At 49.6% G+C, this 143,420-nt stretch overlaps 2 protein-coding genes across 4 annotated transcripts; both read right to left on the bottom strand.

Moving 5' to 3' along the window:
• Positions 1–32,095: 32,095 nt before the first annotated feature.
• Positions 32,096–37,071, bottom strand: LOC102287765 (cytochrome P450 2D6). Its single transcript, XM_070371491.1, has 9 exons — positions 36,700–37,071; positions 35,801–35,972; positions 35,129–35,281; positions 34,863–35,023; positions 34,305–34,481; positions 33,963–34,104; positions 33,562–33,749; positions 32,985–33,126; positions 32,096–32,884 (listed from the first exon to the last, which is right to left on the bottom strand). Exons 1-9 carry the CDS (start codon positions 36,886–36,888, stop codon positions 32,706–32,708), a joined length of 1,503 nt encoding a protein of 500 aa, XP_070227592.1. The 5' UTR covers positions 36,889–37,071; the 3' UTR covers positions 32,096–32,705.
• Positions 37,072–44,082: 7,011 nt separating this feature from the next.
• On the bottom strand, positions 44,083–138,160 carry TCF20 (transcription factor 20). 3 transcript variants are annotated; one of them, XM_070371488.1, is made up of 6 exons: positions 137,844–138,160; positions 88,380–94,088; positions 59,505–59,598; positions 52,201–52,250; positions 51,073–51,200; positions 44,083–45,377 (listed from the first exon to the last, which is right to left on the bottom strand). In XM_070371488.1, exons 2-5 carry the CDS (start codon positions 94,050–94,052, stop codon positions 51,117–51,119), a joined length of 5,901 nt encoding a protein of 1,966 aa, XP_070227589.1. In that variant the 5' UTR covers positions 94,053–94,088; positions 137,844–138,160; the 3' UTR covers positions 44,083–45,377; positions 51,073–51,116. The 3 variants fall into 3 exon arrangements, with proteins under 3 accessions (XP_070227589.1, XP_070227590.1, XP_070227591.1); XM_070371489.1 differs by having other exon boundaries at positions 51,073–51,167; XM_070371490.1 differs by lacking the exon at positions 51,073–51,200.
• Positions 138,161–143,420: the final 5,260 nt, after the last annotated feature.

Raw genomic sequence — 143,420 nt, 5'->3', positions numbered from 1 at the left:
GCCATTTCCTTCTCCAGGGGATCTTCCCGACCCAGGGGTCGAACCTGCATCTCCTATGTCTCCTGTATTGGCAGGCGGATTCTTTAGCACTGAGCCACCTGGGACCCTCACCGTATTCCTGAACCAAACTGAAAGCTCAGCAGACATTGGTTGAATAAATGGATGACACTTAGAAATGGTCCGGTTGTGTTCTGGCTCTTTACTTAAAAAACAAGATTATTGAGTCATGTGAGTGAGTCTTATGCACCTCTGTGTCCCTGCAGGACTTTGCGTGGAGCTTGGCACATCGTGGGTGCTCAAGCAGTATTGATGGCACTGAATGGACACGAAGAGATACCTACGAAGGTGCCGCCTCTGACTGATGGGGATTTACATCCACCCTGAGGCAGTGACAAGCTACTCTGGTCAAGGTTGGAGAGGTTGTCCTGTCACAAAGCCCCCAAAGACATGATGTCACACACAGACACTGCTTATGAAAGGGAGGGGCTGTGTGCTGGGTTCCCAGGCTTAGCTGTGCTCCAGTGCCCTTCTCAGTGTGTCCTGGAGCCTGAGGGGAGGTAAATAGGCTGCCTGCACACTGATACGGTCAAAGGATACTCTGCAGATCGCTAACATCCTCAAGGTTGGTAGATCTGGTAAGCAGTTTCAAAAGGCCGCCCTCGGTAAACCACCGAAGCAGGTGGTAATTGACGACTCCTAGTCTAATTTTTCTACCTCCCTTCCTATGTGGTGTTCTCTCTTCCTTCCTCTTCTTCTCTCACTCAGGACTCATTTTCTCTCCTCCAAACCTTCGTTCAGAAAAAAAGCCTGATATCTTGCTTTTTGAAAGCTTACCGAAAGCTTACTGTTGAATATGTTGCTAGCAGTATTCTCAGAGAAGGTAGTTCAGTAGGAAGGGAGGTCTGGTAGTGCCCCAGAGAGAGATGAAATGAGCTGAGGCCCCAAAAAGGCCCCCTGGGTTTGGGGACTAGGATCTTATTGATGACTTTGGTGAGAGAGGTCTCAGAGGTTGATGGGAACAGAAAGAGTCTGTGAGTTGTGGAGTGAGGGAGCGGTAGGGAGGAGGAGAGACATGCACGGCAGAGTCTCTCAAGGAGATGGTGCAAAGGGAAGGGGACAATTAGGATGGCACCTGGAGAAAGGATGTGGGCTGAAGGGACAAGAACTGGGTGATATGATTATATACAGAGGGGAGGAGAAGGAAAGACAAGTGAGAGAAGGGGCCCCCAAACACCAGGTTGTGAGAAGAACAGAGGGATGGAGTACAGGAGGGGGTGAGCCCCAGACAAGGAGGCATGGTCTCCTCCCCTGAAGAGGAAATGACCTGCGAGAAGCAGAGAATGGATGAGTCTAGTGGCAGAAAATCTGGGAACACCCGTCTAATAGAGCCTGTGGGCCCGGCTGAGAGTGAGGAAGGCGGACAAGGGGCTGTAGGTTGAGAGAGAGACTCCCTAACAGTTCCTGTGGAGAATGGGGGACTCAAGGGGAGCAGAGGCTCCTCAGGCCACGCTGAGGTCCACCTCACTCTGGAGACCTTGACTTACCCTGGTGTCAGTTCATATGCAATTCAACGCTGAGGGTGGGATTCTAGACAGGGTGTTCGAAAGGCTAGGGAATCTCCCCCTGTCCTCCCAAGATTATTCCAAATCTGCTGCATAACATTTAAAATACTTTAACCTGGTGGTTGTTTTTAATCATTTTTATTTACTATTATAATTAGCTGCCTACCCCCTGGGGTCATTTTACATCAGATGTTCAGTAGAGCTGTACCTTTTCCCTTAATCCTCTCCCAACCCGCCCTCCCCATCCTGACCACTACTTTTCCAGTGGGAGGTCTGAGGTCTTGGGAGAAGTTCCTGAGCATTTTCCAAGCTCCGAGTACTAACCCACTCCATTGTCCTGAGTTTAGCCTCAAGCTGCCACCAGTGGGCTCTCCCTTGGATGAACCCTGCTGGTGGGGGTCCTGCCATCCCCCCAGCTGCCTCTGGCCCATTGCAGTCCCTGACAGCCACAGAGTAAAGGAATACCAGGCCTCTGGGGTGACGTGATGCACTGACTGATACCCATCTTCTTTCCTTAGACTGAAAATGGTGTTTGGTCTGTGCAGCCAGAGAGAGAGGTAAAGTTTACATGGGCCCTGTTAGCATACCCTCGTCAATCAGGAAAGGGGACCCCCTCACTGGGTCCCATGAGGAAGGGGTTTTGTATGGCCCTTTTCCTGACTGTTTCAGTGTCTCTGGGATTCAGGGTCAGAGTGGAGAGCCTGGTACAAACAAGTGGGACATGCCTCTGTGTGTGTGTGCGTGCGCATGTGTGTGTATAGACAGGGTGCCAGCGTCCTGACAGTGCCAAGACGCTGTGTTTGAGGGGGTTCTCAGGTGGCCTAATGGTTAGGATTCAGCACTTTCACTGTGGAAGCTCGATCTCTGGTAGGGGAACATCCCACGTGCTATTCAGAATGGCCAGGAAAAGCTGTTTGTCCCAAGGGAGGTGTTCTAGAAGAGCAAGATGGACAATGGGATATTATTTCTAATCCAGGCTGGAGTCAGTCCAGAGGAGGGAGGGAGGGCTTTGGGGGGCTGTGGGCCAAAGAGCTAATACAACCCTTGAACGAACAGCTATGAATGCTGAGCCAAGGCTAAGCCCCTGCCTTCAGGCTGGAGAGGCAAGATGGACCTGTGCAAACAAGAAGGAAAGGAGAAGGGAGGGAGTCAGAGGGGCCGTGTGGGCTCCAGGCTCCAAGTCTGGCTTTCTGAATAAGCAGAGGCACAGAGTCATGATGGCCAGTCAGCAGGGAGCCTGGGCTGAGCCCTGTTACAGCTGCAGATTTATTCACCCACAAGTGTTGATTGGACGCATCCTGGTGGAACAGGTGCTAGGGCTTGGACGGGGGAGGAAACCGTGAGGGCACGAGACCCCAGCCACACACTCTGATCTGCTTTCCTTCCAGGCTCTATAGTCTCCTCTACACAATACAGATCTTCATTCTTACAGGTGAGGGCCTGGGTACTGGGGTGGTCGGGGGACTGATGGCAGGACCCAGGGAATGGGTGCTCGTCTCCAAGCCACTTCAATCTCCAGCTACTCCTCAAGACTCCCAGAGGCCCCCTCCTGAGATCACCATATGCCTGGCTCCCCAGGGCTGGTCACACTGCTCAGAACTAAGGCTGGCCTTCTTTCTCCCTTTCCTTCCTCTGTACCTCCATGGAGAAGTGGGATTTGAACCTGTGTCTGACTCTAAAACCCATGCATCCTCCCAAAAAACTCTCAAACTACCCCCTCAAAACACAAAGAACCAAGTCATACCCTATAGCAGTGGCATCCTCCCAAAAATCTCTCAAACTACCCCCTCAAAACACGAAGAATCAAGTCATACCCTGTAGCAGTGATCTTCAAATATTTACTTATGCCTTTTGAATAACACCACTTCCCTGGTGGCTCAGATGGTAAAAAGCATCTGCCTACAATGCAGGAGACCAGGGTTTGATCCCTGGGTTGGGAAGGTCCCCTAAAGTAGGAAATGGCAACTGACCCCAGGACTGTTGCCTGGAGAATCCCATTGATGGAGGAGCCTGGTAGGCTACTGTCCATGGGGGTTGCAAAGAGTCAGACACGACCGAGTGACTTCACTTTCTTTTCTTTCACTTTTGAACAGCTGTCCCCTCACATATTTGTAAGTTAATGTCTAATGTCTTTCATCACACTTGGAAATAGTTTAAAAATATACCATTATTGCCATATTGTATGTACTGACTTTAAAAATAATTGTTACTTTTTAAATGTTTTAACTCGTCTTTCCTCATCTACCTGCAGGCATGGTGTACTACTATTTTCAGGGGTCTTTGGGGAAAACAGCCCCTGCCCATGAGCTCGCTGTGGAGTCATCACAGGTGGGGACCTCTGTCAGGAGCTAAGGGGACTGCCTCATGTAGCACAAAGAGCGGTCACACTGCTTGATCAGAAATGGTCGACCAACTGTGCATGTGTGTGTGTGAGGACTCTGGAGAAATTCCCTGTGTTCTCGGCAATGTGTCAAACAAAGCCCCCCTCTACCACCCCCATGCCCGCCCCACCACGGGCAGGCTGTATGGTCACCTCAGGGCTCTGAGGCCATAAGCTCATGTCAGGGCTCCGTGGCAGGAACCTAGACAGACCAACAGGAACAGATGACCCCTACTGTGTGAGTAGTCTTGGAATATGGTTCCACATTCATACGTGAAGGGGGTGGTGGTGAGCAGGACACCTGCCTGGGTCCTGATGGACATTGCAGGTCCAGGGACCTGTGACTGAAGCCGCCTCCCAGCCCTCCGTCAGGAAAACACACATGGAAGCTGGATGGCCACTGAGGGCCGCGTGCCAGATCAGGCGTGCCCACTGGTGAGACCTCGCAGCCCCCAGCAGCATTTTGTGTGTTTGTGTTGGAGTATAGCCAGGAAATGTGACAGATTCGGGTGAAAGGTGAAAGGAAACTTCGTTTTGTATTGGGGTGTAGCCAATTAACACGTTGTGACAGTTTCAGGTGAGCAGAGAATGGGCTCAGCCATACATGCACGTGTATCCATTCTCCCCGCCTCCCACCAGCAGCTCCCACTTTGCAGAGGGACAGTGACTGGACCCAGGCAGCCCAAGGTGACACGTTAGAGTCACATGCCTGGTCTCTGGAGGCCCCCTGCTCTCCCTCTGGCGCTACTGGGAAGACAGGAGTATCACGGGGACAAGCAGCTTCTCTGTGACCCAGCAGCGTGGAGACATGTGGGCTACGTAGTTAGGGAGTGACTGTCAGAGGTTGGAGAGCCCCTAAGAAGGCCCAGGTGGGCAGGTGCCTTAGGGCTTTCCTGATAGCTCAATGGGCAAAGAATTCACCTGTGGTGCAGAAGACCCCGGTTTGATTCCTGGGTCAGGAAGCTACCCTGGAGAAGGGATAGGCTACCCACTCCAGTATTCTTGGCCTTCCCTTTTGGCTCAGCTGGTAAGGAATCCAGCCACAATGCGGGAGACCTCTGTTCGATCCCTTGGTTGGGAAGACCCCCTGGAGAAGGGAATGGCTACCCACTCCAGTATTCTGGCCTGGAGAATTCCATGGACTGTATAAGTTTGCAAAGAGTTAGAAACGATTGAGCAAATTTCACTTTCGGAGACAGAATCCTATGTTGCTTCCTTCGTATTTTTTTTTTTAATTAACCAAACTTTAATTTAAAAAAAACTTTATTGTCATCAAAGACATGTGTATACATAGTTTGATGAGTCAAAGGTTTAAGACCTGGAAAAAGTCTGCTGTTTGTCACAATCCTCTTCACCCACAATTCCCGCAGCCCAGGGGGGAAATCTTTCTAGCTTCCAACTTGCTAGCTGAAGCCGTTGATTTTGCCTCCACTGTTCTAAATAAAAAGCTTATCTTGCTTTGTCTTGATTGTTCACATCTAAACATGATCTAATGAATTATTACAACGAAAGGTGAGGATTTAGCTCTCATAACAACTGAACACTTAATACCACCTCCAACACACGTTTCACCTCTCTAGTCTTCCTCGTGATTATATCCTAGGTTTTGGCATTCTAAATGTTTTGAGTAATGACATCTTTAGTTCTTAAAAGTTTTTAAGTTTCATTTTTGCTTTTATTGCTGACTTTTATATCATTTTGGCTTTTAAATCCCTCTCCCACACAGTGGGCTCTTTTTAATTCATTTTTTTTAAATTAAGAAACTATTTAAATAGAGTGGAATCCATTCTTTTTAGCTACAGCTCTGTGAGTTTTGACAGATGTATACAACTGTGAAATTGCCACTACAGCCAAGACACAGAACAGCTCCAGTCAGTTCAGAAAATTCCCCCATACTCACTAATACTCAACCCTTCCCCCGCTCCCAGCCCCTGGCATCCGGTGAATGGTTTTCTGGCCCCATAGTTTTGCCTTTGCAAGATGGTCATATCAGTGGAAACATCCCAGTACCTGGTCTTTATTTATCTGCCACGCAGCAGGCTTGCGGGATCTCAGTTCCCCGAGCAGGCATCCAGCGCGGGCCCCCTGCAGTGGAAGCACAGAGTCCTGACCACTGGACCACAGGGCAGCGCCCAGGATGTGGTTTTGAGTCTCTCGCTGAGCACAGGGCACCTGGTTGTGTGTCGCGGTAGTGTGTTCCTTCTCATTGCCGAGCAGCTGTCCCGTGCATGGATGTACCGCAGTCTATCCCCCGACCGGATAAGAAGCATTTGGATTGTTTCTGGTTTTGGCAGTTTCAGATACAAGCACTGTAATGTTCAAGCACAAGTTTTGTGCGAACATAGGTTTTCCTTTTCCCTAGGTAAACACCTCGCAAGGGGTGGTGGGGTCACGTGCTAATGTGTACTTAGTTTTCTAGGAAACTGTGAAACTTTCCAAAGTGCTGGTATCCACTTTGCATTCTCACCAGCAAAGACAAGAGGATCCATTTGATTCATATCACTTTCGGCATTTTCCTTTTTTAACATCATTCTAGTGGGCTTGTGGCGTCATTTTGTTTAGCTCAATATTGAGGGTTTACATTTTAAAACTATGTAAACAGTATTCCTGAGTCATGTAGTATATGATCATCAGTCTTTCTGTATAATTTTGCTTTTTTCCTCTTTTTTAAATTTTAGTTTTCTCTGTACCTATTATTAATACATCTAAACTATTAAAAAGAATTAATCTCCTTGCTGCTATGCACTTAAGACAAGTTAGGTGGTTTATCAATATGATCATTTCCCTGGGGACTTATTTCATGGAGCCCTCCATCCTTTTCCCTCCTGGATGGACGTCCTTGAGGTCGGAGGCTCAGCTCTCCTGGGAACTCCCTCCACCGTCATTCTTCGGGGTACTCGTTCGCGTGTGGAGCCCGTGTTATCTCTCGTTTTGGGGGCAGCACAACCTGCAGTTGTGCTGAGGGGTAGTCCTGAGATACTCCCGAGGGGTAGTCCTAGATACGACCTGTCCGAAAAGGTCTTACTGCTTATTTAACTCAGTTTGACTAGGTACAGAATTTTAGACTAGAAATAATTTTCTCACAGATTTTAAAGATCTTCATTTTCTTCTTGCTTCAAAGGTTGGTGGTGAAAAGTCTGATGAAACTTAATAGACTTCTTTCTTCATATCTCTAGGAGTTTTTCGGTTCTTCTTTTCATCCTAGGTATTGCAATATTTAGTAATGACATCATCTGGGGTGGGTCTCCTTCATCCATTTTCCTGGACACTGGCGATTCCTTCTCTTCCACAAACTCGGTCCTGCATCCTTGGGAAAGGTCTCAATAACACATGAATGATATTTATTTGGGATCTTTCCTGCCACCCCAGTTTGTTGATTCTGTTCCTTCTTTCAGAAAGATCTATGATTTAGCTGTTGGACCTCCTGATCTCTCTATTCTGGGAGACATCTTTTTCAATTTTCTCTTCTACACTCTGATTGGGTTTTTAATTCCCATGATCATATTTCTGTTTTTGAAGAATTAGAAGTTGTAGGGACTTCCTGGTGGTCCAGTGGTTAAGAATCCACCTTCCAATTCAGGGGATGCCGGTTCGATCCCTGGTCAGGGAACTAAGATTGCACATCCATGGGGCAACAAAGCCCATGGCCAGCAATTAGAGAGGACCCTGTGCACTGAGCTAGACAGAGGAAAAAAACCCAAGCGCGAAATAAAGAGTCCATGCACCACAACAGACCCAATTCAGCCAAAATGAAATTAAAAAAAAAAAAATTAGAGATTATTGTTGGAACATTTTTATCTCAGCACCGGTCCTTGTTTGTGAATGCAGCGTTTTGTGTCTAAAGACATCAATCATTCGTTAGTGTGAAGCTTCCTTAACCCCCGGAGTCTTCATGTCGGCAGCGTGCACTGACTGGACCAGGCATGACTGAGCCCTTGACATGTCACCTCAGCCTTCTCTCTTTCTCCTGGTCATACAGCCCATCGGGGAGACCTTAAGGCCAGTGTGGGGGCCGATGGATAAGTGCTACCCCGTGACCGCTCAGGTGGGTAAGGGCTGGGGACTCCTCCTCCCCTGGAGTGAGGTGGCTGCCCTGGGCCTCCTTGGTGGGCACACAGAGAAAGAGGATGGGCCAGGCAGGGAAGGACCCCTGGGCACTCTCAGCTGTATGTGACGGCCCCTGTTTCCCTCTGTAGAGACGCAGAGTCAGGAGTGGGAAGAAGCACGACTCTGAGGTAAGTGAGGCCTGGCCAGGAAGGGCCGGGGGCTGGGGGCTGTCACCTGTCAGGGCTCCCTGAGACAGGAACCCTGTCCAGCGCAAGGTCAGGGCCCCAGGGATACCAGGGGGCTCCTTTAGGACCACACCTCGAGCTGAAAAGGGAGGGGCTTCCTTGGAAAAGCAAAAAATTACACACTCCAAGTGTGCACAGAAGCAGGGGAAACACACTGCAAGTGTGCACAGCAGGAGGGGAGGGGAGGGCATCAGAGGGCCTTTCTGCCCATACACCGCCCTCTTGCCCCTCCTTGCAGGCCATGACCCCCAAGGCAATGGGAGCACCAAACGATGCTGCCCCCAAGGAGGAGAGTGCTGTCTTGTCTAGGGAGGAGGGGCAGGTGGGGCCCCGGGGGAGGAACCAGCCAGCCTCATTCCTGGTGCGAAGGGGATGACTGAGAAGGAAGAGGTAGCAAGGACCCCAGGATGGCAGGTAAGGAAGCCTGGGGTTCAGCTGGAACACCGTCCCTGTGTGGGTCCTCCTGGGAAGCCCCTAGGCTCTGCAGGGTGGAGTGCAGAGGCCAGGCCCTTGCCACTGTGGCAACAGTGGGGTAAGGCCGGGGCACCCCAAGACCACTGAGTCAAACTGCCATCCCGGTGGAAGAACAGCTCTGTGTGGAGCTGAGAGGTGCAGACACGGTCTGAGCGGCAAGTGGATCTGAACCCTGGCCTCCCCCGACTTCTCGTGGAGTGAGGCCTGTTTCCCCAGCTGCACAACGTAGAACCCGCCTCATCCCACCCCGTGCCCCTTCTCCCTTCCTAGGAGAATAAGAAGGTCCGAAAGGAGATGTCCGTGTACGTTTCTGGTAAGACAGCAGACCCCAGCCTCTGCAGCAGGACTGCCCTGCTCCCTTATCCCAGGGACCCTGCAGAGGTCACAGATAGCTGAGCTCCTCCCTGACCCTCCTGGCCCAGGGAGGGGGCGGGGATGAAGCCCAGGTAGCCCGATGCCCAGTCTTTCCTGAACGAGCCCCAGGGTCCTTCTTCCTTCTTGGTTTGGCAAGACTTGAGGCCACTCCCCTTGGCCTGGTGGAAGGTTTCCGCCCTTTTAGCAATGCTGACCTGTTCTGGCAACAGAGGGTACCCTAGTGCTGGGCAAGGTTCCTTCCAGCAAGGTATCCACAGGGTGTGTCTGATTGTGCTCTTTAGAGGCTTCCGAGGAGGACGTCATGGAGGAAAGGCCCGGGGGCTGGGTCCCCCATCTCTTGAGGAAGCTCTGGCTGGGATGGTTCCCCGCCTCTGACATCCCCAAGACTCAGAGGCACGAGTGACACCGCGTCCAATAAACCCACAGTTGTTGCTTCTGCAGGCCCCGTTTCCTCCTTTCAGGGCCCTCAAGTTTCTACAAACTCAGTGTGGCTTCGTCCACCGCCCCTGTCCCAACAAGCTGCAGGAACACCACCTCCTGCTCAAGGAGGAAACAAAGCTGGACTCCATCTTAGGCCAGGCTGCGAACGTTAGGCTGCACGCATGATCCCCCTCCCAATGGACTCTGAACTTTGTGCCTGGCGTCTATAGAAATGGCAATCCAGTGGAAAACCAGACCCCCGGATCAAAGAGCCTCAGGACTTGTACTAGACTCTCCGTTGCCTAAAAGAATATACTAATTATCTCTGTAACAGCAAAGTCATAAATTCCATTATGTTTATCGGGATATGACCACAGTCCTATTGATACATGCCCACTCTTTATCTAGTCTTGTGACACATGAATCATGGGCTAACTTTGATCGTATCTCACTTTTACCTTGTCCAGACTAGTTTCAAGGAATTTGGGGAGGTGGGTTTGAGCAAGTACACTTAGGGTATATAAGATCTTCACAAAAACTGGTCAGAGTCCTTGGCCAGGAGGAGACTCTACCTTGGGCCCGCCGGTGTAATAAACTGCACTCCACTATCTACATCGTCCTTCTGAGTGAGTTTGTTTCCCGCAACGCGTGCCTACAACATTAGGTGCGTGGGCAAGGAAACTCCTCACTTTGAGGAGACATGTCCCATTTGGGACTACTCCGAGGCCTTGTGGCTTGAATCTTCTAGAGGGGGGAAGGCGCCTCGCCCTTCTGGAAGGATTCTGTTTCTCAAGGCCCGGACCTTTCACGTTAGCAGGTAGTGGACGGCAGCAAGCGAACTGAGCGCTCAGGCGAGGAGGAACCCACTCAGCAGGGTGGAAGAGGGGGCCTGATCACCCCCTGGGAGGGACTAGAACGAGCGGGGACTTCCCCTACAGGAGCCTGGAATAGGCAGGTGGCGATTGCTTGGTACACAGGTCAACAGGCTTGCTAGGGCTTAGGAAGGGAATTTGTTAAGGTCATTTAGGAGGTGTGTCCACGCCATCTCAGGGAAGATTATTACCAGCGATCGCCAGGAGATTTTAGGATAGGAAACTGGTCCTTGTATGCTCATATTCTGCCCTCCCTGAGGAGGTGTCCCATCTGCTGTGAAATTCTTGACCCCCTCTGAATTGTTAGGCTAGAAGGAGGGGGATACATAAGTGAGTATGAATTGGCTTTTCCAGAGATGGCCTGGGACATGGGATATTTAACCCATCTGTGTATTCATCCGCACCTGATCAAGTCCACCAAAGCAGAATGGACTTAAGAGAGAAACAGTCTTAGACCACATGGTGTTCTGGTTCGGCTGTGCTGACAGGCAGGTGATCTGTCAGGTAAAGCTCTTCTCACCCTAATTAGGAAGGAGGCAGAATGGCAATTTAAGTGTCATTGAGTGGAACTATCAGAAGTACATAGGGTACTGAGAACTTCGTAGACAGAACGAAAAGGAAAAGTAGAAGAAGGTCCAAGAAGGTAAGCAAGATGGGGGGAAGTGGATCTAAGGCAACTGTATTGGAGTGCAGGATTAAAAATTTTAAGAAGGGATTAGGAGGAGACTGTGGGGTGAAGATGAAGCCTAACCGCCTCCACATACTCTGTGAGGTCGAATGGCCCCTGTGAGAGTAGGATGGCTGCCAGAGAACACCATGAACTCAAAAATAGTGGAAGCAGTCTATACAGTAGTCACAGGAGAGCCAGGACACCCGGATCAATATCCATATATTGACTCATGGCTAGGGTTAGCTCAAGGCCCTCCTACTTGGACAAGGTTCTGTATCCAGAAGGGAAAAATATTAATGGCACAAAAATTGACTGATGATAAAAAAGGAAATTCTACAAGATTTGGACAGGGACAACCTGACCCCTCCCCCAAACTGGATAATGACGCGCCTGCCTCCCAGTGCTCCAGCAGTACCAGAGGCTGCCTTAATGCCCAATCCAGGGCCAGGTGAAGTCCTGCAGCAGCCACTGCCCCTCTGCCAGCTCTCCCCGAGGTCGTAGAGCCACCACCTTGACAGGCTCCGATCTTGGTGACAGAAGCCTCTGGCCAACACTTCCAGGATCCGGCTCCAGCCGAACCGCCAAAGCTATACCCGCCTCTCCGTGAGTATTGACAAGAAGGGGAGGGAGACATTGGAATTAAGCAGAGACTGCGCTCTGCCAGAGAGCTGGAGGGAACAAAAGAGAACAGACAGATTTGCAATGCTAGCTGCTGCTCTGGGAAAGTCTATCTCGGGCCCTCCAGAAAACTTCCTCTGACCCAGGGACAGGACAGTCCTTCAACCGGTCCCCACGGAGGCCCTGAACCCCGTTACAGGCAAACCAGTGTGCCGGGTGCCGGGTGCTGGGTGCCGAGCTTTGGGCCACTGGAAGAAGGAATGCCCTAAGGCAAGGAAGGAAGAGGAAGCGCCCGCAGTGGTGGGGCTTGCTGACTTGGAAATTAAATACAGCTGCTGAGGCTCAGAGATATCAGGTCCCCAAGAACCCACGGTAACCTTAAAAGTCGGGGACCAAAACATTGACTTCATGGTGGATACAGGAGCAGAACTGTCGGTAGTAACAAAACCTGTGGCACCACTGTCCAAAAAGACTACCGCTGTAACTGGGGTATCAGGAGAAGAGACGGTTAAATCGTTTTGCCAGCCCAGAAAATGTCAGATGGGGTGGCACCAAGTGATTCATGAATTCCTCTACACTCCTGAGTGCCCAGTACCCCTGTTGGGAAGAGACTTGCTCTCCAAACTAGGAGCACAAGTGACTTTCTTCCCTGAGGAGAGGCCCACCTTCCGGATGGACACTACGACTTATTTGCTCTCTCTCTCAACATCACCCCAAGATGAGTGGAGGTTGCATGAGCCTCCAAAGGAAGAACCGGGTGGGCCAGAAGAGCGTGGGAGAGCTAACTCAGTTATTCCCTGAGGTCCGGGTGGAAGACAACCCCGCCTTCCCCCAGGCTGGCCAAACACCAAGCCCCAGTGGTAACAGAACTCAAGCCAGGCACCATCCTGGTTAGAAACCACCAGTACCCGCTACCGATAGAGGCCTGGGCCAGCATACTGCCCCTCATCAATAGATTGAAACAAGCGGGCATTCTAGCAGAGTGCCAGGAGGACAGGACTAGAGGCCTGTACAGGATCTCAGGCGAGTCAACCAGGCTGCTGTGGCTTTACAGCCCACTGTTCCAAACCCCTATACCCTACTTAGCCTCCTCCCGCCGAGGACTAAAGTTTATACTCGCCTAGATCTCAAGGATGCCTTCTTCTGCGTACGCCTCGCCCCAGCGTCACAGCCCATGTTTGCCTTTGAATGGGAAGATCCAGTCAGGGGCACCAAACAACAGCTCATCTGGACTCCCCCACAAGGTTTTAAGAACTCCCCAGCCATCTTTGGGGAAGCCTTGGCTTTGACCTGAACTCATTCCATCCGCAAGAGTAAGGATGTTGGCTCCTACAATATGGGGATGACCTGCTTCTGGCTGCCGAGACCAAGGAAAAATGCTGGGAAGGGACAAAAGCACTGCTCCAGCTGCTGATGGGAGCAGGTTACCGAGTGTCGAAGAAGAAGGCCCAGGTCTGCAAGGAGGAGGTAAGGTATCTGGGGTTTGTTTTAAAGAAGGACACAAGGTTCCAGACCCTAGTTGGGTCCTACATACTGATGGCACTAGCCTGATAAGGACAACGGCTGTCAGGTTAGCCGAAGCGGAAGGGGCCATCAAGACTGAAAACGGATGGTGGGAATTGCCAAGCGGGAAATTATTGGTACCGGACGAGCTGGCACACAATCTCGTAAGCCAAACACACCAAGCGACCCACCTAGGCCATGCTGCCTGCTCACAGGTTAACGCTGCCCCTCGGGTATTCAGACAAAAACCTCCGGGGATTCAGCGGAAAGGCACGCTGCCCTTTGAACACCAGGGAGTGGACTTCACTGAAATGAAACCTCACCGACACTACTGTTACCTGCTGGTCACGGTATGTGCGTTCTCGGGATGGGTAGAAGCTTTTCCTACCTGGACTGAAAAAGCATCAGAAGTAGCCCGGTGCCTGCTTAGGGAAATAGTTCCCAGATTTGGACTTCCTACCAGCACTGGTTCAGACAATGGCCCGGCTTTTGTAGCTGATTTAGTACAACAAGTAAGCAAAACTTTAAACATCAAATGGAAACTGCACACTGCATATAGGCCCAGAGTTCTGAGATGGTGGAAGGAACCAACCGGACATTAAAGACACTCTCCAAGTGGATCATAGAGACTGACTGCTCCTGGGTGCACTTGCTTCCAATGGCTCTTCTCAGACTCAGGATGACCCCACGGTCCCAAGGCTATTCTCCATACGAAATTGTGAATGGGAGGCCCCCCTCCCATAATAAAACAGGTGTCAACAAATTTGCCTCAGGTAAGGGGGATAGGATTTCAAAGCAGATGTAACTGGGTAAGGTAATAAATCGGGTAACTAAGTTTGTACAATCATAAGGGATTTGATTTAGGTCATACCTGAATGGTCTAGTGGTTTTCCCTACTTTCTTCAATTTAAGTCTGAATTTGGCAATAAGGAGCTCACGATCTGAGCCACAGTCAGCTCTCAGTCTTGTTTTTGCTGACTGTATAGAGCTTCTCCATCTTTGGCTGCAAAGAATATAATCAATCTAATTTCGGTGTTGACCATCTGGTGATGTCCATGTGTAGAGTCTTCTCTTGTGTTGTTGGAAGAGGGTGTTTGCTATGACCAGTGCGTTCTCTTGGCAAAATTCTATTAGCCTTTGCCCTGCTTCATTCCGTATTCCAAGGCCAAATTTGCCTGTTACTCCAGGTGTTTCTCGACTTCCTACTTTTGCATTCCAGTCCCCTATAATGAAAAGGACATCTTTTTTGGGTGTTAGTTCTAAAAGGTCTTGTAGGTCTTCACAGAACCGTTCAACTTCAGCTCCTTCTGCGTTACTGGTTGGGGCATAGACTTGGAGTACTGTGATATTGAATGGTTTGCCTTGGAAACGAACAGAGATCATTCTGTCGTTTTTTAGATTGCATCCAAGTACTGCATTTTGGACTCTTTTGTGCACCATGATGGCTACTCCATTTCTTCTAAGGGATTCCTGCCCGCAGTGGTAGATATAATGGTCATCTGAGTTAAATTCACCCATTCCAGTCCATTTCAGTTAGCTGATTCCTAGAATGTCAACGTTCACTCTTGCCATCTCCTATTTGACCACTTCCAATTTGCCTTGATTCATGGACCTGACATTCCAGGTTCCTATGCAATATTGCTCTTTACAGCATCGGACCTTGCTTATATCACCAGTCCCATCCACAACTGGGTATTGTTTTTGCTCTGGCTCCATCCCTTCATTCTTTCTGGAGTTATTTCTCCACTGATCTCCATTAGCATATTGGGCACCTACTGACCTGGGGAATTCATCTTTCAGTATCCTATCATTTGCCTTTTCATACTGTTCATGGGGTTTTCAAGGTAAGAATACTGAAGTGGTTTGCCATTCCCTTCTCCAGTAGACCACATTCTGTCAGACCTCTCCACCATGACCCGCCCATCTTGGGTTTCCCCACGGGCATGGCTTAGTTTCATTGAGTTAGACAAGGCTGTGGTCCTAGTGTGATCAGATTGGCTAGTTGTCTGTGATTATGGTTTCAGTGTGTCTGCCCTCTGATGCCCTCTTGCAATACCTACCATCTTACTTGGGTTTCTCTTACCTTGGACGTGGGGTATCTCTTCACGGCTGCTCCAGCAAAGCACAGCCACTGCTCCTTACCTTGGACGAGGGATATCTCCTCACCGCCACCCCTCCTGACCTTGAACATGGAGTAGCTCCTCTAGGCCCTCCTGCGCCCGCACAGCCACGGCTCCTTGGATGTGGGGTTGCTCCTCTCGGCCGCCGCCCCTGACCTTGGGCGTGGGGTAGCTCCTCCTGGCCACCGCCCCTGACGTCAGATGTGGGGTAGCTCCTCTCGGCTGTTCCTGTGCCGTCCCAGCCTGGCACTCTTGGCCGCTGACCCTGACCTTGGACGTGGGGTAGCTCCTCTTGGCCGCCACCCCTTGGGCATGGGGTCCTCCCGGCTTCTGCCCCTGACCTCTCTTATACAGTGGAAGTGAGAAATAGATTTAAGGGCCTAGATTTGATAGAATGCCTGATGAACTATGGACTGAGGTTCGTGACATTGTACAGGAGACAGGGATCAAGACCATCCCCATGGAAAAGAAATGCAAAAAAGCAAAATGGCTGTCTGGGGAGGCCTTACAAATAGCTGTGAAAAGAAGAGAAGTGAAAAGCAAAGGAGAAAAGGAAAGATATAAGCATCTGAATGCAGAGTTCCAAAGAATAGCAAGGAGAGATAAGAAAACCTTCCTCAGGGATCAATGCAAGGAAATAGAGGAAAACAACAGAATGGGAAAGACTAGAGATCTCTTCAGGAAAATTAGAGATGCCAAGGGAACATTTCATGCAAAGATGAGCTCGATAAAGGACAGAAATGGTATGGACCTAACAGAAGCAGAAGATATTAAGAAGAGGTGGCAAGAATATACAGAAAAACTGTACAAAAAAGATCTTCACGACCAAGAAAATCACAATGGTATGATCACTCACCTAGAGCCAGACATCCTGGACTGTGAAGTCAAGTGGGCCTTAGAAAGCATCACTATGAACAAAGCTAGTGGGTGATGGAATTCCAGTTGAGCTATTCCAAATCCTGAAAGATGATGCTGTGAAGTGCTGCACTCAATATGCCAGCAAATTTGGAAAACTCAGCAGTGGCCACAGGACTGGAAAAGGTCAGTTTTCATTCCAATCCCCAAAAAGGCAATGGCAAAGAATGCTCAAACTACCGCACAATTGCACTCATCTCACACGCTAGTAAAGCAATGCTCAAAATTCTCCAAGCCAGGCTTCAGCAATACGTGAACCATGAACTTCCAGATGTTCAAGCTGGTTTTCGAAAAGGCAGAGGAACCAGAGATCAAATTACCAACATCCACTGGATCATCAAAAAAGCAAGAGAATTCCAGAAAAACATCTATTTCTGCTTTATTGACTATGCCAAAGCCTTTGACTGTGTAGATCACAATAAACTGTGGAAAACTCTTCAAGAGATGGGAATACCAGACCACCTGACCTGCCTCTTGAGAAACCTATATGCAGGTCAGGAAGCAACAGTTAGAACTGGACATGGAACAACAGACTGGTTCCAAATAGGAAAAGGACTATGTCAAGGCTGTATATTGTCACCCTGCTTATTTAACTTCTATGCAGAGTACATCATGAGAAACGCTGGGCTGGAGGAAGCACAAACTGGAATCAAGATTGCCGGGAGAAATATCAATAACCTCAGATATGCAGATGACACCACCCTTATGGCAGAAAGTGAAGAGGAACTCAAAAGCCTCTTGATGAAAGTGAAAGAGGAGAGTGAAAAAGTTGGTTTAAAGCTCAACATTCAGAAAACGAAGATCATGGCATTTGGTCCCATCACTTCATGGGAGATAGATGGGGAAACAGTGGAAACAGTGTCAGACTTTATTTTTGGGGGTTCCAAAATCACTGCAGATGGTGACTGCAGCCATGAAATTAAAAGATGCTTACTTCTTGGAAGGAAAGTTATGACCAACCTAGATAGTATATTGAAAAGCAGAGACATTACTTTGCCAACAAAGTTCCATCTAGTCAAGGCTATGGTTTTTCCAGTGGTCATGTATGGATGTGAGAGTTGGACGGTGAAGAAGGCTGAGCGCCGAAGAATTGATGCTTTTGAACTGTGGTGTTGGAGAAGACTCTTGAGAGTCTCTTGGACTGCAAGGCGATCCAACCAGTCCATTCTAAAGGAGATCAGCCCTGGGATTTCTTTGGAAGGAATGATGCTAAAGCTGAAACTCCAGTACTTTGGCCACCTCGTGCGAAGAGTTGACTCATTGGAAAAGACTCTGATGCTGGGAGGGATTGGGGGCAGGAGGAAAAGGGGACGACAGAGGATGAGATGGCTGGATGGCATCACTGACTCGATGGACATAAGTTTGAGTGAATTCCGGGAGATGGTGATGGACAGGGAGGCCTGGCGTGCTGCGATTCATGGGGTTGCAAAGAGTTGGACACGACTGAGCGACTGAACTGAACTGAATTGAAGTTTGTACAAGAACGGGTGCCATTCTCCCTTGGGGAAAAGATTCATGAGTTTATGCTTGGTGACCAAGTATGGGTCAAAGGTTGGAAATGTGATTTGCTAGTCCCTTGATGAACGGGCCTTTATGTTATTCTAACTACCCTGACTGCAGTTAAAGTTGCAGGTATTGTCCCTTGGATCCATCATTTGAGGGTGAAGAGAACATACCACGCAGACCCAAAAAAAGCTGAGTGGACTGCACAGAGGGACCCTGCTGACCCTCGAGAGACTAAGACCATCCTTAAGAAGAAGGAAAAGAAGATCCCGGACGAGCCCCTTCAAGATGAAGCCGCACAATCAACTCCTGCTGCTTGGCCTCATCAACGTGATTTTGAATTTAACTTCCGTTCAACTCAGGACAATGTTTTCATCTCATGGGCACGTTCCGTGCAGACTTCCACGACACTTCCAGCTGCTGGGTGTGCGGGGCTACGCCTCTGTCGGTGATGGATGGACTTCCTTGGTGGGTGTCACCAGTCTGCCAAGGAGATTTTAAACCCCTGCTCTTCTCTGGGATGACAAAGAGGCTTTCCTCTCTCTTGTCAATCATAACCGCTCCTTGCTCTCTTGGTGTAAGACCTGCAGTCAATGGACTCGGGTCATGGGGCTACATTTGATATAAATGCCCGTGTAACAAAAGCCTAACCTACAACAAGCCCCGGTAAATCTACCTTATTTACATGCTAGGTGGACAAGATCTGCGTTTCAATGGTATGCGTATATTGCTGCCTTATTCATACCCTCTATAGGGACAACAGATACTATGATTAAAGAAGAGGCCTTGACTAATTTCACAAAACAGGCCCTTCTAAAAGGAACAAAAGCCATCCAAGCCTTAAATGAGAACAAATCCAAATGAGAAAAGCGGTAATTCATAATAGAATGGCTTTGGACATACAGCTGCTCAAGGAGGGACCTGTGCTGTAATTAAGGCTGAATGTTGTGCATACATTCCTGACTTATCTGGCAACGTATCGAATGCTTTAGATGACATGAAACACCAGGTAAAAGCAATGTCAAGTGAAAACATTCCTTTCTGGACTTCGGTCCTACCTTGGGTAAAGGGCGATTGGTGGAAAACTATATTAACCACTGTTATAGTTGCCTTGATAGTTCTGCTTTGTGGACCCTGAATTTTACAATGTATTATGCACTTTGTAACCCAAAGGTTGATGTCATTCTCCCAAATTGGCGGTCGGAGAGCCAGGGTGCAATATATCCCTATGAATGATGCTCATAATATGAGTTAAGAGCATCAAGATGGGGGAATGAAGGAGGAAACAGACAGAGCTGGACTCCATCTTAGGCCAGGCTGCGAACAATAGGCTACAGGCATGGTCACCCTCCCAATGGACTCTGAACTTTGTGCCCTGCGTCTATAGAAATGGCAATCCAGTGGAAAACCAGACCCCCCTGGATAAAAGAGCCTCAGGACTTGTACTTGGACTCTCCATTGCCTAAAAGAATATGCTAATTATCTCTGTAACAGAACAAAGTTGTAAATTCCATTATGTTTATCAGGATCTGACCACAGTCCTATTGATAAATGCCCACTGTTTATCTAGTCTTGTGACACATGAATCATGGGCTAACTTTGATCGTATCTCACTTTTACCTTGACCAGACAAGTTTCAAGGAATTTGGGGAGGTGGGTTTGAGTAAGTACTCTTAGGGTATATAAGGTTTTCACAAAAACTGGTCGGGGTCCTTGGCTAAGAGGAGACTCTGCCTTGGGCCCGCCAGTGTAATAAACTGCACTCCACTATCTGCATTGTCCTTCTGAGTGAGTTTGTTTCCCGGAATGCGTGGCTAAAACACTGCCACTAAGCCCACGACAGTGGGTATGCTGGAGACTCAAGGGAGCCCTGGCTGGTTTTCTGAGTCAGTGCCAAGGGACAGACAAGGTTCCTTGAATGTCGAGAGCTGACTGTCATGAAGGCACAACTGGCTTGATCAGGGGCTGGTGCTTCTGACCTGTCTGGGTCTCCCAGCTCTTAACCTCAATGTGCCAAGGAGTCTGCCTAAGACTCAGGTGAGCAGACGTCATTAGAGCCCTTGGGTGGTGTCTGTGTGAGCTCAGTCCAGACCAGACAGGGGGCTGGTGGGGGAGGTGGAGGTGGAGAATGGGGGTCCCTGCCCTTGGCCGGGGCTCCAGGCTGAGAAGGTCACAGCCTCAGAGGCGGCGCAGGAAGACAGGACTCGGCCGCCATCAGAGGCAAACCTCCTACTGGCTGAAGGGGAAACAGAAGCCCAAGGTCACATGGAGTCATAGCACAGCAAGGATGAGAGCCAGGGTGTCCTGCTCTGAGCTCTGCAGGGCTTCCTTCTGCTCTGCCATCCCACTGTCACAGGATCTAAGGTCAACCCTGCCCCAGGGCATGCCCGTGGTCCACAGGGGCTCATTTCCGGCCCCTGCCTAGGCTCCTGAGAGCCCGGCCTCACCTGGCCACTCAGAGGATGGAGCCACGGGTTGGAGCCGAGCTCTAGCGTGGCTGTGAGTGGCAACTCCTACTGGGCAGGGGCTGGGGGATGAGTGTTCTTAAGGGGCAGGGAAACGGGGCCCATCCTATAAAGAGGCCCAGGGAGGTGGCTCCCTCCTGGGAAGAGCTCCTGCCTCAAGAGCTCTGAGCGCTGGGGGTCACCCGGCATATCGCTTCCCAGTCCCGCCCCCATCTTCTGGAGCCGCAGACTTGAGATGCTGGCTGAGGCCTGTGGAGACAGGTGGCTGTGGCTAGGCCTGAAATGAGGGTTCTGAGCTGATGGGCCCCCTTATCCCATGGGGGCCTGAAATCTCTCCCCGCAGCCTATGTGAGCTCCTCCCAGCAGTTGCCAGGACCTGTTTATATAGGTTTGGTACCTACGCCCAGTAAGGGAGGTTGGGTCTCCCAGGGTGTCTGGGTGTAAGCCTCAGAATACCCATCTCACAGTACACCCCCGTACACTCTGAGCCTCAGTACACCCATCTGTTAAACGGGCTCAAATGCCAGGTAAGGATGAATCAGGCCGGGGTGGGGGGACGGCTGGTTTTGGGGAGACTGCTGAAGCCACATGACTGCCAGGGGCTGGTCAGGGGTCCCAGGTAGGACTCAAGTCACAATGGAGCCACCAGACCCCGGTTTATTGACCATCAGGGCTACGGCTGAGGAGCGGCTGGGGGCTGGGTGCCTGCCTCTAGCGGGGCACCGCACAGAGCTGGTAGGGGGCTGGGGTCACCAGGAAGGCAAAGACACCGTGGTCGCTGGGGCAAGGTAGGGCGTCGCCTCCATCTCTTCTCTCCTAGGCCTCCAAACCTCCCAGACCTCCATGTCCCTCAGCCCCAGCACTCACTCACCGGCCTGGTTGGCGAAGGCGGCACAGAGGCACGAGGCCTCCTCGGTCACCCACTGCTCCAGTGACTTCTTCCCCAGACCGAAGTTGCGCAGGGTGGACAGGGAGAAGCGCGGCCGCTCGCGCCAGGCATCCATATCGCGCCAGGATCACTCCTGGGGGCGGGGCGGGAATGTGAGCCTGGCTGGGGTCTGGCCCCGCCCCTCCCGGGGATCTGCTCACAGCCCCGCCCCCGAGGGGGGAAGTTCTCGGCGTTGCCCGCCCACACTGGCCTGGCCCTCCCGTCCCAAATCCCGCCCACTTTGACACCCCCTGCCATCTGGAGACTACTCCCATTGGCTGTCGCCCCGCACTGCTCCCCGAGTCTCCCCTGCTAGGCGCCCGTCTTGGCTCCACTTTTTATTTTGCCCACGGAGACCCCGTTTGCCACGTGGGGAAGGTCCTGGCCCACACCTGCCCACACCGACATTGTCCTCTTTCCTGCCCACACCGACGTCCCCTTCGCGTTCGCAGTGGTCCTGGGCCGCCCTCTCTTAGTAAGGCCCCGCCCTCTGCCTCATCTAATTTCTCCTCCCCCAATGCTTGGCACAGTCTCCTTTCTCCACCTGCCCCGCCCTCAAATTCGTTGGCTCTTTCCTGCACTGAAATTCCGCGACCCTGCCTCCGCCTGCAGGGAAGCGGTGTGCCCTCTCCGCTTGCCTTCGGCGCGCGGCCCGTAACCCAGGTGCTCGTAGACGGCCGGAGGTGGACGGTCGGCAGTGTCCTGACTGCGGTACACCAGCGCCTCGCGCACAGCCGCCAGCCCGTTGAGCACGACTACCGGCGTCCAGACCTGCTGCAGGCTGAACACGTTCCCGAAGCGGCGCCGCAGCTGCAGGCCAAAGGTCGAGGGTGTTCGGCAAGCCCAGGCCCCGCCAGGCTGTCGGCCTAGCCTCCTGGCGTTAGCCTCTGGGCACCTCTGGGCCCCCTCCAGCAGCGAGCAACTGCAAGGACTTTATCTAGTCTTGTGAGCCCGGAGGTTACATCCACTGGTTTTGAGGCTCTCCAGTTGGATGAGACCATCGTACTCACAGACCCAGCTATGGCTGTACAAGTGTCACAAAATGGTCAGTAGGCCACGTCAGCATCCTGTTTTACAGGTGGAGAAACTGAGGTTCATAGAGGGCAGCAGGGAGGCCCAAGGCCTCATGGAGGCCAAAGATTTGAAGCAGATCACTGTGCCTCTCTCAACCTTAACTCTCCTGTTTTAAAGGGCTCATAACCAGACATCTCCCCCATTCTCAAGACCTTTCCTCCCAGGTGACCCTCAAGGACTCACGCTCACATAATTTAAGAGCTGGCTGGCTGAATCCCCAACCTGTCACCATGCTGTGAACCCCCCACCTGCTGTCCTTTGTCCTCTCTGACCTCTGTTTGGAAACTCCAAACTGTTCTCGGGCCCTTAACAGACGCCCTCCCTCAGGAAGCCTCTCGGATCTGATCCTCTTCTTGGCCCAGTTCCTCTTCTGGCCTGTGGCTTCACCCAGCGCCCACTGTCCGCTGCCTGGTGGGGCCCTAGGACCACCGCTGCGCACTCCCCACCCCTTCCGTCCTCACCTGGTTAAAGCTGGGACGCTGGTCCTCGGTCCACCTGCAGCAGGTTGCCCAGCACCGCAGCGGCGTGGGGCCTGGTGGGTAGCGTGGGGCCCAACGTGAGCGCCGGTGCATCAGGTCCAGCAAGAGCAAGAAGATGAGCAGGGCCACGGCCAGGGGCCCCAGCGTGTCCCCAGACAGCAGCCCCATGGCTGCCTCTGTGAGCGCTGGGTTCCTCACCACACGGGCACCCAGGACCAGGCCAGCAGGGGACTCTCACTCCACCTCCGGGGCTCCACCAGTCCGGGGCCTCTGTATAAAGGGAGCGGAGGACCGGCCTTTGGCCTCTGCCCTGAGCTGTCTTGTCGGGGAGATTGTGTTGCCCGAGAGTACAGAGAGGGGTCAAGGAGAGTCAGGCGCACGGGCGGCCACTGTCCCTCACGTGTGCTCTCCACATGCTTCCGGAGGGTGGCTGGAGAGCACAAGAAGTCCCCCTCCCGCGGCCTGACTCCCCAGCTAGGCAGATTCCAGGAAGAATCCGGGGTCTTGGGAATGGGTTCTGCCGCCACCTGTCGCCTGTCAGCCTCTAATGCGGCCACAGCCCCGTTCCCAGACCATGTCCCTGTCCTGCTGCTGAGGGGCCTTCGCCTCCCAAGTATGTTACTGCTCCTTGCCCCGTGCTGGTGGGAGGACCGACTGCCCAGAGGGACCACAGATAGAGTTCTCGGTGTCCCTCACTTCCCACTGGTGCACTCAACACACGCTCAGAATCACCCACTCATAAACCACATTTACACACATTCGCATCCTGACTAGCCCACTCACGTGCATATCTACACACCCACACAACCGCATCCACGAGTCCTGGGCTACCACTTTCCCCTCGGAGACCAGCCCCAAGGGCTCCAGTTCTCAGGGGCTGCCTGGACTCCGCCGACCTCCCTGGCCCTGGAGACTGCTCTGGGCGCTGCCGGCACCTGCACCTGGCTGGCTGCTGCCTCAGTTTCCACCTGCTGTGGCTGAGGGAAGTTTGAATCTGGGGCTAGGGAGGCAGCAGGGTTGTTTTCTAAAACCCATGCATCCTCCCAAAACACATCCTTGCAGACTACCCCCTCAGAACACAGATAACCGAGTCGTAGCCTGCAGCAGTGGTCTTCTCATATTTGCTTATATCTTCTGAACAGCTGTCCCCTCACTCATTGTAAGCTAATGTCTAATGTTTATCACACATCAAAATACTTAAAAATATGCCATTTCTGCCATATTGTAAACACCGACATTTAAAAATAATTATGTTACTTTTTAAATGTTTTAACTCGTCTTTCCTCATCTACCTGCAGGCGTGGTGTACTACTATTTTCAGGGGTCTTTGGGGAAAACAGCCCCTGCCCATGAGCTCGCTGTGGAGTCATCACAGGTGGGGACCTCTGTCAGGGGCTAAGGGGACTGCCTCATGTAGCACAAAGAGCGGTCACACTGCTTGATCAGAAATGGTCGACCAACTGTGCATGTGTGTGTGTGAGGACTCTGGAGAAATTCCCTGTGTTCTCGGCAATGTGTCAAACAAAGCCCCCCTCTACCACCCCCATGCCCGCCCCACCACGGGCAGGCTGTATGGTCACCTCAGGGCTCTGAGGCCATAAGCTCATGTCAGGGCTCCGTGGCAGGAACCTAGACAGACCAACAGGAACAGATGACCCCTACTGTGTGAGTAGTCTTGGAATATGGTTCCACATTCGTCCGTGAAGGGGGTGGTGGTGAGCAGGACACCTGCCTGGGTCACACCCTCGTGGACATTGCAGGTCCAGGGACCTGTGACTGAAGCCCCCTCCCAGCCCTCCGTCAGGAAAACACACATGGAAGCTGGATGGCCACTGAGGGCCGCGTGCCAGATCAGGCGTGCCCACTGGTGAGACCTCGCAGCCCCCAGCAGCATTTTGTGCGTGTGTGTTGGAGTGTAGCCAGGAAACGTGACGGTTTCGGGTGAACGGTGAAGGGAAACTTCGTTTTGTATTGGGGTGTAGCCAATTAACACGTTGTGACAGTTTCAGGTGAGCAGTGAAGGGGCTCGGCCATACATGCACCCGTATCCATTCTCCCCGCCTCCCAGCAGCAGCTCCCACTTTGTAGAGGAGGAAACTTAGGCTCCCAGAGGGACAGTGACTGGACCCAGGCTGCCCAAGGTGACACGTTAGAGTCACATGCCTGGTCTCTGGAGGCCCCCTGCTCTCCCTCTGGCGCTACTGGGAAGAGAGGAGTATCACGGGGACAAGCAGCTTCTCTGTGACCCAGCAGCGTGGAGACATGTGGGCTACGTAGTTAGGGAGTGACTGTCAGAGGTTGGAGAGCCCCTAAGAAGGCCCAGGTGGGCAGGTGCCTTAGGGCTTCCCTGATAGCTCAATGGGCAAAGAATTCATCTGCGGTGCAGAAGACCCCGGTTTGATTCCTGGGTCAGGAAGCTACCCTGGAGAAGGGATAGGCTACCCACTCCAGTATTCTTGGCCTTCCCTTTTGGCTCAGCTGGTAAGGAATCCACCCACAATGTGGGAGACCTCTGTTCGATCCCTGGGTTGGGAAGATCCCCTGGAGAAGGGAAGGGCTACCCACTCCAGTATTCTGGCCTGGAGAATTCCATGGACTGTATAGTCCATAGGTTTGCAAAGAGTTGGACATGACTAAGCAACTTTCTCTTTCAGAGACAGTCTTATGTTGCTTCCATTATGTTTTTTTTTTAAGTTTACCAAACTTTCATTTTAAAAAGCTTTATTGTCATCAAAGAAATGTGTATACATAGTTTGATGAGTCAAAGTTTTAAGACTTGGAAAAAATCTGTTGTTTGTCCCGACCCTCTTCACCCACAATTCTCACAGCCCAGGGTGGAAATCTTTCTAGCTTCCAACTTTGTAGCTGAAGCGTTTGATTTTGCCTCCAGTGTTCTAAATAGAAAGCTTATCCTGCTTTGTCTTGATTGTTCAGATTTAAACAGTGTCATTAGATACTGTATCATTAGATACATTAGAATTCTTTCAAGAAAACATGAGGATTTAGCTCTGACAACAACTGAACACTTTATGCCATCTCAAACACACATTTCACCTCTCTCTAGTCTTCCACTATAATTATATCCTAGGTTTTGGCATTCTAAATGTTTTGAGTGATGACATCTTTCAGTTCAGTCGCTCAGTGGTGTCCGACTCTTTGCGACCCCATGGACCACAGCACGCCAGGCCTCCCTGTCCATCACCAACTCCTAGAGCTTGCTCAAGCTTATGTCCATTGAGTTGGTCCAACCATCTCATTCACTGTCGTCCCCTTCTCCTCCTGCCCTCAATCTTTCCCAGCATCAGGGTCTTTTCCAATGAGTCAGCTCTGCATCAGGTGGCCAAAGTACTGGAGTTTCAGCCTCAATGTCAGTCCTTCCAATGAATATTCCGGACTGATTTCTTTTATGATGGACTGGTTGGATGTCCTTGCAGTCCAAGGGACTCTCAAGAGCCTTTTCCAACACCAGAGTTCAAAAGCATCAATTCTTTGGCACTCAGCTTTCTTTATAGTCCAACTCTCACATCCATTCCTGACTACTGGAAAAAGCATAGCCTTGACTAGAGGGACCTTTGTTGGCCAAGTAATGTCTCTACTTTTTAATATGCTGTCTAGGTTCGTCATAACTTTCCTTCCAAGGAGTAAGTGTCTTTTAATTTCTTGGCTGTAATCACCATCGTCAGTGATTTTGGAGCCCCCAAAAATAAAGTCTGACACTGTTTCCATTGTTTCCCCATCTATTTGCCATGTAGTGATGGGACCAGATGCCATGATCTTAGTTTTCTGACTGTTGAGTTTTAAGCCAACTTTTTCACTCTCCTGTTTCACTTTCATCAAGAGGCTGTTTAGTTCTTCTTCACTTTCTGCCATAATGGTGGTGTCATCTGCATATCTGAGGTTACTGATATTTCTCCTGGCAATTTTGATTCCAGCTTGTGCTTCTTCCAGCCCAGCATTTCTCATGTTGTACTTTGCATATAAGTTAAATAAGCAGAGTGACAATATATACTACTTTTCCTATTTGGAACCCATCTGTTATTCCATCTCCAGTTCTAACTGTTGCTTCCTGACCTGCATACAGGTTTCTCAAGAGGCAGGTCAGGTGGTCTGGTATTCCCATCTCTTTCAGAATTCTCCACAGTTTATTGTGATCCACACAGTCAAAGGCTTTGGCATTATGAATGAAGCAGAAATAGATGTTTTTCTGGAACTCTTGCTTTTTTGATGATGCAACTGATGTTGGCGATTTGATCTCTGGTTCCTCTGCCTTTGCTAAACCCAGCTTGAACATCTGGAAGTTCTTGGTTCAGGTACTGTTGAAATCTCGCTTGGAGAATTTTGAACATTGCTTTACTAGCGTGTGAGATGAGTGCAATTGTGCGGTAGTTTGAGCATTTTTTGCCATTGCCTTTTTGGGGAATGGAATGAAAACTGACCTTTTCCAGTCCTGTGGCCACTGCTGAGTTTTCCAAATTTGCTGGCATATTGAGTGCAGCACTTTCACAGCATCATCTTTCAGGATTTGAAGTAGCTCAACTGGAATTCCATCACCTCCACTAGCTTTGTTCGTAGTGATACTTTCTAAGGCTCACTTGACTTCACAGTCCAGGATGTCTGGCTCTAGGTCAGTGATCACACCATCGTGATTATCTGGGTCGTGAAGATATTTTTTGTGCAGTTCTTCTGTGTATTCTTGACATCTTTAGTTGTTAAAAATTAAGTATCATTTTTGCTTTTTTTGCTTTTATATCATTGTGGCTTTTAAATCCCTTTCCCTCACAGTGGGCTCTTTTTAATTCATTTCTTAAAAATTAAGGAGCTATTCAAATAGAGTGAAATGCATTCTTTTTACCATACGGATCTCTGAGTTTTGACACATGTATACAACTGTGAAATTGCCACTACAGCCAAAACACAGAACAGCTCCAGTCAGTTCAGAAAATTCCCCCATACTCACTAATACTCAACCCTTCCCCCGTTCCCAGCCCCTGGCATCCGGTGAATGGTTTTCTGGCCCCATAGTTTTGCCTTTGCAAGATGGTCATATCAGTGGAAACATCCCAGTACCTGGTCTTTATTTATCTGCCACGCAGCAGGCTTGCGGGATCTCAGTTCCCCGAGCAGGCATCCAGCGCGGGCCCCCTGCAGTGGAAGCACAGAGTCCTGACCACTGGACCACAGGGCAGCGCCCAGGATGTGGTTTTGAGTCTCTCGCTGAGCACAGGGCACCTGGTTGTGTGTCGCGGTAGTGTGTTCCTTCTCATTGCCGAGCAGCTGTCCCGTGCATGGATGTACCGCGGTCTATCCGCCGACCAGATGAGAAGCATTTGGATTGTTTCTGGTTTTGGCAGTTTCAGATACAAGCACTGTAACGTTCAAGCACAAGTTTTGTGCGAACATAGGTTTTCCTTTTCCCTAGGTAAACACCTCACAGCGGGGTGGTGGGGTCACGTGCTAATGTGTACTTAGTTTTCTAGGAAACTGTGAAACTTTCCAAAGTGCTGGTATCCACTTTGCATTCTCACCAGCAAAGAACGAGAGGATCCGTTTGATCCACATCACTTCCAGCATTTTCCTTTTTTAAAGTCATTCTAGTGGGCTTGTGGCGTCATTTTGTTTAGCTCAATATTGAGTGTTTACATTTTAAAACTATGTAAACAGTATTCCTGAGTCATGTAGTATACTATCATCAGTCTTTGTGTATAATTTTGCTTTTTTTCCTCTTTTTTAAACTTTAGTTTTCTTTGTACCTATAATTAATCCATCTAAACTGTCTATTAAAAAGAATTAATCTCCTTTCTATACACTTAAGCAAGTTAGGTGGTTTATCAATATGATCATTTCCCTGGGGACATATGTCATGGGGCCCTCCACCCTTTTCCCTCCTGGATGGACGTCCTTGAGGTCGGAGGCTCAGCTCTCCTGGGACCTCCCTTCACCGTCATGCTGGTGAGTACGTCACTTTTTTCACGTGTGGGTGCCCACGTTATTTTATTTTGGAGGGAGCACAACCTCCAGTTGCTTCCTGAGGGGTAGTCCTGAGATATTATTCCTGTCTGAAAAGGTCTTACTGCTTATTTAACTCAGTGTGACTAGGTACAGAATTTTAGACTAGAAATAATTTTCTCACAGATTTTAAAGATCCTCATTTTCTTCTTGCTTCAAAGATTGGTGGTGAAAAGTCTGATGAAACTTAATAGACTTCTTTCTTCATGTCTCTGGGAGTTTTTCGGTTCTTCTTTTCATCCTAGGTGTTTCAATATTTACTGATGACATCATCTGGGGTGGGTCTCCTTCATCCACTTTCCTGGACACTTGGCGATTCCTTCTCTCTACAAACTCAGGTCCTGCATCTTTGGGAAAATTCTCAATAATGCATGAATGGTATTTATTTGGGATCTTTCCCTGCCACCCCAGTTTGTTGATTCTGTTCCTTCTTTCAGAAAGATCTATGATTTATCTGTTGGAGCTCCTGATCTATTCTGGGAAAACTCTTTTTCAATTTTATCTTCTACACTCTGATTGGATTTTTAATTCCCATGATCATATTTCTGTTTTTGAAGAATTAGAAGTTGTAGGGATTTCCTGGTGGTCCAGAGGTTAAAAATCCACCTTCTAATTCAGGGGATGCCGGTTCGATTCCTGGTCAGGGAAGTAAGATCCCACACGCCATGGAACAACTAAGCCCATGGAGAGCAACTACAGAGAAGCGTGTGCACTGAGCTAGAGAGAAAAAAATAAAAAGCTCAAGCTCTGAAATGAAGAGTCCATGCACAACACACCCAATGTAATCAAAATGCAATTAAAAAAAAAAGAATTAGCGATTATTGTTGGAACATTTTTATCTCAGCACCGGTCCTCGTTTGTGAATGCAGCGTTTTGTGTCTAAAGACATCAATCATTCGTTAGTGTGAAGCTTCCTTAACCCCCCGTAGTCTTCATGTCGGCAGCGTGCACTGACTGGACCAGGCATGACTGAGCCCTTGACATGTCACCTCAGCCTTGTCTCTTTCTCCTGGTCATACAGCCCATCGGGGAGACCTTAAGGCCAGTGTGGGGGCCGATGGATAAGTGCTACCCCGTGACCGCTCAGGTGGGTAAGGGCTGGGGACTCCTCCTCCCCTGGAGTGGGGTGGCTGCCCTGGGCCTCCTTGGTGGGCACACACAGAAAGAGGATGGGCCAGGCAGGGAAGGACCCCCGGGCACTCTCAGCTGTATGTGACGGCCCCTGTTTCCCTCTGTAGAGACGTAGAGTCAGGAGTGGGAAGAAGCACGACTCTGAGGTAAGTGAGGCCTGGCCAGGAAGGGCCGGGGGCTGGGGGCTGTCACCTGTCAGGGCTCCCTGAGACAGGAACCCTGTCTAGCGCAAGGTCAGGGCCCCAGGGATACCAGGGGGGCTCCTTTAGGACACTTACAACCCGGCCACACCTCGAGCTGAAAAGGGAGGGGCTTCCTTGGAAAAGCAAAGAACTACACACTCCAGTGTGCACAGAAGCAGGGGAAACACACTGCAAGTGTGCACAGCAGGAGGGGAGGGGAGGGCATCAGAGGGCCTTTCTGCCCATATACCGCCCTCTTGCCCCTCCTTGCAGGCCATGACCCCCAAGGCAATGGGAGCACCGAACGATGCTGCCCCCAAGGAAGAGAGTGCTGTCTTGTCTAGGGAGGAGGGGCAGGTGGGGCCCCCAGGGGAGGAACCAGCCAGCCTCATTCCTGGTGCGAAGGGGATGACTGAGAAGGAAGAGGTAGCAAGGACCCCAGGATGGCAGGTAAGAAAGCCTGGGGTTCAGCTGGAACACCGTCCCCGTGTGGGTCCTCCTGGGAATCCCCCGGGCTCTGCAGGGTGGAGTGCAGAGGCCAGGCCCATGCCACCATGGCAACGGTGCAGGGAGGCCGGGGCACCCCAAGACCACTGAGTCAAACTGCCATCCCAGGGGAAGAACAGCTCTGTGTGGAGCTGAGAGGTGCAGACACGGTCTGAGCGGCAAGTGGATCTGAACCCTGGCCTCCCCCGACTTCTCGTGGAGTGAGGCCCGTTTCCCCAGCTGCACAACATAGAACCCGCCTCATCCCACCCCGTGCCCCTTCTCCCTTCCTAGGAGAATAAGAAGGTCCGAAAGGAGATGTCCGTGTACGTTTCTGGTAAGACAGCAGACCCCAGCCCCTGCAGCAGGACTGCCCTGCTCCCTCACCTCAGGGGTCCTGCAGAGGTCACAGATAGCTGAGCTCCTCCCTGACCCTCCTGGCCCAGGGAAGGGGCGGGGATGAAGCCCAGGTAGCCCGATGCCCAGTCTTTCCTGAACGAGCCCCTGGGTCCTTCTTCCTTCTTGGTTTGGCAGGACTTGAGGCCACTCCCCTTGGCCTGGTGGAAGGTTTCCGCCCTTTTAGCAATGCTGACCTGTTCTCCTGGCAACAGAGGGTACCCTAGTGCTGGGCAAGGTTCCTTCCAGCAAGGTATCCACAGGGTGTGTCTGATTGTGCTCTTTAGAGGCTTCCGAGGAGGACGTCATGGAGGAAAGGCCCGGGGGCTGGGTCCCCCATCTCTTGAGGAAGCTCTGGCTGGGATGGTTCTCCGCCTCTGACATCCCCAAGGCTCAGAGCCACGAGTGACACCGCGTCCAATAAATCCACAGTTGTTGCTTCTGCAGGCCCCGTTTCCTCCTTTCAGGGCCCTCAAGTTTCTACAAACTCAGTGTGGCTTCGTCCACCGCCCCTGTCCCAACAAGCTGCAGGAACACCACCTCCTGCCATTAAGCGCTAGACGTGGGTATGCTGGAGACTCAAGGGGCCCTGGCTGGTTTTCTGAGTCAGTGCCAAGGGACAGACAGGGCTCCCTGAATGTCGAGAGCTGACTGTGGTGAAGGCACTACTGGCCTGATCAGGGGCTGGTGCTTCTGACCTGTCTGGGTCTCCCAGCTCTTAACCTCAATGTGCTGAGGAGTCTGCCTAAGACTCAGGTGAGCAGATAGTCATTAGAGGCCTTGGGTGGTGTCTGTGTGAGCTCAGTCCAGACCAGACTGGGGGCTGGAGGTGGAGGATGGGGGTCCCTGCCCTTGGCCGGGGCTCCAGGGTAAAGATCACAGCCTCAGAGGCGGCCGCCATCAGAGGCAAACCTCCTGCTGGCTGAAGGGGAAACAGAAGCCCAAGGTCACATAGTGTCATAGCACAGCAAGGACAAGAGCAGGGTGTCCTGCTCTGAGCTCTGCAGGGCTTCCTTCTGCTCTGCCATCCCACTGTCACAGGATCCAAAGTTAACCCTGCCCCAAGGCACACCCGCCATCCACAGGGGCTCATTTCCAGCCCCTGCCTAGGCTCCTGAGAGCCCGGCCTCACCTGGTCACTCAGAGGATGGAGCCACGGGTTGGAGCCGAGCTCTAGCGTGGCCATGAGTGGCAGCTCCTACTGGGCATGGGCTGGGGGGGTGAGTGACCATAAGGGGAAGGGAAAGGGGGCCCATCCTATAAAGAGGCCCAGGGAGGTGGCTCCCTCCTGGGAAGAGCTCTTGTCTCAAGAGCTCTGAGCGCTGGGGGCTCACTGGGTATATCGCTTCCCAGTCCCACCCGCATCTTCTGGGGCAGCAACTTGAGGTGCTGGCTGAGGCCTGTGGAGCCAGGTGGCTGTGGCTAGGCCTGAAATGTGGGTTCTGAGCTGATGGGCCCCCTTATCCCATGGGGGCCTGAAATCTCTCCCAGCCTATGTGAGCTCCTCCCAGCAGTTGCCAGGACCTGTTTATATAGGTTTGGTCCTACGCCCAGTAAGGGAGGTTGGGTCTCCCAGGGTGTCTGGGTGTAAGCCTCAGTATTCCCGTCTCACAGTACGCCCCCGTACACTCTGAGCCTCAGTACACCCATCTGTTAAACGGGGTCAAATGCCAGGTAAGGATGAATCAGGCCGGGGGGTGGGGGCTGGTTTTGGGGAGACTGCTAAGGCCACATGACTGCCAGGGGCTGGTCAGGGGTCCCAGGTGGACTCAAGTCACAATGGAGCCACCAGACCCCGGTTTATTGACCATCAGGGCTACGGCTGAGGAGCGGCTGGGGGCTGGGTGCCTGCCTCTAGCGGGGCACCGCACAGAGCTGGTAGGGAGCTGGGGTCACCAGGAAGGCAAAGACACCGTGGTCGCTGGGGCGGGGCTGCCCGGCAGGCACCGAGAAGCTGAAATGCTGCAAGAGGCTGGTGAAGAAGAGGAAGAGCTCCATGCGGGCCAGGGGCTCCCCGAGGCACGCGCGGCGGCCTGTGGGTGGGCACGGGGGCTCTGTGAGCCTGGGTCTCCCCCTCCAAGACCCCCTCAGGGTGGGGAAGCAAACCGGGCACCCCCCCCACCCACAAGGTACCTGCAGAGAAGGGTATGAAGGCCTCCTGCTTGACGAAGCGGCCCTGGGCATCCAGGAAGTGCTCCGGGTGGAAGCGGAAGGGCTTCTCCCAGACGGTCTCGTCCTTCAGCACTGACGACAGGTTGGTGATGAGTGTCGTCCCCTGGTGGCAAATGTCTGGCATGGGTGAGGTCTCGATTGGTGGGGGGGTGCCCAGACCCCTGCCACCAAACACACATGGGCACACACACTGCCTGGCACACACCCGGACTCTACAAGTAACCCTCAGCCCAAGACGCTTCTCAGCACCGTCCCTGTGCCCATGGCAGGGTGCCCTTACTTCTCCTCAGTGCCCGGGCTCCTCCAACACTGTGACATGTTCTAGTTTGTCTTCCCTGCCCGACCAGGGGCTCTTGAGTGGACAGAGCCAGCCCTGCTCTGCCCTCCTGTCCGCGCCCACCCAGGCTGGGACACTCAGTACCTGTGGCCATGAGGACGGGGTGGCTTGGATTCCAGTCCTGGCCACACCTGGCGACACTCACTGAGGTATCAGGTGGCAGGTGGTGCGGAGCCGGGGTTGGGAGAGCCGCAGGCCTACCTTGGGGACGTGGAAGCCCTGCACCTCGATGTCACGGGATGTCATGTGGGGCAATCCCAGGGGGACGATGTCCGCAAAGCGTTGCACCTCATGGACCACGGCCACGGTGAAGGGCATGAGGGCCTGATCCCCCATCTCTGGTCGCCTCACCTGCCCTATCACCTCATCGATTTCCTGCTGGACCCGTCCTGGAAAACAAGTGTCCTCGTGGTGGTCAGACTCAAGGGCTGGGCTCCCGCCTCCTCCTGATGCCCGGGCAGCACTGCGTCCACTCGGAGGCGGCGCTGTGACATCTGAGCTGGGGCTCAGCCCCTGCACAGAGCTGCCACTGGTGGCCAAACCAACCGAGCTCAGAGGCCTCGGGCTGTCCTCCTCCCACCACCCACCCGGGCTAGACTCACGCTGCACGTCAGGGTGCAGGATCATGAGGAGGAGGGCCCAGGCCAGTGTGGTCGAGGTGGTGACCATCCCGGCAGAGAACAGGTCGGCCACCACCAGGCGCAGGTTCTCATCATTGAAGCTGCTCTCGGGGTTCCCCTTGGCCTGGGTCACACCGGGAAGGTAAGCTCAGGGACAGAGGTGAAGTCCCACATGGCCTCGCACCCTGCTCCAGTCAGCCCAGGAGTCTGATCCCTGGGTGATACAGAGGCCTGAGTTTGCCTCCTGGGCCCTCAACACACATCCCTGTCCCGATCACCTTACCTCCTTCACCTCATCCAGGAAGGCAGTCCCGATCACCTTACCTCCTTCACCTCATCCAGGAAGGCATCCGTCAGGTGTCGGGGTGGCTGGGTCGGGTCCCGGGTCATCTTCTGCTCAGCGATCAGCTCATCAATCAGGGCCATGAAGGCCTTCTGCGCCGGGAAGACCCTGGCAGCCAGCCCTGGGATGCGCAGGAGCACTGGCACAGCTTCCACCACCTGTGCGGGTCACCGCCATGGGGCCCTGGGAACCTGGGACCTCCTGGTGCCCAGGTGCTCACCAGTCAGGTCCCAGCTTCCTCCAGTGTCCCCATCATCAACCTTGTCCTCCCTAAGTTCAGACCTGCCTCTCTCCTGGCCCTGGGCCCAGAAAGATAAACCTAAAATGTACATCTCATGGTGACCGGTCCCTTGCAGTGAAGTACTCCCACCCGGAAGCGCACTGACCCCCGCCCAGCCTTTCCGATCTGGGTTGTCTGCCATCTCCCCACTTCCAAGCCTTTTCCTTGCAGGTACCTTTCCCGGAAAGCCCTTCCTCCTTCGGGAGGGGGGAGGGGTCGTTGGAGGACCGAGGCCGCCTCTACGGAGCTCTTTCCTCACCTTGCGCACTAAGTTAAACTCTTCCTTCAGCCCATCCTCCGTCAAGTCCAACAGCTTGATGATGCGAGGATCATTGTACTCGAAGCGGCACCCGAAGGTCAGGGAGGCGATCACGTTGCTCACTGCTTTATTCAGGAGGTCCATGGGGCTAAAGGGACGTCCTGGAAGGGGACGGTGCAAAGTAGGGCGTCGCCTCCATCTCTTCTCTCCTAGGCCTCTCCAAACCTCCCAGACCTCCCTGTCCCTCAGCCCCAGCACTCACTCACCGGCCTGGTCTGCGAAGGCGGCACAGAGGCACGAGGCCTCCTCGGTCACCCACTGCTCCAGTGACTTCTTCCCCAGGCCGAAGTTGCGCAGGGTGGTCAGGGAGAAGCGCCGCTGCTCGCGCCAGGCGTCCCCATATCGCGCCAGGATCACTCCTGGGGGCGTGGCGGGCACGTGGGCGTGGCTGGGGTCTGGCCCCGCCCCTCCCGGGGATCTGCTCACAGCCCCGCCCCCATGGGGGAAGTTCTCGGCGCTGCCCCCCCACACTGGCCTCGCCCTTCTGTCCTAAATGCCGCCCACTTTCACACCCCCTTCAGTCTGGAGACTGCCCCCATTCTCTGTCGGCCCACACTGCTCCCCGAGTCTCCCCTGCTAGGCGCCCGTCTTGGCTCCACTTTTTATTTTGCCCACGGAGACCCCGTTTGCCACGTGGGGAAAGTCCTGGCCCGCCCCTGCCCACCCCGACTTTGTCCTCTTTTCCTGCCCACACCGACGTCCCCTTCGCGTTCGCAGTGGCCCTGGGCCGCCCTCTCTTAGTAAGGCCCCGCCCTCTGCCTCATCTAATTTCTCCTCCCCCAACGTTTGGCACAGTCTCCTTTCTCCACCTGCCGCCCCTTCAAATTCGTTGGCTCTTTCCTGCACCGAAAATCTGCGACCCTGCCCTCTCCGCTTGCCTTCGGCGCGCGGCCCGTAACCCAGGTGCTCGTAGACGGCCGGAGGTGGACGGTCGGCAGTGTCCTGGCTGCGGTACACCAGCGCCTCGCGCACAGCCGCCAGCCCGTTGAGCACGACTACCGGCGTCCAGACCTGCTGCAGGCTGAACACGTTCCCGAAGCGGCGCCGCAGCTGCAGGCCAAAGGTCGAGGGTGTTTGGCAAGCCCAGGCCCCGCCAGGCTGTGGGCCCAGCCTCCTGGCATTAGCCTCTGGGCACCTCTGGGTCCCCTCCAGCAGCGAGCAACTGCAAGGACTTTATCTAGTCTTGTGAGCCCGGGGGTTACATCCACTGGTTTTGAGGCTCTCCAGTTGGATGAGACCATCGTACTCACAGACCCAGCTATGGCTGTACAAGTCTCACAAAATGGTCAGCAGGGCAAGTTAGCATCCTATTTTACAGGTGAAGAAACTGAGGTTCATAGAGGGCAGCAGGGAGGCCCAAGGCCTCATGGAGGCCAAAGATTTGAAGCAGATCACTGTGCCTCTCTCAACCTCGACTTGCCTGGTTTAAAAGGACTCATAACCAGACATCTCCCCCATTCTCAAAACCTTTCCTCCCAACGTGACCCTCAGGGACTCAGGTTCACATAATATAAGAGCTGGCCAGCTGAATCCTCAGTCTGTTGCCATGTTGTAAAAACCCCACCCCCTGGCCTTATCCTCTCTGACCTCTGTTTGGAAACTCCAATCTGTTCTCGGGCCCTTAACAGACGCCCTCCCTCAGGAAGCCTCTCGGATCCGCCTCCTCTTCTTGGCCCAGTTCCTCTTCCGGCCTGTGGCTTCACCCAGCGCCCACTGTCCGCTGCCTGGTGGGGCCCTAGGACCACCGCTGCGCACTCCCCACCCCTTCCGTCCTCACCTGGTTAAAGCTGGGACGCGGGTCCTCGAAGTCCACCTGCAGCAGGTTGCCCAGCACCGGCAGCGGCGTGGGGCCTGGTGGGTAGCGTGGGGCCCAACGTGAGCGCCGGTGCATCAGGTCCAGCAAGAGCAAGAAGATGAGCAGGGCCACGGCCAGGGGCCCCAGCGTGTCCCCAGACAGCAGCCCCATGGCTGCCTCTGTGAGCGCTGGGTTCCTCACCACACGGGCACCCAGGACCAGGCCAGCAGGGGACTCTCACTCCACCTCCGGGGCTCCACCAGTCCGGGGCCTCTGTATAAAGGGAGCGGAGGACCGGCCTTTGGCCTCTGCCCTGAGCTGTCTTGTCGGGGAGATTGTGTTGCCCGAGAGTACAGAGAGGGGTCAAGGAGAGTCAGGCGCATGGGCGGCCACTGTCCCTCACGTGTGCTCTCCACATGCTTCCGGAGGGTGGCTGGAGAGCACAAGAAGTCCCCCTCCCGCGGCCTGACTCCCCAGCTCGGCAGATTCCAGGAAGAATCCGGGATCTTGGGAATGGGTTCTGCCACCACCTGTCGCCTGTCAGCCTCTAATGCGGCCATAGCCCCGTTCCCAGACCATGTCCCTGTCCTGCTGCTGAGGGGCCTTCGCCTCCCAAGCATGTTACTGCTCCTTGCCCCGTGCTGGCGGGAGGACCGACTGCCCAGAGGGACCACAGATAGAGTTCTCGGTGTCCCTCACTTCCCACTGGTGCACTCAACACACACTCAGAATCACCCACTCATAAACCACATTTACACACATTCGCATCCTGACTAGCCCACTCTCGTGCATATCTACACACCCACACAACCGCATCCACGAGTCCTGGGCTACCACTTTCCCCTCGGAGACCAGCCCCAAGGGCTCCAGTTCTCAGGGGCTGCCTGGACTCCGCCGACCTCCCTGGCCCTGGAGGCTGCTCTGGGCGCTGCCGGCACCTGCACCTGGCTGGCTGCTGCCTCAGTTTCCACCTGCTGTGGCTGAGGGAAGTCTGAATCTGGGGCTAGGGAGGCAGCAGGGTTGTTTTCAGAGTTCCCTAGTCACTCTCACCAGCCAGTTTGGTGGCCCAGAGGCCCTTTCCTAAGTTTGTTACAAATTGGTCCTTGGACTTTCCAGCTCTTGTGGCCTCAAGGTGATGAATCTCCTCACGTAGGTGTCCATTTCCTGACTTGGAAAAATGTAAGGTGGGCACTTTACTTTGTTGACTGCCAGTAAGCTCAAGGTATTAGGGTGGGTTAGCATAGGCTGTGACTGTCCTTAGAGAAGTGGGCCTGCTTCCTCCTCATCGATTTGTCCTTTACTCCTGGAACCTGCTCAAACTCATGTCCATCAAGTCGGTGATGCCATCCAATCATCTCATCCTCTGTTGTCCCCTTCTCCTGCCTTCAGTCTTTCCCAGCATCAGGGTCTTTTCAAGTGAGTCAGTTCTTCCCATCAGGTGGCCAAAGTATGGGAGCTTCAGCTTTAGCATCAGTCCTTCCAATGAACAGTCAGGGTTGATCTCCTTTATAATTGACTGGTTTGATCTCCTTTCAGTCCAAGGGACTCTCAAGAGTCTTCTCCAACATTACAGTTCAAAAGCATCAATTTATTTGGCTCTCAGCCTTCTTCGTAGTCCAACTCTCACATCCGTGCATGACTACTGGAAAAACCATAGCTTTGACTAGACGGACCTTTGTCAGCAAAGGAACGTCTCTGCTTTTTAATATGCTGTATAGTTTGGTCATAGCTTTTCTTCCAAGGGGCAAGCATCTTTTAATTTCATGGCTGCAAAATCATCATCTGCAGTGATTTTAGAGCCCAAGAAAATAAAGTCTCTCATTGTTTCCACTGTTTCCCCATCTGTTTGCCATGAAGTGATGGGACTGGATGCCATGATCTTAGCTTTTTGCATGTTGAGTTTTAAGCCAGCTTTTTCACTCTCCTCTTTCACTTTCATCAAGAGGCTCTTCAGTTCCTCTTTGCTTTTGTCCTTGAACATCAGCTGTTAAAACTTCAGAAGACAAGGGAATGGAAACCAGATGGGGATGTAGTTTCTTGACCCTCTCACAGGCCTGCCGAGGACCTCAAGGAGTGGATTCCTGGGCCTCCCTCCTCTCCATGGGTCCAGTCCACTCTGGCTCCAGCCCCATACCCTCCGACCCTGACTCTCTGGTTCCTTCCAGTCCTCCATCAGAGGTGCAAATGCAAACCTTGGTACCACCATGCACAAGTATGTGTCACCTCCAGACTGGAATTACGGCTACCAGGCACTCCCTCTTGGTCAGCCTTTTGCCTCTTCCAGGCAAGGGGTTGGTCACATTATGCCAGGGTTCTGCTAGCCTTAGAACCCTCCAACAACTCAAGGGGTAAGATTTGAGGTTGAGAAGCTGATGGGAACTCAGAGGCCCAAACCCATTCAAATGTAAAGGCATGGGAACTCAGAAGGTGGGGAAGGGGGCATTTCCAGGGCAGGCCTGGTCAAGGCCCCTGCCCCCCACCCATCCCCGGAGTATGTGAGGCAACCTTTCTTTCTGAACACAGCTGGAGTCGTTCAGGGTCCTGGAGGCTCTCCCCTAGCTTACTGAGAGCCTGGAGGAGGCGCTCTGCCCTCCTGTACCCCCTCTTACCCTGTTCCCTCCCTCGCACCCCACCCCCAACAGTGAGAGGACCGGTTCTTCCCAGGTTGCCTTCAATGGGACAGAGTGCTTGTGGTCTCCAGGTGGGGGTCATCAACATTTGCAATCCCTGCTTGGCTTGTGCAAGCAGCTCCTTCCCTTCCAAATTCCCACATCCCCACTCTCCTGCCAGGCCCGGGGCCAGTGGGCGGGGCTGGCTGGGGCTCAACTGGCCCTCTTCAGCTTATCCAGCCTTTCCTGCGTCTTGCCTTGGCCAAAGCTGGGGGGAGGGATGGCGAGGGTGGGCCCCTGCTTCAAAGTGCTCACAACCAAGAGGAGGCGGGGAGCCAGGTGACACCCCAGGCCAGCAGTTGCAGGGATGGCTTTGAGGGCTGTGGGGTCATTTCCCCAGGCTGGAGTAGACTTTCTGGGAAAACCTCCTGGAGGTCTTCGGGTGGCTTGGGACCGCAAACAGGTAACCTGACTGCGGGATTAAGGCACCGCTGCAAAGCAGCAGGACGGTGGCAGCTCCAGGTGGGGCTTTTGCTCTGGCAGAGGACTGGATCGTGGGAAACTCGGGTTCTTGGGCCTCAAGGAGGCAGGGAGACCAGCTCTGAGGCCACTGAAAAGCCCAAGAGGGGAAGACCTGAGGGGAGCCCTGGGGACTTCTCAGAGCCAGCCGGTGGTCTCCCATCGGCCTCAGTCGAATGTTTCTGTCCATTGGCAGCAATCTCCCACCCTGGACGGGCAGAGTCCGGTGGCACTGGCGGGGCTGGCAGGATGGTCGTCACAGCTTGTCACAGCGGCCCCGTTACACTGCCATCTACCCTTTGTGTCATGCCCTCTGCAGTCACTCTACTGGGCGTATGAAGGGCAGTGACAGGTAGCTTGTAATTCAGGCAGTGCCCTCCAAACACCGGGGATGGGGGCTCTAGTCCTGAACAGGGTGGCCTTGGGGAAGGCCTCAATCGTGAGGCCAACGCCCTGTTTCAATCCTTGTGCAATCGTAGCCTTGGATTACCCTGCACTCACACACCAGGCACTGCTGTTCACGCCCCATGCTCCCCACCCCACGTAAGATCGGCTTTATGGTTTCCAAGGCATGGAGTCTCAGGGGTCACAGCAGTGGGTCAAAGTCACAGAGCATCATTAGGGTCAATCTCAAAACTCAGGCTCTGGACCACTGCTCTACAGCGGAAATACACTTCTATGAGGCCCGAGGGCCAGCATTTAAGTTCCTGCAGGCTTATTATTTTAGAAACACGCTCAGGCGGCCCTTGCTGGCTTCTGCTTTGGTGAAGCAGCGGGTGTTTGAGGGATGGGCACCCCTCCCCCACCCCGCCCCGCACACCTCGGGGTCGCAGGTGTTGGCCCCGGCAGGGAAGGCGCCTCCGACCCCGAGACCGGGTCTGAGTCCCGAGTCCGGGAAGACGTCAGCAAGATGGCTGGCGAGCAGCGCCCGGGGCCCGAGCCCCCAGGCACGGAGTCCCGGCCCTGGGCCCCCAAGGCTACACGGAGCAAGCTCCCTGGAAAGCAGGTGGGCAGCTGCAGTGCCCAGCGAGGGCGCGGGGAAAGTTGGTGGCATTTCGCTTGCCCCCTGCCCTGCCCCCGGGGCAGACACCCCCCCCCCTCAGTTTCCGCTGCTGCCTGGGGGGCAGGAGGAGTGGGAGCCGGCTCTGGCCGGTGTAGGGGTTCCCGTGGGCCCAGAGGTCTCACCTGACTCCGGTACTGCCCACTGGGGTCCAGGCTGCAACCGCGCTTGCAAGTCTGGCTGGCGGACAACGGGGGCGCGGGGCCGGGAGCCACGGGGTGCAGGCAGATTCCTCCCGTGGTTTTCTGGGAACTGGGCTGGGCAAGACGGGAAAGTTCTGGAGCTTGCCCGCACAATGTGAACTTGCCTCAGGCTTCCCTGGTGGCTCAGAGGTTAAAGCATTCTGCCTGGAATGCGGGCGACCTGGGTTTGATCCCTGGCTCAGGAAGATCCCCTGGAGAAGGATATCGCAACCCACTCCAGTACTCTTGCCTGGAGAATCCCATGGAGGGAGGAGCCTGGTAGGCTACAGTCCATGGGGTCGCAGAGTAGGACACGACTGAGCGATTAAACTTGTAACTTGTAAGTTAAGGCGGTCACCTAAACCTTGTGTTTTTGAACCGCGGTTTAAAAACTTAACTCTTACAAAATACACCAACACTGCACACCTATCATAGAATGATCAAAATCCAGAACGCTGACACCACCCAACTCCGACAAGGGTGAGCTCTCATTCCCTGCGGGTGGGTGGGAATGCAGACTGGGGCAGCCACTTTGGAAGACAGTCTGGCAGTTGATTATTAAAAAAAAAAAAACCCTGCACACTTGTGTTTATAGCAGTTTTATTCATAATTGCTGAAGAGTGGAACAACTGTCTTCCAGTAGGTGAATGGATAAACTGGGGTGCATCCCGGCAACAGAATATTCAAGAGAAGAGAAACTGAGCCTCTTAAAGCTGAGAGTGAAAAAGCTTAAAACTCAACATCCAGAACACTAAGCTCATGACATCTGGTCCCATCACTTCATGGTAAATAGATGGGGAAAAGAAACGGACACAGCGACACTTTATTTTTCTTGGGCTCCAAAATCACTGCGGATGTGACTGCAGCCACGAAAGTAAAAGATGCTTGCTTCTTGGAAGAAAAGCTATTGCAAACCTGGACAGTGTATTCAAGCAGAGACATCACTTTGCCAAGAAAGGTCCATATAATCGAAGCTATGGTTTTCCAAGTAGTCATGTATGGATGTGAGAGTTGGACTATAAAGAGGGCTGAGTGCCGAAAAACTGATGCTTTTTTAAACTGTGGTGCTGGAGAACAGTGTCTCTTGGACAGCAAGGGATCAGTCAGTCCTAAAGGAAATCAACCCTGAATATTCATTGGAAGGACTGATGCTGAAGTTGAAGCTCCAATACTTTGGCCACTTGATGTGAAAAGCCAACTCATTGGAAAAGACTCTGATGCTGGGAAAGATTGAGAGGAGAAGGGGATGACAGAGGATGAGATAGTTTGATGGTATCACTGACTCAATGGACATGAATTTAAGCAAACTCCGGGAGACTGTGAGGGACAGGGAAGCCTGGGGTGCTATAGTCCATGGCATCACAGAGTCGGACCCTGAGCAACTGAACAACAAAAAAAAGAAATGAGCTATCATGCCATGAAAAGACATGGAGGAACCTTAAATGCCTATTACCAAATGAAAGAAACCAATGTAAAAAGGCTACACACTGTGTAACTCCAACCCTATGACATTCTGGAAAACACAAAAACTATGGACCCAGTAAAAGATCCGTGGTTGCCAGGGTAAGAGGAGGGAGGGATAAAGAGAGGCAGCACAGAGAATTCTTACAGCATGAAGCTGCTCTGTATACTGGCGGTATGTACATGTCATTATGGGCCTCCCTGGTGGCTCAGAGGTAATCTGCCTGCCAATGCAGGAGATGTGGGTTTGAACCCTGGGGTCGAAAGATTCCCTGGAGAAGGAAATGGCAGCCCACTCCAGTATTCTTGTCTGAGAAATCCCATGGACAGGGGAGCCTGGCGGACTATAGTCCATGGGGTCGCAGAGCTGGACAGGACTTAATGATTAAACAACAGCAAACCCATGTCATTGTACGTTTGTCCAAACTCAGAGCGCACACCACCAAGATGAACCCCAACGTAAACTATGGGCTGTGGGTGACCATGTGTTGATGCAAGTTCACCAAAGACAAGGCACTGCCCTGGTGGGGAGCGCTGACACTGGGGGAGGCTGTGCGTGTGTGGGGGCAGAAGATGCATGGGGAATCTCCGTACCTTCTGTGCAACACTGTGATGAACCTAACACTGCTCTAGAAATAAAGTCTGTCCAAAAAACAGAGAACTCAAAAGAGTGGCAGGAGCTGAAATGCCCATGAACAGTTGAGGCTTCTTACAGAAGCCGGAAAGCTAGAGTTGGGAGTGAGGCGTGGAATAGGGCCACTCCCCAGTGAATGGTCATTTCAGGAGCCAGTTTGAGGAACCATCACCAGTGTTTTACTCAAAGTATCATCAGCCCAGTCAAAAGAATTTAAAAAAGGCAAAATGAAGAACCAACCATCTTCTGTCAGGAAAGTATTTTCCTGAAGATATGTTCAAGGTTTGTGGTTTAAGCCCAACACCTGCAATCTCTCAATCTCATCTGAACTGTGTTAATGCCAAGACCAGACAGGATGCCAAGGAAATAAAGAACCATAATTCCTATGCAGGTTCCGTGGCCCACACAGCATACCCACCCACACCTCCATCCTGGTGGAGCAAAATGAGAATTGGACCACACTGCTGGATGGAGCCATTGTAACAAAATTAATCTGCCATTTCTGCAGCCTCAAACTGATAAGCACACCAGAACTCATTTATAATTGCTTATTTCTACTTCACAGCATTCCTTCCAGTGTTTCTGTTTTTTAAAACAAAGTCCATTAACATTGCATTATTTTTTAATAAGCTTTAAAATTCACATTGATTGGAATTTTGTCCTCCTCTCAAGTAATCTGGCCATCTTCACACACGGCTGAGTTCGACCCACCAGGCTGAGCGGCTAGAACTGTCCTTGGTTGGGATCATTCCAGGGTCTGCTGCAAGGGCCCTGGGCCTGCGGGAGGCCTAGGTGGCTGGGCCAGTCTGATGGCAGCCACCTCCGCAGCAGAATCAGAGCCAGCCTGACGGCTGGAATGGGAGGAGAAAGAGACACGTTTGCTTCAAACAAAAAAGGAAACAAGGTTAAAATGAAGTTTATTATTTTTTTGATTTTTTTTGATTTTTTTAAATAAAACTGTTTGTGAAACAGCTATTTTATCCCCACGGCAGAGTGACCCCTGAAAGATGCACTAACCCCTTCTTAAGGCCTTAACAAGATTTTTTTTTTGTACTTTTTTCTTTTTTTAAAACTCAGATATTTAAAAATTATACAATTTACAAAACAAAACAAAACAACACAACATAGAGAATCATGTAGCGGGGGGCTGCTCAACTGGCAGGCTCCCTTATCCTTTATAAAAGTGAAAGCAAAGAAGAAAGGGTGGAGTGGGTGCTCCTGGTCAGCTTACCTCCCCCCCCACCCATGAGCACATCTGACACCGTCCTTCCCTGTGTCCACTCCTACGGCCTAGGTTTGTCCATCCGCCCTGGGGGTCAGGGCACAACAGCTGCCTGGAACGTGCCCAGGGGCAGCCATCCCTTGATCCTGCCGGCCAAGCCGCTTTGGTGGGACCCTCGGGGCTCTCACCGGCCAAGGACCCAGGACACAGTTGTGACCGTGGGGCCTCCGCCTTGGGGCATCCGCCAATGTCCCCTCCCCCGAAAAAAAAAAAAATTAAAAAAATAATAAATAAATAGTGTTTCTGGAAATGAAAAAGATTTATTTTTGTGTTTAAACATCATTCTCCCATTCTTGAAAACACGGACCATCCCCCACTTCCCTCCCCCTTGACCTTCCCACTTTTGAGACAAATTACTGACAAAGACACGGTTTGGTGTGGTTCGTCTGTTCCTCTGACCCTGGGTCTAGAGTCTCTGAATTGTGTGAGCTGGGCCAAGGATCTAAGCCACCCCTGTCCTTGTGAGATCAGAGTTTGTTCAGTTCAATTTCACATTTAAATTTCACGTTATTGGAACAAATTTGGAGTTCTTTAACTAGATAATTTTAAAATAGAATCAAAAGGGATAGCGCACCTTTCATTTAAACAAAGTCTTTCCAGACTAAAAATAGATTTATATATATATATTTTTATCCCTCCCTTTTAATTCCCCCCACCCTTTCCCATCATCCCACCCCTCCCCCCTCCCCCCACACGGTCACTATGGAGATTGTGTCCATGGAAACAGCCATTCCAACGTCTTGGGTCTTTCTTTCCTGTGGTGTCACCGGTTTGAGAGTGATGTAAGAACTTAGGAAGGAAGTGCTGGCGCGGGCAGGCACGCGGGGTGGGGCGGGGTGGGGTGTGGCTGCACAGGAGGACCGTTTCCATTCCATCACGAGTATCCACCACCTTCTCATCTCCACAGTCTCACCTGCAAGACAAGCAGACACTGGGTGCTGGGAACCTCTTCATGGTGCTGCAGCCCACAGCCCCTGCTCTGTGGTGGCGCGACTCTGCAGGGACTGGCAGCCGGGACCGGAGACACCCAGGGCCCGTGGTAGAGCCGGCTGTGTGGCTCTGGGCCTGAAACAGGGTAAAGGCAGCAATGACCTGGCCAGCTGCACTGGGTATGGACTCGGAGTGCCCCTCCCCAGTGTGTGGAGGGAGCCGAGACCAGGAGAGACTCCCCTGACCCCCGAGGTGGGGCTGCCTGCAGTGGGGCAGCTCTTGGGGTGACCCTTGCTCAGGATGCTGCCCCCTGGGGCCTATAGCAGGACTCAGCACGTGGGCCTGGGGACCTGTCCTCACAGAGGTGGCTGAGCACCCAGCTGATATGGAAAAACCGGCTCAGGACCACAGGACCATGCCCCGGTCCCCTCCAGCCACAGGCGGCGCTCTCACAGCTAACAGAGAACACTCCCGGGAGCTCCAAGGGGAGGGCGGCTCTCAGGTCACCCTCTGGGGCTCCCCAGGCCCTGCCACTGGCGTCTGTCTCTCCTTCTGGCCCGGGCCCCAGGTTTAGGAAGACTCTCCTGGTGGCCACCGAGGGTACGCGGGCTTGTACCAAGGGCCTCCTCAGGATACTTCATGGGTCCTTACGTGTGCAAGGATCTCAGAGACACAGCAATTTCCAGGAATTCAGTCCAGAAAAATTAGGCCAAGAGCCACGTGTGGTGACACCCGTGTGTGTGTGTGTGTGTGTGTGTGCGCGCGCGGGGGCTCACCTGGCTTCTTCCTCAAACCCTTTCCAGTGCCCTCCACCAACCAATAGACCTCAGGAAAACCCAGGCATCACCAGTCCCTTTTCTGCTTCTGTAAAACTTACTAATACACAAACTAGTTAAGGCTAGCCTGTGTATACAAGCTAAGAACAGACATTCCCGCCAGCCCTTGCCAGAAAGAGATTCCTAGCTGCTTGGCAGAAAACATGAATAACAGTAAGGGGCTTGCAGGGCAGCAGGACAGCATCGCCGCCCTCAGGCAAAAGCAGACCCTGGGCCTCCAGCTGCCGGGGCCAGGAGCTGAGCCACCCTGCCATGGGCCACAGAGTGGCTTCCCCCGCACCCAGGGAGTCACCCCAGCACCCCCTCCCCCAGCACGGACTCTCTCCACTCTGGTTTCCTGATGCTAAGGCTGCCAGGAAAGGGGGAGAAGAAGCAGCCTTCTCTGGTGTCGCCCCAGGAACCAAAGGCCCTCTATCAAGGCGATGCCAGGGCAGGGCTGCCAGGGGGCCTCAAACAAGGACCAAAGGGGTCAAATCTTGCCGGGGATGTGGGCCATGGGCGGGAACAGAGGACAAGTGCCCGCACATCCTGCAAAGCTCAGCTCATGGACCGAGGGCCAGGAGCAGGGTCTGCCCTCTCCCCAGCACTTGGCAGTCTCCAGCCTGCACCCTCTAGAATGCAGGTGGTCTCGGCACCAGGGTCTGCCTGGCCGGAGGGCTCCGCAGGCCGCTGGCCTGGGCTCCTTCCCTTGGTGCCACTGGGGGGCCTGGGCATATCCGTCCATATCCGCTGCCAGTGCCCGGCCTTCCGGCGTTCCCCGCAGGGACCTCCCCAGGGTCTGATACCTGACTGACCCTGAATATAATGGAGCCTTAACTTCTCCATTATTCCTAAAAACTATTCCTTTAGTAGGAAGAATGGGAAGAAAACTCTCGAAACATCTAGTAGGGGCCAGGCACTATGCCAGGAGCCCTACAGACACTTCTTCACTGGAACACTGCGAGGCCTGACCCCCCCGCCGCCACCCCCATCATCTTGGAGACAAAGCCCTGAGGGAGGGGACCTGTGCAGCCCAAAGCCCTGGGCTGGTTAGACTTGGGACTGGGGCTCATGGTCAGCAAAGCTCTTCTGACTGGGCCCCTGGGACTCTGCCTTGGAGCCTCCATTGCTCAGGTCTGTCCAAAGGCGCCGGAGGTGGCTGAGGAGACAGCACCAGGGCAGAGCCGTGGCCCGTGAGTGAGCGGGCGGCCCTCTGTGCTGAGGCCGCTCTCTTCTCTGTAGTAAGGCACCGGTGTGTTCGGCTGTTGGCGAACAATCGGGCCTTCATCCCAGGCCAAAGCATTCCCATCAGCCTCTTCCTGCTGCCCTTCAGCTTCACCTCGGCCGCCTGGACCTGGGGGGGACCTCCATCTGGCTGAGGCTGCCCTCGCCTTTGTAAGCTGAGACCTGAGCCTGCTGGGGAGCACGTGAGGAGCCTGCACCCGCCCGACGCCATCAGGTCAGCGCCCTCCTCCCTGGGCCGCCCCATGAGGACAGGAACTACCCTGCACGCCCTCCTCCCCCCAAATCCTGGGCCAGTGCATGAAGAGGCCAAGACAGCTGCCCCGTCCTTGTGGGAGGACAGTCTAGTGGAGATGCAGATGGTTTGTGAACATACCAGCGACTCGAAACCATGGTGACGCCAGGGAGGTGGCAGAGTGGGGACAAGGGGACTGGGAAGGCTGCTCTGAGGACGTGCCCTGAAGCTGAGACCCAAAGCGGAGACAAGGCACAGCACCACGGCCCAGGGAGCTGAGTGTGGGCACAGGACCCCTGAGGGAGGCGGCCAGGCGCTGAGGAGTCAGAGGAGGTGACCCCAGGGCCCTCGGAGGTGAGCTGAGGAGCTGCACTTGGCCCTACAGGTGGCGGGAACCTCAAGTCGAGGAGAGACAGGAGCTGGTGCAGAGCGGCAGTGCGTGCGGGGCCGCGGGGTGGGCGGGAAGGAGGACCCGGGACATGACCCTGGGCACTAACCTTGCACCCAGGACAAGGCAGAGCTGGACGGAGGTCACGGCTTCCCGCCACTGGGTGGGCCGGGTGGGAATGGGGCCTCCATGTCTACAGCCAATGAGAACGAGGGACGGGCGAGGAGCCTCGTCCACTAGCTGCCTCGAGCCGGGGAGAGGGCGGAAGTGGCTGGCCAAAGCTCCTGCACCTGCAGACCCGGGAGGGGGCCGCCCACTGACCTTTCCTCCTGGGCACAGCTGGCCTGGTCAGGTACCTCACGTGGCAGTGGGAGATGAGAACTCGCATCTCCATGCCCTCAGCCCTGGCGTTTTCTGCCAGACACGGCTGCGCCGGGCACGGTGGAGACATTTCTTAACTGCATCCTCACAAGGCCGGCCACCGTTAGTCCTCTTTTCACAGAAGGAGGAACTGAAGCACAGAGATGCTAAGTGGGCTGACGCTGTCACACAGCACTCTCCACACCACAGGAATAATCGCTGCCCCTTCCCCACCTTGTGATGGTGGACCTGCGCCCCCAGCACAGACCCCAAGGTGAATGCTCCCTGAAGGGAGGGGCTGCGTCCGCCCCTCACGCTGGGGCTTCCCACCACCTGCAGAGGGCGGGCGAACCCAGGAGAAGGGCCCTGCCTTGACAAGCACTTCAGGGGCACGAGACGGCGCTCTGTCCCTCCCTTCCCTCCAAGAGGGAAAGGTCTGACCTCAACAGACTTGAAACAACCCCAAACGGAGGGACAGGCCACTCGATCACTCAGCGCCTCGTTTCTTTGGTATAAACATGACAGCAACACCCACCCTGTGAGGATGAACCATGAGGCTTGTCGTCCTGTGAGAGCGGAGGGCTCTGGCAGCTGGCAGAGCCCAAGAATGGGCAGAGAGGAAGGCGAGGATGAACAAAATTAAAATTTCCAAGAGGAAACTGGGCCCAGACTTCCTATTTTTCTCAAACACAGCCTGGGATTCCAGGACAAGAACAAAAGGCCCCAAGTAACTCATGGTTCTTCCCCAACCGGCTCTTCCCAGACACTTCCGGGAACACTCCCCATGGCCTCCGTTCCAAGCGGCTCTAAACACCAGGGCTGGGAAGGTGGCAGAGCCGCTCAGAAACAGTGACACCATCAAGCCCAGGGACACGCGGAAGGGCCAACAGAAATGGGCCTGGAAATCCCCCAGACTGCTGCTGGCCTGAGGGTCACTGGACCCTGCAGGTTCTAGACTCGGAGAGCTCCTCGTGGTGGCCAGCTTTCCGCCCCCATCCCCGTGCCCTCCATTCCCACCCCCACCCGTGGAAAAGCAGGAGAGAAAAGAGAGAGTGCGGAGTCCTCACTGGACACCTTCATGAGAGCACTGTAACCCCCACGGGCTCATCACCCAGCCGAGGGCCTTCTCTGGAGGCTGGTACTGGGACCCACCTAAGAAACAAGTGACTTGCCAGATGAAAACTGCCACGTCCCGGGATGAATTTTAGGCAGACTCCCACCCCTTGTAACACAGATGCTCAGTCGTGTCTGACTTTTGCGACCCCATGGACTGTAGCCCTCTAGGCTCCTCTGTCCATGGGATTTTTCAGGTAAGAATACTGGAGTTGGGTAGCCATGCCCTCCTCCAGGGGATCTTCCTGACCCAGGGATCAAACCCAGGTCTCCTGTCTCCTGCACTGCACTGCAGGTGGATTCTTTACCTGCTGAGGCCCCGGGGAAGATTCGTAACAAGGGGGAGGGAACATTCCAGAGACTCAGGCACACAGTGCTGCCCCAGAGAGCCAGGCCTTGCACACCAGTGTGTGGGTCGCAGACGCCTGGAGTAAACACAGATGCTCTCACCTGAAGAGAAATAATCCCTTAATGAACATTTCTGAGACAACTGGCTGCCTGCCCCATCCTGTAGAAGCAAGTGCTCCAGGTTAGTTACATTTTGCTTCTTCTTCTCATAATCTGTTTTGCTTTTCCCTCAGTGACTCAGTACGGACGGGGAGGATGTGGAAGGCTGGGTGGAGGTGGGCACTGCGGGCTCATTGCTTCAAGAGACCCAAGTCATATAATCCTGCTCTCACAGGCACACGCTACCAGCCCCGACCACGAACCCACAGACACACTCATGGAAAGCACAACTCAATCTCCTGAGAATTTTAAAAGTAAAATTAAATGTGCTAAAGTCTGCTGAATCTTTGAGGGGATTTTCCTTCCCTTTCCACTTATATGAAAGGAATCTTTCATAGCACCGGGAGGCAGGGGAAGATTTCACATAACAAAACTTGGGGAATTTTTGTTTTTCAAAGGAGAACTCACTCAAAGGTTTAGAGCTGTGGTGGTGGTGTAGTCGTTAAGTCGTGACTCTTTGCGACCCCATGGACTGTAGCCCACCAGGCTCCTCTGTCCACGGGATTTCCTAGGCAAGAATACTGGAGTGGGTTGCCATTTCCTTCTCCAGGGGATGTTCCCGACCCAGGGATGGAACCTGCATTTCATACACTGCAGGCAGATTCTTTCTGTCTGAGCCACCAGGGAAGCCCAAGCTTTAGAGACATCAAGCAAACTAAAAAAGAAAAGATCTCTGGTGAGAAGCCTTTCTGAGACGGGGAAAGAGCGAGGGCTGCAGGCAAAAGCAGCCCCACCTTAGAGGCTCCATCCCGGAAGCCAGCTGCCCCCAGGAGCCCCACCCAAGGCCTGCCTTCAGGAACAGCCCCCTGATCCCTAGTGGACGATGGAACCATTTTAAAGCCCCACATTATCTTTCTACACGTATTCTGGGGGGCTAAGCAACAAACAGAGAAGTGCTTTATCCACCGGGTGTTGGCCTCATGCAATTAGATACCCAGGTGCCGCCTGGCCAGGGCGAGCAGGAGGCAGAGGCCACGACACCCCATCGCAGTCCGCAGGGGCGGTGGCCCCGACTCACCTGTGCTTGCTGTACTTTCCATTCCCACGAGCACACTGCCCCCCTCACCCCCGCTCCGACTGCTCTGTGCTGAGGCTGCCTTTCGCTGTCTTGTTCTGCAAGGGGGGGACAGGGCATGGGAGGGGAGGCTGACGCCGGCAAAGCCAAGGAGACGAGACAGGAGGGACAGAGAACGAGCGTGCGGGTCAGGGCGGGCGGAGGTGAGGCAAGGAACGCACATGGAAAAGGAAAGAAAAAGCAGAGAGTCAGTACTGCACGACATACAGGAGATACTCAAGACAGGGTTTGCTGACGCAAAATGTGACCCTTCAAAAAGGGAAGTTTAAAAAAAAGTACAAATGAAGTAAAAAATAAAGAGAAAATTCTAAGATCCAAGGATCCATCTTGGGAAATAATTTTTAAAGAAAAGCATCAGTAAGCATCCTTCAGAAGCAATTTGAGGGCAGACTGTCAAGATGACCTCTTTCTAGTACCTTCTGGCCCCACTGAGTGGAGACTGAAGACCGTGAGCACGAGTGGCCACCAGGGGTCAGTGTGACCTCAGCCGGAGGAGAGCCGCCGCTGCAGGAGCGCCAGGTGGAGGCCTCCACAGCCCAGCCCTTCCTGGGGGTCCCTTCTCCACACCCTCCCCTCCCCACACCCGTGAGTGGTGTTTTGGAAATAGGCCATTCACACACTCCGCCCGCATCTTCCTTCCCTTCCTAAATTTGAGAGGCGACCAAAAGACCAACTCTTGAACCAAATGCAGACACCATGGGCTGCACCTGTGGAAGCAGAACCTGGCGGGGATGGCGTTTCCCCGAGAGCCGGGCGTCAGCTCTCTCTAATCGGGGAAGACGCCTCTGCTCTGCATCCAGGCCTACAGCCAACCTCACCCCACGCCAGTCTGTGGTCTGGGGTTCCACTAAACTAAGGCGGAAACCAGGAGTTACGTGCATTTCTCTGAACAGACAAACACCTTCTCCCCAGCTCCGCCACCACATGGTGCTGACCCCACATCACAGGGCTGTTTGCCCCTCCACCCACTAAGCCCTGGCCTGAGACTGAATATCAGGTCTCCAGGTCTTTCAGGAGGAGCCCCCGACCCCCTAGTCCTGCAGGGAGCACCGGCTCTGCAGGCTGACTCACCTTGTGCTTGGGGCACCTCACCGAGAAGTTCTCCTCATGGAGCAAACAATCTGCAAGACAGAGGGGACAGTCAGGAGGAGCCTGGCGTGGGGCACAGCCTGAGGGGCGTGGGGTGGGGGTCACACATGGAGGTAGAGGACCGCGCACTGTGATTTTTAATAGCAGAACATGAGAGACACTCCCAAATAGCCTATGGCACCTCAACATGGTGGACTATCAGTCGGTTAGACAAGGTTTCAGAATAGGTAACAGCATGGGGAAACACGATGCACACTGCTCGGATACACACGTGTGCAAGTACAATCCCGTTTGTCACAATGTCTCTACGCATAAAGGACAAAGGAGATCTACCAAAATATAACAGTATCCGAAATCTTACTCTTTGGATAGTAAGATTATCAGATCAGATCAGATCAGTCGCTCAGTCGTGTCCGACTCTTTGCGACCCCATGAATCGCAGCACGCCAGGCCTCCCTGTCCATCACCAACTCCCAGAGATCACTCAGACTCACGTCCATCGAGTCAGTGATGCCATCCAGCCATCTCATCCTCTGTCGTCCCCTTCTCCTCTTGCCCCCAATCCCTCCCAGCATCAGAGTCTTTTCCAATGAGTCCACTCTTCGCATGAGGTGGCCAAAGTACTGGAGTTTCAGCTTTAGCATCATTCCTTCCAAAGAAATCCCAGGGCTGATCTTTAGAATGGACTGGTTGGATCTCCCTGCAGTCCAAGGGACTCTCAAGAGTCTTCTCCAACACCACAGTTCAAAAGCATCAATTCTTTGGTGCTCAGCATTCTTCACAGTCCAACTCTCACATTCATACATGACCACAGGAAAAACCATAGCCTTGACTAGACGAACCTTTGTTGGCAAAGTAGACACTAATTTTATTTTTTCTGTATTCCCATGATCATATCCTGTTGTTTTAACAATCTCCAGTAAATGTTCTTTTTAGAATTTCTTATCCTAGGCTAAGCCCACTCCACAGGCCCACGCCAAGGCTTCCTTGTGAAAACACTGAATCCACAGGCCTCTTTTCTCCTGTCAAGTCACAGGTCAGAGGCAGAAAGGAGGCCAGGCCCAGCCCTGCTGCCGCCCTCTCCCCTGAACCATGGAGATGCTGGAGAAGCTCCTCAAGCCACACTAAAGGCTGCAGGGGAAAGTGAAACCCCACGAGGGGCTGTGAATCCTCAGCCCCAGAGCCAGAGGTGGTGGCAGGATGTTAATACTGGTCACACGTTCTCAGAGAGCTCCCAGACACCATGGCAGGGGGCGGCATGGTACTTAGCCTTGTTAAATTTACAATTTAACTCAGCTTTAAAGCGAGGTCCAGATGAGCGGCCTGTGTAGCCACAGATTTCAAGTGAAATAATAATAAGCAAGGGGATACGCAAATGGAAACTTCTGAGACTCTCTACATTTTATACAAACCAACAGAGACCCTCTCACAATCTGGCTGAGCCACCTCCCCTCTGGAGTCCCAGGATCCTCGGACTGGGTTGATTTAGTCCTCTCAGCCCCAGGCAAGCCTGAGGGCTCGGGCAACAGCAAGTGCTGCTCATCTGTGCCTCACCTCACACCCTCAAGCAAACAGCACAGCAGTAAATGAAATGAGCTAATTTACAACCCACAAGTACACAGTGTGACCCAGGCTCCTGCCGCTCCAGTTAGCCAGAGAGCTCCCGGACAGCAGGGGTGGACAGCTGGAGCCTGAAGGAGGCGCCTTCGCCTCACCTGGGCAGTGGCCACAGCATGCCAGCAGAGATGGCACAGACCATGCGGGGCGAGGCCACCCTCCCACCCCAGGGGTTTACAGAAATGAGGAGGGGGTGCGTGAGTTGGAAAAGATACCATCAGGAAGGCAGAGGTCTGAGATGGCCCTCACACAGCCATGAAACAGTGACCAGCAGCGATGAACCATTAGTAAAATGTGCTTCTAGTTAGGAAACATGTTCCCTCGAAGTTAAAAAGCAGAAAAGAAATAAAACAATAGAAGTGAACGCTAAAGGCAATTTGGAACTAGTCCCTGGTACTTCTGGAAACGGAGTGTCCTTAACCAATCTACGAAACCTTCTCACAAGGCCTCCCACGCGGGCAAAGGCGCTCCTCATTCTGGTGAGGTCACAGGCCCGCAGGACATGCACTTCCCCCTCCTGGCAGGACGAGAAGCACAGCTGAAGAGCGCAGACACCTGCAGGGGCCGGGGAGCCTCTTCTAGACTGCCTCCCGCCAGCCTCCCCAGGGGAGAGTGAGGAGGGGCGGGAGGCTCGCAGCAGGCACGGCGGCTCGCTGGCTTCCGTGAGCCCCTGGCCTACCCAGTGCAGAGGGCCCGGTCAGCACTTTCCCACGGTGAAGTCAGAGCACCACACAGGCCAGCAGAGACTCACCAGGCTGCCGAGTCGGCAGGGTGGCTTCCAGACACAGACGCCAACACCCCAGGCCAGCGCTCCGCTTTGAGAATCCTCTCTAGGCGTAGGGGTGGAGGACTCTGCTGAGCTTCTCGCCACAAGCTATGTGGGGCCTCAGATACCCACACGCACCCACATACGCTCCAGCTAGGGTGGTGAGCCCAGGGAGGGAGAAAACAGAAGGCCATCTCGTGTCCTTGGGGTCTACTGAACCCCAGCAGCCTCCAGCTCAGCTACGGTCTCTCAGGGCTACACCGAGTGCTCACACTGGCAAAACCAGGCTGGGACTGGGGGGTCCGCCAGCCTCACCCCGCCTCACTGAGCAGCCTCACACCAAGCAGCAGTCTCCTGGGGCCGGAGGAAGTGGGAAGAGGGCAGAGGAAGGCCTTGAACTGGCTTCTGTGACGCAGACAGCTCCTTTCCAGGGAGTGGCCAGACCACCAGTCATTTTACAGAGCCCATCAGGGACTCTAAACCCCCTGCCAAGATCAAAGTCGGCAGAGAGAGCAGCTTTAAAATGCTGCAGGAAGGGGGGCCGCAGGTGAAATTCCCAGCTGTGTTTCCTCTTGAAGCCCCTTTAGGCAAGACCACTAACGCACAGTGGGATTACTGCCGAGCCACCGCAGGCCTTCTGTCTCTGGCCTCTGTGTCGTGGCTCGCTGCAGTAAATACGTTTCATCTTTTTCTGTTTTAACTGGTGCTCATGCTCTTATTACTGCCTCTTCCTCTGGGAGATAAATCTCGTGTCTGTGACGTAACGAGCAGCACAAAAGAGTGAACCACGACGTCACGAGTGTGTGACCGCGGTTAGCTGGAGCCACAGATCCTCAGGTTTCCATGGAGACGTGCCCAGAAGTAAAAGTTTTCCTTTCACTACCAACGGCTCTCTAAGGTTTGGGCAGCTGGCAAGAAGGCAGAGATGAAAATGCTAAACTGTTCCTTAGTCTACACAGAGACGGGGGACTTGACTAGAGAACTTATTTTTATTATAATTAGAAAGAAAAGAAATCAATGAAGGCTTTTCCAGACACAAAAACTCACCACTTACAGAATTCCTGGGAGGACTGTGGATAAATCCAGGCATCAGTCCGCAGAGTGACACAGGCTCTGAGTCACTATGACTCAGGTCATCAGAGAGACCAACACATGCCCCAGACATGGTCACCCTGCGAAGCTGCTGCTCGGGGCCAGTCCCATGTTGAGGAGCAGTATGTGCAGGGCTGGGGCAGCAAAGCCAGAGGGCCAGGGCCCCGACCCAGACAGCCCCCCTCTGCCTGGACACTCGGCCACCAACTTCTGCCAAACAGAGATGTTACCAGTTTACCTGGCAGGCCACACCAGACAGGCTCAAAGAGAGCGACGAGCAAGTCATTGACTTCCTAACCCTCAGCTGGCAAAGTTGGCCCTGCCTCCTCCATCAGAGGGAGGAGAGCCCAGGGCCCTTCCCAAAGAACCCCCACCGCCCGTCTTGACCAAGGTGGCTGGGCCTGTGCTGCCAGCCACCAAGGGAAGTAAGACAAAATAAAACCTCAGTCTCTCCCTTCCACTAGCTATCTTCCAAGCGCTCACACATGGCTTGTGGCTGCTGCATTGGACAGTACAGGTCTAGAACATTCCCCCACCGCAGCAAGTTTATCGCGCAGCACTGCTCAATCCCTGGAGGCGCTGCCTGGAGGCAGGTGCCCGAGTGCACCGGGAGCACGCCTGCAGGGGCGAGGCGGCCCACCTGGTGCTCCTGTGCAGAGCCCTGTGCAGGGGACCTCCGGTCACTGGCCACTAACGGGAGAGGTAATTCCTGCTGCCTCTCCCCCATAAAACTTACAAACCACTGCCCAAAACCCGAGACTTAAAAATCTTCATTTAAAGACCACGAAGCTTAAACTGGAAAAAGAAACAAAACATTCTGACAGAACCCTGACTGCATCATGAAAATGAGCAAAGGCAGTGGTTGGCCCTGAGAGAGAAGGGTTTAGCGGCTGTTCTACAGAACACCCTAGACCATGGTCCAGGTGAATTACAGCTCAGATTCAACCTGGAAACATACAGAGGAGGACAGGACGGAAGGGACGGACTGGAACCCAAACTCCCTGAGCTGACATTTCAAGGCTCTCTTCTCATGCCCACTTTCCCCTCTGGCCACACGGGGTCCTGGCCACCGGCTGCCCTTCAGCGTGTGCAAACACACTTTCACCAGAATCTAACTTCAGCATAAAGTTAGAGCATTATCTTTCTTGTTTTTTGGCTGTGCCAATGTGGCTCGTGGGGTCTTAGCTCCCAACCAAGGACTGAACCTGGGCGCCCGGCAGTAAAAACCCAGACTCCTAACTCCTGGACTGCCAGGGAATTCCCTTTCTTATTCTTTTCAGCTGCAGCCCCTACAGAAACCTGGAAAGGAGAGAAAAGGGAGGGGGAAAGGAGGGACGATGAGAGGCAGGGGGGCGCACTTCAGCAAGTATAGGTGAGCGGGGTGAAGGGTGGTCGAGAGGAACTTGGACTCCTTGCCTGCCAGATCCGACTCCAAGTGCTCCGCGCTCTGCATGGCTGTTACCTGCTCAGCCCCCAGGCTCCGTCAGCACTCTCATCTGTCTGCCCCTTTTCTCTTCCTCCATCCTGACTGCCGGCATTATGAGCAACCTGCCAGGTGAAGGTGTCAGACCCATCTAACACTCAAAAAGTAATTGGTGAAGACAATCAACAAAGAGCTATGAGTCAGGAGAAAGAAAGAGGATTCTCCCAGGCGCTGAAGCTCTGAGTCAGACTCGAGTCTCCTGCACTGCTCACCGGATGGCACTTCTCAGACAGAAGGGATCCTTCTTCCAACACCTGTCACAGTGCAAAACACCACTCTGATTACCTCAGAGAACTGGAAAAATGTCTGACAAAATCCAACACCAGTTCATGATAAAAACACACATCAAACTAGGAGCAGAAGGGAACCTCCTCAGCCATATCAAGAACGTCTCTGAAAATCCCACCGCTATCATCATAAGGGGTCAGAAACAAGGCAAGCGCACCAGTTCTTGTCACTTCTACCCAATGTTATGTGGAAGATCCAGCCAGAGAACTAAGGCATCTATCTGACCCGAAAAAAAGTAAAACGACCTATTTGCAGGTGACGTATCTTGTCTATAGAAATCCACTAAACCACTATTAGAACTAATCAATGAGTTGAGCAGAGTTCCAAGATCCATGATCAATACATATACCTCAATCAATTATACTTCTATACACTCACAGTGAACAACCTGAAAACTGACTTAAAAAAACAATTCTATTTATAATTGTACTAAAAATAATAAAAATACTTAGGAATAAATTTAACAAAGAAAGTGCAAAACGTCTACTCTGAAAATTATAAAACAGTATTGAAAGAAATTAAAGACTGAAATAAATGGAAAGACAGATACCTCATGATCATGGATTGGAGGATACATTATTACCAAGATGGCAGCACTCCCTAATTGATTTTCAGAATCAGTGTAATCACTATCCAAGTTTCAATGGCTGTTTCCTCTCTCACCCACAGGAATGGACAAGCTGATCCTAAAATTCATCACTGAACAGCAAAAGATCCAAAACAGCCAAAACAATCTTGAAAGAAAGGAACAAACTTGGAGGACTGACACTTTTCACTTTCAAAGTCTACTACAGCCACCATAACCAAGACGTGAGGTGCTGGGGAGTCCAGAGAGAAGCCTATGCGTCTACAGGCAACTGGTTTTCGACAAAGGTGACAAGGTCAGTGAATGAGCAAAGAGTGGCCTTTCCCACAAATGGTGCTGGGACAACTGGGATCCACGTGGAAAGGAAGGAACGAACTGGATGCCATACACAAAAACAGCCAGAACGGATCAAAGACTCGAGTAAGGGCTAGAACGAAAACACAGATATAAGTCTTTGTGATTTTGGATTATGCAATGGTTCTCAAATGTAAGAAAAGCAACAAACAGCATAAGCAGGAAAAGAAAAATAAACTGGATTTGCTTAGCGTCATTAGCCACCAGGGATGTGCAAAGCCAAATCCCAAAATGAGATGCCACTTCATGCCCACGGGGATGGCCACGGTGAAAAAGAAGATAAAACAGGTGCTGGTGATGACGGAGGAACCGAACCCTCACACACTGCTTGGAGGGATGTAAAATGACTCAGCCACCTTGAAGAATGGTCTGATCAGTCCTCAGGTGGGTAAACAGAGTTACCACGTGACCCAAGCATTCCACCCCTAGGTGTATGCCCAAGAGAAACGGAAACACTAGGTATACACAGAGACTCGTCTGTGAAAGTTCACAGCACCACTGCCCACAGCAATACAACAGCGGAGAACCTAAATGCGCATCAATGGAATGATGGAATATGGTGTAGCCTTACAATCAAATACTGTTTGAAAATAAAATGAAGTACTGACACATGCTGCCATGTGGATAAATCTGAGAATCATGAAGCGGAGTCACACAGAAGCCTGTCACGAAGACCACATACTGTGTGATTCCACGCACATGAAATGTCCACAACAGACAAGTCCACGGAGACAGAAAGTAGACTCGTGGTTGCCAGTGGGCAGAAGGTAAGAGAGACTGCCAGTGGGCAGGAGTTTAAGAGGTGAGGAAAATGCTCTAAAATTCACTGCGATTTGTGCCTGCACCACTATGTGAATGCGATGGTAAAAATCACTGAACTGTACACTTAAATAGTTGAATCTGTTACGAATTACAAAACCTATATATATAAAAAAAATCACCCCATTTAATTCATCTTTAGTACCTTCTCTGCGTTCCTTCAGCATTTACAAATAGAACAGGGTTAGATGAGACAAAACAAACAATAAAGAAGACAGAGAGTCACAGTGCATGTCCTACCCTTCATATGTTCTGAACAAGGGTCCGTGGTCCCATCTTACCTGCATCAATGGCACACGGGTAATGGTATCGGAAGGAGCAGCCTTTGTTGTAGCAGCCCAAGGTGGCGCCTGCCTCCTGGCAGTGGGAACATTTCTGCAAGGGAGGAAGAAGTCAGGCGTGTCAGCATCCCAGACACCCTCTTTTCCAGGCCTGCCCCAGACCCCGTCGGTCAGACCTCAGCGCGTGTCTCTGCGGTTACTGGAGTCTGGCGGCAGGACGGGCTGTCAATTTCTAACCGCCACTCGCTGACCACATCGTGGACGCCATCCAGCAGCAGCGTTTCAGGCCAGGCCTCCCGAACGTCCACAAATAAATCAAACAGAATGCACAGGCCCCCAGCCCTGCCTCTGGTGTTCCTGCTGCCCGCCCGCCCATGAGTCTGCCTGCCCTCCCCTCCATCCTCACCGCTTCGGTGAGCTGCTTACAGATCCTGCCTGTCTATTTCTGCTGTGGAAGTCTGGGGTAGGAGGAGAGGGTGAGATAGTAGAGTTATATATAAGTCTTTTAGAATTAAAAGTGGAATTTGGTTTCTAGTTCCTATTTTTGTAAGAAGAATTTATTTTTATTCTGCTTATCCCAAATGCCCAATACAAGTATATTTCTCTTTTCAGAAAATGCGGGCTCCTGTGTGCACACGGTATTTTTATACCCAAATCCTATTTTAAAGGCACTAGGAAACCTGCCATGAATTTCTGGCTGAGACATGATCCTATAATTGAGACGCTCCTCCTCCTATGCTCAGGTTTTCATGAAGTGGGGCACACCTCTAGCGTGTGATGCAGCTGCCCGTGCGTGCTCGTTCTGTGTCAACAAGAATCACATTTGTGAAATGAGCCCCACTGGCCCCACTGAGCAAAGGCGCAGACTCTTCTGGTGGCTGAGGCCACATAGATGAGGCTACCTGAACAGGTGGACGCTTGTTCTTGATTCTAGGAAAAATAAAAGTGCTCCATAAGCAGTTACACTTGTGGAAAATGGCCCCCCCGCCCCAACACACACCGCACCCCTCCAGGGACAAAGGGGACCAGAGGGCACCCTTCCATCTCTGCTCTGTTGCCTGGGATGGCAGCCCGTCAGGGTCCACGTGGCTCACAGGCCTGCAGCAGTCGGGAACGCCTCACAGAGCGGGGCTCATGAAGCCCGCCTGGACAGAGCCATGGGGTGGACGCCCCTAACCCACAGCGGCAGCAATAGGGTGACAGTGAGCTGGATCGAGCGCCCTGATGCTGATGCCGACGGAGAACTACACGGATGCAGCCACAGCGCGGCCCAAGTCGCCCTGCACCGTGCGGCGGCCATCGCTGGATGTGCCCCGTCTGGTCGTAGCCAGCCTGTGACAGCCCCGATCTCAGACGAGGTGCCTGGAGCCTCAGACGGGGAGAAACCCCCGCCCGGTCAGAGCCAGTCCTGGCTGACCACACCTGGCCTCCTCCAGAGGCAACCGGGGCAGGAACAGGGTGCTGAGAGAGCCCTGGAAGAGCGACATCCTTCCGGGTGCTGACAACCACGTGCCCTCACTCCCTTGCCAAGAAATAAGACTTCCTGGCCCAGGGTAAACCAAGGGCGGTTGGCAGCGTCTCAGGCAGCCCTTGTCAGTGCCACAGGGTCCCTTCAGAACAGAGGTCTCAATCATCAGCCGGAGAGAAGGAGCGTGGCTAACTCCTCCATGGCCACCCACAGGCCTTTCTGGCACACCCCTTCTCCTAAAGGAGCCCTGAGCGGTCAGCCACCCAGGGGGCTCACGCTCCGGGCCCTCCCTGCCCTGGTGGCCATTGAGGAATGGGTGTGTCAAACATTTCTGGCAGTAAAGTCTGAAGAGAACAGAATTTCTGAGCAAGTTTAGGCCTCTACCCAGGGACAGGAAGCAGGACAGTCAGTCGCCGTCTCACTCGGCCTCTGTGAGGAGGGGATGGTGAGATCTGTCACAACCCTCTCGTCACCACAAGGAAACAGCCCGGGAGACAGAGCCCAGCGTGCTGAGCACCATAGCACGACAGAGCGGGCGGGGTCTGGATTTCTGGGACATAATTGAGCACAGGACCACCTTGTGTCCAGACCTGTTGAGGAGGAGGACACTTTTCTTAAAACACACACACACACACACACACACTCTTTAGTTTAACTCTGTAACTTGCAGTCCAAATATCCTGACAAGCAGGAAGGGACCCAGTACTCGAGGTCTGGCTGTATTTGGCTACAGGTGTGGACTCTGGAATCCAAGTCATTCCTTAGTTAAGTGACTCCACTGCTGCCCATCTTTGTGCTGTTCTTGGTCAAAGTCCTAACCTTCGTCTCTTCAGTCTGCAGACGTGGACCTGCTGGTATGATCTCCCTCACAGAGATGTTGGGAAGGTTGAATGTGTTAATCCAGGCTTTTAACAGTGGCTGGATCAAAAGTGCTCAGCAAACCTGACCCAAGATACCCATGCGCCAGACACAGGCCGGCAATGAGCCACCAGCGGAGGAGCCTTGTCATCCCCTTGGGTCTGAACACTGTCCATTTCCTTCCCACCTCAACACATGCCCCTGTGTCCCTGGCAGGGCTTCACAAAACTTCTTGCCCAGACAGAACCAGCCCACAGGCCCCATTTTTCTCATTTAAAAAAAAAAAAAAAAAAAGCAAACTCCCTCACCAGGAAATGACACCAGTAAAATGATGCTTCTTCTAATTAAAAAACAAAACAAACAAACAAACAAAAACATGCAATTAATTTACTGTATTACTTCCAGAGGAGAAAGATCCTGCAGGGCCTATTCGGGCCTTAGAGAAAGGACCTTATAGCATTTAGTTCAGGGCTTCTTAAAGTGTGGTCCCTGGACCAGCAGCGTTGGCATCACCTGGAAACGTGTTAAAAATGCAGATTTTGGGATTCTGGGCAGACTGTAGAGCAGGTAGCACCGGGAACCTGTCTCCATGCCCAGACAGTTACTGCACTGGTGGAATCTATCTGGCCTAACAGCTCCAGAGCCCTGGAGTCTGCTGAAGGCCTGCGACTCCCAGGGAGGCATGGACAGAAAATGGCAGTGGGTTCTGCCCACCTCCCGCTCCCAGCCAAGGGCAGGCAGCCTAACTTTATAGCTTTGTAAGTTAAGGAACCACAAAAAGAACACACTAAACCCAAAGCTAGCAGAAGGAAGAGGATAATAAGGATTGAAACAAAGATGAACGAAACAGAGAAGAACAGACTATGAACAGAGAAAGACCAAACTGAGGATGTCACTACTGATTCTACAGAAATAAAAGGATTAAAGAGAGTACTGTGAGCAACTGTGCACCGGTAAGCTGGATAATACATGAAATGGACAAATTTCCAGAAACACAAAGTCTACCAAGGCTAAATCACAAAACTCCCGAAAAAGAAACGCCCTGGACCTGATGATGGCTTCACTGGTAAATTTCACCCAGTGTTTAAGAAAGAACTAATACCTGTCCTTGTGAAACTTCTCCCAAAAACTAAAGGGAAGGGGATATTTTCAAAATCATTCTAATGAGGCCAGCACTAGCAGATACCAAAGCCAGAAAAAGACAAACACACACACAGAGTCACACAAACCCTACAGACGAATATCCTTTATAAACACGGATGCAAAAATCCTCAACAGAACACTAGCAAACAGAATTTAACAGCACATGGAAAGATTATATATCCTGACCAAGTGGGGCTCATTCCTGGACTGCAAGGATGGTCCGACAGACAGAAATGTACACGCTACATGCCATCTATGGGGTTGCACAGAGTTGGACACAACTGAAGCGACTTAGCAGCAGCAGCAGTATGATAAAAACACTCAACAAACTAGGAATAAAAGGATACAAAAGAAACATATGAAAAACCTACAAGGAACATCATATTCAATGGTGAACGACCAGTAGTGTTTCTTCTAAGATGAGGAGCAAAACAAGGACAGTGGCTTTCACCACTTCTAATCAACATAATAAGTTCTAGCCAGAACAATTAAGAAGGAGAAGGAAATAAAAGGGGTTCAAACTGGAAAGAAAAAGGTAAAATTATCTGCTTGAAGATATGAATATTATGTTTATAGAAAACTCTGGAGTTCACACACACACATAAACCCCTAGAACTAATAAACGAATTCAGCAAAGTAGCAGGATACTAAGTTAACACAGAAAAATCAGTTGCCTTTCTATACATGAACAATCTGAAAAGGAAATAACAAAAACAGTTTGATTCTTGATAGCATCAAAATAATAAAATACTTAAGTATTAACTATGGAAGTGAAAGACTTGTGCAATGAAAACTACAAAACATTGCCAAAAGGAATTAAAGAAGATACGAATGGAAACACAGCCTATGCTCATGGATTAGAAAATTCAGTATTATTAAAATATCTATAGAGTGACCCACAGAGTCAACACAATCAAAATTCCAACAAAGTTTTTTGCAAAAGTCAAAAAAGCTATCCTTAAATTCATGTGGAATCTTTTTTGTTGTTGCTGGGCCTCATATCTTGCAGGATCTTAGTTCTCTGACTAGGGATCGAACCTAGGCCCTCAGCACTGAAAGCATGGAGTCCTAACCACTGGACTGCCAGGAAATTCCCATGTAGAATCTTAAGGAAACCTGAATAGTCAAGACAATCTTGAAAGAAAAAGAACAAAACTGGAGGACTCATGCTTCTAACTTCAAAGCTACAGTAATTAACAGCATGGGACTGGCATTAAAAACAGAGATATTGCCCAACAGAAGAGAATAGAGAGCACAGAAATAAACCCTTCCATATATGATCAAACAATTTTTGACAAGGGTGCCAAGATCATCCAATGGGGAAAGGACAGTCTTTGCAACAAATGGTGCAAGGAAACCTGAATATTCACATGCCAAAGAATGAAGTTGGACCTTTTCCTAACAGCATATAAGGGATTAATATCCAGAATCTATAGAGAACTCCTAAAACTCCACCAAGTAATAACAACAAAACCCCCAAGCAAAGCAAAAAACCCCAACCTATTTCAACAATGGGCCAAGGACTTGAGAAGATACTTCTCCAAACAAGGTAGACAAATGGCCAAAAAACAGGAAAAAATGCTCAACATCACTCATCAGTAACGAAGTGCAAATCAAAACCAAAACGAGATACCACGTCACACTCATAACTACGATCAAACAGGAAACAACAGTGTCGGCAAGGCTGTGGAGAAACTGGAGCACGTGGGCACCGCCGGTGGGCATGTGAAATAGCACAAACACTGGGAGACTTACAGCAGATCCTCAGGAAATTAAACACAGCATCACCATGTGGTCCAGGAGTCCACTTTGGAGTGTATATCTCACCAAAATGAAAGCAAAGTCTAAAAAGTATCTGCACACCCTTGTTTGTAGCAGCATTATTCACAACACCTAAATGTGGAAGTAACTCAAGTGTCCACTGATGAATGAACGGACAGTGAGTACAGTATACACATACAATGGGATATTATTTGGTCATAAAAAGGAAGGACATTCTGACACATGCTGCACCTTGCGGACATTGTGCCAAGCGAAGTAAGTCAGTCAGAAAAAATCAAGTAACACATGACTCAACTTATATGAGGTATTTAGAATAATCGTACTATACTGGTGGTTGCCACGGTCTAGAAGGAGGAGAAACTGTGGAGTCTTGTCTAATGGATACAGAGATTCAATTCTATAAGCTGAAAAGAGCTATGGGAATGTATGGTGGTGACCAGTGTGAAGGTATTTAACATGACTGAACTATGTACTTAAAAACAGTTAAACCAGGACCCCCTCGGCCATCCAGTGGTTAAGATTCTGTACTCCCAATGCAAGGGGTGTGGGTTCAATACCTGGTCGGGGAACTAAGAGATCTTGCACGATGTGTGGCACAGCCAAAAACAACAACAAAAAGTGGCTAAACCTACAGCTAACATCAGACTCAGTGATGAACAGCTGAAAACATTTCCTCTAAGATCAGGAACAAGACAACGACCCCCACTCTCTCCACTTTTATTTTAGTTTTGGAAGTCCTAGCCACAGCAATCAGAGAAGAAAAGGAATTCAGGTTGGAAAAGCAGTAAAACTGTCACTGTTTGCAGATGACATACTAAACATAGAAAATTCTACAGATACTAATGGAAAATTACTAGAGCTCAGCAGTGAATTCAGTAAAGTTGCAGGATACAAAACAAAATTAAGACACAGAAATTTGTTGCATTGCTACAAATACACACTGACAACAAAAGATCAGAAAGAGAAATTAAGAAAACAATCCCACTTATCATCACATCAAAAGGAATAAAATCAGGAATTCCCTGGTGGTACAGTGGTTAGGACTCCATGCTTCCAATGCAGGGGGCATGGGTTTGATCCCTGGTCAGGGAAGATACCACATGCCTCGGGGCAACTAAGCCCAGCATCACAACTACTGAACCTGCACGTAGAGTCTGTAAGCACAACTACTGAAGGCAACTGCAGCGGGGCACAGCCATGAAAAAAAGAGTGAAATCAGAACATTATCTAACTATACACAAAAATAAACTCAAAGTAGATTAAAGACCTAAATGCAAGACTGGATACTATAAGTATAACTCCTAGAGGAAAACATGGGCAGAACACTCTTTGACATAAATTGCAGCAATATCTTTTCGGATTCGCCTCCAAGAGTAACAGAAATAAACAAATGGGATCAAATTAAACTTAAAAGCTTTTGCACAGCAAAGGAGACCATAAACAAAATGAGAAGAGAACCTACAGAAGAGGAGAAAATATTTGAAAACGATGCAACTGACAAGGGATTAATTTCCAAAATATACAAACAGCTCATGCAGTTCAATATCAAAAAAATAAACCACCCAATCAAAAAATGGACAGAAGATCTAAATAGTCATTTCTCTAAAGAAGACATACAGACAGCCAATAGGCACATGAAAAAATGCTCAACATCGCTAATTACTAGAGACATGCAAATCAAAACTGCAATGAGGTACTAACTCACTCTGGCCAGAATAGCCATCATAAAAAAAAACAAAAAAAACACTGCAAATAGTAAGTGTTAGAGAGGATGTGGAGAAAAAGGAATCATCTGGTGGGAATATAAACGTATAGCACAGGGAATGATGCTTAATATTTTGTAACAATGTGTAAGGGGAAAAAATGTAAGAATATATATATAATGTATACACACACACACACACACACACAATATATAACTGAATCATTGTGCTGGACACCTGAAACTAACATGATATTGTAAATCAACTATACTTCAATAAAAAATAACAAAAATGGTTAGGATGGTAAATTTTATGTTGTCTATTTCACCACAAAACAACAAAAATTCAAATTCTCAAGCCCCGTGTCAAGCCTCCAGGCAATTCTGATGCTCCAATACAGTTTGAGAATCACTGGTCCAATTTCAACTCCCAAACTTTTTAGATGAGGGAAAACAAAGATGCTATGACTGGCTGAGGTAGAGTTCCAGGTTTCCTGGGTGCCAGTGAGTGCTTTTTCCATTATGCTTCTGCCCCTCGCAGACTCACGCAGACATGGGCCACAAGAGGTGGACCGGACGCCCACAGATGTCCGGCCTCATCCTCAGAAGCTCTGCCTCATGGCCACGGACCCTGCAGATGTGGTTCAGTCAAGGACCTCAGATGGGGAGTGTTTGGTGGATTATCCAGGTGGCCCCAATCTAATCACGTGGGTCCATAGATGGAAAGAACCTCTCCCAGAAGAATCAGCATCACAGGCGCCAGGGAGATGGCGGTGACGAGAGCAGGACCAGAGAGATGCAGCGCTGCTGGTTTTAACAGTGGAGGAAGGGGCCGTGAGCCAAGACGCGGCCGGCCTTCAGAAACTGGAAAAGACGAGAAAAACTCTGGAGCCTCCAGAAAGGAGCGCAACCCTGCCAACAGCTTCACACGAACCTAGTGAGAGCGTGTGGGACTCGTCACCTACGGAGCTGCAAGATAACACGTGTGTTCACCACTGCGGTTGTGGCAGTACACTGCAGGAGTGACGGAAACCAGTGAGGGGCTCTCCTGAGAAACTCACAGCAAGACAAGTGACTGCTGATTTTCCTCTTACGTTCCTCGATGGAACAAAGTTTCACTCACGTTTTCTTAGGCAAATTCTGGCGTCAGATCAGTCACACTGGAACTATAAGGGGCCCTGGGTCTGTCTTCAATGACTTTTTTTTTTTCCTGGTTCAAGAAACAGACTAGAAGCAAGATGACCTGCTGCGGATCACATAACTAGAAGTACCAGACTCAGAACTGAAGATTCTCTTCTTCTGAACTCCAAGTTCAACCACTCTTTACACCACACAGTCTGCCTTCTAGTCCCCTTCATTTACTCAACTACCTAGCATTTGAAAAGTGCTTCCTACATGCCAGGTGCTGAAGACAGAAGCTAAAAAATTTCTCTAACAGCTTCTATGTCTGATCACCCTTTCTATCCTAAAATCAATACCAAAGCCAATACTGCTTCCAACTGGATTTCTATTCTTCACTTTTTACCTGAAGAAGTTAGGATACCACTCTCCCATAGTGCAGATAGTGTGATAACATCAGTGCACAGCTGAATGTCCCTGTTTCTGCTGCCACCGTTGTTACAAGTTGGATAATATTCATTCCAGGAGAGTTAAGTCCACACAGTACCACTCCCCATGCAGGGCAGACACGCAGCGGGACTTTTCACTCATGGTTGCTATTAATAACTCAAAGTACTTTTTCAAACAAGCCATGGTCCAATTATTTCAACGGTGAACCTTTCATTTATTTAGCGGGTAGAATAAAGGTTATTTTTTAAGCAACTCTGCATTTTGTGATACTGTAAATCTTGGGAAATAAACTATAAAATATATCCTTAGCTTTAGGACATGTTTAAGCAAGAGCAAGTGGCCAAACACCCTCCCTAACCCTTTCGCCAGCCCTTGTCACTGCCCAGAGGCAGGGCTCATTGACTGGAGGTGGCAAAATGCAGGGGCAGAATCTCAGAGGGAGAATTTTACATGCCTCTTCACTCACAGAAACGTCTTTCCTGTGAGATGTAGCAGTGACCTGAATAACTGCTTTGTTTTAATGAGCATCTCTGAGCAGCCTCTGTGCACCAAAGCATTTGGGTCAGGGTCTTATTAGTGCTGACGACAATCAGTTCTATTAGAGCTTCAAAGATCACATAGGTTGTCAGGGTCTTATTAGTGCTGACGACAATCGGCTCTACTAGAGCTTCAAAGATCACATACGTTGCCACTACTGTGCCCAAATGGCTTCTACCCAGCACTGCACATACTTCTGCTCGTGCTTACAGCATTAACCTCTTCATATCCGCCCACCTCCCAGAAACTGCGAGACTCATTCTTGTATCCCCAGGGCCTGGCACACTGCAGGAACCGTGAATGCGGCCGGACGGAATGAACATGACACCTGACACACTTGAGCGTGGAGAAGACCAACGGGGCTACTCTTCAACGTGAAGTAAAAAGCTGCTGCTGGTAGAGCTGGGGACATGTGGAACATGGTACATGTTAATTTCTGGCCACCAGTGAGCGCTTCCTTTCCTCTTAATTCCACCTTCTGTATCTAGGACAGACGTCTCTGCCCCCAGCGGTCAACTCCAGCCACGTGGCAGGACAGAGTCCACCTGCAAGGAGCTGCCCTCTGTGTTTTGGGTTCTTGCTTCTTCGGAGTTAGATAATCTCTTTATGTTCCCCGAAAGCCCATGAGACGAGCTGGGAAGTTCTGCGGCCACTCACCATTCTCACAGACATGGATGGAGGGCGCGGCACCAGCACCTGGAGCTCACCCCACGGCCCAGAGCGCCATCAAGGCTTCTGCCCGCCTCCGAGGGGAGAGACACTGGGTCTTTCCATGTGCACTTACTCCATGCTACGGAGAGGTGTATATTACAAAGTAGCATCTATGTCTCATGCGTGTTCCAGCAAAACCATTACATCTTGAAAAAATTATGGCAATACTAGTTTAAATGCCATCGTTCATGTCAGCAGCGTGCACTGGCTAAACAGCTAACTGTGTGCACTAAGACGAGAGCTTCAGGTCCGTCTGGCTTTTTAGAATAAACACAGATGGTCTGATGAAAACACTACCCACGTGTGAAGCAGCACAGGGGCCAAAGGTGTAAAAAGCCAAAAAAAGTTACCACCTCAATTTCATCATCTGCAAAGTGGGGATAACAACACCGCTGACCCTTGAACAAGTCAGGTTTGAACTGCTGGCGATTATATGTGGATGGTTTCGACAGTAAACACTACAGAACTACACGGGCCACAGCTGGTTGAATCTGCAGAAGTGAAGACACCAAGGATGTGGAGAACTGACCATCAGCTACACTGAGGTTAACCCCTGTGCTCCTCAAGGGTCTACTTGTCTTCCTTTTCATAAAGTTGTTCAAAGTAACTGTGAGAGTGTTTCATAAACTAGAAAGAGTTTATATAATTGTTAGGGCTTATAAAAACAAGTCGTCTCTAACGTGTCATGTTTTTGGTAGTTACATCAAAAACAGACATAACACATACCAAGTAGATCCTATTAAATTAAGACAAATTAAGTTTAAAAACTGCTTTTTGGAACGAATTTTTCCCTTTAGAATACTGCCCGAAACATGCAGACCCTGGGTGGTCCTGAGTGTCTGCTGTCAGTCTTTCTGTAACTTGATTTGCTGTGTGTCTGTTTCATAGTATTTCACCGCTGAGCGTGTGTATGAGCAGCTGTTGGCCAAATCTCTGAACACTGCATCTCTTAGCTACTGTTAGCTATCGGTGGAGGGTTAGTTGCTAAGTCGTGTCTGCCTCTGTGTGATCCCATGGAGTTACCTACCAGGATCCTCTGTCCAGGGGATTTTCCAGGCAAGAATGCTGGAGTGGGTTGCCACGCCCTGCTCCAGGGGATCTTCCCGACCCAGGAATAGAACCCAGGTCTCCTGCATTGGCAGGCAGATTCTTTACCACCATCAGGGACTCTCACTATCAGCTATTATTTTCATTTCATTTCTCTTTCTACTTCTATCCTTGAACAATACAGATTCTTGGGAATTTTAATGTTTTGTGAAGCACTTCTGCACTGGAAGGGAAGGTGTAAATAAACAAGGAATAAGGCAATCAAGTACAAATTAAACAGTAGCAGGAGGCCAGTGTCATAGCCGAGCACAAGCTCAGTGAGGCAAGGGCCCCTCAGGCTGGCCCGCCGCCTGTGCCAGTGTCACCGGCTAGCCCCCTGCCACGGTTCTCCAAGACTGTCCCCGCCCTTGCTATGCAACTCCCTCACTCACGTTAGAATAATCTCATTCCCGCCACTGCTTCTGGACCCCTCACTAGGATGGGCTGAGGCCCAGCTGGCAGTCCTGCTCCTCCTCAGGACGCACCTGGGCTGGCGGTTCACCCCCCACCCCCAGGACAGAGTCCTCTGCCTCGCCTGGAAACCAGGAGTGAAAACACACACGCACAACTCTCTCTAACCCGCACAACTCTCTCTAACCCGACTGTGATCCTTCAGATAGAAAAATCTGGACTGAAACTATTCATTCAGATTCCCATTCCCCTCCCATACAAATCCAAGTCAAAATGAATGGTTCTGCTGCTGCAAATAACAGTTTCTGAAAAATATGAGTTTCTCTGAGAAAGCTTTTTAAACCACATTATAAACCTATAAAACATGTGGCTGAACGGGGGTTGGAGGTGGGGTGACTGGCCTCAGAAGTGGAGCCCAACACAGACAGTGTGGCCACGGTCAAAATCAAAGTGCGGCTGTTGAGGCAGCGTCTCCCAGGACCGCCTGGCCCCTGTTCCCTGGGTTCCCTTCCTGCTGTCTCTGCACTTGCAGATGGGTTTACCCCGAAGTTACGATGCTTTGGATCATGGCACGAGGTGTGAGATTTAAGGACTGTTTTTCTGTCCTTTCTTATTTTTTTGCACTTCATCTGCTGAACAGAAGAGGCCAGAATTTACCCTCAACCTTGAGCACATGAAAAATATTATAGTGCACACGCTTTTCTATGACGGATTTGTTCACTTTATCATTCAGCAAGCAAATAATGAAAACATTAGGGTGCAGCTGGGGAAGGATGTCTTTTCTCTAGAAGATTCTATCACACACCTATCTTTTCTCGTGGTTGCTGTTTCACAAGTCCGAATCTCATGTGTCAGGTGTGTTAGAAGTAAGGCACACCTGTTGTACTTCCATCAGATGCAAAGGTCAGTAACCACTGGCTGACAATAAAAACCCAGGCTGGTGCTTCTTTACAGAATCATGAAGTACAAGTCTCTCTACTAAAAATGAAGAAAGGATTCTGACTTCCTAATGAGCTGCTCTTGGGACTTTTAATTTGCCTTATTAACATGTCAATTCTGCATCTACAGCGTAAAACTGCAAAGCCGAGAAACTGGAAACACGGGTTAGAAGAAAATTAGTAAGAACCCAATTAGTTTACTCTTTACTGGCTCAAATGTTCTCTATTCCTTATCTTTCCCTCTAATATTCCAATTGCTCTACAGGTTGAAAGAGACTCTCAAGGTGCCTTTGATTATCAGTGGCCTTTGCTTTGATATTCTTCTTAAATGGTATGAGCTTCAGAAATATAATCATTTTTCCTTTCTATTCTTTCAACAAATTTTACCTGCCTGCGTGCCAGGGAAGGGGGCTGAACAGAATATCAAAAGCCTGCCCTCGGGGGGACTTACAGAAGGGCTTGCAGGTAAGACTCCAAAATTGTAATGTGTCAAGATATAAATAGTACTTTAGAGCTTAGAATTGGGGTCCCTGACTTAGTGAGGCAGGTCAGGAAAGCACTCAGATGTCAGGGCAGAAGGAACAAGCTGCCTTGTAGGAACAAGCACTTTCGTGTGTGGAGGGCTGACACAGTGGAGCAGGTTCTGAAGGGGTGGAGAGCTGATGAGCAGGAAGGTGGGATCAAAGATGGCCCACTGTTGAGTTAGGGGTGTCATGGAAGAGTCTGGGGATGGGGGATGGGGGTGGAAATGCATTCAAGAGGCTGCATTTGGAGATTTTGAGATAAAACCAATAGGATTTGGTGATAAGTGACAGCCATGGAGGTCTGAGACAGGGGTCTGAGATGTGTCTCGTGGGTCCTAGGTGTGTGTGGAGAAGTCGGGGGACTCTCCCTGGGCAGGCATGGTGGAAGGGGAGCCCTTCCAGCATCTGTGCAGCTAGATTCTGAGGAGGGGAGGACGCAAGGGGCCTTTGAAAAAGTCCATTTAAGAAGAGAATGCTTTGGACTTTGGAATGATGAGGAAAGGGTTTAATTCCACATGACATTTTCTGGGTAACTGAAGGTAAAACTAGAAACCTTTCTGGAACACATGGGTCTACATTATTTTGAATTAAACTGATTATTCTCTATTGCCCCAGTGACGATTTTATTATTAGGGACAGTCTTGTAAGGTATAAGGTAGAGACTAGGCTTTTTTTTTTTAATCAAAGTGACTCCCAGATATAACTTAAACCTTGCTTTTATAAATAAATCCCTGCTAGTAAGCTTTTTTCCTGATCATTTTCTTATTTATCCTAAAGTGGAAGGAAGAAAAAAAAAACCCAGTTAAAGACATGTTCTGGTTCGTTGCTGACATTTCCTGGATTTGCCTGCCTTACATTCAGCTGGCTCTTTCTCTCCATTCTTGCCTCAAATACAGGCAGCCTAAAGAGAGACAAGACACAAAAAGAGAAAAATGGAGAGACAGCGGGCGAGGAGAGGAGGCTCTGAGCTCCTTCCTGGGCCGAGCTGTGCAGGGAAGCCGCATGGTGGTGGGCTGGCAGGCAGCGAAGGACTCCGCAGGAGAGGAGACCAGGGCCGCCGGCCACCCCCATCCTCCGCAAGACCAGCCTGGGGCCAGGTAATTAGTTTAAGCCTCAATTCCCCACCCCACCCCCAACAATAAACTGGGAACAATACCCAGATGGGGAAAAAAGGAGGAGGATGGAGAATCTTTCAAGAAAATTAACAAGAAAAACAAACCAGGAGTCTCCCCAATCAACCCAGAACATGGTTGACAATGAAGGGAAAAAAAAAAAGAGTTATCTGTTTAAATGACGTGGAGGGGATTCCTAAGACACTGTATAAAAACGGAAGGGAAAAAGAAGGCCCAGCAGCGTTCCTGGGACAGCCCCGAACAGGAGAGCCCTGTGGGCCGGCCGGGAAGGCTGGGCACTCGGCAGTGCAGACGCGGGAGGAGGAAGCCTGTGAAGCACGCGCTGCCAGCGCCTGCACCCGCACTGCTGCCGTGTTCGTGCACTGGTTTTGAACATTTATCTTTTCATTACAATAGCATTTTTTAAAAACCGGCCAGGCACATTCTTTTTCTTAACCACTTTTTTTTCCTCCATCGATAATGTTCTCTAAACATGTACTAGTATTAGTACAGGTCCGAGTAATTATTTCTACCAAGGTGCCCACAAAGTTGAAAGTTTTAATTACCACATGTGGTATGAACTTCAAATGTGGCTGTGGTGGGCACAGTACTGGCTGTTCACTGTGGGTTTTAAATGCTCTATAATTTCCTGTCTAACTCTAATTCTCTTGTGTTTATAGTCTCCAAGTTCAGCAATAACACATTTACAGAGGCAAAGTCAAAGCGATACAAAGCAGGTTTCCCAAGAAAATACATCCACTCACCACGATTTAAGTTAAAACCAGTCTTCATCCCCACCCCCTTCTAGAATATTAAAGTATATAAAAGGCTGGGTTCAACCATTTTTCTCCTGCTCTTGAATTGTATATTGTTACGTTAACATGTATTCTTCATAACTCCACTTAAGAGAAAGTCAATACTGGCCTCACTAATGAAGTTTCTTTGGTTTAACCAGACTTTGGTTTTTTCCTGAAACATAGTTGCATTTTTTCTACCCACAGGTACATATACTCCATTAAAATAATTCTAATCAGAGGCTTTCTTTGATACCTGGAGAAGAAAGCTGTAACTCTGTAGAGAACATTATATAGTTTGTCTAAGGGGAGTCTCCACATGGTAGGAAGAAAAGGGATGTGTGCCCTTTAAGAAGTTAGAAAGGAGGTTTGAGGCAGTAATTAGCACGTTTGCTCTGAACAGCACCTGAGAACCTGAGAAAGGCCAGCCCAGCGGGAGGAGGAGCACTTGGCAGCCCAGTGAGAAGAAAGACAGGCTTTTCTCTAAGTGCACAGATAAATGCTTATACACAGAGTTTAAAAGAAGACTACATACTAGCTTATTTTTTACCCCTTGCTCAAAGAGTGGATTGGCTCGCAAGGAGAAATGACTGCTTTCTGAATCTAAAAAGGCATCTTTTAAAAGAAATTACCTGTTAGGAAAGTGACTCCCACTCCTTTCCAAGGCTCCTCCAACCCAGGAGTTGGGTCTATGCATCTAGAGAGGTGCTTGTGTTTAACTGTTTTATCATTTCAGTGCAGGAAAGATGGCTTCCTTTAACAACATCTCAAACCTGCCCAGCTTATCCTGGAACTTCTATCTTCGAAGACCTTCCAGACTCTGGGAGATCTTTCCCCTTATTCATGGCCTCTCTCCCTACTTGCATTTGTTTTATCCCTTCTTGACCAGATCTGCCTCTACCTCATCCATCCCCGACTCCCCAACGGAACAACGGAGTTCTTTCTGCAAGTCCAGATCTTGCCAGGCAAGGCCACCCTATTCCTGGAAGCAGCAGGTTCTTCAAGCAGAGGGCAGCTTGAACAGGCACAGAGGGCAGAGGCACTTGTACACAGGGACACAGTGCCAGCAGAAAGGAATTTTAAAAAATGGGGTCGTCTTGGCATATTTAAGCACATTAAGCCGGTACAATCATGCACAGGGTCACTGGTCTCCACATCCAAGAGCCAGATCCCACCAACCCTGTGAGTGAGCTGCACGGGGCCACTTAGTGAGACAGGGCCTATTCTTCCCAGAAACCTCACACTGGAAGGGAAAACTTGGTCCAAACCTAGCACGGAAACTTTGCGACTGAGTTAGCCGAGCAGCTGACGACCGAGCTTTAGTCAACTAGCTGAACGCTGAGTTTTCAGGGTCGATTCCAGTCTGCCGCCTGCCCTGGCATCACCACCATCCAGAAAGACTGAACGTGCAGCAGCCCCGTGTTTCTTCCACCCAAGGAAGTCCAACAGCTATTGGCTCAATCCACCTTCATGGATGTGGACACTTTTCTTCTTCAAGAGCAGGAAGATACTCAGCAAGAAGCCACTGGTCACTTCAGCAGATGGAAGAAATGGGAATTTGGAAATTATATGGCCAAGGTCACAATTAGTTAAATTCAACAACTACCTTCGCCACCACCATTTTGCCATTTTTTAATGTCAAGTGACTGCTGGACATATTTTATCCCTACAACAATCTGACAAGGTAGCTCAGTTTCTACCTCCACTTCATAGGTTAAGAAATTAGGCTGGCAATGGGAATTTGCTGTATGGCTCAGGAAACTCTGTGTCAACCTAGTGGGGTGGGATGGGGAGGGAGACAGGAGGGAGGTTCAAAAGGGAAGGGATATATGTATACCTATGGCTGATTCATGTTGAGGTTTGACAGAAAAAACAAAATTCTGTAAAGCAATTATCCTTCAATTAAAAAATAAATTTAAAAAAATGAAATGATGGGGGAAAAAGACTAGAAGAATAATTAGGCTGGGATAGGCTAAAGTGACTTGTGTTCTGTTATAATTTTCCAAGAACTCAATCCTTATCAATATTTGGATGAAGGAAAAAATGAGATCTACAAAATTCTGTAACCATTAATGCTCCCCAACAATCTCTTTCCGTGTTTTCAGAGGCATCAGTGGGGTAAATCCGAGAGCCTCTTCCATTCTCCACTGGTCCCTGTTCTCGGGGCAGCCTGTGAAGTGATGTGATGAACAGGGATGCGGTGAAACGTGGTTCCACCACATATATGGGTTTTCTTCCATGAGTGAGATTACAAAAGACAACAGAAAATGGGGCTACGCAATTCCCAAGTCAAAGTAAGGAGCTAAAGGCAACAACTGGTATTCGATGCCTGTGTGTATGTGTGTCTCTCTCAGTGTGCGTTTCTGGATCATTTCCTGGGCTTCGGAGAGTTAAATGGGAAGGTTGTGAATGGAGTGTCTTCCAGAACTGAGCGATGAGATCTTGTTGGCATATTCACCTTAAAAGGAAGTCTCTTTTTTCCAAAGTGGGGGTGGGGTAGGAGGAATTCCCCTGCTGGAGAGGCAGCGCGCGGAGGGGAGGGGCTTTCCTGAGGAAGAGGTCTGCAGCGCCGCAGGGCCTTGCCTGCCAGGAGGCAGCAGCAGCTCACAGGGACGCCACCTACTACCACACGGTGGCTTTGCGTACCGTTCCTCAGGGCTGCCTTTACAAGGCATTAATATGTTTTGATTCCTTCCAGAGAGAACTCTATCAAGAAACAAGCAAAGAGAACCATCTGGCAATTATCCTCTTCCTTACCTTAATCAGTTTAAAGCAATTTTTGAATGAAAAAATGAAGTCACTCTCAAGTAAACCAAGGACCTACATCTGACACCCGTCTGAGCCGAGATTTAAACTTCTTAGACTACTTTCCCAGTCTGGAACCACCTGGCACCTCCATGGAGCCAGTCGCAGGGAGTATGCCGACAGTTGTTAAATGAACGTACGTTTTCCTAACACTCTTCCACTAGCTGCTTAGCGAGACAGAGAAGAAATTAACTGCCTTCAGAGCTGATGTCACAGGAGAAAAGGCAACCCTCCTACACTGTCTGAAGGAATGTGAACTGGGGCTGCCACTCTGGAGAACAGGATGGAGGTTCCCTAAAAAACTAAAAACAGAGCGACCACATAATTCAGCAATCCCATCCCTGGGCACATACTCAGAGAAGACCGTAACTCGGAAAGATACACGCACCCCAATGTTGACAGCAGTGCGATTTATAACAGCCAAGACACAGAGACAACCAAAGTGTCTACAACAAGACGCCACACACACACACACACACACAGAGACAACCAAAGTGTCCATCAACAGATGAATGGATGGGAAAGACGACACACACACACACACACACACACACACACAGTGAAATATGACTCAGCCACAAAAAGAACAAAGTAATGCCATTTGCGGCGACACTGATGGACCCAGAGACTGTCGTACTGACTGAAGGAAGTCAGAGAAAGATAAGTACCGTGTGATATCGCTTCTAAGTACAATCTAAAAAAGGGTACAAGTAGACTTCTCTACAAAACAGAAACAGAATTACAGACGTAGGAAAGCAAACTCATGGTTACCAGGGGTGAGCCAGGGAGACACACCAGAGACGGCGTTCGACATACACGCACTGCTATACATAAAACAGATACTAATGAGGACCTCCTGTGGTGGCAGAGGGAATTCTGTTCAGTGTTCCGTAATGACCTATATGGGAAAAGACTCTAAAAAAGTGACTACATATATACACACGTATATGTGTAACGGAGTCACGTGGCTGTACACCTGAAATGAACACAATGTCGTAAATCAACTATATCCCAAAAGAGAGAAAGGCTGGCGTCACTGCAGTCTCCCCTCAGAATGCACCAGCACTTCAGACTCGAAGTCTGTTACTTTGCTGACCCTGGCTCAGGCATCTGCTTCTGTGGCAGCTCCTTACTTCCGTTCCCACGAGGCGCATTGCTTGACAGCAGTGTGTTGTGGATATATTCACATCTAGTGTCAGCTGTAAGCATACACAGACTACCTGGCTTCCTGGGAATTTTCTCTTCAGGCTGACTTCTACCCAATAAGCTTAATGACAGGAACACGTCTTTACTAAAATGACATGGGGGGACACCTCCTAGGACTGACATCAGCCCACAGTACTTGTTTTGTCTAAAAACCACAACTCAAAAGCCTCTAGGAATAGTCTGGAACCCACCAAGGAAGCTATCTGATCTCCAGTGAAGTTAATTTCACCCCAACAGTCCTCTGTCATCTTCCTATTTATAGATGAGAAAACCATCTAAGAGCCCTCCTGATGCCTCACTCAGGTGGTGCTCCTGAAGAAAGGGCTTTCACACATCTGACATTTCCAGGTAACCAAAGTTATTCAGACTGGGAAAAAGATGCACAGAAAAAGGCACCACCCTGAGGAGAAACTTTAAAGTTCTAAATTAAAGATCATCAGGCATAAAGCTTTAAAGCAGGAAACAGCCATACCACCAATACAAGAAATAAAATTAAAAAGAATAAATTAAAAAAATTTAAATATCCAATGTCATGAGACTGTAGTGAAACACACACTCACATGGATGAGCGTAGTTTGCTATGATCCTCTTCAGTTAGACCACAAGATAATGCCTGTCAAAAACCATAAAATGGCCACTTTTTGATTCAGTAGTGGACATCTTAAAAATTTCCCCTAAATAAAACTCTATGAATAGAAATGTATACTCATCTGTTTGCAATAACAGAGGAGCCTGGCACGCTGCAGCCCATGGGGTCACAAAGAGACAGAGAGGACTGAGCGACTGAAGAATACAGACAGGAAACTAACCGGAACCTCCATGTCCAACAAGAACACCTGCAGAAATTACAGTGCATTAAAACAACAAACAGTAACACTGCTATTATTTACCTTTATGTAGATAAGTAGCGCCTTTATAAACGGTATTTCATATGTGCACAACGGGGGAGTAAGGCTGGGAACTTCGACCCCAGGGACCCTGCCAGGTGCCTCCTCCAGGCCCCAAGGCCAGTCTGCCCGGTTCTCTCTCCGGCTGCCCTCCTCCATGTCTCCTGTGAGTGCAGCTGCCTCAGACCCTCAAAAGGCAAGTGTCCGTCCACGGACACAACCTCGGAGCCCAGCGGACCATCTGGTAAAGTGCATGCACTCTGTCTAGTCTCAATTCAATACACAGAAGGCTTAAGCTACATCCTGGAACTCTGAGAATATGGGTGCCTCCGTGTACCACAGGGCCTTTTTCAGACCCACCTATCAACCAGCCCTTCCTCACCGTAACTATAATTCGGTATTCCACTGTGCTGTCCATAACGTCAGTATCTTGGAAAAAATTATTCAAAAACCCAAACCAGCAAATTTCCCCTTCTGCCCCACCCCATCCCTCCACAATCATATTTTAGGCAATGATTACAATGATAAGCTTAATTTCTTTCTTTGACACCTTTTCAGGGTTCGCTACATGAGATTTTTAAAAAATGACACAGATCTCATGATTTCCTATTTCCCCTCCACTTTCTTGCAACTTAGATTTAAAAGTTTTCTAGTTTTCCTATTAACTCAAAAAGCTAAATACAATCAACAAGTCTTCATTAAAGAGGCCTGGAGTGCTGACTCCTGTGAACTGCTCTCGTACCAGCATCTTCGGTCTGCTACGCATCAGCCACAAAACGGGACGTCGCCCTTCTCTTTCTCAGCCTCTCTGTGGTTGCTGCCCTGCTCACACTCACACGCCCACTGACCTCACTGGCTCTTACCTGCCAGGCTGGTCAGTTTCTAGATGCTATGAACTTTAAATTCTAAAACGTTGTTAGCATATGCCCACTCCTCTGATTCCTTCACCACCCCTTCTTCAGCCCTTACCATCTCCTGTATAAATTAAAGCCACAGCCTCTCACACCTGGTCAGCTTGCTCATCTCTCCCCACGTCCTTCCTGAATCTCTTTCATACACACACACCTGATCATATGATACACGCTTAGAAACTGTCAGTGGTTTTGCGTTGCCCATAAATTAAAGGCTACGACAGAGGCCTCTGCCATCCATACACAAGACACATATTGACTATTTTTGGTGGGAGACAGAGTGTGGCTGTCCCGAATCATTCCATGAATTATTTTGCGTCTCTGTTTATAGGGCTGACCCGTCAAAAATGCTTATTCAAAGAACCTTATTACTAGGTAGACTCTTTACTGTGGCCTTAGGTAATCACTATCAACACTGACCAACCCACAAGAATATTAATGCTTTTACTGAGTGTGCAGGCAGATTTTATTCTCTTCCTTCTGCTCCTCTCCTTTGAGGAGTCTAACTCCGGAGGGTGTTCATGTGGGCTAAAGCTATTTCATGAGACAGTAATTAATACTTCACCTTACATACCAGAATCCCTGCTCCCCTCAAACGAGAGCCTCCCACAAGAGTAATAAAAATGAGGAGAAACTGTTTGTTTTATGTGCGGGGCCACTTTGCTATCCAGGAGGATATGTTCTGGACACTGTCGGGACGAACCACCAATTGTGCTAGTATGAAACGATACAAACCAGCACTGAGTGAGTTCACAAAGGGAATACATCTCCGCCAAAACAACACGCGAGAATGGCGCTCGAGGGCAGACGCCAGCCCACGGCACAGGCCGAGCCCTTCTCCAGGCGCTCTCCAAAGAGCACCTTGTTTCACGCTCAAACTGATTTACGGCAGGTGCCGTCTGCTTCCATATTTCACAGGTGAGGAAAGTCAAGTACAGAGGTCAGTGGCTTGAGCAAGTGACCAGCTAGGAAATTCCCCAGAAGCAACGTGATTCCAGGGCTGACCTACCCCCTCCACACAGCCCTCAACACACACGCGCATGCACGGTGGCTGAGCCACACGGCGAAGGCAGGAAGGGGAGGAGGGTCTTTGGGGGCAACCAGTAAGCTGACTGGATTTTCCCTTCTCAGACTTCTTTCCAATACATGGGAAGATGGGAAGAAACTGGCCTGCACCTGTGACCTTCAGGGTCCTGTGAAACTGGCCTTGGCGTAGGGAGGGCAGGGCTGGGGGGCGTGGATGCCGCACCTCCGTCGTGCAGGAGTTGTGTGGGGCGCCGCACTGCTTTCTGCAGGAAGCACGCAGGCCTCCCTGAGGCCAGGAGCCCCTGCACATGCTTCTGTTCGCACCCCAGCCCTGGGGCCGGGCCGAGACCCCCTCACCTGCGAGGGACAGAGGTCCTCAGCTCACCCTAATGTCAGATTCTTGGCTTTCTGACAAGGACTCGGACACCTGCTGAACTGAAATGAATACTTAACTTTTATGTGCTATTTGATCCTGTGAGCTCTTTAACATTAACAATATACCTAGTTTAACCTCTCAGGGATGAATTATTCGGCCTAATATACAGTGACCTGTCAGTATTCTTATTTACGGTCCTTTAGCATTTTCAAAGAATAGTCTGAGCTTTATAAGTTTTATTTAAAAATCAGGGGTAAAACTTCTCTCATCGTCCCTCCACCCCTAAAAGAAATAAAGAAACAGACCGTAGGAAAACTCTTCCAATGTGTAAGGTAATATAAGCAATAAGATTAAAAACTTCCAAGTTTCACAGGAGAGTCCCTAGAATTCAGAAAAGCCAAATTCTGAAAGAAAATTAACCCTTTCTCTGGAGGTTTGGTCTCAAGGCCATCATGTAGGAATAGAAAAAAAGATATCTATCACACGGATAAAATGTTAAGAAGAATAGGAAATAAGATAATTACACAACCTTCCGCTGCGTGATAACACGGCAACAGAGAGATGAACAAACCTTGGTGCCTTAATGTTACCACGGACAGGCTGTGCCAGCTGTGGTGACTGGGGGCTGGGGGTGGTGGTGTGTGAGGAAGACAGAAGAGGAGGAGGAGGACAGAGAGTAATGCAGGGATGAGGGGGATGGAGAGGAGCGTGCGGGGCGGGGCAGGGGCAACGGCAGGCACAGTCATAGGGGAGGCGGGGGGCTGGAGCCAAGGGCAGAGGCCAGGAGTCAAAGGACGGCTCAGGAGGACCCGCGCTGGTGGCCGCGCCCTCGCGAGGCTGCTAGCTTACAGAGCACACAGACGGGATTCAGGGAGAACACGGGAGAATGTCTTTATTTTAGGGATAACAGGAGAAACTAACCAACCCGTTTTTGACATTTTAACATGCAGTCACATGTTCAAGGTAATCAATGCATTAGTACTTTTACACTTGTCAAATTATGTTTTTTGTCACAGTTTAAAGTAAATTAAGGGGGATGTTAGCCTGTTAGATGTAAGAGGGCAATTGTTACTGCCCCTTATTTAGTTACACACACTCAGAAATGTAAAGAGAGCGAAAGCCCTTTGTACAGGAATGTTCTAGCTTTCAGCTATTTTCAGGTTAGTGTAACTGAGGCTTACAGGGAGAGGAACAAGTGTGTTTTGAAGACTTTGTATTATTTCGCGAAAATATCACACTTGTCAAAACACCTGATAAATACCTGGGCCAAAATGGGTCTTTAGTCAAACACACGTGGCCTCATCTCACATGGCGGGACTGAGGACATGCCGAGCAGACCGGAGCTGAAGGCGCCACTGAACCTGAGGGGAAACTGGGCCCAAAGTGACCCGACAGACTGAAACAGCGCCCATCAGACTAAAAAAAGGAAGTCAAGTCAGTGTCGCTTTAATTTGTTCTCAAGCACATTATGGAGCATAAAAGCTAGACAAATAAAACTGAAAATGATCTCGCAGTCATAGTGGAACATCAGTTCCAAGAGCCAAGAAGCATAACTTTTTAAAACAGTTTAAAAACCAACGCATCACTGGGGGCAGCACTTCCCAGGCGTGTGTCACTAAAGCCCAGCCAGCCTGTGTTCTGATGTGACGGACTGGTCTTCTCTCTTCCAACCTAACACTTCCCAGGCGTGTGTCACTAAAGCCCAGCCAGCCTGCATTCTGACGTGATGGACTGTGTCTTCTCTCTTCCTACCTCACTGGGAGGCTCGTGAGAATAACACAGATGTGCAGTGTATTGAAAACCTAAATTCCATATACCAAGCTAGCATTCTGTTCTACAAGAGGGATGGAAAATATAGAATGGGGTCAAGGGAAGAGAAATGTAATATTCTTAAAGGGCACTGGTAGAGTGAGTGAGTACAATACAAGAAGATAAAGCAGCAGTATGAGATTTATTTAAGAGATTGGCCAAGAAAGCAACATAACCTTCAACATGTCAATTACATCTCAATTTTAAAAAACAAAAGTAGGCCAACTGTTATGAAACCTGTTACTAAAGGAGACAGCAGAACCTGCAGTCCTGATGGCGCCACCGTGGAACCTCAAGGTCTAAGTTGGGGTCTCCACTGTAAAGAGAAGTGTAGGGTCAAAAAAACCTGTTTTTGTGCCTTTTACCTTTAAGTGAAACATCCCAACTGAGACAATTAAGGCTGCAATTAATATTTTAAAAATAAAAACTACTTTCAATGTTCTCTACCTAATGTGCTACATGTCATTTAAACCATATGAGGGATGGGTTAAAGAAAGAGACTGCTTTCTTACATGCAGTGTATTTGTTTCAATTATAATGTTCCAGATTTTATTTTGGGATCAAAGCTGACAAGTAGAAGACTAAACTGTTCCTTTCCGAAGACAGGATTCCTGACTAGGAGTTCCTCACTCCTGAAGATGGAGGGGCTATGATTTAGGGTGTAATTAGTACTTTCTTAAGTAGGAAAGGGTACTCTCGACCTTCTATGAACTAGGCTTGAATTGAGACAGAGGATCTAGTGATCTGCTGAGAAGGATTTAGCCTGCTGATTTAGGATTCAGGCCATCACTGGATAGGAACACACACCAAAAACTAACAACAAACCAGCCCACCAAATACTGTAAGCTTCAGAGGAAAGCTGGCCATCAACTGGGCAAGATGATGATTAAGAGGTCACGAAAAGCAAAGGAGAAAACGAAAGATATAAGCATTTGAATGCAGAGTTCCAAAGAATAGCAAGAAGAAATAAGAAAGCCTTCTTCAGCGATCAATGCAAAGAAATAGAGGAAAACAATAGAATGGGAAAGACAAGAGATCTCTTCAAGAAAATTAGAGATACCAAGGGAACATTTCATGCAAAGATGGGCTCAATAAAGGATAGAAATGGTATGAACCTAACAGAAGCAGAAGATATTAAGAAGAGATGGCAAGAATACACAGAAGAACTGTACAAAAAAGATTTTCATGACCAAGAAAATCACGATTCACACAGTCAAAGGCTTTGGCATAGTCAATAAAGCAGAAATAGATGTTTTTCTGGAACTCTCTTGCTTTTTCCATGATCCAGTGGATGTTGGCAATTTGATCTCTGGTTCCTCTGCCTTTTCTAAAACCAGCTTGAACATCAGGAAGTTCACGGTTCACATATTGCTGAAGCCTGGCTTGGAGAATTTTGAGCATTAAGAGACAGGAATACCAGACCACCTGACCTGCCTCTTGAGAAATTTGTATGTAGGTCAGGAAGCAACAGTTAGAACTGGACATGGAACAACAGACTGGTTCCAAATAGGAAAAGGAGTTCGTCAAGGCTGTATATTGTCACCCTGCTTATTTAACTTCTATGCAGAGTACATCATGAGAAACGCTGGACTGGAAGAAACACAAGCTGGAATCAAGACTGCCGGGAGAAATATCAATAACCTCAGATATGCAGATGACACCACCCTTATGGCAGAAAGTGAAGAGGAACTAAAAAGCCTCTTGATGAAAGTGAAAGAGGAGAGTGAAAAAGTTGGTTTAAAGCTCAACATTCAGAAAACGAAGATCATGGCATCTGGTCCCATCACTTCATGGGAAATAGATGGGGAAACAGTGGAAACAGTGTCAGACTTTATTTTTTGTGGGCTCCAAAATCACTGCAGATGGTGACTGCAGCCATGAAATTAAAAGATGCTTACTCCTTGGAAGGAAAGTTAGGACCAACCTAGATAGCTTATTCAAAAGCAGAGACATTACTTTGCCAACAAAGGTCTGGCTAGTCAAGGCTATGGTTTTTCCTGTGGTCACGTATGGATGTGAGTGTTGGACTGTGAAGAAGGCTGAGTGCCGAAGAATTGATGCTTTTGAACTGTGGTGTTGGAGAAGACTCTTGAGAGTCCCTTGGACTGCAAGGAGATCCAACCAGTCCATTCTGAAGGAGATCAGCCCTGGGATTTCTTTGAAAGGAATGATGCTAAAGCTGAAACTCCAGTACTTTGGCCACCTCATGCGAAGAGTTGACTCATTGGAAAAGACTCTGATGCTGGGAAGGATTAGGGGCAGGAGGAGAAGGGGACAACAGAGGATGAGATGGCTGGATGGCATCACTGACTCGATGGACGTGAGTCTGGGTGAACTCCGGGAGTTGGTGATGACAGGGAGGCCTGGCGTGCTGCGATTCATGGGGTTGCAAAGAGTTGGACATGACTGAGCAACTGAACTGAACTGAACTGAGCTCTCAGAACCAACTAAAGAATTTTGTACTGACTTGGCCAAAAAATTTGTTACAAGAAAACCCATAAGAACTTTCTGGCAACCCAATACTTTAGGGTCTTAAACGTTATGTCCCTTCAGGACTGTCACAAATGCCACTGTGGGGGAGTTCCCTGGTGTCCCAGTGGTTAGGATTCTGGGCTTTCACTGCCAGGACCCACGTTCAACCCCTGGTCAGGGAACTGAGATCCTGTAAGCCAAGCAGTGTGATCAGAAAAAAAAAAAAAAAAAGCTGCGTGTCTAAGAAGCAAATCTACTTCAAACTTGGGGTTTAGGAATGACACTGATGGTGGAGAGGGGAAAGGGGAGGAAAAATTCCTGCAAGGAAGTAAGGGGATAGGGAAAAGGTCTAAGAGGGGAAGGCGAGATCCTTGTGAGGCAGAATTAGAATGTTCTCATCTAAAATATATGTAAATTTCACACTGATTACATCCTTGACTATAGTTTACGAGTACTTCCTTTTTCTCAGACACTGTTATAAATTCTGGGGATAATGCAGTGATTAAACAGAGGTTTGTGGGGAAGATGTAGTGGGGAGGGAGAGGACAGTATAAAGTGTCCAAGAATACTATGATCTTGGCTGATAAAACACTTACTAAGTATGACTGGAAGTCATCAGTACCTGTGTCAAGTATGTTTTAAATATAAATCAACACAAAAATCTCTCATCTGACTATACATCACAGACTAAACAAACATGTACACATCTGTTTCCTTTCCACACACACAAAAAAAGGAATAAACTTATCAATGCAATAGACAAATTAATGAGGACATGAAGAAAGGGCAGGGAAACAACGCACAGGAGATGTCCAAATTCTAAAAACCAGAACCAGAACAGACAGAACAAGCGTTTCAGCTGACGGAAAGCAAACAGAAAACGCGTGCAGGAGGGGAGCCGCTGAAAGCCAGTTGCCTCGCGGCCTGAGCCTGGGAACTGCAACGCTCAGAAAGTGGGGGTGGGAGACAGGGCTGGAAACCAGAGCATTCACTCCAAGTTTTTATGAGGAGCTAGGTCCCTGGCACCCGACTCCAGGACTCTTGCCTGGAAAATCCCATGGACGGCAGAGCCTGGTCGGCTGCAGTCCATGGGGTCGCTAAGAGTTGGACACGACAGAGCGACTTCCCTTTCACTTTTCACTTTCATGCATTGGAGGAGGAAATGGCAACCCACTCCAGTGTTCTTGCCTGGAGAATCCCAGACGGGGAAGCCTGGTGGGCTGCCATCTATGGGGTCGCCCAGAGTTGGACACGACTGAAGTAACTTAGCAGCAGCAGCAGCAGCAGGTCCCTTACTTACCCCAATTTAACCAGGTAACTGTCCCCTCAGAGAAACAGTCAGAGAAGAAAAAAGTTGTTGAAAATATCAGAAATGAAGATAAATAAAGGTTGATCAGATGAAGAAAGCATGGAGAAATCAGAACAAAAGGAGCTAGAACACAGAACGAGAAAGAAAAGACGAAGCCAGAAGGTTAAGCCAGGAGGTACATTCCTAATTAATAAGAATTTCAGCAGAAGGAGAGAATAGAGAAAACATAAATTATCAAAGAAATAACACCTGACAATCTTCCTGATCTAACAGCTATGAGTTACAGATGGCAAGATCTCATAGCAGCCACCCAGTACATGAAAAGGCCAACAAAGGCCTATCGTTTGAGATTTCAGAACTCTAGGGAAATGAGAAGATCCTCAGACTTTCAGAGGAGAAAGACTCAATGCAAAATTAAGGCCTGAAAATGAGAGCAGTTCCAGTCAACTGTAACACCTCCTCTAGGAACTAGAGAACAGGTCAGGAACCACGACTCTAAGACAGTGAGAGACAACTAGATTCTATACCCAAGCAACCTTCTGTTAAACAAGAAGATGGAAAAAAGACATCCGGATTCACGCAATCTCAACATACTGCCTCCCAGGCATCCTTTTTCTCATGAAAATGCTAAAGCATGATGCACACCATTAAATGTGGCCCAGATCAAGTAAGGTGAAGACATGGGTAAGAAAACAGCATTCAACAGAGGAAAGAAGTAGATGATGACGACGATGAAGAATGCCCCAGAAAAACAGACCTGAAGAACAAAAACCCCCTTGGAAAGTCTGCATCGGAAACGTGTGGTCCAAGAAAATAAAAAGCAAATAAAAACACAAATGAGTAATTCTAGGGAAGTAAAAAGTTTTAAAAGAAAGAAGTTATAACCACAGTATTAATTTCATCAATATTACAGAGACAGATGTTGAAAAATGAAAGAAAAGATCCACAGATAACTCAAACAGCAGTAAAAGCTTATTTTGCTCAGAAACAGAGGAATCTGGCAGAGGACAGGTTTGAGAAGGGGCGTGAAACACTGACGTTTGTTTTAATGAGCCGGAGGAGACTAATATGACCCTGCATAACCTGTGAACACAAATTACTGATGAAAATAAAAGCTAAACAAATATCTAAATTACTTCATTTTCTGTCCATCATTTAGGCCTAGGGGCTTTATTATTATTGATGTACTTACTGTATAAGTTACAGGTATACAACACAGTGACTCAGTTTTTAAAGGTTACACTCCATTCAGAGTTATTACAAAGCACTAGCTGTATTCCCTGTGCTGTCCATTAGTCTTGGGGCTTTACTGTGGAGGCATTACCGTGCAACGTGCAATTTGTAAGAATAAGAAGTACGGCTGAAACAAATGAAGGTGGAAGAAAAAGAACCCAAAGGAAGTAACCGAGAGCCGCGGCGGGGGGATTTCTCGTACTCACCATCTCTCTGGCTATTTCCAGCGCTTCCTGCAGGCCATAGAGCCGGCCACAGACCAGGTAGATTCCATTGGCCCAGAGAATACAACCCTCGTGGACCCAAAATTCATTGCTGTCGAGAGGTAGTTCAGGGATTTGTAACTCCAACTCGGGGCCACCTTCTGAAGTGGTGGGCACGGAGGGCTTTGAGTCCAAAACAGTCTTTTCGCTGCTGCCCTCGGTGGTGGCTTTTTTACAAGGGAGCCCCCTGGACAGGGACCGGGGGCCTCCGGCACAGTCTTCCGAGCGGTGTCGCCGCTTAAACCTGGGGTGCGCGGCCAGGCTCCTCTGCTCCTTCTGCTGCTGCTGCTCTTCCTCCTCCTCAGTGTCCGTCTTGGAGCCGTTCGAAGCGCTTTTGTGCCGGACCTTCACCTTGCTCTGCGTTTCCGCGGCCCTCTTGGGAGGTGGATTCTTGGGGAGAGTGGCTGCATAATCTTGGGGGTAAAAGGGTCCAAAGAGGTCGCCCATGTTCCGGTAACTGGCCCACTTGCCGCACAGACAGCAAACCAGGTGCCCCATCACAGAAGACTCTGTCACCACGGGGCCCTGCAGCACGAAGGACGAGGCTGGGAGAACCTTGCTCTCGGTGCTGCTGGGCGGAGGCGTCAGGGACCGCTGGCCCTTCCGCCCCCTCACCAATTTGGTCTGCTCCTCCTCCTCGGCGTTGATGATTGTACACACGGCTCCAAGTTCACACTTATTTACTACGTGGATATAAGGGAAAAAAGACTTGTTCTTGGCATCGGTTTTATCCAGGGGCTGGGTGGCGTACTTCAGCTTGATCTCCGGTTCTTGGGGTTCTACGATGGGAACGGCCTGTTTGGTTTTCCGCTTCCTGGGCTGCGCCCCAGGCTTCCTTCGCTCCCTCCGCTGCCTCTGCTTTTTTGGCTTTGGCTCTCCATCAGCAGAACCCTCTGGTATCTGAGGGGGTTGAGGGGGTGGCGGCGGGGGCTGCTGTTGTTTCTTCTGCTTATTTACACTACCAATGGGTCTCCCTTTCTTCTTTCCTGAGGGGAAGTAACCCTTCGGGGGGAAGCCCTCCTGTTTGGGGGAAATCGTCACGGCATCGCTCTCTTTCTCTTCAGCCTTGGCGTTTGCCTCGGGAGCCAACGTGCCCACTGGAGGTACATTCTTTGAGTCAGGAAAGATTAAAGGTGCTGTCCCGCCCAGGGACCCGTCTGGTCTCCCTTGGTTACTCCCAGGCTTCTGTGAGGTTGCGGATGCCATGGCACCAGGGGGCTCCTTCCCAGCGGCGACCGTGTCAGGGTGCGTCTCCGTCTTCACCTTGTCGTCCCCACCACCGCGCCACTCCTCCGAAGACCGGGCCAGAGGCTTTTCTCCGCTCAGCTCCTGGCCTGCGGGACAGGCCAGCTCAGCTATCACCTCGCCTTTTCTCTTCTCCAGCTCAGTGTCTGGAACAGCACCGCTCCCACCTTCCGGAGGGCCGCTTTTCAAAGACAGGATGTCGTCAAGAGTAACTGTGTCTCCCCCAGCCTCTGCGCTGTTCGAGGACGCGCTCCTCCTAATGTTTGGGGATGTGATCTTCTGGACGATAGCTTCCAGTTTCAACCCCCGGCCTTTCCTTGGGGGCAGGATTTTGGTCTTAGCAGGACTTGTAAGGGTGACCGCAGGGCAGTTCCTACTATCTGGACTTGGAAGGTCCTTGGAGGACTCCCTCTTAGGGATGGACTTGATCTCCTGACTATGAGAAAGATGGGCATAGGAATTGTACGCTTTGTCAGTGCCTTCTTTTGACGGGTGAAGGAGGCGCCCTTTATCTTCAGTGTTACTGTTCTTCACATCCTGTGACTGTCTCTTACTGGGAATGGGAGAGATAAAAGAACGGACACGCCTCCTCATGATTAAGGGGTTTTGAGAAGAATGATCCTCTTGACCTGGAAGTCTCAGCATAACGTTACTCGGTTTGGATGACTGCGTAGACTCTGCGAGCCCGTGTCCGTCGGTCTCATGGGGTGGTCCGTACCTTTTCTGATTGGACATTCCTGGGGGGCCGCTGCTTTTGGCTGGAGAAGTCTGCCGAGAGAGATCCCAACAAGATTCTTGCTGTAACTTCTGGGAGCCGTGCTTCAGTTCAATGCCTTTGTTAGAAAGACCATCACTAGACATGAGGCAGCGCCCACCGTCCTGACCGCTGGGGTCATGGTACGTCCCCATCGGTGGGCCATACATCATGCCATCTTTGTCATTCTTCAGGGGGCTCCGGACTCGGTCGAGAAACTGCTGCTGACGTGGACTCTTGCGGGGTCCCTCCTGCCTGTGCTGAGCCGCAGCGATCACTCCCTGAGCAGAACTGCCACCCCAGTCCTTATATTCCTCTTGCTGCTGTTGGTACATCTGTCTCTTGTAATGGAGCTGGGAATTCAAACCTGCACTGGGGTCCCCATAAGCATGAGCACGCGTGTTTGTGTGATAAGCAGAGGCCAGGCTTTCCGAATTGGGAGAAAAGGGAGCGTGCAAAGAACTCCTGTTGGCCCTCTCGGAGAAGGTCATGTGTGGGCTCATGTGATGAGGGTCGCCCCCTGGGCCTCTGCTCCTCCCAGGGGACATCTTCAACTTTTCTGAAAAGTCATGATACTGAGAAGGGGACCGACCCCTCATGCCCTCCCGACTGCCAACTCTGCCGGGGACTCGCCGCATTGGTGTGGGTCTGCTGTCCTGCGGGCCGTAGTCTGAGATGGAATCATGGGTCGCCGCTCCGGGGCTGGCATTGCCTCGGTAAGACTCGTGCTTGATGCTAGCAGGGTGGCAGTGGTCTCCCGATTTCTTGTTGTTGAAACTAGCTTGGGACTTGGACTGTTCAAAGTCTTCCTCTTTTATCTGCCCACTCTGGGATTTCAGCTTTGTTTCCATGGACACCAGCCCACCTGGAAGAATGACTGACTGACTTAAACTGGGATTGAGACGCTCATTCCTCCCAAGTCTGGTGTCGGCGCCCATGTGTCCTAGCGAGTGAGCCCCCGGGTCTCTGACAATCTGTCTTAGTGGAGAAATGTCACAGATGACTGATCTTCTCTCAGAGAGGGAACCCCCGGGCTCATGGGCTGATGATGGAGGCTCTATTTCAAACTTTCTGGGAATTGGGTAGTCGGCCAAATTGATCTGTTTCATCTCAGGAGCTGTGCCACTTGACTTTCTTTCCCAGGGGCCCCAGTGGGGGTTTTCTAACAGGGACCCAATGCTTTTGTTCAGAAGGCCCCTGCTAGCTAACTCATTGGTCTGACTCACTAAGACATTAGGCCTTGTGGCTCCTTCGAGGCTGCCAGCCATGGCCTGGTGCTCCTGAGAACTCCGGGAGTACCTCCTGTCAGGGTGGTGGTGGTAACCCTGAAGCACCTCCTGCAGGAGGCTGGGGAACTTCTCATTTCTACCCTTTCGCTCCCCGTGGCTGGTGAAGTCCCCTTTATCTTGTCCTGTAGGATACTGAGCAAAGCTGCTAATGTTTCTCGGCACAGCTGACCCAAAACTGTCTTTGTAACTATAGCGCAGGCTTCCAGGAGATTTGCTGGGCTCAGTCCTGCCTGTGAAACCAGAGCCCCCTGCAGGGTGCCCAGTCTGGCCATTCCCTTCCCCATTGTGGTTGGAGTTACTGTCTCCACTCTTGTTTCCTTTACTGCCTCCTCCCGGAGGCTCTGGCTGTGGAAGTGACGCGTGGCTGGCTTCCTTTGCCCCCCCGGTGCTGGGTGGCCTCTGTGTGGCTGCAGGATCCTCTTCCTGGGAGCCTTTGTCCTGCCCACCAGGCTTTTCCACCCGGCCTGCCATAGCTTCCCGGGAGACAATCACCCCGACTGTCTTCTCGTTGACTTTTGGGTTGCCCTCAGATGACAGTGGTGTGTCCTTGGCACCCGGCGAGGCGGTCTCTTCTCGGACTGCAGGACTAGTGCTGAGTCGGGGGGCTTCGTTCTGAGCACCCTGTGCTGGTGAGGAGCCTGCCTTTTCCGAGGCCCCGCCCTTGTAGGTGGTGTCCGAGCTTGTGCTCTGGCCACTCAGCTGCCTCACCCTCTCGCCTTGATCCTCAGAACTGCTGGAGCAGCCTCCATCCAGCGACTCTGCCATCGGGGACTTCAGTTGTTCTTCAGCCTGTGAAGAGCCTTCCGAGTTTGGGCAGCTGTCTGTTTTCTTGGATGACGAGGAAGGCCTCTTGGAGGTCTTCTTCTGAGGGGTCAGGGCGTCGGAAAGTAGCATGTGCTGAACCGTATTAGGAAGGTTGGCCACCTGCGTACTCAGGGCACTCAAACTACTCAAGCCGGGATCGGTCAGCCGCTTTTCAGGCACCCCTTCCAGCCCGAACCCTTTGAAGCCCGCAGTGTGAGAGTTGGGACTGGGCATCATCGACGGGGTTGGGCTGAGCTGAGGCATTAACTGCAGGATTCTGTTTCTGGAGCCCATTGGCACATTGCCTTGCCCACACTGGAGGTTCTCCCCGCTCTGTGTGAGAGGAGACGGGGTAGAGCTACAGCTTGGAGACTGAACCACGGAGGCAGCTGGGGAAGGGTTAGAGATGGGGCTGAAGTTCTGGTGAAACTGCATGGGGGACCTCACGGGAACCTCGGGCTGGCTGTACTGCCCGACCTGGCTTTGCAGGGGCAGCTTGGTGGCAGCGTTGGAATACTGCATCACGTGCTGAGGGGGGTGCTGCTGCTGCTGCTGCTGCTGTTGTTGCTGCTGCTGCTGCTGCTGCCCCTGCTGGGTCCCTGGTGGAATCTTGGCCTGTTCGAAATTCTTCATAGATTGAGGCTGATAGCTGTAATTGGATTGTGTTCCATAAGCCTGTGCGTTGGAGCCCACGTTATGCCCTTCGTACTGTGATCCGGCGTTCACACTGTAACTGCCGTCATAGCTCTGCCCAGACTGGCTGAAACGCTGCGGTGATGGGAAGGAGGAGGAGGCGGCGGTGGCAGAAGACTGGTAGTGCTGGCCGAACTGCCCCACTCTCAGCTGGTAGCCGGCGGCCGAGGCCGGCAGAGTTGAGGGCCGCTGCATGGGCTGCAGGTGCGAGGCGCCGGACGCCGGCTGGCTGGCGGCCTGCGGCAGGGGCTGATGGGACTGGTAGAGCTGCTGCCGCAGCTGCTGCACTTGCTGCTGCTGCTGCTGCTGCTGGCTGGAAGGCTGCTGCTGGTACTGAGCGCTCCCCGGAGAGAACGGCCCCGTGTAATCCTGCGAGTAATGAGACACACCGCCAAGGGCAGAGTGCTGTGCTTGAAACTGGCCCACGTGACCCTCACTGCCATACTGATTGCCAAAGCTGCTCCCCTGGGGGGGTCCGTAGCTCTGCACCGGCCCGGAAGGCCTTCGCGGAGGAGGCTGCGGGGTTCCTGTGGCCACGGGGTCCTTGTTGCCTGCCATGTAGTAAAAGTCTCCAGCCTCCTTCCTGAAGCCCTGGTAGCCCTGATGGCCGGAGGTCTCGCTGGCCATCGCGGCCGCCGCCGCCGCCGCTGCTCGTCGTCCACCACCGCCGCCGCCGCCGCTGCCGCTGCTGCCACCACCAGCACCCCCAAAATTCTGGAACATCTGGGCCTGGCGAGGGCTGAACTCCTCTATCCGGGATGAGCCGTGCACCTCCTGGGGGTAGCTCTGCTGGTTCCCGTGGTAACTGCTTTGCTCCCGGAAGGACTGCATACTGCTCAGCAGCGCAGCAGCAGGCCAGCAGCCCTCCTGGAACCAGAAGGAGAAAAGAGAAGCATTAGACACACATCTCCCCAGGACAAACAAAGCCAAGTTTAGAGACGGAGAGGACACGGAAATTCAGATGCCCAGGTGAAGTTAATTATATCTCCTTTATTTCTTATCTGGGCTTCCCTTATGGCCTGAGACTGAACCACGGAGGCAGCTGGGGAAGGGTTAGAGATGCAGCTGGTAAAGAATCTGCCTGCAATGTGGGAGACCTGGGTTCGATCCCTGGGTTGGGAAGATCCCCTGGAGAAGGGAAAGGCTACCCACTCCAGTATTCTGGCCTGGAGAATTCCATGGACCGTATAGTTCATGGGGTTGCAAAGAGTCTGACACGACTGAGCGACTTTCACTTTCCTATTTCTTATCCTATCCGTTTCTAAAGACGCAAATACACAGAGAAATGGCCATAAGTGCGAGGCCAAAGTCTGTGGTAGTAGGAAAAGAAAACACTCTGGGTAAACACAAACTACAGTACACTTCACTACAGTAAAGACTTCACTCTTAAACAAAGGAGCCCCATTCAACTGGGTTAAAATATGGGGCTATATTATTATTGTCAATAAAATATCCAGCTATTTTAGAATATGTCTTCCAGTTATGGTGGGGGAGAGGTGAGAAAAAAACACATTCATTTAGTTTGTTCCATATATTATTAGACTGATCACTGAACATCACGTGAGAGCCTCACATAATGACGAGGCAGTCACTCCCCTGGCCTATACCCTCCCCAACTTAAAACAGAAGTCAGCTTCGTACATCCTAATGCATGATCTTGAAGGTTTACTGTAACTACCAACAACCTGTGATGCTGGGTGACCCCAGGACACTCAACTCTTATCACCGCATGGGTGCCTTACTGCTTCAGCCAGACATAAAATCTTAGGGGGTTAACCTCTTCTTGACACTTAAATATGTCCAAGACCCGCCCCCCCACCCCACCCCGTGCCCCCATCCTCAATTCCCATGCAAATGGACTAAGCAGCATCAGCCAAAGTTTCAGTGATGATTCTTCTAGATTTTTCCGGAGGTGTGCAAGAAGTTTTAGCATCTCTGACCTCCATGTGGTTTCTGACTCGCCAATATAGTGTTCACAAAGTTACTACGGCCATTCCTATGAAGGAGGGGATTCAAATAAGTCACACAGGAGGGCAGCAAAAAGATACAGAGGAAAATTAGACTCCACCGAGCTTAGGACCTAGACTCTTCCCAAAGTCATCTGACTCGGTCAACACTGCCTTGCCTTAGTCAATGTAATTCTCATGTAATGTAATAGTCCTCTTACACAATTAATCAAGAGCTCATTTTATTTTGCTTTTCACCTGGGCCTGTCTCCTTCTCAGAGTCAGAGATGAAGAAGACAAGGCCAAACTGCTCCAAAGGATTTTAAAATCAATTATTCAAAACAGAAATTACAAAACACACATGGGTAGGTTAAGACAAAGTTTTCCTACCTTTTAAATTCTCTCTCAGGGGAGCTGAAAAAGGAGTTGCCAGCAGGAAAGGCCGTGGTGCTTTTTAAAGGTTAAGTAGATTCCTCATGTCCAAGCCCTGCGGTAGCTCCCCATTGCATCCAAGTGGAGCTGGCCTGGGAGGGCCGCCGCCACCTCATAACCTCTCTGACCTCCTCCTCTGCCACTCTCTGCTCTAGTTCTGTTGTCGTCTCCTTGCTTCTGGGACAGGCCACCAGCCTTTCCACATGGAAACTTATTAGCTCTTCCTCCAGGCACCGGCTGGCCCCTTTACTTCCTCCCCAGCCTCTGGACAAACGTTCCCTAACTGGTTCGGCCTTCCCCTGGCCAGCCTATTAAAGAACAGCTCCCTCCACACGCTCACCTGGGCCTTCCTAATTCCCATGCTAGTTTCTTAGCATGTTCATTCCCAACAAGCACAGACACACAGCCCCCACCCCAACAGAACGCAAACTTCCAAGGGCAGAGACGTGGCGCCTTGCTGTGGTCCTCCTGTCATGAAAACAGTAAAGAGCACATGGCAGGCGTTCTGTAAGCCTTAGAGAACCAGGCTACAGCTTCCGTACAGTGGCGGCAGAGTGCCACTGATTATGAGAGGAGGGCAGGAAGGGAAGGTAGAATATGATGGATCTGAAAGCTAGATGACGCTTAAGACTCTGCCTGTAAAATTCTCCAGTTCCAGGGGGAAAAAACCCAACTCAAGTCCACATGAGGGCTGTGAGGAGACTGCAGAAAGCAAACAGGGATCAGAGCTGAAGACGGTCAGGTAACTCCAAACTCTGAAAAGCTTGAGCCACTTCTTCCTGAAATATCTTAAGTCTAAACAGCTAGACAAGAGTCTACTACTTGGACATTAAGTTTGATGATATGATCACATGACCCAAAGTCACCCTTAAACGTTCAAGTACAAATAATCTCAGCATCTAAAGGAAACTGCTTCTCAACCTCCTAGACTGCTATTCTCTGTGTTGCAGGATCTGCTGGGCACCAGGTAACTCCTACTGGAGAGTCTGCTGCAGTGCCTGACACTGTACCAGCACTTTACAAGCACCAACTCATCGAATCCTCACAAAACCAGTATCCTCATCTTCCAGGAGAGGAAACTGAAGCCCAGAGTTCACAAGTCTGGCCGAGCAGTCTGCCCTTCAGGCCACGTTCTCAGCACCTCAAACCAGAGGATGGAAGACGTGGTCAGTGACAACTGTACTGGTCCAGTCACAGGTCGGCCTGGAAAGGGGGGCCTCCACCTTCTCTGTTTCCCTCTCATAGGAAATAAGCCACCTGGGTAGAAGTTAAGATAATCAGGACCGCTTCTGTCCACACAGGTTATCTTTCCTGTTTGTGGTGTTCTTCTACCCTGGCTCTCAGAGCCAAAGGCCTTCTCTACATAATAAAAGGCAGCTGAAAGGCTGTGGGCAGAGGAGCTGGCCAGCTACAGTCCATGGGGTCACAAAAGAGACAACGTCTGTCTGAGTATGCATGGCTTAAACAGAACAAAGAGACTAAATCTGGCAGTTTAATGGAAAGCTTCCTTGAGAGATAATCTCTCCATAAATAAACACCTTACAGGTAGTTTAATTAATCATTCTGCAAATAAAATCAGGCTTCTGAAAACTGAATATATAAACAATGTTGCCACTTGCTCCAAATTTTTCCTAAATAAGCACTGCTAGGAAGCAAAGAACCCTTAGCATCAGCACTCCCCACCCCTGGCTGCCAGGCTCCTTGGAAAATCCCATCTTCAGAGAGGGAGACAGGTGTGGGTGCGGTTCCTTCAGAGGTCTGCTCTTGGCCTTACTTGGAGGTCTCCTGTCCTGTATAACGATGTCATCCTCCCTACTATTATAATTGTGGTTTTTGGACTAGATGAGGGTGAAAAAAATCACTCCCCAGTGTACTAGCAATTGAAAATGTAAACCCAGAATATTTTAGTTTCAGCATTAGCATACAAATAAGCTACTAATTGCCAGTGATAAATGCAGAGACGCAAGAGATATGGGTTCAACCCCTGGGTCGGGAAGATCCCCTGGAGAAGGAAATGGCAACCCACTCCAGTACTCTTGCCTGGAGAATCCCATGGACAGAGGAGCCTGGCGGGCTACAGTCCATGGCATTGCAAAGAGTTGGACACAACTGAAGTGACTTAGCAGGCAGTGGGCAGGCAGGCAAGCTGCTAACACATTGATCCAATACTGTCCCACCATTTAAAAGAAGCAAAGCTGTCAGTGTAATCAGTTTTACGGCATCGTGATTAACAGTGATAAACATCTGAATCTCGTTTGAATGAGTATACATGTGGTAAAGAAAATGAGATACTTTAAAAGGAAGCAAGCCACACAACTGAAAAGTTTACTAACGCTACCTCCCCCCCCAATTCTCCCCTTTCCTGGTTTTCTCCCATTTTCCTAACCTCCTAAATGGTTTCAGGAGGGCTATGGAGGCGCACTGGTGAGGTCCCGAATTAAGCCTTTTTTGTTTCAGGGGCCATGACCCAGAGTCCACGTGAGACCTCAGGACAAGCACTGCTTCCCGCCTGTGCCCACACTCCCCACCCTGCGCCTGCGCCAGCGACCTTGCTATCTAGTAGAAAACCGACACTAATCTCTGTCTTCCTTCCTGTGTCCAACACTGTCCCACTCCCCAAACCATTCTCTTCTCCACAGTTTTCCAAACTCTCTTCAGATAGTTTCCTTGAGGGATCTTTTCAAGTACCTGCTTCCTCTTTTATTTCGGGTTAACCCTTGATTTTCTGCTCATATCATTCCTTGCCTTGAAAAAAATGTTTTAACCCCAAGATGTTAACAACACATAAGGCTCTTGTCTGGTGGATTATTCTGCTTTCTCTCCAACCTTACTCCTCACCCACCTCCATCCTACTCTCTGTTCTGGGAGGGTCACCCACAGGGACTCAGGAGGCTCGACCACCCCTCTGGCTTCTGGTCCAGTTGTCTGGGAAGAGGCAGGAAGAGGTGAGAGGAGGAATTTACCGTCCTGGTGCCCCCACTACAGTGGCTGAGATGCCTCCTCTCCAGCCTCCAGAACAGCTTCCTCTTCCTGCCTTCCAGGTGCAGGGGTAGCAACCCTACTGCTGCCAGCCCAGGAGACGCCGCTTTCTCCACTGGTGTCCCCAGTCCCTGCTCACCCTTGGTAAACAGTCCCAGTCTGCACTGTGGACAACTCAGCAGCACTGTGAACACCCTCTTTCTAAGCTCTCTGCAGATCAGAAGCTGGAAGCTACCTTTCCAGAACCCTTTTCCAGCATAATCCAGACTGGAGTTTACAAAGAGAAGCACAAGAAAGATTTGAAAGGCAGAAGAAAACGCAAGGTTTTACACTCCCAGAGGTGGCTGCAGTAGACACGGATTCACGGCAGCTTCCCCATGAGCTCCTGAGACCCACTCACTGGGGGGCTTCAGTTTGAATGGCCAGGAGAGGCTTCCCTGACCGTCCCAGTCGTGGTTCTCCCAACAGCCGGGCAGATCCTAGTTCCTCTATCACAACTCTTCATATCTGGAACAGAAGCTTCCGGATGCCTGAGGGAAACAAACGCTCCTGAAATTATTCAGTTTCTGTGTGCCATCTGTTTCCTACCAGGACTCCGACTAGTACTGCTCCTCTCTCAATCCTAGGATTTCAGAGTAACATTTTTATTTGGGGAGTGAGAGACTTCTATTTCATGCAGTATACCACAAGGTCTAAAAGTTCTCCCATAACAAAACACCTAGAAACGTCAGACACAATGCACAGCCAAGCTGTAAGGAAGAAAGAAATGCCCAGGATTCTAAACTCGTTGGAACCCTGACCACAAGGGATGGGTTGGGTCAGGTCTACAGGCCTTATTAATTGCCATGAACATGGTAATGCTTTTAATGATCACACAGAGACAGCAGACAAGGCCTCCAGCCCTCTTTTGGTGGTGGTGCTGGTGAAACAGAACAGTCCCTTTTGCACATACAGACTCGAGACAGTGCCACTTGTGGCTGGATTAATCTCTATAAAGATGACAAGATACATTTTTAGGCAGTCACCAACTCATTCTCAATGACAAAAATGTTCTTTCCTCAACTGACCCAACTTCCTATTCCCAAGGAGAACCACGAACATCTCTTAGATACTCTAAGGAAGATGCCCTAGAGTGACCCCAAACTCATTTTTTGCTTGAACTCTCTGTCATTAAGGTGTTATCTAATCCTGCAACTTCTCGGCCACCTGTGTTTGCCCTTTACCTCTCCAGCCTTGTCACTGCCGTTTTTGTCTTTCTTGGACTAGAATAACATCTCTCTTCCCCAGGACCAATCTCTTGGAACAGCTTTTCTTCACCAGCTGTTTGGGTAGCACTGTCTCTCCACATGCCTGTGGCCCTCCGGCATCTTCTCCTCCCAGTTTCTGCTCCTCTCTGCCCTTTCAAACAGACCTGCTCAGATCCCTCTGTGCCGTCGCCCTGCCCTCAACTTGAGGCCATCTCTGAAACATCCCTAGGTCCATAGTTCCTTCCTGCTAAGTCAGGTCACATGGTTCCCAGAAAGAGTGCTGGAAATGTGACCTTTTCCACAAGTCTTCCTTAAAGCAGATCATCTGTTGGCTTTTCTCTGTTAATAAAACAAACAGTGATATGCATTTGCCTTTGTGCTTAGTCGCTCAGTCGTGTCCGACTCTGTGCGACCCTATGGACTGTAGCCCACCGGGCTTCTCTGTCTGTGGCGATTTTCCAGGCAAGAATGTTGCCTGGAGTGGGCTGCCATGCCCCCTCCAGGGATCTTCCCAACCCAGGGATCAAACCCAGGTCTCCTGCATCACAGGCAGATTCTGTACCATTTGAGCCAGCAGGGAAGCCCTTTCACCATTTGGGAAGGATTTGCCTTTAACCACTATCTAAGGTATATGCTATTGATGATAATATCTACCATTTATTCTGTGTGTGAGGTGCTGGTAGTTTTACATGTATTTCAACTTATGGAAAAAAAATATATATAAATTATGTTATTTGCCAAAAGTCACTCTTCTAGGGTAAACTGAAGCTGATAACCTATAGCTCAGGTTCTTTTGGTTCCAAAACCCACTTTCCCTTCTCTCACTGTACCATAAACCGAGCAGGGAGAACTTGTTCTAGGTTTTATAAGTTTCTAATACTTTGGGACTTCCCTGGCGGTCCAGTGGTTAAAACTCCGCACTTCCACTGCAGAAGGTATGTGTCTGCTCCCTGGTCAAGGAACTTAAGACTCCTCACGCCATACAGCATGGCCAAAAACAAAAATCCTAACAGACAATAACTATAGCGATTGCCTATTTTCTTCATGTCTAACACAAGTCACACACTGCACGAGGCACTTTATATAAATATTAATGTATTTAATCCTCACCATGCTCTAAACAAGTATTAGTGCTCCTTTTTGTAAAGTGAGGCTCAGAGAAGTTAGAACAAGCAAAACATTCATAGTAAACGTCCAGGTGGGATATGGAATCCCCACCCCAACGCAGTCTGTACTTCTGGCAGAAGCCTTCCGAGAAACAGCAGCAAGACTGGCACAGATTGGGAGGCATTTGATAAAGGAATCTGACATTTCCTAGGATTGAGTTTACTGTCTGTACCTGGATAGTTCTATGCTATTTGCTCTATGTATGTGCAAACATGGGATCTTAAGTAGATCAGGCAAAAAGATTTGCTTGAAGATTTGACTTGGTATTTCAAATTCTATGTTCTATTTGCCGATGAACAGAGCTTAGATCTTTCTCAGTGGCTTACAGGTGTCTCAGGACAATCAGGCCTTAAGAATAAGATAATGTGCTGATGGTGCTGGCTTGTCCCCTGGTTTGGGAGCCTAGAAAACAGCTTAAGGAACCAACTCAATCAAAATGTGCAAGTCAACAGTCTAGAGGAAAAAACACTCACTAGAATGTCACAGGAGGTTCGTGACATTGTACAGGAGACAGGGATCAAGACCATCCCCATGGAAAAGAAATGCATAAAAGCAAAATGGCTGTCTGGGGAGGCCTTACAAATAGCTGTGAAAAGAAGAGAAGTGAAAAGCAAAGGACAAAAGGAAAGATATAAGCATCTGAATGCAGAGTTCCAAAGAATAGCAAGAAGAGATAAGAAAGCCTTCCTCAGCAATCAATGCAAAGAAACAGACGAAAACAACAGAATGGAAAAGACTAGAGATCTCTTCAAGAAAATTAGAGATACCAAGGGAACATTTCATGCAAAGATGAGCTCGATAAAGGACAGAAATGGTATGGACCTAACAGAAGCAGAACATATCAAGAAGAGGTGGCAAGAATACACAGAAGGACTGTACAAAAAAGATCTTCACGACCAAGATAATCACGATTGTGATCACTCACCTAGAGCCAGACATCCTGGAATGTGAAGTCAAGTGGGCCTTAGAAAGCATCACTATGAACAAAGCTAGTGGAGATGAAGGAATTTCAGTTGAGCTATTTCAAATCCTGAAAGATGATGCTGTGAAAGTGCTGTACTCAATATGCAAGCAAATTTGGAAAACTCACCAGTGGCCATAGGCCTGGAAGAGGTCAGTTTTCATTCCGATCCCAAAGAAAGGCAACGCCAAAGAATGTTCAAACTACTGCACAACTGCACTCATCTCACACGCTAGTAAAGTAATGCTCAAAATTCTCCAAGCCAGGCTTCAGCAATATGTGAATCGTGAACTTCCAGAGGTTCAAGCTGGTTTTCGAAAAGGCAGAGGAACCAGAGATCAAATTGCCAACATCCACTGGATCACGGAAAAAGCAAGAGAGTTTCAGAAAAACATTTATTTCAGCTTTAATGACTATGCCAAAGCCTTTGACTGTGTAGATCACAATAAACTGTGGAAAATTCTGAAAGAGATGGGAATACCAGACCACCTGATTTGCCTCTTGAGAAACCTATATGCAGGTCAGGAAGCAACAGTTAGAACTGGACATGGAACAACAGACTGGTTCCAAATAGGAAAAGGAGTTCGTCAAGGCTGTATATTGTCACCCTGCTCATTTAACTTATATGCAGAGTACATCATGAGAAACATGAAGAAACACAAGCTGGAATCAAGACTGCCGGGAGAAATATCAATAACCTCAGATATGCAGATGACACCACCCTTATGGCAGAAAGTGAAGAGGAACTAAAAAGCCTCTTGATGAAAATGAAAGTGGAGAGTGAAAAAGTTGGCTTAAAGCTCACATTCAGAAAACGAAGATCATGGCATCCCATCCCATCACTTCATGGGAAATAGATGGGGAAACAGTGGAAACAATGTCAGACTTTATTTTTTTGGGCTCCAAAATCACTGCAGATGGTGACTGCAGCCATGAAATTAAAAGACGCCTACTCTTTGGAAGGAAAGTTATGACCAACCTAGGTAGCATGTTCAAAAGCAGAGACATTACTTTGCCAACAAAGGTCCGGCTAGTCAAGGCTATGGTTTTTCCTGTGGTCACGTATGGATGTGAGAGTTGGACTGTGAAGAAGGCTGAGTGCCAAAGAATTGATGCTTTTGAACTGTGGTGTTGGAGAAGACTCTTGAGAGTCCCTTGGACTGCAAGGAGATCCAACCAGTCCATTCTGAAGGAGATCAGCCCTGGGATTTCTTTGGAAGGAATGATGCTAAAGCTGAAACTCCAGTACTTTGGCCACCTCATGCGAAGAGTTGACTCACTGGAAAAGAGAGACTCTGATGCTGGGAGGGATTGGGGGCAGGAGGAAAAGGGGACGCCAGAGGATGAGATGGCTGGATGGCATCACTGACTCGATGGACATGAGTCTGAGTGAAGTCCGGGAGTTGGTGATGGACAGGGAGGCCTGGCGTGCTGCGATTCATGGGGTTGCAAAGAGTCGGACACGACTGAGCGACTGAACTGAACTGAACTGAGAATGTCACAGATCTAAAAAGTCTTCTCTAAGGGTGAAAACCTGGATTATATTAGCCATGCAAGCTACAAAAAACATCCACCTTCACCTGTGATCAAATACATGCTGGCAAAAAGTGGGGACACAAAACTACAGCTTTAAATTTTCAAAAGAAGAAATGATATGATACCTGATGAGGTTGGGGTGAAGCTGGTACAAATAATAACAAAAGCAGCATGAATTATTACAACCATTTGAAAAACCATTTGGTAATAAAAATATTAATATCTTTCAACCCAGTAATTCTATTCACTAGATTTTTATCCTAAAGAAATCTCTAAACAACCAAGTAAAAACCAAGGTACCAACATATTCACTCTAGTGATATCTACAAGCAGTAAAGACAGGCAAGAATCTAATTTTCTATCATCTGAAAATGATTAAATATATTATGGTATTTTCACTCAATGAAATGGTACATACTCATTGAAAACAACTGTGAAGCTTCTAGCACCATGGGAAATGCTTATTTTATATACTAAGATGGAGGAGAACAACCTGCGCTGTGGCCGCACCTACCTAGAAAGCATTTGGCCCAGGGCCAATCAGCGGAAAAATGGGAGCCCTTCCATTATTCAAGGTGGCAGGACTGCGGGTGCGTTTCCATCCTTTTCATTTCTATTGACATTAATTCTTGTGTAGAAAATAGCCACTTTAACATTTCATTAACCTTAGTTTAAAAATACACCTCTCACACTATCTCAAAAATATCTTATCCAGGGGCAGGTGGGGGAGAGAGGCACTTGCAGAAATCCTGACTTCAGAAAACCCGGCACTAACACTGCACAGGCACTGAGGTGCCCAAGTCAGTGTGCACACACCAAACACCATCTCTGAGCTGCTTCTCAGAATTAGGCATAAAAACAACTGAATTCCACCTCAGAGTGGGCAGTCCTATTTTTAGACATAATCTCAAATAGCAAAGGGACTGCAGCATCCTAGCAGTGCTCGTTTCTGTAACAGCGTGGAGACGCCACACACCTGCTCCCGGGCAGGCCAAAGGGGTCCCAGCACCATCCACGAGACAGCTGCCTATCCATACCTGCAGTATCAGCTTAGATGACCCCCTCTGTGGGCAGGATGGCCAAAGCTGCTGGGAAAAGGGCAGGGCCACTGGCGTCTCTGGGGCCCGCGGAGCACAGGCTCCCTGTGGGTTTTTCCTAAGTTAAGCCTGAGGGGTTCTGAGATGTTATTAATTTTTTCCCCTCACTTAAAGGCTGTATGAGTACATAATTTCTAAACCTTCACAGACAAAAAGGGTCACAGAAAGCAATCCCTGTCACCACTTGTAGGCAAAAACAGCTCCATTTTATAATAGCAACAACAACAAATACCAGAGGACTAATTAAGTAGAAGAAGGCAAAAGCTACATGTATAGATAAACTACTGAAGGACCCCAAAGAAGAGCTCAAAAACAAACCACCCACCAGAGAGACACACAAATGTATCCACACGCAAAGACTCAGTATCACACACAGGTCAAGTCCCTACAGACTAGCTTATAAAACTAGTTAGTAACATGCCAGTCAGAATCTCAGTAGGGTCTCAGAATACAACTTATTCTGAAATAATTTCAAATGGTACAGAAAAGTGCAAGAATAGTACAGGGCTTACATAGCCCATTCAACAAGATTCCCCAACTGATAATATCACTTCATTGTTAATTTAATATTTTATATCATTCGCTCCATTACCTATACATACTCATTACCTATACAGTCAGCCCTCTGTTATCTATGGGGTCTGTATCTGTGGATTCAACCAACCACAGATCAAATGTATTAGGGGAGAAATTACAGAAAGTTATAAAAAGCACAACTTGAATCTGCCACATGGTTAGCAATTACTTATACAGTACTCACATTAGGTTCATAACTACTTCTGTAGCATTTACATTGTGTTAGATATTGTAAGTAATCTAGAGATGATGTGTGGAAAGATTTATACGCAACTACTATGCCATTTTATATAAGGAACCCGAGCACCCACAGTTTGGTGTCTGAGGGGGCCTTGGAACCATTCCCCTACAGATACTGAGCAAGACGATACACACCCTGTATAGACACCCATTAGCTTCTTCCTGATCTCTTTGAGAGCAGCCTGAAGACTGACGCCCAATCACCCCCAACCCGTCCAGTGTACATTTCCAAAAACAGGAACATTCATCTACATAACCAGCATGAAACCCTCCACACCAGGAAATTAATATTCCTTTACCACTAAGCCTCCTGAGAAGATCCCCCGGAGAAGGAAACAGCAACCCACTCCGGTATTCTTGCCTAGAAAATCCCATGGACAGAGGAACCTGGTGGGCTACAGTCCATGGAGTCACAAGAGTCAGACATGACTGAGCGACTGAACAGCAGTGTTGCTGTGCCACCAGCCCAGAGCAGAGCCTGTTCCACTTTTGCGAACTGCCCCAGCAATATTTCCTTTCCCGTCTGGCCCAGGACCCCATCCAGGGGCACAAGCTGCCACGCCTCACCAGCGTCTCGCCAATGCGAAATGGCCCCCAGTGTTCTCCTGACTCCCGTGTCCCCGACAGAGCATGGTCCTCTCGTTCTGCAGGATGCATGTCCAGCCACATCCCCACTTTCTTGGCAACGATACCAGAGATGTGGTGCTGTGCTCTGCTCAGGGCACCACATCAGGGAGGGACGGCAAGTGCACACTCCACTGGCGATGCCAATCACATTCACCCAGTCAAGCTCATCCCTGCCAGGCTTCCCCACAGCAAACTTACCACTTTACCTTGGTAATCAATCAAGTATCTTGTGCCAATAGCTTGTTCTTTGTCAAACCTCCACTTATTGATGACTCCCCTGTCAGCCAAGCATCACTCTGATGGGTTGTTGTTGTTTAGCTGCTCAATCATGTTTGACTCTGTGACCCCATGAAATTTAACCCTGCCAGGCTCCACTGTCCACGGAATTAATTCCCTAGGCAAGAATCCTGGAGTGGGTTGCCATTTCCTTTGCCAGGGGATCTTCCCAACCTAGGGATCGAACCTGCATGTTCTGCACAGACAGGAGGATTCTTCACCACTGAGCCATCTATGATGGATGCCAAATGGTGATTCTCTGTCCATCATTATCTGGCAGAACTTCCCCTCCTAACCCATGTATCCACTCACCTACTTGATTCTCAAACTATCCAGCTGTGGCCAGTGGAGGCCTCTTCAAAGTGGCCCCTGTACCCTTTGGACATGTTCCCTCTCTTGAGCACGCCCTTGCTTCCTGGCACAGGTGTTTCAGGCTCATACTGCCACCCCCAGGAACAAGCCGTATCTCCAAGGACACGATTCATTTTAGAGAAGGGTAACATATAGAAACAAAGATCTGGACGCTAGGATTGTTCACTGCTGCTGGGGTGTCACTGCCTCCAGCTGAATACCATGTATGAACACCCACACCTGTAACTATCTCCATACCCACAGCTGTATATATGTTTACGAACCATGGGTTCATCTTGAGACCTCCAATTCCAACCCAACACCCTCTAGGATCTCTCCAACCTTTTCTCTCCATGTTTGCAATTTCCTCTTCAAACAGTTAAGGCACCTGGCTCCCATCAGCCTCAATATATACTTACATACTTGCTTACTCAATTTGCTTATCTTGCTCTTTAGTTCAGTAAAACTCATCTCCCAAGCTCTGCAGCCTCATCCTTCACGTCTCACCATCAGCCCCTCAACCAGAAGACTCTCCACTGCCTCTGTGAGGCTCTGATAAATGAATTATAAAGTTCGATTAAAGGAAATACATGAAGCTAGTCAAGAAAATTTGGGAAACTATGGAAAGTCAGAAGATACTTGCTCTACCATGGATTGTAATTTTTTCTAAATTATAAACAAAATAAACTAAAGGGTATTGGGATAACATGCTACCTTTCTGGTGTTTTTCAGGGAGAAAAATAATTGTGTTAGACCCATCTCATGATATCCATAAAAATAAACTTCAGGTGAACTAAAAAGCTAAACATCACACACACACACAGAGGCAGGGCAGTTGTAAAAGAAAACGTTAATAATTCAAGGGAAACAAGCAGACATTCAGTATTGAGTTTATAAATGCCATTCCTCACTAACTGGAACCCAGGCTAGAAAAATGTCTGATTCTCCAAGGCGCAGACAAGCACAAGGCATAAACCTATAATACTTGAACCATGCCAGAAAGCCAGGATACACTTTCAGCTGACTGCAGATACGTCAAGACGAGACTGAGGGGGTTCTCTTCATTTGGTGGGATCAAGCTTTTATTCCTTTTACTGGATTAGATGAATTAGCAATGGAAAACTTCCAAACTAGTTCTGTAGCTCTGTATGTATGGACATGGATACAATTTAGAAACAATATACACAAAGACAGTGAAGAGAGTCAGACACGACTTGGCGACTGAACAAATGCACGGAAAAGGCCTGGGGTTTGGAATACGGGTCTGAGAGGAGGGAGGGGGACACTCAGAAGGGTCCGGGGCGACACCGTTAGGCCTGGGTGATGGGCACACAAGTGCCTCTAGCCTCTGCGCTTTTCTGTGTCTGGCGTATTTTGTAAATAAACAGAATCCCTGGTTTCCCACTTAACCAGTTTGAGGAAACATCACCAGTTCATGGCATGCAATTTAAGATCCTTCAGCTTCTGACACGAACAGAATTTCTAGCTCCACATCTCATGACCTCATTTTGCACCTCCTACTCCAGTGGGCTTCCCTTGTGGCTCAGCTGGTAAAGAATCCACCTGCAATGTGGGAGACCTGGGTTCAATCCCTGAGTTGGGAAGATCCCCTGGAGAAGGGAACAGCTACCCACTCCAGTATTCTGGCCTGGAGAATCCCATGGACGAGTTCATGGGGTTGCAAAGAGTCGGACACAACTGGGCGGCTTTCACTTTCAGTCCAGTGGACAGTGAACTTCTCTCCATTCCCCAAAGGTGCGTTGACCTCCAGGTCTTTGTCCAAGCTGTTACCTGTCCGGAAGGCTAGTTCTCTGCCCACTTTCACCATCCAATTAATTCAGATGCTTCTATGACGACCTGGTCAAACATCCTTTCTTCGAAGCCTCCTTCCAGTGAGTCAAGCACTCCAGTCTCTCTCCCCACAGCTCCTGGGAGCATGAAGTGGTGGAAGGGGCATGCCTGGACCTTGAACTCAGACACAGATAGATTCTGAACTGCGTTTTGCAGCTTAATGCTAGTGAGCTCTTGAGCAAAACTGCTCACTTCTTAAGCCCTGGTTTCCTCAACAGAAATGCCCTTGGCGTTTGCCTGTGGTGAGGTGAAACATACAGAGCGCTATTCCACTAAGACGACTTCTGATACTGGAAGCAAAGCAAGTCCCTCCCCTCTTGTCTTTTATTACTGATACATTTCAAAATAGCAAGTGGGGAAAATGGCTGGAAAGGATACATAGCAACATTAGGGGAGGAATGACTTTTTAATTGTTTTTTATTTTTAGTAAGACTATAGTCATGTGTTATGCGAGAAGGAAATGGTAACCCACTCCAGTATTCTTTTCTGGAGAACCCCATGGACAGAGGAGTCTGGTGGGCTATGGTCCACAGGGTTGCAAAGAGTTGAACACGACTGAAGCGATTTAGCACGCACACATGTGTTCCTTACACAGAAGTACGGTTGTAAAACGCATAAGGTAATCGAAAGCCCCTAGCAGAGCGGCCTGGCAAACACCAGCTAACCATCACTGAGGACTGCTGCTCTGAGGGCGAGGCAGGCTGCGAGGCCTGGAGTGCGGATGTAGGCTAACCACCTGAAAACAGGAGTAAGGAGGCCCCTCCCTCCAGGGGCCCGTGTCTAACACGGGGAACTTTACACACATGCACAGTCAACCTTCAGTACACATTCTGAGCAAATATCACATTCCAGGCACTGATTCTAGGTTCTGGAGATACAGCTATAACAAACAAGTCTCGAAAGTCCCGACCTACCACGAAACCAGCACATAAAGACCGAACAATTACAAATAGACTTGGGTTGGCCAGGAACTAAGCAATGCTTAGGGAAAACTACGGAGAAGGCAATGGCACCCCACTCCAGCACTCTTGCCTGGAAAATCCCATTGACGGAGGAGCCTGGTGGGCTGCAGTCCATGGGGTCGCTAAGAGTCGGATAGGACTGAGCGACTTCACTTTCACTTTTCACTTTCATGCACTGGAGAAGGAAATGGCACCCTACTCCAGTACTCTTGCCTGGAAAATCCCATGGATGGAGGAGCCTGGTGGGCTGCAGTCCATGGGGTCGCTAAGAGTCGGACACGACTGAGCGACTTCACTTTCACTTTCATGCATTGGAGAAGGAAATGGCAACCCACTCCAGTGTTCTTGCCTGGAGAATCCCAGGGACAGGGGAGCCTCGTGGGCTGCCATCTACGGGGTCGCACAGAGTTAGACACGACTGAAATGACTTAGCAGCAGCAGCAGGGAAAACTAAGGGAGGCTAACGGGACAGAGAAGCGTAGAGGGTAAGGGTGGGACTTGAAAAGGATGGTTTACACAGGACGACAACCCTCCTTAAGGAGGTGACAAGCGACTGGAAGGAGGGGTGGGGATGGGCTCTACAGAGGCCTGTGGAGAGGTGGGCAGAGAGGCCAGGCAGGGATGGGCTTTCCCGAGAGGATCAGCAAAGTGGCTGACGTGGCAGAGGCCAAGTGCAGGGAGGACAGAGGGGGTGCAGCCAGAGAACGGGACCCTGAGCACACAGGCCCTGCTCTCGAGGGGTCCACAGACCCGCGGCACGGCCGTCTGGGTTCTTTTTGGGGATGCAGAGTCTCGGGTCTTGGGGAGCGACTGAACCAGAAGCCGCGTGTTAACATGCTCACCAGTCAGTCACACACACCTGACAGTTTGAGTACAGATGAAGGGCCTTTTAAGCCATGTAAGAACATCGGATTTTATGAGGCGGCTTTGGAGGGTTTGAGCTAGAGAACAACACCCTCTGGTTTCAATTCTCAAATGGCCAACTCGGCTCTGGCTGTTTTGCGGAAAACAGGCTTTGGGAGGGGCGAGGGCAGAAGCAGGGAGTTAGTGAAGAAGCTATTTTGGTCGCCTGGGTAAGGGGTGTTGGCTGCAGAGACGAATGTGCTGTTGATGGAGGTGGTGATATGTGGTCAAAGAAAGGACACATTTTGAAGTCAGAGCCAATGGGAATTGCTAATGGATCAGAAGTGGATGTGAGGGACTTGACAACGATGACAAGCTGCAGCAGCCATGTGACAGTCACCGCTCCGTGTCCTCTACAGGTAAAAATCTACTCAGGCTCCACAGCAGTCCCAGGAAAAGGTACAGCGGAAAACCCTGCTTTATTAAAATGAAGACAGTCGGGCAGAGGGAGGTTCAGTGACTGCCCAAGGCCCGTCAGACGGCAGCACCAGGCCCACGGAGTTTGCACTCAGCACTGTCCCGTACGGAGCGGCTGGGACCACGGCACCATCTGTGGAGCGGGGCGAGGCAGGGAGGGGAGGGGCTGAAGGAACTGAGGGTGCTTTTCTGGACACATTAACTCTGAGATTTCTGGTGACGTCCACGTGCAGACGTCAGGTAGACAGCTGGCGTGTCTGGACCTCAGGGGAAGGTGGGGATGGAGATACATATGGGAAAGTCATCAGCATAGAGATAGGACTTGAAGCCAGAAGAGTGGATGAGATCACCCAGAGCAGTTTTTCAAACTGGAGGTTGTGAAATCAATTTAGTGGGTCATGAACAGCATTAAAAAAACAAATGAAATAGAACGGAATGGAAAATAACACAGACGACGGCTCAGAGTAAGACGAAGCATGAGAACTTTATTGGGAAGCTTTTGTTTCAGGCTTGAGTTTAGCTGCAGAAGGAATGCAGTGAGCATGTACCAGGCTGGCGTGTAGTTTGGTCAAACAACGGTGAAAAGCCACTGGTCTAGGGACCGAGAGTAGGACTGGTCCCTGAACCCCACCAACATCTGGAGGCTGGGAAAGAGGAAAGGAGCCGACAAGGGACAGTGAAGGGAAGACACGGCTAGAGGAAGAAAGGCCATGCGGGTCCCCAGAGCTGCAGGGGGGGGCGGGGCGTGCTTGTGGGAGCCCACACGGGTGTACACTGATTATGGGATGGAGAGGTACGTGGGCGGTCAGGGGAGGGGGACCTGTTTGAGGCCTCACAGCTGAGGGCAGAATGAAAGGCGGAGACAGATGACACTAGGCTTTTTAGACCTTGATTTGTGGGGACAACAGGGTATCCAGTCATAATTTCCATAAATAGCAAATACTCGGCTGCTCAGCTGTTTTTTTTTAAAGCATTTACTATGTACTGGGCCCTTTACCAGGCCTGGAAGCACAGGGATGACTAAAACTCTGCTGTCTTTTTTAAAAAGCTTACACTCTGGAAAAGGAGAACACTGCGGTACAGTGAGGTCAGGGCCACGGGGCAGAGCGTGAACAGGTTTGACGAAGGCACCAGTCACTCTGCTGGCCAGCTGAGGCCCACCACTCCACCCGGACCGACTGTCAATCCTGCTCTCCTACCTCTTGACTCATGCTTTGCCCCTCCCAAACACTTCCCAAATCAGAGTCACTCTTCAAGGCTTGGATCACACCAGCACTTCCTGTCCACACGCCACATCAGTGCCCAGTCCCTGCCTGGTCCGCACTTCCCTGCCTCAGGGAGCACCTCATTTCCCCAACGAGGATCACACAACGGTTGGAAGCAGGTAATAAACCTTTTCAACATCTGCCTAGCACTTGAACAGCCAAGCAAAAACTTGCTTCCCCACTACAAGCCGACTCATGTTATTATTCAGCATTATTACTGAAGCAGAGCTGATCACACACTTTGGCCACCTGATGTGAAGAGCTGACTCACTGGAAAAGACCCTGATGCTGGGAAAGACTGAAGGCGGGAGGAGAAGGGGACGACAGAGGATGAGATGGCTGGAACGCCGACTCGATGGACATGAGCTTGAGCAAACTCCAGGAGTTGATGTCCAAGTGATGGACAGGGAGACCTGGCGTGCTGTAGTCCATGGGGTCACAAAGAGTCAGACACGATGGAGTGACTGAACTGAACTGAGAGCTGACCATGTCACCCCTGACTCTCAAACCTTCGCTGGCTCCTAATTATTAGCACAACACACAGTCAGCTAAGTCCTGTCTTCTAGAAACACTACACAGCCTTGCCCTTCCCTGCCTCCCAAACTCCCTAATGCTCGGACAGACACAATCAGAACAAATATGAAAAAGATGTACAGAGCTGAAATTAGAAAGAAAACATTCCTCAAACTGTTGACAACAGCTGTCTTTGGAGTAAGACTGCAAGGGACCTTCTGGGAACTGATTTAATGAACATGTTAACTTTAAAACAAAAGTTAAAAAGCAAAGAAATTTACTGACTGCAGCTGGTAACTTATGGAGTGTTTACCCTAGGTACTAGACAATGTATTACAGTCTCACTTCATTTTAACAAGTCTGTGATATAGGTAATAGCCATTCTGCAGAGGGAGAGACGGAAGCACAGAAAGTTGGAAGTAACTCACACAAGGTTACACAGCTCGTCTGTGAAGAAGAAATGCTGGGATGTGAACCCAGGTCTAATTAAGAATGTGGCCTTAACCTCTCCTGTCCTTAGTCCTGCTCTGGGCATCACCCAGCACCCCTCATGCACCGTGCAGTCCTTCCCTTGTTCCAGCTGGCTCTTCTGCCTGAATAAGTGAGCTGTGCTGACACGCCACTGGCCTTTAAGGTCCAGGGCAAATCCTGCCTTTCCCCGGACTCCTCCCCTCCCTAGAGGTGCTTACCAACACTGCTCAGTGATGTCCGACTCTTTGTGACCCCATGGACTGTAGCCCGCCAGGCTCCTCTGTCCACGGGATTTCCCAGGCAAGAATAGTGGAGTGGGTTGCCACTTCCTACTCCAGGGGTTCTTCTCCACCCAGGGATTGAACCAGCATCTCTTGTGCCTCCTGCATTGGCAGCTGAATTCTTTACCACTGAGCCACGTGGGAAGCCCTCACCAACATTACCTGAGAGTAATTAAACCCTCTACTTCCCCAATAGAGGAAACATGCGAGCATTCAAATCCTGGGTGAATTAAGTTGACAATGTAATCTCTTTCTGACAGAAGCAAAGAAAACAGAGACCAAAAGTTCTCATCTGTGAGGGAAGTTAATCTTAAGAAGGGAGTTTCTGTGAGCCCTCCCTCACCCCTTCCCCCACTTTCAGCCTCAGCTTCCTGCACTTATTAAAGGAGCTGAGCATTTTAGATCGCCACTTCTGACGAATAAAAACCACTTACTATTTAAAAATGTAAACAGTGTAAATCAAAAGGTTTTCTTTTTAAACATCTCTTTAAAATTGGTTACCTTTTCCCAAAGGCTCTGACCTTTGAAAGAAAGTACTTTTTAAGTTCAGCACAAAGTGTGAAAATATTAAGATACTTTACATACACATAAACTTGGAGAGATGTGACCCCGTGAATCAGACATGCCTAAAAATGCAGAAAGCTCTTTTAACACATCTGACCACATCTGAATTTATGAGCAGAAGTAAGGCCAAACAAACAACACACAGTAAAACAAAAGCACTGCCCCAGCAATCTTAGAAAGGAAATACAGGATGGAATGAACAGATTCTAACGTGTCCTTGGCCTTCCTGGGCAGAGCGATGAGAAACGCAGTCAACCGAGCATTAAGACTTGATTTTACTGGAGGTACCAAGACCATAGGTCAGCCTGTCAAACGAAGCAGAGGCAGAGCCTGAGCGCTAAGGGTACAGTCCACTCCCGATAAAAGCCAATGGACCTTTTCACAGTTTATGGGATCCTCTGCGTATGGCTGGGGAGGTAGGCATGGGAGGAATACTGCCTGGATTGGATGACTGCTTCCTGTGAAAGAGCACAGGTGTCAGGAGAAGCTGGGGTGAGCCGAGTGTCGACAACTTGGACCACTGCCTCAGACTCACAGCTGGAAAACACTGAGGAACAACGCGTTAGTTCTCGGTAAATGCATCTATAAGCCAAGTGTCCTAAAGATCACTGCGTTTTCCACTTAAAAACAGAGAAACGAAAAATAAAACAAAAAGCCCACAAAAGTCCCACACCTATAAATAGCTAAACGATTGTTCTGAACATGCCAACAAACTTCTAAACTCAAACTCCAGACTAAAGAGAGTCACCTCTAAGCCTCCAAGAGCCTCAAGAATCAGCAAATTAATTTGGGGTTGGAGAACTTTAAAGAAACAAAAAGCAGATCATTTCGGTAGTATAGATATCTCAGAGAGCAGCTTTAGCTCTGCACTGTTTTATGTTCTCGTTTCCAAAAGGAAGCAGGGGGAGGGTGCCAAGTGCACAGCGACAGTCACGACAGACAGAAGCAGCCACTCCCAGCAGCTGTGTGCTGGCTTTCTCCAGAGGTGCGCAAGGCAATGGCCATGAAACCCTCCCTGACGACCCCCACCCCACGAGCACAGCGTCCTCTCTCCCCTACGGGAGACTGCAGCACCAAGCATCACTCTCCCCTAACCAGAGGCAAGCCAGATGTCTTGAAGAAACCAAGAAAAACATGTTTAAAAAACCTTCTGGAAATAGAATTTTATTTTAGCAAGCAAGATGAGCAAAAATACAACTTTATTTTTGCAAGGTACAATTGCTTTCCCCATTAAACCTGTTTTCAATGGATTCTCCTGGGTGATGCATTGGAAAAAAATACTACATTCAGAATCAGGAAACCTATATTTAAATGCTGGTTTTGCCACTTGTTCTGTGACTTGGGCAACTTCCTTAACTTCAAAGTCCCACTTTCCTCATTTGCAGAAACGGAGTTACCTACCTTACTGCCTCACAGGAATGCGCAATAAAAAATACGTAAGCCGCTAAGCACCATAGAAATTCAAGCGATCATTATCAGTATTACCATCATCTCTTTCCCAGATAAAAGTCTGAACGAACAACAAAATAGGCAAAAGACAAACAATGAGGAAAAACAATGGGAGAAGTTACTTATCAATCAAACAAAATACAACCAAACAAACCCTAAAAAACAAAACAACTAATGACTGATGGAAAACCACTCGATGATGGTTAATTTCTGTGTCATTCTCTCCTGCAATGCGGGAGACCTGGGTGCAGTCCCTGGGCTGGAAAGATCCCCTGGAGAAGGGAGAGGCTACCCACTCCAGTATTCTGGCCTGGAGAATTCCATGGAGTTCATGGGGTTGCACAGAGTCAGACCCGTCTGAGCGACTTTCACTTCGCTTCACTTTACTTCTGTAATTAAGAAAGCTCCCATACTCTGGGGTCTATAGTCCATTCATAAAAATCGCATCACGGTTAATCAGTGCTCCTAATTCACAATCAAAAGGCCAATGGAGCGAATTCCTACTCTACAGGCAGGAGCCACCAGCCACAAGAAAAATCCCTTCCCTCCCCACCAAGAGGGGGACCCACTTGGAGGCAGTCAGTCTTTGACAGTAGTGGAGTGTCTCTTTCTTCCCTGACCACTGGCATGGAGTTAGCAAATACCAATCTCAGTTCTTCTGAAATAAGCCCAAAGAGAACAGGTGGCTAATAAACAGGCATCACCACTTGCAATTCCAAGTTTTAAAAATAAAAGTCAAAACAACAGAAACATTTTCTGAAAAATCAGCAATTTCCAAATTTTCTAGATGGTTATGCTGCTGCTGCTGCTAAGTCGCTTCAGTCGTGTCCGACTCTGTGCGACCCCATAGACGGCAGCCCACCAGGCTCCCCCGTCCCTGGGATTCTCCAGGCAAGAACACTGGAGTGGGTTGCCATTTCCTTCTCCAAAGCATGAAAGTGAAAAAGTAAAAGTGAAGTTGCTCAGTCCTGCCCGACTCTTAGCAACCCCATGGACTGCAGCCCACCAGGATCCTCCGTCCCTGGGATTTTCCGGCAAGAGTACTGGAGTGGGATGCCATTGCCTTCTCCACTAGATGGTTATAACAGTAACTAAACTTTATCTGGTGATTACTATGAGTTAGGCAATATTCTAAAAGCTTGAGTTATTAACATATTTAATCAGAGCAACCACAGGTAAGCACATTCATGTCTTCATTTTTTAGACAAGAAAACAGAGGCACAGAACTTGCTTACAGTCACACTGCTAATAAGTGGCAGAGCTGGGATTCAAAAATCAGGTAACTGACTTTGGAGACCATCTCCAGATGCTGATTGCTGGAGAATCCTCCAGCCAACAATGCCTGGTTTTCCTGATCAGCTGTGCTACCCTGTACTCGGTGTCACACTGAGTATGTAACCGAGACTACAGCATAGTGTCTCGCACCTTGTGGTCACTTGTGTCAAAGTGAACATTAGAATAACATGAGCCCAAGAAAATAGGGTTTCCTTTTCTGCGTTCAAAAATGATGGATTCAACAATTTGGGGGAAAAAACTGGATGAAATACACGTACATCTTTTAAAAAGTAACAAGAAGCTACCAGGATAGTGAGGCATTACCTAGTTAATATCCTAGAAGGAATGGAAACCCAAAGATGTGACAGAGACTCAAGGGCACCTGCTGATCTGCCAGATGTGGCCAAGAGGCCCAAGGGGCATGTCTGCCCTTCCAGGCCCCGCAGAGGAGACGCTCAGTAACCTCGGCCTGGCCCCAACCAGGGGACTGAGCAAACCAGAAGTAAACCAGTCTTCTCATGGACTCAGCATCCAATCAACTGGATAAAATCTCAAACTCTCAACCTGGATTAAAATAATCCTGGATTGCTAGTGCACTCAGGCACCTGAAAAAAAGTAAACAAAAATCTTCCCTGGAAAAAGACATTCAAGGCCTCTAATTATTTCTATAAATAATGTTTCAAATACTACATCCAGCGCACAAACACATGAATAGAGAAAACACCATGAGTAAAAACCATCAGAAAAGACACAGGCAGGTAACAGAACCGAGAAAAGGAGATCATTAAAACAACTACTTTACTCTGCTTAGGAAATAAAAGCCAAGCTTGAAGAATTTAGCAGGGAACAGGAATCCATAAAAAGCAACACAGCAAATTGGAAAGGTCCCAAACGTCTCAGTTTTTGTTGTATTTTTTCAAACTTATCCATTGAGTGCTTATTTCAGTTAAACACAGATTAGACAGAAAGAACTGGTTAGATTGGAATACAGGTCAAAAGAAACCACCCAGAATGAAAAACGGAAAGAGCAAAAAATACAGGAGAAAGGAAGAGTGCTCAAAAGGAAACCCTGAGAAGGTCTAGCGTATCCACATAAGTGCAGCTGCAGAATGAGAAGAGAATGGGGCCAGAGCAGTGCGTGAAGAGCTCCGCTGGGAACCCTCTGGGACAGAGGAGAGGAGTCAGGCCACAGACTCAAGAAGCCTGCTGAATACAAAATCAACGATCTTTATTATCCTGGAAGGTCTTCTAAAAATAATACGGCCTGTGCTATAAGGTTAGTGCCACAGCTAACTGAGCATCCACTGCAGTCCTACAAGGGGCCAGACGTGGACAAGAGAAAGACATAAGGCTCCTAGCCTGTGAAGAACTCAAGTCAAGCCCTTAGAATCACAATCATCTAACACTCTCTCCACATCTGCATTACTGAAAATAAAGCGGGTGGGGTGGGAAGAAAAGGAAAAGGCAGAAAAAAATGCTAGAGAGAAGCATTTAAAAAGAAAATGGGTTAAGCTTAAAAGCAATAAACTAAAAGGTGCTTGCAGGAGTGAAAGTAAGGACATGCCAACGAGCCAAGGCCCAGGCCTAGACGCTGCTTCTGTTCCGTTCACCACGCTAACAAGGAATCCTCACAAGCTAAACTCAAGTCCTTGGCATGAGAAAGTCAAAGAATCATTTCTTTATACCTCCTCCTCAATCTAAGTAAATTTTTTTTTAATGTTAAATCTAAACAGACAATTCTTACTGAGAAGACCCTGATGTTAGGAAAGATTGAACGCAGGAGAAGGGGACCACAGAGGATGAGATGGCTGGATGGCATCACCGACTCAATGGACATGAATTTGAGTGAACTCCGGGAGTTGGTGATGGACAGGGAGGCCTGGCGTGCTGTGGTTCATGGGGTCGCAAAGAGTCAGACACGACTGAGCGACTGAACTGGACTGAACTTAGCTCTATTAGTGGTGACATTGTAATTATAATGACCATCTTCTCCTCTATTACTTTTGAGACAACGTGGAGAAGCTGGCTCTGGAGGATCAGGCAAAGGAAGGAGTGTTCCACCAGGAGCTAGCTGAGTGAAGAGGAGAAACAAGCAAAAACGTTAATACATGGAATCCTCAAGTTATAGGAAAATCAGATTTATGAAAAGCCGAAGGTCTCTGCCTTCTAGAAAGCTCTAAGTGCGCAGGGAACTCCCTCATCCAGCAAGAGGGGTCAGGGAGGGAAACAGCCTGCATTGTTGTCGTTCCCACAAGCTCCCGTGGCACGTTCATCCCCACACAGGAAATCCAGTGGAAGAGGCACTGGCTGAAAGGTTAACACAGAAATCCTGCTCCCGAGTTGCAAAGCTGACATGCAAAGAAGCAGGTGATACAGTGATCAATGTGTTGATGAAATAAAACAAACCCTTCCTGAAGCCTAGCGCTACTGAAGTTTCAGGACAGGCTGTCCATCACTCGGTAGCACTCCTGTGTTTCTGTGTTGGAATATGACCTTCAGACTAAAACATAGAGACATGATTCAATACATAACTGTAAATGTCTGTCTCGGGAATAAAATGGCTTAGAATAAATATCCTATGTATGCTAGGTCTGCCTCTCAAAGCATGGTCTCTCTAGATCTCATGAGTCTTGTGAGCTGTACAGACTTCCAAGAGATGAAGAAAGGATACAATGACTAAAATAAGTATACAGACATCAAACAAACTTCAAAATCCTTCAAAATTTCTTCTATTTCTGGGATGCAAGTACTGTTCAAATCTGCATACAGGCTTATTCATATCTAAACCAAAGTGTCTCTGGAATTCCCTGGTGGTTCAGTGGTGAGGACTCAGCGCTTTCATTGCCAGGGCACGGATTCAAACTCTGGTCAGGAGGACTAAAGCAACGTGTCCAAACTTGTTCAGATGATACTGGAAAAAAAGCATCCCATAATTCCCAGACAATGTAAATCACATATCTAATATCTGATAAGAGTAAACATATAAAGAACTCTTGCAACTCAACAATATAAAGACAACAACTCAATAAAAAAATCAGCAAAGGACTTGAATAGACATTTTTCCAAAGATACGAAAATGGCATACTACAGGACATGAAAAGACGCATAACGTGATTCAGTTCAGTGGCTCAGTCGTGTCCAACTCTTTGCGACCCCATGAATCGCAGCACGCCAGGCCTCCCTGTCCATCACCAACTCCCGGAGTTCACTCAGACTCACGTCCATCCAGTTGGTGATGCCATCCAGCCATCTAATCCTCTGTCGTCCCCTTCTCCTCCTGCCCCCAATCCCTCCCAGCATCAGAGTCTTTTCCAATGAGTCAACTCTTCACATCAGGTGGCCAAAGTACTGGAGTTTCAGCTTTAGCATCATTCCTTTCAAAGAAGACCCAGGGCTGATCTCCTTTAGAATGGACTGGTTGGATCTCCTTGCAGTCCAAGGGACTCGCAAGAGTCTTCTCCAACACCACAGTTCAAAAGCATCAATTCTTTGGCGCTCAGCTTTCTTCACAGTCCAACTCTCACATCCATACATGACCACTGGAAAAACTACAGCCTTGACTAGATGGACCTTTGCTGGCAAAGTAATGTCTCTGCTTTTGAACATGCTACCTAGGTTGGTCATAACTTTCCTTCCAAGGAGTAAGCATCTTTTAATTTCATGGCTGCAGTCACCATCTGCAGTGATTTTGGAGCCCCCCAAAATAAAGTCTGACACTGTTTCCACATCTATTTTCCATGAAGTGGGACCAGATGCCATGATCTTCGTTTTCTGAATGTGAGCTTTAAGCCAACTTTTTCACTCTCCTCTTTCACTTTTATCAAGAGACTTTTTAGTTCCTCTTCACTTTCTGCCATAAGGGTGGTGTCATCTGCATATCTGAGGTTATTGATATTTCTCCCGGCAGTCTTGATTCCAGCTTGTGTTTCTTCCAGCCCAGCCTTTCTCATGATGTACTCTGCATAGAAGTTAAATAAGCAGGGTGACAATATACAGCCTTGACATACTCCTTTTCCTATTTGGAACCAGTCTGTTATGCCATGTCCAGTTCTAACTGTTGCTTCCTGACCTGCATATAGGTTTCTCAAGAGGCAGGTCAAGTGGTCTGGTATTCCCATTTCTTTCAGAATTTTCCACAGTTTATTGTGATCCACACAGTCAAAGGCTTTGGCATAGTCAATAAAGCTGAAATAGATGTTTTTTCTGGAACTCTCTTGCTTTTTCCGTGATCCAGCGAATATTGGCAATTTGATCTCTGGTTCCTCTGCCTTTTCGAAAACCAGCTTGAACCTCTGGAAGTTCACGGTTCACATATTGCTGAAGCCTGGCTTGGAGAATTTTGAGCATTACTTTACTAGCGTGTGAGATGAGTGCAGTTGTGCAGTAGTTTGAGCATTCTTTGGCGTTGCCTTTCTTTGGGATTGGAATGAAAACTGACCTCTTCCAGGCCTATGGCCACTGGTGAGTTTTCCAAATTTGCTTGCATATTGAGTACAGCACTTTCACAGCATCATCTTTCAAGAATTGAAATAGCTCAACTGGAATTCCTTCATCTCCACTAGCTTTGTTCATAGTGATGCTTTCTAAGGCCCACTTGACTTCACATTCCAGGATGTCTGGCTCTAGGTGAGTGAGCACACCATCATGATTATCTTGGTCGTGAAGATCTGTTTTCTACAGTTCTTCTGTGTATTCTTGCCACCTCTTCTTGATATGTTCTGCTTCTGTTAGGTCCATACCATTTCTGTCCTTTATTGAGCCCATCTTTGCATGAAATGTTCCCTTGGTATCTCTAATTTTCTTGAAGAGATCTCTAGTCTTTCCCATTCTGTTGTTTTCCTCTATTTCTTTGCATTGATTGCTGAGGAAGGCTTTCTTATCTCTTCTTGCTATTCTTTGGAACTCTGCATTCAGATGCCTGTATTTTTCCTTTTCTCCTTTGCTTTTCACTTCTCTTCTTTTCACAGCTATTTGTAAGGCCTCCTCAGACAGCCATTTTGCTTTTTTGCATTTCTTTTTCATGGGGATGGTCTTGATTCCTGTCTCCTATACAATGTCACGAACTTCCGTCCATAGTTCATCAGGCACTCTGTCTATCAGAAATGAGACACCACCTCATATCCACTTGGATGGCTATAATCAAGAAAAGGAAAATTACCAGTGTTGAGCAGGATGGAGAGAAACTGGAATCCTCATATATTGCTGGTGGGAACGGTATAGCCACTCTGGAAAACAAGCAGTTCCGCAAAAAATTATACTCAGAATTACTATACGACCCAGAAATTCCACTCCTGTATACACCCACAAGAACTAAGAACAGACATACACACAGACACCTGTATGCCAATGTTCACTGCTGCTGCTGCTACGTCGCTTCAGTCGTAGCTGACTCTGTGCGACCCCACAGACGGCAGCCCACCAGGCTCCCCCATCCCCGGGATTATCCAGGCAAGAACACTGGAGTGGGTTGCCATTTCCTTCTCCAATGCATGAAAGTGAAAAGTGAAAGTGAAGTCGCTCAGTCTTGTCTGACTCTTAGCGACCCCATGAACTGCAGCCTACCAGGCTCCTCCATTCATGGGATTTTCCAGGCAAGAGTGCTGGAGTGGGTGCCATTGCCTTCTCTGAGTTGGAACACTAAGAGCTAACGTTTCACCATCAATGTTCTAAAATAGCTTTGAGATGCCCTCTGTGATGCTCATTTAATGGGACAAGACAATGGATGTCCTGACCCTAAGACTGCCTCCTGTTGTGTGATACCAACCTTTCTGTCCACCTGTCAGGACCACAATCTTGCTAAGACTGCTGGTTCTTACTGCTATCACTTCTCTAGAACCAACAACCATTTTCTAGCACCTTCCCTTCTCTGTGGCCAATTTTTTTACAATGTATAATCACTGATCTGCCTGTTTGCTTCCTCACTACACTACTGAACACCCTGAGGATAAGTGCTAAGACTCATCCCAGAGCCCTGAAAAACAACTGCTGATGCTCACCTGGTCATTTCTGGCTTTCTGTTGTACGCAATGTACGAGACCTGCTACATACACTTCATTCTTTACCTACCTCCATCCTGATTTCTTTTCCAAAAGGTTCCTAACCACCAAAACAATCTTTGGATAAGGACAAGACTTCCCTGTGCCCAAACCAAATACAGTTGGTTCTCTGTATCCACGAGTTCAGCCAACCATATGAGGGGGAAAAAGATTCCAGAAAGTTTCAAAAAGTAAATACTTAAGAAGTCTTCAGGAGATGAACCACCTGCAAACAGAAACCTCAGAATATTTTGTAGAACAGTACTAAGAACCACCTTCATTTGCAAAAAAAAGACAGTTTTGCTACTGAGTGCTAAAAAGACATGAGCCATCAAGCCATGAAAAGACAAAGAAGAAATGTAAATACATATTACTAAGTGAAAGAAGCCAATCTGAAAAGACTATGTACTGTATGAATCCAACTATATCATGCTGTAAAAGTCAAAATTACAGAGACAATGAAAAGCCCGTGGCTGCCAGGGATGACGGGGAGGGAGGGAGGAACAGGTGGAGCACAGAGGAGTTTCAGGGCAGTGAGGCTACTCTGTAGGACCCTGTAATGATGGCTACAGTCATAGATTTCTCCCAAGCCACAGAAGAGACAATATAACACTAAGAGTAAAGTATAGTGTAAACTACGGACTTTGGTGAAAATGTGTCAAGGTACGTTCATCAATTGTAATAAAGGACCCACTGTGGTGGGAGACGTTAATAAACGGGGTAGGCTACACATGTGTGGGAGCAGAGGGTATATAGGAAATATTTGTATCTTCCTCTCAATTTTGCTGTGAATCTAAAAGTGCTCTAAAAAAATAAAGCCTATTTTTTTTAAGTACTGGATATGCACTAAGCTATAAACAACAGCTATATCCAAAGAGCAGGATTATACACCTATGTACTGTTTGAATTTTATACCAAGAGCATGCACTACTTTTATAATAAAAACATACATTTCAAGAAAAAGAAAAAAAGTTGTTTCAACTAAAACACTATGCTAACATTCCTGACATTTTTCTTTAATATATATAATTATTTCCATGTACAACTATTTCAACAAAAGTAACTATTTTCATATGACTATTTTAACTCTAGAAGAAAAATACTGTTAAGAGTAGTACGGCTTTTTTTTTTTCAAATTTTTAGTTTAGCAGATTCTAATCTTATTCTTAAAATACTATAAAGTGTATCTCAATAAAATGTTAATAAGCTGAATCAAGTCAACAAGAGAACAATGCACTGGCTTACAGAACCAAGTCTTTGCTCATCTCTAGATGGAAAGACAGAATTTCCCACTGTCCTGTTCTCAAATGATTTAATGTAGAATGAACTAAAGCAGAGGGAAAACATTAGTCTCTCCTCCCCAGAACTGGTATCACCTATTAATTTGCTAATGAAATCAGATACACGACTTCTACACAGTCAATGTTGTGACTTTACATTAGCGGAGACACCCCTTGAGCTGTATTATTACAGGCTTCCGAGAAGAGATTTCCTGATGAATTACTCACTGAGGAAGATTCTTGAGCAGATACAGAAGGACTGGTATCAAATATTAAGAATACGGCAAAAAATAGGGAAGTACAGATAATGCTTGGTCTGTTGAGAAAAGATTCAATAAACATATAATCAACTACTATAATTAAAAGTCAATTTCAATTCTCTTTAACATTTTCAAGGTTTACATCTTAAACATAAGCAAAAAGCATCAACAAAAGAAATCTTTTCTATATAAAAAAATTTCTAATGAAATCTTAAAACCTAATATTTTGGTTTTGAAAACAAGCTGCTGATTTTTTTTTTTAATCCAGAGAACAGTAGACTGGGCTGGCATCCTTTGAAAGCTGAGCAAGATAAGTTCAAGCAAGTAATAAACGCATGGAACTCATTAATTCAGAAAGGGATCATGAACAGTGAGCCAAAGGGGAAAAAGAAACTGAAGCTCCTATGGCACATTCCTTTGAAAGCTGGCAGGAAAACTCTACTTCTTTTATTAATTCACACAGAAACTATTTGCTGAGCACTGCCTACTTGCCAAGCACATTCTAGATGCTGGGGATATGCTGGGGAACAGAAAGGCCCTGCCCTCACACAGATGATGTTCTAACAAGCTGGCCCCAAAATGGCACTTCTGGACCCCACTCCATTTTTTTCTAAATCCAAACCCGAACTCTTCCCTGCAAAGGTATCACAAGGCAGGGAGTTCTGTGGTGTATCTACCCAAGCCACTAGCACTCCCTCTGACCTCACCTGCTGTTTTCCTTGTCAGAGTAGAGGAACAGCAGGCCGTCACTGTTTAACATACCCTGAGACCCTCATCAACTCATTGCTGAGAATATTTTATCAGGCTATATTAACTCATTTCTTTAACTGATATTGTCTCTGAATTTTTCCTCCATTCTTCAACTATTTTAGTTACTCTTAGAGAAACTTTGCAAGTTTTTTTTTAAACAACAAATTCAAATTTAACATTACTTTAATACCTACTATGTGAAGGGGACATAAAGAAATAAAGATTAACAAAGTAAGGTGGCCATCTAAGAATACAATACTGTGGTGAAATAGACACATTCCATATTAACTGTAACACATGACATACATCCCTATAACACATGGACAGACACAGAGGAGAAAGAGAGGCCAGTCCAGGGAGAGGCTCAGAGGCGCTCACTCCCATGCACTGACAGGCAGTGTGCCAGCTGCGGGGGCTATAACATAAAAACAGAACACAGCCCTGACCACAAGGACCTTAGAGCCTCGTGCAGTAGTATCTGAAAATATTTTGCAGTTTTTCCAGCAAAAATCTTACAGGTACCCAAGATAAGGAGAGATGATGAGAGCTGCTTGAGCTGTGGAGCTGGGAAGATGATACACTTCTTCCACTACAGCCAGGCCACCTGGGTACCCAGGTCCGAGGGGATAAGAGTATCCCCCACCTTACCTGTGTTCACACAACACTGAGAACCCTGCCACCCACCTCACACAGGGAATGCGTGTAAGCAGTGGTTAAGTCAAGTCTGAGAGCTCTGGGGTAATTTACAAGCCACTGGTCTAATAAACGGGAACAGCAGAAGCGTATGGGGACGCAGGCAAGAGAAGCTGAGTCTAAATCACTGGAATCCAAATCTAGACAAACAACTGTCAAGGTCCGACCAGTTTCTCTAAAATCCCAAGAGGCAGCAAGCTCATCTTAACTGCTCTCTACTTTCCCCCTGCAGACCTTGTTTCCTCAGCCAGCTCTATGTGCCTATCACAGCAGTCTCTTCAAAGCTTCCCCTGTTCAAGCTTCCCGCTCTCCACCTTGCTCCTGCCCGCCAGCAGAGACCTTCACAGAGCTCACCGGAAAGCACTCTTGCCTGCTGCCCCCAGGCCCATGTGTATCCCACCCACACAACTTGCTTTTCCCCAGAAGAGGATATTCCTACAATTCAAAGCCAATCGCCTGGACCACACAGGGCCCTGAGATCTCCTGGAAGGTCCTCAACCCAGTGATCTTCTGCATCTTCAACTCAGCCCGGTGCTGGCTCCTTCCCACATCCGTTTACACGTGCTTAAGTTTTTCTTATGTCTAAAAAAACTCTTCGCTTAACCCCAGGTTCTCCCTATAGTTACTTTTTATTTTCCTCGGTGGCCAAATTTTACAAAGGCTTGACTCCAAACTTACTGTCTCCACTTCTTCACCCCACTTTCTCATCAATACACAACCACCTGGCTTTAGTCATCCCCTCTCCTTTCAAATGACATATTTCAGTAAGCTTAGCTACCGCCTCTGAGGCTCTTTCTTCATGCCAGGCTGTCTGGGTTTTCCTTCTCACCTGCTGGTTGCATCCTCTCTGCTCCTCTTTAAATGCTGCCCTGCTGCCTTAAATGTTCACATTCCTCAGAGTTCTGTCCTGACCCTTTGCGCACTTGTCATTATTAGCAGCAACAATGTAGCTGGGGCACAAGGTTGGAGGGGCGGGGCAGGCAGGAGTGTCAACTACAAGCCCCGCGAGGGGCTGAGTTCTGTGAAGTCCGTGTTACTGGTGGCAGACGCCCATCACTCAGGCAGGAAAGAGGAAGGACACTTTCCTACATACGGACATTCCCTGTTCACCCTGAGAACAGCCTCATCCACTCCCAGGCTGGAGCAGACACGCTCACCTCCACATCTCACCCTACAGCCCAGTCCCTTCCCCTAATGTCTGTTGTGTGCCTCAAACACCTGATGCGGTCCTTACAAGTATTTCCAATTTAAGTTCAAAATTAAACTGATCACTTTCCACCACACCCCAATCTGCTCATTCCCCACTGTTTTCTATCTCGGTGACTGGCACCGCCACGACCTGGCTTCCGAGCTAGAAGTCTGGACTCTCCTTGCTCCTCTCTCTCCCTCACAAATCTATCCCTCGTCGGCCTGTTCTCATCCCGTATCACCAGCATCATTACCTTCACTGAGTCAATACATAGGGCCTCGTTGTTTATTTAGTCACCAAGTCGTGTCTGACTCTCTCCCTCTTGCTCTCAATCTTTCCCAGCAGTGGGGCCTACTATGTGCCAAATCAACCCACTCCAGTATTCTCGCCTGGGAAATCCCATGGACAGAGGAGCCTGGCGCACTACAGTCCATGAAGATGCAAGAGTCGGACACGACTGAGTGACTTCACCACCACCACCACCTCTGTGGGCCAAACACTGCTGCTGACATTGAGTGTACAATGGTGAACAAGCCAGGCTCCATCCTGGAGGAAGGGACGGGCAAACAAATAAAAGGATGAAATAACTTCAGGTGGTGATAAAAGTTACAAACAAAATAGAGCGGGTTGATGTGATGGAGCACTACTTCAGACAGTAAGGGCTGGAGAAAACGCACAGAGAAAGAAATATTTAAATGGAACCCGGGGACTTCCCTGGTGATTTACTGGTTAAGACTCCCAATGCAGGGGGTATAGGTTCCATCCCTGGTTGGGGACCTAAGATCTTGTATGTGGCTTGGTGTGGCCAAAAAACTAAGATAAACTGAACCTGAATGGCAAACTGAAACAAGTCTCACACAGGTTTGGGAAGCAGGATGCCCCAGGCAGAGGGAAGGCTGAGTGAACAGCTCCTAAGGTAGAAATGAGCCTGAGGTGTTCAAGAAACAGAGGGAAAGCCAAAGAGGCTGGAACTGAAGGGAGCAAGGAGGAGGCCAGGTCAGATGGGCTCAGAGCCCCTTGTCGGTCACCATGAAAGCAATGGAAGGCTACTGAAGGGCTGCAGGAAGACAACTGATAAGACCCAATGTGAATTTTTAAAGGTCATTTTAGCTGAAAAGCAGAAAAAATTATTTGGGAGGGCCAAAAATATTGGGGGCTGAAAATCCAGTCAGGAAACTAGTAGTACAGTAGCCTGGATAAGAGGAGATGGTGTTGGTGGCAGGGGGACAAATTCAGAATGTGTTTTGGACATAAAATGAACAGAATTTGCTGGGAGATTAAATATTGAGAGTGAAAGGGAAAAAGAAACCTAGGACAACTCTTAGGTTGTTTTTAAGTATAACCTACAGCAAAATTACAGACAGTGTATCACTCAGTAAGATTTGATGAATGCTTATCAAGGTGCAGAACATTTCCATCACTCCAGAAAGTTCTCTCATGTCCCCTTCCCAGTGAACCCCCATCTACCCAAGAGGTAACCACGGATGTAATTTTCGGTATCACAGACTTTTGCCTGTTTTAGAATCTCTTACAAATGAGATCATCCATCATGTGCTTTTTCGTGTCTGTATGAAATTCTTCCTTGTCACACGTCAGTAGTCTCTTTTGGCTGCTGAGTGGTCTTCCACTGTAAGAATATACCATTCTGTTTACCCATTCCCCCAATGACGGACAACTGGACTGTTTTCAATTTTCAGCTATCGTGAACAAAACTCCTACGAATATTCTCGTACAAGGCTTATCTGTGGCCGTAGGTTTTCACTTCTGTTGGGTAAATACCTACAAATGGAACTGCTGGGTCACAGGGCAGACTTATTTAAGCTTTTAAGAAACTTTCAAAACAGTTTTCCAGCCGGGTGGCATCATTTTAAAGTCACGTCAGCAGTACAGGGAGTGCTGGCTGCCTGACTCCTAGGTGTTTTGCTTGAATAACTCCACCTGCAACACAACCAAACTCACACTCTCTTAGCTCTTCCAACATCTCTCTTCTTTTTAAGACTTTGTGAAGCCCCAATGAAGCTCTGATACTTTGGCCACATGACAGAAGAGTCAACTCACTGGGAAAGACCCTGATGACAGGATAGATTGAAGGCAAAGAGGGAAGAGCACAGCAGAGCATGAGATGGTTGGATGGCGTCACCGACTCAACAGGTACAAATCTGAGCACACTCTGGGCAATAGTGGGGGACGGGGAAGCCTGGCATGCTGCAGTCCATGGGGTCGCAGAGAGTCAGACACGACTTAGTGACTGAACGACAGCAGATGCACTCTAAGGACACTTTCCTCCTTACCCTACCCCTTTACTGCTATGTGCTTTCATTCCACAAATGTCCTGAAGGACGAGAAGAGGCTGGGCTGGCCAGTGTTCTGAGCAGAGGACAGAGCGCATAAAGAAGTCCCTGAGACGAGAAAGAGTTTGGGGCCTTCTGGGACAGAGAGAAAGTCAATGTTGCTCAAAGATGGCAAGCAAAAGCAGCAGACAAGCAACCAGGGAGGTGGGCAAGGGCCAGGGTATTCAGAGCCTTGTGAGAAATGAGAAGTCTGGATTTTCTATTTAGTGCTATGAGAAACCACTGAATGATTTAAAGTGGAGGAAAGACAGGTGACTCTGGCTGCTCTGGGCAAGGCGGAGTAGTCAGATGGGCAGAAGTCAGGGGGCCATTTTAAGAGGCAATCACAATGTTCCAGGTAAGAGATGATGGTGGCTCAGAGACTGTAGCAAGAGAGTGGACAGATTCAAATCATATTACGGCAACCGCACTGACAGTAATGTGATAGATTAGATGTGGAGGGTGGCGAGAGAAAAGGAGGAATGGGATCTGAGAAGGTGGTTAGATGTTAAAACCACGTACGCAGGAGGGAACAAATGGAGGAGAGTTTAAGGAGTATGTGTTAGTTTTGGACTTACAAAGCTCAAGCTACTGATGAGCTATCCAAATTGCAGCATCAAGTAGGAGGAGTTGGAGGAGCTAGGAGTCTGGCTGAGATATTAACATGATGGTCATCAACTTATGGGCAATCATCAAAGCCTGGTGATATCTGAGAGCACCTGGAGAGCGAGTGCAATGAACCAAGAGGATCCAGAGAATGCCAACAGATAAGCAAAAGTGGAGGAACAAACCACGGAGGTGGAAGAGACTGCTGAGAGAACGACAAGTGTCAGGACAAAAAAGCCAATGGCCCTCCTTTGAGAAGCCTCGTATGACCATTTCAGTCAGAATAATACGTCTTGGTTCAGTTCCATGTATTTCCCCATTAGAGCACTTCCAATAGCCCTGTTTTAACTGCCCTTCTCTACTGAGCAGATGGCTTCCCTGGTGGCTCAGTGGTAAAGAATCTGGCTGCCAAAGCAGGAGACTCCGGTTTGATCTCTGGGTCGGGAAGATCCTCTGGGGTAGGAAATGGCTACCCACTCACTCCAGTATTCTTGCAGGGGAAAGTCCATAGACAGAGGTGGGCTACAGTCCATGGGGTTGCAAAGAGTCTGACACAACTGAGCATGAGCACTGAGCAGATCTTTGAGGATGTAAAATCAACAGGATTGGCAGGAATCAGTCAGTAAGTTCAGTCACTCAGTGGTGTCGACTCTTTGCAACCCCATGGACTGCAGCCCGCCAGGCTTCCCCATCCATCACCAACTCCTGGAGCTTACTCACACTCATGTCCATTGAGTTGGTGATGCCATCCAACCATCTCATCCTCTGTCATCCCCTTCTCCACCTGCCTTCAATCTTTCCCAGCATCAGGGCCTTTTCCAATGAGTCAGTTCTTTGAATCAGGTGGCCAATGTATTGGAATTTCAGCTTCAGCATCAGTCCTTCCAATGAATAGTTAGGGTTGATTTCCTTCAGCATGGACTGGTTGGATCTCCTTGCAGTCCAAGGGGCTCTCAAGAGTCTTCTCCAACACCACAGTTCAAAAGCATCAATTCTTTGGTACTCAGCTTTCTTTATTATAATCCAAAGTAATGTCTCTGCTTTTTAATATGCTGTCTAGGTTGGTCATACCTTTTCTTCCAAGGAACAAGAGTCTTTTGATTTCATGGCTGCAGTCACCATCTGCAGTGATTCTGGAGCCCCAAAAATAAAGTCTGTCACTGTTTCCATTGTTTCCCCATCTATTTGGCATGAAGCAATGGGACCGGATGCCATGATCTTAGTTTTCTGAATGTTGAGTTTTAAGCCAACTTTTTCACTCTCATCTTTCACTTTCATCAAGAGGATCATCATCTTCACTTTCTGCCATAAGGGTGGTGTCATCTGCATATCTGAGGTTATTGATATTTCTCCCGGCAATCCTGATTCCAGCTTGGGCTTCCTCCAGCCCAGCATTTCTCATGATGTACTCTGCATATAAGTTAAATAATCAGGGTGACAATATATAGCCTTGACATACTCCTTTCCCGATTTGGAACCAGTCTGTTGTTTCATGTCCAGTTCTAACTGTTGCTTCTTGACCTGAATACAAGGTTTCTCAGGAGGCAGCTCAGGTGGTCTGGAATCAGCTCTGCTCTAAAGGAAATCAATTCTGAATATTCACTGGAAGGACTGATCCTGAAGCTCCAATACTTTGGCCACCTGATGCAAAGAGCCAACTCACTAGAAAAGACCCTGATGCTGAGAAAGACTGAAGGAAGGAGGAGAAAGGGACGACAGAAGATGAGATGGTTGGATGGCATCACCGACTCAATGGACTTGAGTTTGAGCGAGCTCTGGGAGATGGTGAGGACAGGGAAGCCTGGCGTGTGGCAGTCCATGGGGTCACAGTTGGACATGACTGAACGACTGAACAACAAGCTCCGCTCCAGTCAGTGTCTTGGCACACAGCACGGTGTGGAATGCTTCAGTGGGCAACTACCATTCGCCTATAGCTGGTGCACTCCACTATATACTTTTCCTATTTTATTTCCTTTTCCCATCGGCCCTGAGGAAGATGTATCTCCATTTTACAGACAAGGAAACTGTAGCTCAAGCAAAGTGCCCACGCTCACTCATGCTAATAAGTGATGGAGCCAGATTGAGGCCACACGTTCTCCTTCACACTCGTCTGCCCATCACATAGACTTCCTACAGCAAGAACACCCTTGCACATTACTGCAAAAGGGACACAAAACCTGCCCCCAGGCAACTGACCCACCTGAGCACTAAGGCAGGCAAGCGCCCAGGAACGTAGTCCTGCTCAAAAACCCCCACTCTGATCAGGCGCCGTGGATGATCTCCAGGCTTCCAAAGGAACACTTTAGCTTAGGCTGCTTCCAAACATAAAAGTGAAACCTTCCCTGAAACTGAGGTCGAGAGGTGAAAACCTTAGGACTGTCAGGGCCTTACCTCTTTTGAATTCTAGAACTCACTTTTAGCCACGTATCAGAAATTTCTCCCTACATCTAAAGGGCCTAGCGTGAACTTCACAACTAATGCTAAATGCGGCAGAACTCCATGTCATCCATTCCAGACCAAGATAAAATGAGGGTGAGATTATGTCTTGGTGGGCCTAAGGAAACCAACACTGTGTGTGTGTGTGTGTGTGTGTGTGTGTGTGTGTGTGTGTGTGTGTGTGTGTGTGTAAGCAAAAAGAGAGCAGCACAATTCTCTTTGTCCACACTCTGCTTCCCAGGTTGATGTGTGTCTTTTCCCTGACTTCTTAAGACTGGAACTACACAGGCTTTCCCCTAAATGAGTACATTACCAACCCAAGGCGGCCTTTTTTTTTCTACTCAGGAGCGAATGTTAACGACCAACCCTCTGTTCAGAGCATGGGCTACAGTGGAAAGAACACCAGCCTTGCTGGCAAAGAACAGGGTCCTAGCCTTGACTGTCAATGTAAAGCTACATTAACTATGGGCAGGTCACCACCTCCCTGGCCCCTTCCCTGAGCTGTAAAAAGGTTGTAAAGTGCTAGACGAGACGATTTCTTTCATCTCTCTAGATAACTACCAGAGAGCACAGAGAGGGTGGGTGCAGGTATCTGGGTGCCACTGGCTGGCTGGCAAAAGTGCGGAGGGCGGAGCCTCCCGGCCGTGGACAACAAAGCCTCTGACTGCGCTGTCTCCTCTCCCGCCAGTCCCCACTCTCGGATACCCCTGTTTCCTCCACCCCGCTATCCCACCCAAGGTCACTTGAGATCTTCTCTTTGAAGCAATATCTAGCAGAGTGTCCTGCATACAGATATCACTAATTTTTGCTAGCTTCAGTTGAACTTTTAACCAAGTACAATGACTGTTAACACCGCAATCCAACTTCTCAACAGAGAAACATAAACATAACTAAATGCTGTTTCTAATAATACCCAGCACTCATCAATGTAACAACACATCTCTGCGGTTTTGCTTTTTTCTTTTGCGGGGCTGGGGGCACCGTGCACGGCTTTTGCAGGATCTTCATTTGAACCCACACCCCCTGCAGTAGAGAGCAAAGCCCTAGCCGCTGGACCACCAGGGGAATTCCCTCCACATTTCTGGGTTTTATCAGAACAATTTCAATAAAGCACACACATTTCCCTTTCTTGCCCTTTATAAAGTACCACTAATAATCCCTCTCAAGTTCTCTTGACCCAAGTCCCCATTTACAAAGCAGAGATACAAACAGAGGGAAGACTTCAACCCACCACTTCTATTCTTTGGATTAACTCCTCAGGATGTTCAGGACTAAAGCAAATCACCTACTTTGTTTAATGCCACTTTCACCCGTCCCACAGACCCAGTCTGACTGCCCTACTGGCAGACCATTCTCCTGAAGAGGGCACATCTTTATGACTACTCTGAGCAGCTTCCCTTGAGTCACTATCACATTGTCTTTTTATTCTCTTCATCACTATGGTCACTGCCAGACACACTTACTTACTGTCAACAGTCCGTCTCCAGAGCAGGCTCCTTCTCTATCTTGCCCACCACTGCACCTTCCATGTTTTAGAACAGTGCTTACAAATGCTTGTCAATGAAAATTAGAACATAGAGAACCTTAATGCATGTTTAGGGATGTGTTGGTCAAACACACAGAAAACAATCTTCCAATCAGGCTGATACTCAACTGTTGCAATAACTTCCACCCTTTCCCACAGAACAGCTTACATATGCAGACTGCAGTAAGGATATTTTCCCCTGTAGCTAATGTTTTCTCTTTCTTAACTTTCCCACAATGAAGCATCAGATAACAAGCCACAGATACACCAATAAGTCACTTTATGGTTCATCTTCCTGCTGGGCCATGCACATTACCTACAAAGTAAATACAACTCTAATGCAGAAAGTACTGATCATGTTTGTCAACATGAGAATCTTCCCACTCATACTGCATGTACCATAGGTATTAAGACGACCTTCAAACCTAATAATAAAAAAAAAAACCTATTCAATCTAAATGCAATGTGACCAAATTATGCTTTATGAAAGGCTTGATTTCATTATATTTCAAATGTATGACTTTTATGTGTACAGTTCTGCTCCGATATAAATAGCATTATGCTGTTTCCCTTTATTTTGTTACTTTTACCTCCACAAAATGGAAATGAAGGCACACAGTCAAAAACCCCAGAAAGATCTAACGATCACCAAGGTGTCTTGAACACAAGCCCCCATGAGGAAGAGAGCTGAAGGCATACTGGGGCAGGGCTGTCTTTTATAAATGTACATTGTGAATCCCATCTGGCCAAAATGAGAGCAGGCACCAGATAATGATTCCTGTACATTGTAAACCAGTAACACAGACAGGAAGGGAGACAGCCTCTTATATACTGCGTCACTCTTTGAGCTGACAGAAGTTTTCAGCTCAAGACAGAATGGCAGAACTGGGTATGAAAGAGAAACTTTTTTGATTAAATCTCAGGTGCACCGGCAAAACTGGTCAGGTATGAGGAAAGTGAGATTTTAGGAAACTCGCAGGGATCACTAAATCACAAGGCACAGCCTTCCTGAGTCCAGGTTTCAAATCATTGTAACTTTTAAATTAAAAAAAAAAAAAAGGAAAAGATGAAGAAGGGAAACACAGCAGTAAATTTGGATTCCAAAGCCAATCCACTAGCTGATTTGTTTCTTGAGCTGGCAGTGAGCTATAACGGACCTAACAAAGGCTTTGGAGTCAGGGGGACAGTCACAACCAAACCCTGACCCTCATCAGCTCCTTGACCTCTCAGGAAAAGAAGAGGTGATATATCTCTCAGGTCTGCTGGGTGGATTTTGAAAGATAAGTTAAAAAGCCTTGGACAGAACATACTGGGGTATTTCTGGTTTTGTTTTTCAAAACAAATGCTCTAGCATCCTTTCTCTCCTTAGAAAGAGAAGGTTGAACTTAGAAGTCCAACTCTAATTTCTTGATCTACATTCCACTACACTTTATGAAGGTTAAAAAAAAAAAAAAGGTTACAAAATCTAAAATCCTTATCTCCTGACATCTTACCGCCTTGGCAACCCTCTCTCACAAACGTATACACAAATAAACATTTCCTCCTTAAGTTTTATAACTTTTCCCTCTTAAGTTACAACAAAAATGTAAATTTATGTGAGTAGGTAACTGTTTACAATTTAAGTAACTGCAAGGTTTTTAAAAGCCCACACAAAGCAAGGTCATAATTCAAATACCAACATAAATTGTTTATTTTGGAAAACTCCAAATAGTCAATCTGCACAGCCATATAAAAGCATCTACCTATGTGACAGACCTGATGTCAACACACAAGGAAAACTCTACCAATCCGTCTCCAAGGTGAGCATTATGAGCATACCTCCCAAAGCTGTGACCCTTTTTGAAATGTGTGCACAGGAAGAATTAAAAAGTGGTCTAAGAAAGACATGTCACACATTAGGCACATGTTCTTCAAGAATCCCAATGCTGGAAATTTAAGACAAACAAGACCAACCTCTGAGGTTGGTCCAGAAGGCCTAGCCAGTCAAAGGCATGGCCTAAGGCCCTCACACACCATAAAATCAGTGAAATTAATTGGGGTTCTTCAGCATCTGAGAGGAAGCATCCAGCTACCATTAAGGAATAAACTGGGGATGCAAATAATTAGTGCACCCTGAGGTGATAGTTAATTCCACTAGCATGCCACTTCACAGGAGATGTTATAGAATTCCACTTTATTCCTTCTCTGAGAATACTAAAGCTGGAAATTTAGAAAGTTAGCCAAATATCCCTGGAAGGAACTTTAAATAAGATCCCTTCATAATACTCTGCATAGAAAGATCTTGGATCTCCTTGAAGCTAACCAACACACAGAGAATCAAATACACATTATCCACAACTCCAAGTAGTCAGATGATGACTGAAAAACCTTTTCCCTGATAACTCCTTCTTGCAAAGACAGAAAAAAATACAAGGCGCATTCAGCCCAGGCTAGAATATACTTTCTGTGAAGCACAGAACAGCATCTAGAATTTAAGGAAAAACTGCACCCTGACCAAGTCGTTCACTCTGTCGGAATACAGGCTGAAAACTAACAGATGAGACAGGCTTTTACAAGCCAAGTAAGGAACAGTCTGCATGCATCTCCCAGGAAGTCACCTACCACTAAACCAAAACCACAAGACAGGAGGGACTACCTAAAAGCCCTGTAACGTTTGACCTAGAAGGGAGCCTTTATTGAACCAGACAAAATTGAAGCGTTGGGGAGGTAGGTAACTTGGCCAGGGTTATAGTTTACTTGGTGGCAAAGCTGGAAGTAGATTCCTGGGTTTTCGTTCAGGGCAGTTTCCCAGTTCAGCCAGCTGCCACTCCCTTTAAGATCCTCACTGAGGGTCTTAACTGAGGATCCTCCCTTTAACTCCTCACTGAGGCTGTTAACAGAAAGGTCTGATTATCATTCAAAGATCTGCCTGTTAGATAACAGCTCGAAAATTCCATCCATTTTACAGAAGTTATCAGAGACATCTAATCTTCGCGAGGTGGGGGGGGGCGGTATCCTAATTTTGATCTGTCCCCTAAGGGCAAACTAAAGGGATGCAGACAGGGCTAGTATCCACAACCACAAATACAGACAATAACCCCACCCACAGGCCCAGGAAGGCGGCCGCTCCTCTGCGCCGCCTCCCCACACCCCCCCCCCGCACCCCTCAACTCGCTAAATTCCACTCCCATCCCGGCGCACGGGAGACATTCCACCTCCATCCTCTGCCAGAGCGGGCTGGGCCGGACCGGCCGCTCTCCTTCCACCACCACTCCCCACCGTCCCCACACCCCCAAAAACACGAGCCGTCCGCTCGCACACTGGGGACCACCGGCTGCAACACCCACAGCCCTGCTCACCGCGGCGGGGGAGAAAAACCCCACGCAGGAAGGGTATCCCGCGCTCGGCCCTCCGCCCCCGGGGGGGCCTGGGACCTTGAGCCCGGCCAGCCGGTACCTGCCCTCCGCCCCCAACAGGCGAGAAGCAGCCGCGTCCACATGGCTTCAGGTGTTCACATGGCAAGAAGCGGGCCCTCTGCCCTCCCCGCGGCGGGGGCGCGCGACGGCTCCCCAGCTACGCTCCCGCCCGCGGGAGCCCGGCCAGCCCCTCCCCAAGCCCGGCCCTCCGCCTGCCCGCCTGCCTCGCCCCCAGCAAAGCGGCGAGAGCTGCGGGATATACCCAGGGCTGCCAGGGGGCACCCCCCAACCCGGGACGGGCGGCGCTGACCCCGTCGACCCCCTGGGCGCCGCCCGCTCACATCCGCCGCCGGTGCACCCGAGGGCGCAACGAGAAGGTACCGTTCTCCAGGCAACCTCAGGCCAGGACCGGTGCCCAAGCCCGGTCAGACCGAGACCCCCACCCCCCACCCCCGCCTCAGCGCCCTGATGATGCCAGGCCGGGCCCTTTCCCCTCAGCGCCCCGAGGCCAAGGCAGGCCGCTCCTCTCTGCACTCCCGGGTCCGGTCGGGCCGGCCCCTGAGCACCCCGAGTCCTGGCCTCGGAGTCCGGGGGGCTCGGCGCACTCTCAGGTCGGGCCGGGCAAGGACCTCTGTCTGCCCCCAGCCCCGGAGGCCAAGACACCCGGCCTGGCCCCCCCCGCAAGCCCCTCAGCCCCTGACCCCGGCCCCTCCCCCTCAGGCGCAGGCGGCGGTTACCTGCGGGAGCCCCCCGCCCGGTCCCTCGGCCTCAGCCGGGGGCGGGAGGGGAAGGAGCGGCGGCGGCGGACGGCGCCGCGCGGGGTGGGGGTGGGGGACGCCTCCGCTGCCTCCAGCTCGGGCGCCCGGGGCCGGCGGCGGGGCGGGCCGGGGGGCCGCGGCCCCTCGACGCTCGCTCCGGCCCGCGCGCTCGCGCGCGCTCGCTCGCTCCCCGGTCGGGCGCGCCTCAGGGCGGGCTCCCCCGGCGGAGGCCGCGGCCGCCTCGCAGGGGCCGAAAGCCGCTCGGCTCGGGGTTTTTTCTCTCCATTCTCCCAACACACAGGAAATAACAGAGCGTCAGGTGACGCCGGACGGCCAATCGCGGGGCTCGGAGCCGCGGCGCGCGCGGGCGGGCGGGAGTGGGGCGCGCGGCGGGGCGGGGCGCGCGGCGGGGCGGGGCGCCGGGGCGGGGCCGGCGGGCGCGCGCGTGCCCACCGGCGTGCGGCCGCGCCGAGGCCTGCGCGCGCCTGGCCGGAGACCTCCCCGCGCCCCTCCGACGCCCGCCCGGCGGCCGGGGTCGCGCTGAGGCGGCGGCTGGTCCCCCTCGGCAGCTGCGGGGTGCGGCGCGCGTGTCTCGCCGCTCACCCAGTGCCATCTTGGCCCGCAGATCCCGGCCGTCCTGGGAGTGGCCGCGATCCAACTTTCTGGGGAGTTGGTGGCCCGGAATCTCTCCTTGCGATTTCTGGAGTTCCCTCGGAGCCGCCAAAACCAGGATCGCGCCTCTGGCCCCGCGTGGGGAGCCCCACCCGCGCGGGGCCAGGGGCCCTGCTCTCTCACCCTGTAACCTGGCTTAGGGGGGCCGGCTCCTGCCCGCCCTAGCGCCCTGCGGGCCCGCAGGCCTACTTCCCTAACCGCCCTCCACCCCTTGGCGCCGCGTGTCCTTGGATGAATGACTTGGGCCCTCTTGGGACTCAGTTTCCTCCGCAATAAAAGCAAGGATGAGGAGGCCCACCAACCTCGCCTGTAAAATAGATGCTCACCAAATGCCAGTTGCCTTTGCCTGAGGCAGCCTAAAAAAAAAAAAAAAAGCTGCCACGCCTGACTGGCTGGACCCAGGGTCCAGAATTAATTTGGAGATGAGGTGGAGGATTTGTGGCGCCAAGGCCTCGGGCCGTTCCCAGCCTTCTTTTGCAAATCTCATGTACGTTTTATGGAGCAAAGGAATGGTTGACTTTTTTTTTTTTTTTAAGAAAATTTCAGTTGGTAAAACAACAGGAGATGTTTCTGCTGTGTGACCCACTGTGATCACCAGTGAGATGACCAGTGAGGGTCGGTTGTGTTTGGAGTGCTTGTGATCCCCTCTCTCGCTCACGCAGAAACCTGGTCAAATTCTCTCCCCACTCTAGGCCTGTTTCTGGTTGGTACAGTGGGAAGGAGGAGCATGTGGACTAGATGTCCCTAACGTTGACTAAAAGTGATAATTCTAAATTAGGCCCCCATCTGCCCTAGATGTTAAGGGAGTATATGTGGCTTCCTTTCCTGGAGCAACCTGACTTGAAAGTAAACTGGAATTGGAAGAAGTGGGCAGCAGGTGGAGGCTGATAGGAAGCAGGTGTGGCCTGGGGTGCAGTTTCAGTGTATTTGAGGTCCACAGCTCCCCAGGGCCTGGCTGTGCTCTTTCACCTCTCACCCCACCTAGACAGAGGCATTAGCTTTGTCTTGCCCTGGGCCACCAGAAGAGGATTCTGGCTGTGGCAACACCTGCTGCCAGCAAAAGGATCCAAAGCAGGGCCTGAGTTGCTGCTGGCACCCCAGGAGGATGTGGCTGGGAGGGCCGTGATTTCTCCTGGCTTCTGTCCAATCATACAAAGTGGGGGCTGGCTCCAATGTGGGTCAGAGCTATTCTTGGACACTTGGTCCCCCAGCACCTCCTGCATGCCAGGTGGGGTGCCGGTCTCTTCCGGGGTAGAGATTAACAGGCCGCCAAGCCCTGCCCTCTGGCTGTTCCCATTGTTCTGTGAGTTTCATTTTCAAATTCTTTGGCACCAAGACTTAAAAGACCAGTGCTGGCTTTTGTTTGAGTCAGAGCTACAGAGGCAAAGAGGGAACTCTTAGCACAGACCCATGTTTTCTGGACAAACACAGAAAGATGTGAGAGAGCTCCCATTTGGTCTTGGGAGCTCCCTCAATTTCTTGAGGGAATTCGTGAAGAAAAGGGAAGCCCATTTCCTAAGTCTCCTGCCCTCATCCTTCTCCCCTTCCTGCCCCTTCTTCCTCCGCCCCTTTGGGTCTCAGACTGGGGGACCAGAACATGAAAGGGATGGCGACAAGCCATGCAAAGCCTCATTCAGAAGGGAAGGAATGCAGACAGGTAACTGAAGTCCAAGCTTTTGTTTGTTCCTGCCTCCTGTCCTGAGACTGACCCTACAGCCCCCTCCCCCGCCACTGTGGACCCTGCTGGAACAGGGCTAGCTAACCTCCGACCTGGAAACTTCCCCAGTCCTCAGGCCGGGCCAGCCTGGACATCTTCCCCTTAGTAGCCTATCACTTTTCCTTCCAGTATCATCTGGAAAGAGAACATGTGTGGGCATTATGACCAACAGACAGGCTTGGGCTGTGTGGCCTTGGACTACTCACTTCACCTCTCTGAACCTTGATAAAATGGGGATAATGTGACCTCACTCATAAGGTATTATGGGAATCTAAAGAGATGCATAAAGAATTCAGTACAGTACCAGGCACACATTAGCAATAACAACAGTTCTATGATGTGGACAGACAAGCAGACGGGTTCAGAGAGCCAGCCAGTATGGTCAAGACCCCGAGTGGCCGGCGCACAATTAACGGGGTGTCTTTGATCACATTAGCATCTTCCACTGCTCTCTCACCGTCTCATCTGGGAGAATCCGGTTTTTCCTACCACACTTGAAGAACAGTAGATTGGTTGGGGTTTTTTTTCTTTTTCTCCCTCTCTCTCGTCTAACCCAGTCCCCTCGAAAAATACTCATTGAACTGAATCAGTGGTTTCAATTCCAGAAGCAAAATTAATCCTTTCCCTCCTCCTCCAGCTCCGAGATGGCTTTTGGAAACCCCGTGTCACTCCCTTTATTACAAACTCCTCTGCCCTCCTCCAGGCGCCTGAGCCACTCCGGGATTACAAATGGAGCCTTCTGCCTCTAGGTCAGTGATTCCGCTACCATCTGTCAGCACGGATTGATTGAGGAGACTGGCCCTGCCCGGCGTATCAGTGACTTGTGCGAAGTGAGCCGGGTGCGGCGCCTTCAGCGGCAGGCGGATGTCCTTCCTCTGGCTCCCTGGCTCGCTCTCGAGAGCACACGTACCGCCCGCCCGCACCTTTATCCTTCAGTGGGCCCCAGCTCTCCTTCCTCTTGGGAGGGGCCTCCTGCCAACTGGAGAGGAAGGCGGAGGCCTCCTGGAACTCCTGCTCGCAAGCCTCCAGGAGAGGACTTACCAAAAAAAACCTCCGCTTACCGGAAGTGGGGGAACCCCCCCCCCCACCGGCATCCTGCGGAGCCTGTCCCCAGCCAGGCACTTTCCCCACGCAGAGCGCAAACAGGAGGGGTGGCCAGAACCTCTGTGGGCACGCCTTCCTTCCACACAGAGCACCTGCTCTGTGTGTGAGGCTGCGGGCCCTGATGGAGGGAACGCAGACCTCAGACAGGTCTTTCCCAGGCAAGGGCAGGGCATGCAGGGAGGCCCAGGGGGTGGGGACAGTTCCAGATAGATAGTTGGGGGATCCCAAAACGGAGCCGCCTGCGGACAGCAGTTCCCAGAACTGTGTGCAGCGCAGGGCCATGGGAACCAGAGATGGGGGTGCAGAGGTGGGCAGGGGTGGGATCTACAGGGCCTTGTATCTGGGACACTTGGTTTCATGGGGTCTCCCAGTGACCTCTGACCCGGAGATCTGCCCCTCAATCCTGCCCTCGCCCTCATTCCCCCAGGGCCTAAGTGGTGGCCTCATCCTTGGCCCTCGCTGGTTGCACTGGGCTGTCTGTGCTCACATGCATTCTCTTCCACAGGACTGTGAGCCCCCTCTGCTTCCCTGGGGTCTCCGGCATTCCAAGGCAGGGCCAGGCACCATCACCATAACAACGATCCCATTAGAAATGGATCCCCAGCCCAGAAGAATCCAGGCTCACTGGGAACAGGCACTGTGGGTTTGCAGCGACACGATGAGGTTGGTACTGTTCCCATCTCCACTTTACAGATGGAACCATTGAGACACAGAGAGCTCTACGGCTCGTCCCAAGTCACACCGCTCAGAAGAGGCCAAGCGGGGATTGGAACCCAGGTCTTTAGAGGTTGCACTCTTAACCACCAGGTTTCCCAGCACTCGGTAAACACAGGAAAGATGGACAGACACAGACAGTTGGTGGGCCCCAAAGTGTGCAGGCAGACGGGGAAAGAGATGGGAGGGGACACAGCAGGGTGGGCACCAGCCTTTCCCCAAAGTAACACTGTAAATCCCTGGAGCCTGGGCAGTTTGCAGGTGTTGGACCCTCAGACCCACACCTGAAAGACCAAGGCCTGCCCACCAAGCGGCAGGAGCTGGGCGTCAGTGTACTCAGAACACCGGAGGAGACGCAGCTAAGCAGCGGGAGGCCCCTATCACAGGACAGATCACCCTTCAGCCCACTCCCCACTCCTGCCACCCGTGGCTTGAGTCTTCCTGGGAAGTCCCTGGCATGGTGGCCCAGCACAGGGCACTGAGCTGGGGGCCTAGCCTGGTGTTACTGACGTGTGTCCTTCAGCAAATTATCTGATGGCCCTGAGTCTCATTTCTTCAAATCAGAACGGGTGGGAAGAAGAGCCGAGTGGTCTGCCTGCCTCAGGTCCCTTACGGCAACCTCAGTCACTCCTCCCACCCCCAAACCTTATGAGGCAGGGATTGCCATCCTCACAGTGCAGAGCAGGAAATGGGACACACAGAGAGGTTAAGAAACTTGCCCGAGGTCACACAGCTAGCAAGCCGCAGAGCTAGTCTGAACTCAGCCTTCTGGCAAAGTGTTAAACTGAAGATGAAACAACTTAACAATAGTCTAAGTGACAAAGGCATGTTCTAAGCGCTTCACCTGCGTTAACTTGCTTAATCCTCACCAAAGCTCCATGAGGTGGATACTATTATTACCTCATTCCGAAGATAAGGAAACTGAGTCACAAGGCAGAGACGAAATCTGAACCCAGGCGGGTCTGGCTGCAGAGCCCCTGCATGGCTTTATCACAGGCGAACAATAGGGAGGTTCCTTTCCATCGGGATTATTTCTGCTTGAAAGCTCAAGACTTTTAGCCCCGTCCCTGTTGGGCTCCACGGGAAGGCAGTGCTGCATGCTGAGGCATGCTGGGAAAAGACTTTGTTCCGTCCTGTTCTGTTGACACGCTCTTCACTTTAAGCCTGAAACCCCAGCTTCCTGCGAAGATTTCAAACCGTGGAGAAAATCTTCAGCCATGATAACAGCCACGGCTTCCCGCGCCTCCCGTGTTCCCCGTGCCTGGGGCTCCGTGTATGTGTCCTCACCCTTGACCCGTCACAACACCCAAGTAGCCCCCCGCTTCACAGCTGAAGACACTGAAGCCCAG

This window comes from Bos mutus, chromosome 5 (genome assembly GCF_027580195.1).
Source record: "Bos mutus isolate GX-2022 chromosome 5, NWIPB_WYAK_1.1, whole genome shotgun sequence".
Taxonomy (NCBI): Eukaryota; Metazoa; Chordata; class Mammalia; order Artiodactyla; family Bovidae; genus Bos; species Bos mutus.
The sequence above is the reverse complement of the archived record's forward strand: the minus strand, read 5'-3'. Positions and strand labels throughout refer to the sequence as shown.

Bases quoted from the DNA above. Each gene is read 5' to 3' on its own strand.
- LOC102287765 (XM_070371491.1), bottom strand. From the start codon at position 36,888: ATGGGGCTGCTGTCTGGGGACACGCTGGGGCCCCTGGCCGTGGCCCTG. The intron at 34,105-34,304 runs GTAAGGTGATCG...GGTGTGACCCAG, and splicing joins TCCTGGATGAGGTGAAGGAG to GCCAAGGGGAACCCCGAGAG. The intron at 32,885-32,984 runs GTACCTTGTGGG...GCCCACCCACAG, and splicing joins CTTCATACCCTTCTCTGCAG to GCCGCCGCGCGTGCCTCGGG.
- TCF20 (XM_070371488.1), bottom strand. From the start codon at position 94,052: ATGCAGTCCTTCCGGGAGCAAAGCAGTTACCACGGGAACCAGCAGAGC. The intron at 52,251-59,504 runs GTAAGATGGGAC...TCTGTCTTGCAG, and splicing joins CCCGTGTGCCATTGATGCAG to ATTGTTTGCTCCATGAGGAG. The intron at 51,201-52,200 runs GTGAGTCAGCCT...TGCCGGCGTCAG, and splicing joins TGAGGTGCCCCAAGCACAAG to CCTCCCCTCCCATGCCCTGT.